At 42.7% G+C, this 137,203-nt stretch overlaps 12 protein-coding genes and 1 long non-coding RNA gene across 28 annotated transcripts; 11 read left to right on the forward strand and 2 right to left on the reverse strand.

The window, feature by feature from the left end:
- The first annotated feature begins 625 nt into the window (after positions 1-625).
- On the forward strand, positions 626-5,397 carry znrd2 (zinc ribbon domain containing 2). Of its 2 annotated transcripts, XM_058412713.1 has the most exons (5): positions 626-716; positions 1,169-1,320; positions 1,946-2,030; positions 2,217-2,663; positions 4,244-5,397. In XM_058412713.1, the coding sequence occupies exons 1-4, from the start codon at positions 701-703 to the stop codon at positions 2,657-2,659; spliced, it is 696 nt and encodes a 231-aa protein (XP_058268696.1). In that variant the 5' UTR covers positions 626-700; the 3' UTR covers positions 2,660-2,663; positions 4,244-5,397. The 2 variants fall into 2 exon arrangements, with proteins under 2 accessions (XP_058268696.1, XP_058268695.1); XM_058412712.1 differs by lacking the exon at positions 4,244-5,397 and having other exon boundaries at positions 2,217-2,918.
- Positions 5,398-5,640: 243 nt separating this feature from the next.
- ehbp1l1b (EH domain binding protein 1-like 1b) lies at positions 5,641-26,020 on the forward strand. Of its 14 annotated transcripts, none has more exons than XM_058411750.1 (28): positions 5,652-6,358; positions 10,183-10,240; positions 10,669-10,764; positions 10,855-10,908; positions 11,167-11,348; positions 11,546-11,661; positions 11,751-12,002; positions 12,142-12,303; positions 12,393-12,530; positions 12,693-13,025; positions 13,275-13,380; positions 14,273-14,797; positions 15,388-15,690; positions 15,966-16,319; positions 16,499-16,774; positions 16,942-17,703; positions 18,652-20,208; positions 20,406-20,625; positions 20,880-21,052; positions 21,328-21,376; positions 21,513-21,884; positions 22,068-22,122; positions 22,324-22,355; positions 22,646-22,766; positions 22,971-23,070; positions 23,174-23,247; positions 23,361-23,475; positions 23,559-26,020. In XM_058411750.1, the coding sequence occupies exons 1-28, from the start codon at positions 6,255-6,257 to the stop codon at positions 23,644-23,646; spliced, it is 6,777 nt and encodes a 2,258-aa protein (XP_058267733.1). In that variant the 5' UTR covers positions 5,652-6,254; the 3' UTR covers positions 23,647-26,020. The 14 variants fall into 14 exon arrangements, with proteins under 14 accessions (XP_058267744.1, XP_058267733.1, XP_058267735.1 ...); XM_058411752.1 differs by having other exon boundaries at positions 5,653-6,358; positions 22,655-22,766; XM_058411753.1 differs by having other exon boundaries at positions 5,653-6,358; positions 10,187-10,240; positions 22,065-22,122.
- A 1,306-nt stretch (positions 26,021-27,326) lies between these two features.
- frmd8 (FERM domain containing 8) lies at positions 27,327-34,047 on the forward strand. The gene is made up of 11 exons (XM_058411940.1): positions 27,327-27,583; positions 28,148-28,235; positions 29,497-29,664; positions 29,829-29,930; positions 30,004-30,062; positions 30,244-30,410; positions 30,736-30,942; positions 31,055-31,178; positions 31,301-31,450; positions 31,539-31,737; positions 32,155-34,047. The coding sequence occupies exons 2-11, from the start codon at positions 28,148-28,150 to the stop codon at positions 32,262-32,264; spliced, it is 1,374 nt and encodes a 457-aa protein (XP_058267923.1). The 5' UTR covers positions 27,327-27,583; the 3' UTR covers positions 32,265-34,047.
- Positions 34,048-34,485: 438 nt separating this feature from the next.
- vps51 (VPS51 subunit of GARP complex) lies at positions 34,486-39,342 on the forward strand. Its single transcript, XM_058411938.1, has 11 exons — positions 34,486-34,784; positions 35,168-35,297; positions 35,597-35,743; positions 35,838-36,057; positions 36,198-37,056; positions 37,143-37,358; positions 37,441-37,524; positions 38,004-38,138; positions 38,292-38,413; positions 38,517-38,604; positions 38,804-39,342. The coding sequence occupies exons 1-11, from the start codon at positions 34,623-34,625 to the stop codon at positions 39,062-39,064; spliced, it is 2,424 nt and encodes an 807-aa protein (XP_058267921.1). The 5' UTR covers positions 34,486-34,622; the 3' UTR covers positions 39,065-39,342.
- Positions 39,343-39,894: 552 nt separating this feature from the next.
- Positions 39,895-41,259, forward strand: LOC131366607 (ubiquinol-cytochrome-c reductase complex assembly factor 3). Its single transcript, XM_058411208.1, has 2 exons — positions 39,895-40,096; positions 40,930-41,259. Exons 1-2 carry the CDS (start codon positions 39,980-39,982, stop codon positions 41,056-41,058), a joined length of 246 nt encoding a protein of 81 aa, XP_058267191.1. The 5' UTR covers positions 39,895-39,979; the 3' UTR covers positions 41,059-41,259.
- A 2,166-nt stretch (positions 41,260-43,425) lies between these two features.
- mrpl49 (mitochondrial ribosomal protein L49) lies at positions 43,426-46,081 on the forward strand. The gene is made up of 4 exons (XM_058411264.1): positions 43,426-43,579; positions 45,255-45,402; positions 45,543-45,667; positions 45,755-46,081. The coding sequence occupies exons 1-4, from the start codon at positions 43,469-43,471 to the stop codon at positions 45,899-45,901; spliced, it is 531 nt and encodes a 176-aa protein (XP_058267247.1). The 5' UTR covers positions 43,426-43,468; the 3' UTR covers positions 45,902-46,081.
- A 597-nt stretch (positions 46,082-46,678) lies between these two features.
- znhit2 (zinc finger, HIT-type containing 2) lies at positions 46,679-48,625 on the forward strand. The gene is made up of 2 exons (XM_058412634.1): positions 46,679-46,751; positions 47,006-48,625. The coding sequence occupies exon 2, from the start codon at positions 47,036-47,038 to the stop codon at positions 48,623-48,625; it is 1,590 nt and encodes a 529-aa protein (XP_058268617.1). The 5' UTR covers positions 46,679-46,751; positions 47,006-47,035.
- tm7sf2 (transmembrane 7 superfamily member 2) lies at positions 48,620-53,159 on the reverse strand. The gene is made up of 11 exons (XM_058412636.1): positions 53,088-53,159; positions 52,449-52,524; positions 51,174-51,370; positions 51,017-51,071; positions 50,734-50,928; positions 50,465-50,568; positions 50,238-50,357; positions 49,902-50,070; positions 49,738-49,818; positions 49,537-49,659; positions 48,620-49,434 (listed from the first exon to the last, which is right to left on the reverse strand). The coding sequence occupies exons 2-11, from the start codon at positions 52,510-52,512 to the stop codon at positions 49,274-49,276; spliced, it is 1,269 nt and encodes a 422-aa protein (XP_058268619.1). The 5' UTR covers positions 52,513-52,524; positions 53,088-53,159; the 3' UTR covers positions 48,620-49,273.
- A 4,460-nt stretch (positions 53,160-57,619) lies between these two features.
- cnih2 (cornichon family AMPA receptor auxiliary protein 2) lies at positions 57,620-64,229 on the reverse strand. Its single transcript, XM_058411231.1, has 6 exons — positions 63,845-64,229; positions 61,478-61,546; positions 61,339-61,386; positions 61,074-61,186; positions 60,730-60,873; positions 57,620-60,571 (listed from the first exon to the last, which is right to left on the reverse strand). Exons 1-6 carry the CDS (start codon positions 63,923-63,925, stop codon positions 60,544-60,546), a joined length of 483 nt encoding a protein of 160 aa, XP_058267214.1. The 5' UTR covers positions 63,926-64,229; the 3' UTR covers positions 57,620-60,543.
- Positions 64,230-69,557: 5,328 nt separating this feature from the next.
- On the forward strand, positions 69,558-73,718 carry wdr74 (WD repeat domain 74). 2 transcript variants are annotated; one of them, XM_058411199.1, is made up of 10 exons: positions 69,558-69,706; positions 70,337-70,443; positions 70,698-70,822; positions 71,671-71,734; positions 71,839-71,982; positions 72,411-72,512; positions 72,584-72,737; positions 72,920-73,062; positions 73,149-73,202; positions 73,479-73,718. In XM_058411199.1, exons 1-10 carry the CDS (start codon positions 69,628-69,630, stop codon positions 73,647-73,649), a joined length of 1,143 nt encoding a protein of 380 aa, XP_058267182.1. In that variant the 5' UTR covers positions 69,558-69,627; the 3' UTR covers positions 73,650-73,718. The 2 variants fall into 2 exon arrangements, with proteins under 2 accessions (XP_058267182.1, XP_058267183.1); XM_058411200.1 differs by having other exon boundaries at positions 73,482-73,718.
- Positions 73,719-76,699: 2,981 nt separating this feature from the next.
- Positions 76,700-79,372, forward strand: LOC131367250 (uncharacterized). Its single transcript, XR_009206915.1, has 2 exons — positions 76,700-76,785; positions 78,204-79,372. It is a non-coding gene; the product is annotated as an uncharacterized LOC131367250 (long non-coding RNA).
- A 1,504-nt stretch (positions 79,373-80,876) lies between these two features.
- On the forward strand, positions 80,877-115,584 carry ehd1b (EH-domain containing 1b). Its single transcript, XM_058412596.1, has 5 exons — positions 80,877-81,601; positions 82,550-82,647; positions 113,241-113,653; positions 114,021-114,185; positions 114,357-115,584. The coding sequence occupies exons 1-5, from the start codon at positions 81,201-81,203 to the stop codon at positions 114,876-114,878; spliced, it is 1,599 nt and encodes a 532-aa protein (XP_058268579.1). The 5' UTR covers positions 80,877-81,200; the 3' UTR covers positions 114,879-115,584.
- Positions 115,585-117,454: 1,870 nt separating this feature from the next.
- cxadr (CXADR Ig-like cell adhesion molecule) lies at positions 117,455-132,600 on the forward strand. The gene is made up of 7 exons (XM_058411841.1): positions 117,455-117,665; positions 123,558-123,724; positions 126,718-126,922; positions 128,121-128,276; positions 128,887-129,009; positions 129,426-129,564; positions 130,624-132,600. The coding sequence occupies exons 1-7, from the start codon at positions 117,614-117,616 to the stop codon at positions 130,928-130,930; spliced, it is 1,149 nt and encodes a 382-aa protein (XP_058267824.1). The 5' UTR covers positions 117,455-117,613; the 3' UTR covers positions 130,931-132,600.
- Positions 132,601-137,203: the final 4,603 nt, after the last annotated feature.

Below are 137,203 nucleotides of genomic sequence, written 5' to 3' on the forward strand. Positions count from 1 at the left end.
CAAAAACATCAAGAGAGAGAGAGAGAGAGAGAGAGAGAGAGGCTAGATTCGGTAGCTCAGTAGTTAAGGTGTTGGACTGCTTATTGGAAAGTTGTTACCAGCACCACCAAGCTGCCACTGTTGGGCCCTTGAGCAAGGCCCTTAAACCTCAGTTGTATAAAACGAGATAAATGTAGGTTGCTCTGGATAAAGTCATCTGCCAAATTCCATAAATGTAAATGCTGTTTATTGCTGTCAGTGAGAACAGGAACTCCATAACATCACATATAAACTCTTGAAAAAGTATATTGTTTAATTTGCTATTAAAACATTGTAATTCTTGCAACACTGCAGTGATATAAGTGGAATAACACACTAATCAAAAATAATCCACTTCAGTACATCAGCAGTCGTCTTGCGTGTCATGCCGCATCACACTACCAGGACTGAACTGGTGTTCTATAGCAGCACGGTCTGGTGTGTGTCACTGTTGTGTTATTCCTACAGTCAGAGTTATTCACTGATTTGCGTGTGCAGATGTTGATATTAAATATTTATAAGCAGTATTTTGACATGTTTATGAGTCCTGAGTGAGTGGTGTTTGTTGAGACGCTGGGGGCGCCGTGTCCACGTTTAGCTTTAATCCCGCTGTAGAAGAAGAAGGCGGAAGTGGGCGTGGTTTTAGCCGCCTTGTCGGGGTGTGTGTGTGTTAAACAGCAGCATGGCGCTGAACGCAGGTACAGTCTGAGACTAATTCTCACATTTTCACGTTTTAACGGGTTTATTAATCTTTAATGGGCTTTTATCGGAATCAGCACGTGATCAGGCTAATAACGAGCTAATACCCTGGCATTAGAACTGACTTCTCATGTTAATAGTAAACAGATGTTTCAGATGTGTTCAGATAAAAAAGTTTCTCCTCTGGACTCAGTCACTATCCTGGTGATAATTTAATATTCAGAAATATATCGCATTTAGGGTGTACTTTGCCAAATACTGCAGGATCATATCAGTTAATTAGCTAAGAGTAATTAAAACAATAAAGCTAGTGCTACAGGATTAGAGAATAGCTTGCATGCTAACAGTGACGTCACGAAGAGCAGCTTGGTGACTTCAGTCTGTGACACAATCGTGTGTGTGTGTGTGTGTGTGTGTGTGTGTGTGTGTGTGTGTGTGTTCGTGTTCTTAGATGAGGAGGATTTTGAGTGGGAGCCCCCGAGCGAGGCTGAGATGAAGGTGTTTCAGGCTCGTCGTGAGCGTCAGGATAAAATCAGTAAACTGATGGGAGATTATTTACTGAAGGGCTACAAGATGCTGAGCGACTGCTGCGACACCTGTGGGGTGAGTAATTAACCACATGAAATAAAATAGATCACTAGTTCTCATCAGCAGTGATGTGGATGAAGCTCTCAGGTCAGTCTTCATCTCTGCCCTCAGCTGTGGTGGTGAGTACCAGAGTAGGAACTGAGGTTCCTCTTCAGGTTCCTGTGTTGACTCTCCATGACGGGGGGAGGAGCTTTCCAGAGTAAAGAGCGTTTGGGCACTTTTATCAGCACCAGAGCAGAAGGCAGGATATCTGAGGAACTAAACACTATACTAAAGTCTCTGTGTTCCAACATGACAATGTTCCTGTAGATAAAGCAGCTTCATGGTGTGGAGGTGAAGGTTAGAGTGAAGAACTTGATTGTCCTGCACAGAGCCCTGACTCTGACTCAACCCCACTGAACACCTCCTCACCCACCATCAGGGTCTGATCTCACTAATGCTCTTGCAGCTGAATGATCACTAATAATCAGGGTGCACATACTTTTGCCTGGAACGTGGAAGGTGAATCGAGAATCTTTGGTCAGAGTTAGAGAAGTTTTGACAGAACTCAGCGGGACACACACCAGGACCAGCACAAACCTAACAGATGAATGTTTAACGCTTTGTAATGGAGGGGTGTATGTTTGTGTGTGTTCCACAGACGATTCTGCTGCAGGATAAGCAGAAGAAGAATTACTGTGTGGCCTGTCAGGAGCTCGACTCGGACATCGATAAGGACAACCCTGGTGTGTGAAGCTAAGTTTTTTTGTCTTCACTGTAACATCTTGCTCACAGTCTGAGCAAGAGGAGGTGATGAGTGATTTTTAGATTATAAAGATACCCTCATCATCCACACTTACACACAAGAAGTGACCTGTTACATAAACACAGTCCTGTTTCTGTAACACTGTGTGTGTGTGTGTGTGTGTCAGCTCTGAACGCTCAGGCAGCTCTGTCTCAGGTACGAGAGCGACGACTCGCCAACCATCACCCCCTCAACGCTGATGAAACCACGCCCACTGCTGCAGAAGCCCCGCCCAGTAGCAGACCTGAGCACTGCGAAGGAGCGGCGTCTGGTCTCCGAGCCCTGCCTCCTCCTCTTCCTCCCCCACAGCCCCGCCCCCTTCCTGCTCCTTCCCCCCCCACACTGCAGAACCCGAGTGGCCTTTCCAGCACTGTTGCTCTTCCTCATCGTCCTCCTCCTCCTCCTCATTGCCAGGTCGCTGTTGACGCACAGGACGTCGTGCTCCAGAAGCTGCGCTGGGCCACGCAGGAGCTACAGACGACCGCCTCACTGGAGTCCTCCGTGCAGCTCTGCGGTCTGATCCGTGCCTGCGCAGACACACTGCAGAGCCTTAAACACCTGCAGCACTGAAACTGTATGTACACACAAACACACACAAACACACAGTCTGAGTATTCAGTACACACTGGCAGGACATCACTGATCTCTTGGCCTGAGGGGCGTGGCCTGGTTTAATATTTGAAGTTAAAAATGTACAGATTGTGGTGTGTAACACAAACACATCATCACATATGTAGTTGTTTATTGTCATAAACCTCAGGAGGTGAAGCTGCAGAGTTTAACTGTTTTTCTGCTGAATAACAAATAAACACTGGAGCTGAAGTTACAATTATTTCTGTTCTCAATTTACTGCCTCAAATGATATCACACACACACACACTTTAATCTGGCTCTGAAACTAATCTCTTATGCTCTGAATAAAACATCTGTATGATTGTCTTTCAGTTCACTTCTATCTGTATTTACCTTTACATTGGTTAATATTGTAGGATCTGTGCGAGTCTGAAACACACACACACACACACACAAACAGGCCTGAGATGAGTTTAGTTGCAGGGTGATTAGTATTTCAGACATGACCAACACATTTCTGACCATTTGCTCTGAGCAAGCTCAGCTTCACTCTGATGTAGGGACACTCTGTAGTGTATACTTGAGGCAAGTGCACATTCAGCTGTGAATTGTTTATCCACCAGGTGGCGCTGCCTTTTCTTTTTGTTTTATTATACACTCCCCACTCACACACGGTTTCACTTTCAGACCTGCAGAACACATTCTTAACATTTCCTTCTGGTTTTTTTTTTGTTTGTTTTGGGGTTTTTTTTTATTTTCTCTTCAGCCTGGAAATTTATTTTAATGTAATTTAGTTTGAACTCACTGACGGCTTTGTGTGACTGACTACAGACACAACAACAAAACACACACACACACAAAAGCAGATCTGAGCTTAAACACACTGAGAGGAAATCATCTCCGCCAGAAGTTTATAAATAACTCAATTTAATCCCAAAGTTGCTCCTGCACTTATTTGGTAAAAGTGTGTGATGTTGAAGCTGCAGTCTGACTGATGTGTCTCTTGGTCATGCAGTGTTTACCAAATTCTAAAAATACCCCACACACTCACACACAGAGTTCTCCCCAGCTGAAGTGTTCACTGCCTTATGTTTAGATATTTTATGACTTTAACATTGATTTCCAGATTGTCCCAGTGATGTTTATTTCTATAAGAAGTCTCAGGTCTCGGCTGTGTCCAGAATCTCCTGTGAGGGTTTATCATGATTTTAATAGTTTATCAGGATTTTCCCACACTCCTGCAGCTGATCCTAAAGTTTTACATTTTCACCCAATTGTCTTTCTATTAACTACAGTATACTCACTGTGTAGTGTACCCTACATAGATGTAATGCAACCTACATAGTGCACTACTTACCTGAGAGTATGATATTTCCCCTGGTTGCTGTGGGGAGCTACAGCCATTTTAATGTGAAAGACATTTTTATTTTAACTTGTATTCTACTTATTTTTAAAAAAAATATTTTAGTTCTCTGTTATTGTGTCGGAGTCACTGAGTGAATCTGGAGTCATATTAAACTTATTCACTGCATTGCTAGTCTCCGCCCATAACCTTCAATGAAACTCCGCCCACTTCCACAGGTACTGCCACGTGCTTCTGGGTTGGGATTAGTCACTGCACTGAGCTGCAGCAGTCCCGAGCTCTCAGCTTGAAGACCTGAGGCCAATCACATGTTAAAGTCAAGATCATGTGACCACTCTAATGGTGTGCGTGTGTGTGTGTGTGTGTGTAAATGTGACTTCTGTTACATGTTCATACACACTGGTGTTTCAGTGATGACAAACTCAGTCTCTGAGCGAATGATCAAGTAAGCAGCAGGGTGTGGACCACAAGGAAACTTCAGCTCACACACTCACACAGAGTGCTGTACACAATACAGTCTTTATTCCACTTTAATTCACTTCATAAACATTTAACAGTGTTGCTAAAGCTGTCTCACATTCTTTCGCAATTTTCATCCATATATTTACATTTCTGTTATTTTATATTTGTATTTATTTACTATTTATCGCTTTTGCTTCATTTCAACACTCTACACACACATCTCTGCTGTCGACAGTAAAGTGTTCTACACTGTCCCCAGGTTCAACAAAGGAACTGAGCTGAATGTTATTTTTAAGTATTACTACACTTTAAAGCACTGAAACTGTGTGTGTTATTTTATTTTATTTTTTATCTGTGTGTGATATAGAGCTCCATAATCCACTTTCATTAACAGATAATCTGCACAAGTGTTCAGGCCCCAATAACACACACAAACACACACACTCCTTGTCCACCTTCAGCTGTTACTGTCCATCTGTCTGTCCACCTAAAATAAGTGCACTGTGAGGCGGAAACCCCCTACACCTCCTAAAATACACACACACACACATACACTGTCACGTGTGTAGAGTTTACAGATTTAAACTTTAATCACTGTTTCCTGTAGTTCACCATAGTGACATCTGCAATAATGCTGATGAGGACATCACACACCACCACACTGCATTACACACACATGTATCATATCCCGGGAATTACTATATCATTACACACCCATTTGAGTCACACACACACACACACAGCTGGTTAATAAGAAAATAACATGCTGCCGTTGTTAAACATGTTTTTTTTTGTCCAAACATGTTTTTGTTAACAAAACTAATTGCTGTTATGATTCTGTTGTTATGACACACACACACACACACACACAGTGTAATGATGGGAAAAGTGATGCGAATAAAAATGTTAAAACGCTGAAGTGTGTGTGTGTGTGTGTGTGTGTGTGAGTTTTGCATGTTGCCACATCTCCATATTTGCATGATCATCCACTCCCCTTTCTAACGCCTGGGTTGCCAGGTTCGATCAGTTGTATCCTTGTATCCGTGGCCCACCTCTCCCCCCTCCTACCACAGTCCCCTCCTTACCCCTCTCACCTCTTCTACCCCTTTTACCCATGGACAGTGGAAATGTCTAGTTAGCAGAGAAATAAATGTTGTGTGGTTAAGTGTCAGGTTTTACAGATCAGCAAGTGATGAGTTCAGACCCCGGCCTTGACAAGTCGCTCAGGTTGTGTCGTTTACCTTTTAACCCTTCACCTGCTCAGGTGTGTTCCGTCTCAGTGTGTTCTGTTTTATCTCATTCTGGATAAACACATCACCCACATTAATTCGTGTAAAGGTTTTCAGTTTTAAAGCACCAACAAGGCAACCTAGATGAACTCAACCTGCGGAATTGATTTATACAATCTGGCAACCCGGACAGTACCCTTCACTCGTGCAGCTGTTCATCCTTCACTCCTGTAACTCCGCTCTCTATCTTCTGTTTTTTTACTTATTTCACCTCCACCGCCGTGACGGGCTTCAGGATTTCATTCCCGACGGAATTCAGGATTATTTTACCACATCAACACTCCGGTGTGTGTGTGCGCGTGCGTGTGTGTGTGTGTGCGTGCGTGCGTGCGTGTGTGACAGTTGAAGTTTTTCTGATAAAAGTGTGTGACATCAGAGCCGCAGCTCGGGATCTGATGAGGAGGAGAGGACAATCAGCTCCACTTTAAACCCCCTGTTAATAAAAGTTTGCCCCGGCGCGCGCGGCTTTGGGCAAGAGATGAGTTCGGTGTGGAAGAGACTGCAGAGGGTCGGGAAGAAAGCCACCAGGTTCCAGTTTGTGGCTTCTTATCAGGAGCTCACAGTGGAGTGCACAAAGAAATGGTGAGATTTTATGCTGCACTTTACACCAGTGCGTGTGTGTGTGTGTGTGTGTGGGCGCGCGCGCGGGCGTGTTCCGTTAGAGCGCAGTTTCCTGTGTGTTGACTGAACACTGAAAACACATTAAAATGATTAGTTTTTGGTTTATTTGGGATTTTCAGTATTAGAACTTCATGCCACGCGCGCGTGCCTCAAAGTCAGTTCCTTATTAAAGTAAAGCTTTTAAGTAAAGTATTAAAGTGGTTAAAGTCGCGCGCCGCTTCCGTGTTAGATTTATTCCCTTTGAACTTCTTTATAAGGCCGCGTCCCAATTTGTACGTCAGAGTGAGTTAGCACAGACAGTCGTGGAGATAATTGATGTCAAAAACCGCACATCATTTCTTTACTTGACCGTTTAATACTGAAGTTTACCTGGAGTCCCAAATCACACACTAGTCTACTGCACTAGATAGTGTACTAGAATAGTTCTCAGCTCCAGTATAAAAGGTTTTATTTAAAAATAATGCCATTTCTGTATCAGACCTCATCGTTGAATAAATAGGCTGCGTTCCAAACTGCACGTGGCATGTGTCAAAATAGTGCACTACTTGTAGTGATGTAGGCTGCCTTTCATTCTGTGGCTTCTCTAAATAGTATACCTTAATAGTGTGCTACATGAGCTATAGACTACTTTAAACAGTGGCCTGGGACAGAAATCAGCTGTTTCAAATGGCACACATTCACTAAACTAATACAAGTACTGTGTTACAATAGAACAGGCTGCTTAAAGTGCACCTTCTGTAGGACAGATAAAGTGTGGTTTAGGATACAGCCGTAACTGCCTCATTTTTAAAGAGGCTAAAATTAAAACTACTGTCCAGCATTTAGTTCTAAAAGCTCAGAGGTCAAGACATGCAAGCGGTTCTTCTTCTGTATGTCATCAGCCCCGAACATCTGATCAGAGAAATGCAGCATAATCGTTGCACAGTGACCTTTGACCTCACACATAGATAACACAGAGGTCAATAGGCAAGACGTGGAAGTGCGCACTACTCACTAATGACTTCTGTGTTAATGGAAAAAAGATGACAATTTTAAATTGTGTTTAAATGTTGTTTACTGTGTGAACTGTGTTTTTTATCTCAATAAAAAATGAATAAATAAAAAACAAATAAACAATAGTAACTGTGTAATATATACAAATATTTTCAAAATAATAAATAAACCTGCACATATTATTTAATAGATGTGTAAATAATACATGAATAACTTGAGGATAATTAATTAAAAACTTTCAAATAAGAGTATCAGGGTGGTTATATGTAATGATAATGTGTATGTGTGTAGGGGTTACACCTGGATGTAGCAGTTTCAAGTACTGAGTAGTGAGTATCAGTACTCTGAGTATCAGTACAGTGAATATCAGTACAGTGAGTATCAGTACAGTGAGTTTCAGTACTCTGAATATCATTATAGTGAGTATCAGTACTTTGTTTATTAGTACAGTGAGTATCAGTACTCTGAGTATCAGTACAGTGAGTTTCAGTACTCTGAATATCATTATAGTGAGTATCAGTACTTTGTTTATTAATACAGTGAGTGTCAGTACTCTGAGTATAAGTACAGTGAGTATCAGTACAGTGAGTATCAGTGCTCTGAGTATCAGTACAGTGAGTATCAGTGCTCTGAGTATCAGTACAGTGAGTATCAGTACAGTGAGTTTCAGTACTCTGAATATCATTATAGTGAGTATCAGTACTTTGTTTATTAGTACAGTGACTATCAGTACAGTGAGTATTAGTACTCTGTGTATCAGTACAGTGAGTGTCAGTACTCTGAGTATCAGTACTCTGAGTATCAGTGCTCTGAGTATCAGTACAGTGAGTCAGTGCTCTGAGTATCAGTATAATGAGTATCAGTGCTCTGAGTATCAGTATAGTGAGTATCAGTACTCTGAGTATCAGTATAGTGAGTATCAGTACAGTGAGTCAGTGCTCTGAGTATCAGTATAATGAGTATCAGTGCTCTGAGTATCAGTATAGTGAGTATCAGTACTCTGAGTATCAGTATAGTGAGTATCAGTACAGTGAGTATCAGTGCTCTGAGTATCAGTATAGTGAGACTTTATTTTTAAACATTTTACATATTATCTGTAAACAGCAGTGCAAATGAGATTTTATCTAAAACTGTTAGGAGATAATTCTCGTCATCTCTGTGTGCTGTATTTCCTCCCAGCAGAGTTTTAGACTGATGGTATCTGTAGTCCGTGACGTGGTGCACAGTGTGGATGATAGAGACTTTGTATGATAGAGACTTCGCTCTGAATAAAGTGTATCAGATGCTGAAAATGGAGAAAGCGTATGACAGGGTGCCAGGAGAAGAGCTGTAGTACTGTATGAGGAAGTCAGGAGTAGCAGAGAACTATGTCAGAGTGCTGCAGGACATGTATGAGAGGAGCAGGACAGTGGTGAGGTGTGCTGTAAGTCAGACAGAGGAGTTCAAAGTGGAGGTGGGACTGCATCAGGGATCGGCTCTGAGCCCCTTCCTGTTTGCTATGGTGATGGACCAGTTGTCAGAGGAGGTCAGACAGGAGTCTCTGTGGATAATGATTTTTGCAGGTGACATTGTAATCTGTAGTGAGAGCAGGGAGCAGGTGGAGGAAAACCTGGAGAGGTGGAGGTTTGCGCTGGAGAGAAGAGGAATGAAAGTCAGTCGTAGTAAGACTGAGTACATGTGTGTGAATGAAAAGGAGGGAATTGGAACAGTAAGATTACAGGGTGAAGAGGTGAAGAAGGTACAGGAGTTTAAGTACTTGGGGTCAACAGTCAAGAGTATTGGAGAGTGTGGGAAAGAGGTAAAGAAGTGAGGGCAGGCAGGTTGGAATGGGTGGAGAAAGTTGTTGGGAGTTCTGTGTAGTAGAAAAATATCAGCGAGAATCAAGGGGAAGGTGTACAAGACAGTGGTGAGACCGGCCATGCTGTATGGTTTAGAGACAGTGTCACTGAGGAAGAGACAGGAGTCAGAGCTGGAGGTAGCAGAGCTGAAGATGTTGAGGTTCTCTTTGGGAGTGACACGGTTGGACAGGATTAGGAACGAGTACATCAGAGGGACGGGTCATGTTGGACGTTTGGGGGACAAAGTTAGAGAGGCCAGATTAAGATGGTTTGGACATGTTCAGAGGAGGGAGAGTGACTATATCGGTAGGAGAATGTTGGACATGGAGCTGCCAGGCAGGAGGAAAAGAGGAAGGTCAAAGAGGAGGTATATGGATGTAATAAATGAGGATATGAAGCTAGTGGGTGCAAGTGTTGAGGATGCAGAAGATAGGGATAGGTGTAGAGAGATGATTCGCTGTTCCCCAGAAGGGAAAAGCCCGAAGACCCTGAGACCCAGTGGTCTAGCCATCACAATTTGGCCCTTCATCAAACTCGCTCAAATCCTTGCGCTTGTGTGTGTGTGTGTCTAATCAGATTGACTGATTATTAGCACACACATGTAGATGACACTTAAATGACACTTTGTACTGAAGGTTGAAGTCCATACACACACTTACACAGTGTGTGTGCATGTGTGTGTGTGTGTGCGTTGTAACCTGAGATTGTCTCGCTTCCTCCTGTTCAGTATCACGCACAGCTTTACCTTTTGTAATGTGATCTGGTGATGAGTAGGGCACATTGTGTATCTGTGTTTGTTTTTATTGTTCACAATTGACTGAAACATACAAACACAAATAATAATAATAATAATAATAATAGGAAGAAGAAGAAGAAGAATATTGAACAGTAACTGTCTCTCCCTCTGTGTGTGTGTTTGTGTGTTTGTGTGTGTGTGTGTGTGTGTTGTTTCAGGCAGCCTGATAAACTACGTGTGGTGTGGACCAGGAGAAACAGACGCATCTGCTCAAAGGTAAAACATACACACACACACACACACACACACACACACACACACACACACACACTGACGTGTGCTTCAGCTGCTCTTTTGTTCAGTATGTTGTGAATAAAGTACCATTGTGATGATGTCATCAAAGAGCGCCACACACTGTTCATCATGTGTTCTTGAACACACATAACACTCTGATGACATCTGGTCAGTTTTTCCCTACAGCTTTAATTCTACACTAACTTGAACTTCCTTTCTTCACTAACTGTATTTATAATAATAATAATAATAATAATAATAATAATAATTATTATTATTATTATTATTATTATTATTGTGTTGTTGTTTTTTCACTGTGGTCAGCTATTCAGTTCCATGGCCGTGTTTGTAATCTGATGTCAGTGCAGTTAAGTCTTAAATCATGACTATTAAATGAATGTGTAATTCAGCTTCACAGCTGGATGCCAGGGATTAAAAACCCATACAGAGGCACGGTGGTGTGGCCCGTCCCCGAGAACGTCGACATCACTGTCACACTCTTTAAGGTCAGATGCTTTTACTCTCATATTTCTCCCGGAATCTGATTCACTTCACGTTACCGCTGATATAAAGTTTTCTGTTTTTCTTTTATTAAGGATCCTCATGCCGATGAGTTTGAGGACAAAGACTGGACCTTTGTCATTGAAAATGTGAGTGTTTCGTTCTTAATGCACAGATTTGCAGGTGAAAAGATTTCATTCATTTTAGAAATCATCTACTCAGATGTGTTCAGTTCATTGTAGAGGTTTTAATACTTTGTACTGATAGATTACACACTGAAGACACACACACACACAGCACTGTTCTTCACCATTATCTTTTCAGAATTACATCAGGAACACTTATGCAGGAGAAGCTCAGATAGCAGTAGCTAACCTGATGGGGTATGTGTTTGTGTGTGTGTACAGGAAACATTGAAGGGTCAGCGTAAGGTTTTGGCTTCAGTGGACGTGAACCTGAAGAAGTTTGCGAGTGCGACAGTGACTCAGACAGACCTCACACTGGAGCTGAAGCCGTTATCGGTAAAGGTGATTGAAGCCACACTGAAGCTCTCGCTGTCCTGCGTATTCCTCAAAGAGGGAAAAGCCACGTGAGTTTAATGCGTCACATTATTCAGGGTTTATCTTCACTATTAATCACATTCACATCTATATTTCTGACAACTTAATTAACTGATTTTAAAAAAAATCCCATCCACATGAGAGCAGCAAAAACTGAAAAACCAGAGAGAATGCATACAGTGTGATGATGCCATGTCCTGCTGTGTGTGTGTGTGTGTGTGTGTAGAGATGAGGACATGCAGAGTGTAGCGAGTCTGATGAGTGTGAAGCCAACAGATGTTGGGAACCTGGATGACTTTAATGAGAGTGATGAAGAGGCGGATAAAACACCTAAAGTGTCAGGTACACACACACACACACACACACACACTCGTGTCTCTCTCTTTTTTTCTCAGTCACTATTCCTCTCTTTTTTCTCCTCTGTCCTTCAGGAGTAGTTGTTCCCTCACACTCGGTCCTGGTCTCTGTCTCTAACCCGACACTGCAGTCTCGTCCTCCTTTACCTGCTTCCTCCATTCCATCTCTCCACCCATCACACTCTTCCTCTGCCCACCAGGCGATTCCGCCCATCACACACTCACACTCACACACACCCTCGCAAACACACACACACTCACACACACATACACCAGGTCTGTCTCCTCCAGCACTGCCCAAAATCTTCCAGCCTTCACCTGGATCAGGTAACACACACACACACACATGCACACATTCCTGACCCCGCCTCTAATCCATACATACTCTCTCACCTAAGGCCTCACCTCCTCATCATCTCTCAGAGTTCAACGTCGTCTCTCTGTTTACTTCTCTTCATTCTTTCAGCTCCTGCAGCCTTCACCAGGAGATTTTCTGCTACAGATGACAACAACATGACCCCCGCTGTGACCTCTGACCTGCTACAGCTACACCCCTTTGATGCCGTTTCCAGTAAACCTGCAGTTCCTGCTTTTAGCCCAACTCTTGCTGCCTCTGACACCCAGACAGGTGAGAACAACAACAACAACAATAATAATAATAATAATAATAATAATAATAACGATAATAAACTCTCTCTCTCTATCCCAATCTTTTAGATGCTCCTCAGGTTTCTGTCTTCAAAACCAAACTTGTACAGAACCCCGTCTCAGTGTCTCCTGTCCCCCTCTGCTCACCTCCTTCTTCGTCTCTGTCTCTCTCTCACACTCTCAGACCGGGTTCCCGTTCAGCATCAGGTACAGACTCAACTCAGCAGATTTATTAATTTGTGTATTTATTGATTGAATGATTTGGTGTGTTGATTTTATTAGTGGATTCTTCTCTCTGAGGTTATTGATCTGTGCTTCTCTCTGCTGTTGTTTCACTGCTCAGCTCTTCTGATTAAACTCCTCTTTCAGCTCCTTCTGTCTCGTCTCCTCCTTCACGTCCGTCCTGTTTGGAGAAGTGGAGCTCGGCCGGTCCTGACCCCGTGACCCCTGTGCCTTTGCTCATCAGCCCTGATCTCGATGCCTTCTGTGAACCTGTTTCTGCCCCTGCTGTTTTCTCAGACCCCTCTCTTACCCCCCAGTCTGCCCCAGTGACCCCTCCACACCTGGACCATGCCCTAAAATCTGCCCCGTCACCTCACTCTTCAACTCCTGCTTCCATTTTTGCTTATTCTTCTGCTTCTTCTACTCTTTCCTCTCGTTCTCCTCTCTCTGTCGCTCTTCAGCCTCCTGCTTCGCTCTCAGGTATTTAATCTGATAAACACTGCTCCTCACTGCATCCGATTCTAATCTAAACACCACTATATGATTTTGTGGGATTATAACAGTTAAATAATATAATAACACAGAAGAATACGCTTGGTTTCTTATGTTTATTTATTGACTGAGAGAAGAATACATTCGGATCAGGATCTGCGTCTGAGTTTAGCAACAAAGTGACCGTTGACCCAGACCTGATGTGTGGATCTTGTTTTGTGCTTTCTCTCCTCTCAGACTCTTCACAGGCCGAGGCTAACCGCAGCGAGGCTAACCGCAGCGAGGCTAACAGCAGCGAGGCTTACTCTCAGTCCGTTCCTGCACAATACGTTGATAAACAGAGGTGAGTCTGTTTCCCGGCTGTGTCTCAGCAGTGTGTGTGCTCTCCTCACTGGCTTTCATGTCTCAAGAGTTTTAACAGTTATTGTTGTACAGAGAGACTCCTCATGGCTGTACATGCTAATGTTCTCAGAGATGTGAACTTTACACTGAGATCAGTAAAGACAGATGCAACGCAGTGTGTGATCATAGTGAGGGTGTGTAGTGAGTGTGAGTTCCACTCAGCTGCTGATTGGTCGGCTTCTGTAACAGTTAACACATCTAAAACTGAAATAAATGAAATGAAATCTGATGCTCTGATCTCATTATACAGAACACACACACACACACACATACATGTGAGCATCACACTGACTGACTTTATTTCTTCCACCGCAGTGACCTTCCTGTTTACTGTGTGTGTGGGTGTGAGTATGTGGGTGTGTTTGTGTGTGTTTGTGTGGGTGTGTGTGTGTTGGGGGGGGGTATGATGAGGATCAGCTTCAGTGTCTGTGCTCAGGATTTCTGTGGCCTAAATTTACACACATGACCCACTGCAGCTGCTCTCCTGCTATGCGAACGACATTAGCACTCTGATTGCACTGAGTCACTGCTCCTGTTCATGTGTGTCATTATAATCACACACACACACACACAGGTCATTAAGATCACCTGATGGAAATTTGTGTGAACTGATGTATAAAGTGTTAGAACTTAATGGATGGACAGGGTGGATGAGATCCTGTCTGTCTGTCAGTCTGTCTGTCTGTCTGTCAGTGTAGAAAAAACACCAAAGCATAGTCCCTCTCGTTGTCTCGCTGCTTCTCCGACACACTCTTCACCAGCATGCTAAAGCTGCATGGTTTGCATTTTCACACTTTGTCCTTTGACCTCTGACCCCTGTCTCTGTCCTTCAGTCTGGGGTCAGAGCTAAAAGCAGGAAAGTCTGCTGAACTTCCTGTATCGGAGGATGTGGTGGACATCGAGACTGTCCCTCCTCCATGGCCTTTCTCCATATCTGGATCCGTGTCTCTGTCTGTGTCCTCCGTCCCAGAGAGACAATCGGGAGGCGTGAGTGGGGCGGAGCGTCCGCCTCTCGCAGAAGAGGAGCCTGACTTTAAAGATGAGGATTTTAACACTGTGTGTGTGACGTCTCGAGATGTGGAGAAGAAAGTTCTACTGACTACAGACGAACCCACTGAGACACAGTCTGATAAAGATGCTCCTGTCCCAACCCTGGTCCCGCTCTTCATCAAAGAGGATGATGCGGAGTCGTCCAAACAGACAGAACCAAAGGAGGAACCTGTGAGTCAAACTGATCTGAACCGGTCTGATGAGGACAAAGTGACGATTACAGACACCATCATCTCCTCACTACTGAGGGGCGAGCATGAGGACCAGAAGAAACCTGAGCAAGAGAACAGTACTGTGAGGAACAGCAGGTAAGTATAGTAAAACACACACACACACACAGATTTACAGCAGTGTGTGTGTTCACACTGTCTGGATGTGATGTGGACATGTATAGCAGGAGAGAGTGCATGAAGAAAAAAGTTTGATAGAAGAAGAATCTGGAAGTGATGGAGAAAAAGTCATGTGTTTATGAGTCACACCTCATCTCTGTTACACTGCTTCTGAATCTCACACACACACCTTCCTGGTCCTGGTACTATAAAGTGTTTTATACACACACACACCACAGTATCAGTCAGTGCGCAGCTGAGAGTTTGGAAGTGTGTGTGTGGGGGTGTTAGGGGTTGTGCAGGGGTGGAGTTTGAGGGAGGGGTTGTATTGGACAGTGAAAGGGGTGGAGTTCTTCTGGTGGGTGTGGCAGCACACATAGCTTTAATTCTGACTTGATTTGTGTCTGACTTGAACTGGAGTTTACATGGTTTCAGTGGCAGCAGTGATGTGAAATCAGACCTGATTGTGGCATTTACATCCTGTTTCTCACTTTTCTTAACACCTTACTCTCTGTCTGTGTCTGTCTGTTTGTGTATATGATCCAATTCTCTCTCTCTTTCTTTTATAGCTTAAATCACATCTCTACAAATCAAATCAAAATCAGCACTGACTCCCAAATCACAGAGCCTGAAACACACACCACTGAAGACACACACACTGATACACACTCTCCAGATACACACACGACAGAAGCAATCATCACAGACGCACACACTCCCGATCCCCCCAGTGGTCAGAGTGAGACCCCTCTATGGGCAGCGTTAGAGAGGGCGAGGGATCAGAGAGACGAGTTGGATGTCAGAGAGGAGACACGTGAAGACAGAGTCAGTAACGTGGAGGCTTCCACACGAGTGAAGGCAGAAACAACAGGGTGAGTGTGATGATAGCAGTGTGTGTGTGTTACTACTGTGTCTCAGGCAATTTTACTGTTTCTTTCGTTTTTATAACCAACATGAGTTTCAGACACATCTGAGTTTCACCGTTTTTGCTGCAAATTAAAGTCACAGACGCGATTACTTTAGACACTGCATGCACAGTTTGTTCTGTTCTAACATTCACATCAACTCAGAGTGTGTAGCATGTAACAGCAGGTAAGTGTGTGTTTTGGTCCCAAACCGACATCATCACCGTGTTTCTGTCTCACAGTGGACATAAAACCTCGGAGCACACTGGTGATATGCAGACGTTCCTCCTGGGACGATTAGAGACACCCGAGTACACACCAAAACCTGTGATTATTGAGGAGATGCTGAAATCTGTAACATCTCTGATACCATCAACATCTCCGACAGCTTCACCACCTTCAGTAGCATTAGAACCTCTGTTAGCTCTTGATGACACAACGCTAAAGATGAACAACAATGAGAGAACAGATACAGATTCAGACATCACTACTGAGGGTCCACCGTGGGCCAGTTTGGAGAAAAAGGGAAGAGGGAAATGGAATGAGGGAATAAGTCATGGTGAAACAGAGACAAAACAGGCTAATCTGGATGGACGGTAAGATGGAGACATCTCAGCTGCATGGAGTGTGTATGTGAAGTTTTCTTACTTGCATGAGTTTAACATCTGGTCTGTTTAAGAGATGTTGTAATACATTTGAACTTTTAAAATGGTGAGAAAAGCCGATTTCAGCAAACACGCCTCTGTGTTTTCCCCATCATTTCATGCCATGGCAGACATTTTGGATGGGTGGCTGAAAGCAAGAAGCAAAAGGAAGTGGAAAATTCTCAAAACCAACAAGATTTTAATGTTAGAGTTGAAGATTTCAGCGCAGAGTCAAGGAAGGAGACGATGGAAAAGACTGATGAAGATGAATCGAGTGGGAAAGTTCAGAAACCAGATAATGGAAATAAACTGTCAGTGGAAGAAGCATCACCTGCTGAGGATCAGGAAGAGACGTGTTCAGAGACTTCAGGCCTCGTGAAAGGGATAATTGGTGTTTTGTATAAAGGGTAAGTGTTAGAGGAAGTGCAGGAACAGGAATAGGTCCCTCCTGCATCTGCATGAAGTATCTGCATGACAGAATGGAATGTTTGTGAAGTCTGTGTAAGTTTACTCCTGGCCTCTGGTTTGTCCTTTGTGGTGATTTCCATTTTCTCCAAAATTGCTTGTTCTCCAGTTATGAGACGGTGACGTCCATGTTGATGCAACCCATTCCTACAGAAACCAACAAGCCTGAAGACACAGAATCTGGAAACCAAGAGTTTGAAATCCTTCCACCTGAGGCATTTTGTGATACAAACCTAATCAAAGCTACAAAGGAAACTACAGAGGAACATTACAAAGATCCAATGATTAAAGAAGGCATTTCCACTCAGATTTCTTGTAAGGAAGCGAGTCGTGTGACATCTGGTTCTGAGCCTTCAGGACGGAGCCTAGTGGATTGCTTGAGATTGGCTGCCTCAGAGGTAGAAAGAGAGGCAGAGTCTCTAAAAATCCAACCAGAAGCTGAAACAAGCAACAGTAAAAGAACAGTACGCAAGGTGAAGATCAGCAAAGAGTCCGCAAGTGTAGGAGGCCAACCCTGGAAAAAGGAACAGAAACCTAAAGCAAGTGAGAAATCAGAACCCAGTATCGAGAAGTCCAGAAAGCCATCTCCAACTCCAGTCTCTAATACAAATCCAGATAATAATAATAACAGACTTGGTCTTAACTCCACTGAGGATGTTCCACTTTTAAAAGAGGTTGATTTCGATGACATAGCAATTGAAGAACAGAGCACTAATGAAGAACCTGGAGAAATTAAACTAGATCTCCTGAAGAAGGAGACGTATGCGAATCCCATGGTTTTGTGTGAAAGTGTAGAGGAGGAGCTGGAGTTTGAGACGGGGCAGGAGGACCTCGGGACAGTGTGGCTCGCTGAACTCTATATGGATGGAGGGTAAGTGCCTGAGGCAATGTTTGGTGGCTTCATCTTTTAGTAAAACTGGAGCTGATACTAAACTGTATATTGCAGTTTTGCTACCGACTCAGAACTTACACCATTTCTGCTTTGTCCAGCTGCAGATTGGTGTTTAATGTTCTTGATGGCGTGTGTCTGAAGTTTGCTGTTATGCAAAAGCATTAGCGTTTCATCTCCTCATTGCTGCAGTGGCGTGTGATGGAGAATGGGATGAACTGTGTTGCTGCTGAGCTGCATTTTCACATTAAGGCTGTGAACTTTATGACTTCTGGTTTCTAAGGGCTGGAGCTGAACTGGTGTGCTGTTTCTGCTTGCTCAGTTGTTGCAGATGAATTTTGAAACAGAATTTGAAGAGTCTGTATTTTTGTTTGTTGCCTGATGCCATAAGTATGAACCATAACAACGCAGATGATATTTGGAGAAACACGGTGACGGTGGTACCGCTGCTGCATCACTCAATGAGCTAAAGAGAACAGTCACTTCATACATTCTCATTTTTAATCAGATACCTTAAAACCCAGGAGGTGCAGTTTTTAGGGCCATGAACCTAAACCAAAAGCTAATGCAAGAATGGAGTTCCTCTGGGCTGAAAAGCAGAAGTTAGTCATGTGACCTCAATCTCCTTCATTTTATTGACTAAACACAGGAAGTGATTTTGCTGTGAACCAAACCATCAAACACCAGATTCTGCTTTTGATCCTTTAAAATGTAGCACTCATGTAAAATAACCTTGTGATTTCTCTTTAGTTCATCAACATAATAGAATAAAAGTTGCGAATAGAGTTGAGAATAAATCAGTGCAGGTGCTAAATGCTGAGAGCTGCTTGTGCCTGTTGACTGGTTTCTGCACGCTGCATGTTTATGATGAATGAACAGAAGCTGGCGTGTTGGTGATGGTGTTCCTCATTGGTGTCCCATTTCTCACAGACCGAAGGAATCACCAGCGTCGAACGAGATCATCAACACGCAGCCTGTAGCAGTGTTACAGAAATCTGGAGCTGAGAAAACAAAGCCTCCACAAGTTGCAAAAGACGCAAAACCTCCTGAAACCAAGCAGAACGGAGCTTCAGTGCAGGAAGTCGAGCGTAATGTTCCCTCTGGTTCCAGAGCTATTGTTCTACCACAGCACAACACAAACGAAGGAAGTGGAAGTAAGAATGAGGAACAGATGTGGGGAAGTTTGATCCCTCCATCAGAGCGCACTAACAAAGCCATCACACAGGCTGAACTCGCTGTTCTTCAAACTAAGAAAGAACATCTTTTTATAGGATCAGGAAAAGATCAGCCAGAAAAAGACAAACATATACCAGATCATGACAATAGCCCATTAGGAACATCTAAGGATCAGACAAATGATGGCAGTAGATCTTTAGAAATAGCTGAAGAACTGGGAGATAACATCAAGAGATCATTAGAAGCAGAACTAGAACAGCCAGATGATGTAAAGGCTAAAGATGAACCAGGTGATGCTCATACATGTTTAGGAAAAGTTCAGACAGATTATGGCAAAAGAGCAAAAGAGCAAGAAAGCACCTGCAGATCTTTAGGAACAGTGAACGAAGAGCTAGATAATGTTCAGAGACCTTCAGGAATACCTAAGGAACAGCCAGACGGTGGCCAAAGGTCATTAGGAACAGACAAAGAGCTCAAGCAATCTTTAGGAGATGTTAAAAAACAACAAGATGATGTTAACACCGTTCCAGCAGTAAAAGATCAGCAAGATGATGACAGAGGAGTAGCTAAAATACAGGTAGATAATGTTCAGAGACCTTTAGGAGCAGTGATAGAACAGCCAGATGAGGTCGAAGGATTCACAACATTGCCTAAGGAAAAGCTTGATGTCACTAGAGCTTTAGAAACAGGAAAGGAAGAACCAGATGATAGCACAAGAGCAGCTACAGATCTGCCAAATGATGTCAATGTTAGATCACTTAGCATTTCTCCAGAAAGCTCAGCGGAACCAGAGCATGTGCCTTCAACTCAACATGAAAAATCACCAGACTCTCCTACTGAAGCTACTGAAGAACCTTCTCCTGTGTCAGAAGAGAGCTTCCTGCTGGAGAAGATTCGTCAAATGGCAGAGGACATTGATACATCATCACAGTCTGTTCCTGCTCCTGTTCTGGTTCCTCGGCCCAGGAAACGTCTCATCCCCTCCGAGTCTGACTTTGATCTTCCACCAACACCTCCACTACAACACAAAGTCTACACTACATCACCAGAACATGCAGATCAGAGTCAACTTCCTGTGACCTGTGAAGAACCCACTGCAGATGCTGCTGAGCTTAACGCTGATGGAACAGAGACGTTTAAAAGCCTGCAGGAGCAAGCCATGCAGTTAGAGGAGGAGAGAAAAGAGACACAAAACTCAAAATCTAACAATGAAACTTTAGAAAAAGTTCCAGTGGACAGAGTCAGTGCAGAAGACGAGCTGGATGAGGCTAGGATAGAAACGCCGACCGCTGCTCCACTCCAGGACCATCTGTAAGTGTGATGAGAACAACAGCGTTCACTTAACATCAGTTCAGGAGTATTCATCATGATCATGTAGAGCGTATAGAGCCGAGCACTGAGCTGCTTAGCGTCAGGTGTTCAGACATGCTAATTGTGTGTTACATGTGTGCATGTATGTGCGCATTTGTGTGGATGAGGAAGTAAAACGCTCTCTGGCCGTGTTACAGGTGCGAGCTGCTGGGTGAAGATTCATCTCGTTCAGGAATCTCGGGCTCCGTGTTCAAGGTGGAAAGTGAAAGTGCGCTTACAGAGAACGACAGCAGCACCTCTGCATGTGAGGAGTCAGTGAAGACGCCGCTGGATGTTATGCCTCCCAGTACGAAGAAGAACATCCCTCCACCAGTCAATCTACAGGAAGTCAGACACGACACGCCCACACATATGCAGGTGGAGATTTTTTACTGATAATACATTATCTGATGGAACACTAATTTAGCAGGAGGAACACTAAGTAGGCAGCATTGTTGTTCAAGTCTGAAAGGCAGATTAAGGAATTAGGGGATGTGTTAGACAGCTCATTTCTTTCTGAAATATTCAGATCTCTCCCTGTCTCCATCTGTCTCTCCGTCTATCTCTCTGGCTGTCTCTGTGTCTGTCTCTATCTTTCTGTCTGCCTCTCTGTCTGTGGGTCTGTCTATAAGGTGGTTTCTCCCCTCCCGAGCCCCGGCCTGGTGAGCAGCAGTCAGTCATTGCTGCAGTGGTGTCAGGAAGTAACGCAGGACTACAGAGGTGTGAAGGTGACCAACTTCAACACGTCCTGGAGAAACGGCCTGGCCTTCTGTGCCATCCTGCACCACTTCCACCCAGAAAAGATGTAAGACATTCAGCAGACCACTTGAACACACCACATAAAAACAAATAAACATACCTCAACACACCTGGAGAACATCTCAAGACACCTACATACATCTGAACACACATGAATACCTCAGCACAAACTTTAATACTTGAATACATCTGAATGGATCTAATCCTAGCTAAACACACCTAGATAGACCTGGACAAATGTAAACACACCTAAACAGACCGGATACACCTCCACACACATCTGCATTAAACATTAAACTGCATTAACCACTGTCTTTTCAGTGACTTTGATAGCCTGGAGCCTCAAGATATAAAGCTGAATAACAAGAGAGTGAGTAAAGATTTGTCTGTCTGTCTTGGTATAAGTCTGTCTCTCTCTCTCTCTCTCTCTCTCTCTCTCTCTCTGTAGAGTGTAGTGCTCTTTAACCCCCCATAGTGTCTGTCTACTCTCTGTGCTCTCTGTGCAGGCTTTTGATGGATTCTCAGAGTTGGGGATCTCACGCCTGTTGGACCCTTCTGATCTAGTTCTGCTGTCGGTTCCAGATCGGCTCATGGTGATGACGTACCTGAGTCAGATCCGATCGCACTTCTCAGGTCAGGACCTCAGTGTGTTGCAGTTAGAGAGGAACAGCAGCGAGTCCAGCTATACTGTCTCCCAGCCAGACCAAACCAACGGCACAGACAATCAGGGGAGAGAGGGACCAACCAGCGGGACTCTGATCCCCCCGCCTCGGACCAAACGGCCAGTAATGGGGGATGACATGAAGACGGATGGAGGCGTGCAGACTCCAGTAGCACCACCACGGCACAGACAGCAGGAGGATAAAGAAGAGAGTGAGGTTAGAACAATGACTGTGTATGTCAACAACATGGCTCCATTTGGCCATCATTTTTGTAAATCTGTAAACTGTAGCATTCTACAGTAGACTCCCTAAATAGTGTCCCTATGTAGCATCCTTGTGTATTAACCCTGTGTAGTGAAATGTTATAAAGCAGGATTTCATCTTTTTGTTTTCCAGCAGGCGAGTAAAGATGAAGAGAAAAATCCAGCAGCAGACGGGAACACGACACAAGCTGGTAACTCTGACACAAGAACTCCTGCAGAACTCTAAACTCACTTCCTGTTGTGTTCCATTTTAGTAAGAACACTAACTGCAGTGTAATGTAGTTTAGCGTAGTGTACTTTAGTGTAGTGTTAATTAGTGTAGTTTTTGGGACACAGCCACGTCTTAAGTGATTGATTATTAATGTGTGATGATGTGAATTTTCTGTTTACAGAGTCTTCCAAACCTGCAAATGATGAGCTGACGGTCAGTTACACACTGCCACTGTCTCTCTCTCACTCACACTGTCTCTCTTCCACTGCTTATTCTTGCTGCATCAGTCTTGCTCTCTCTAACTCTGTAGCACACTCAAATTTACATACTGTTTGTGTATTTTTTTTGTTGCTAAATCGAACCCGTCTGTCTTTTCTCCTGTTTTGTGTCTCGATTGTATTATTATCTACGTAATTGTCATTGTCCATGCATGTCTCCCTCTGTCCCTCCCTCTTTATGTATCTCTCTGTCCCACTCCTTCTGTGTGTGTGTGTGTGGGTCAGTGTCTGCAGGATACCAGTCAGTATGTGGTGAGTGAGATGAAAGCTCTGGAGCTTGAGCAGACACACATCGACACCCGAGCAGCGGTGGTGGAGCGCAGACTGAGACGCTTCATGGAGACAGGTGAGATAAGTGAGACAGTAAGACACATGAGACACAATTAGTCATGTGAGACACAGGACAAACAGAAAATGAGCTGAAGAGCTGCTTCAAAAAATAAAGCCTCTGCATTTATGCCCTCATCATTAAATACATCCTGATACTCGTTCACTTAGTGAATAAAATACTGCTACAGCAGTGTGTTTGTGTGTGTGTGTGTGTGTCTAGGTAGTGATAAGGAGCAGGAGGAGAAGCTTATACAGGAGTGGTTCACACTGGTCAATAAGAAGAACGCTCTGATCAGGAGACAGGACTACCTGGAGAGTCTGTAAGAGCTCAAACACACACACACATACAAACACACACACACACACACACATTACTGCTGATTAATGCTTGATTACTTGGTGATGGTGTGTGTGTGTCTGCAGGCAGGAGGAACAGGACTTAGAGAGGAGGTTTGAGCTCCTGACCCGAGAGCTCAGAGCCTTGATGGGTGTCGAAGGTAAAATACATAGGTTTGCCAAAGACATGATATGAAGTTGAATGTATGTCCATGTTTAACTTTAGTGTGTGTGTGTGTGTGTGTGTATGTGTGTGTGTGTGTGTGTGTGTCAGACTGGCAAAAGAGTGAAGCTCATCAGCACCGTGAAGCACTCCTCCTGCAGGAACTTGTCTCTCTGGTCAATCAGCGTGATGAGTTAGTCAGAGACATGGATGCCAAAGAGAGAGGGTGAGACACACACACACACACACACGTTATGATACATATGGTTTGTGTGTGCTACAGTGTTTTGTTTTTTTTAAACTATGCAGGGCGCTAGAGGAGGATGCTCGGCTTGAACGGGGTTTAGAGCTCCGACGCATAAAATACAGCAACAAGGAGAAGTGTGTGCTGCAGTAGTGTAGCACACACTTGCAAATGCAAATGCACCGTGTCCTAACACAGTCTCAGATGTGTGTGTGTGTGTGTGTGTGTGAGAGGGGAAGTGTGTATCAGAGCTGCTGGTTCATCACAGTACAGCAGCACCTCTCCAACTGCACTGTATCAGAGCACAGCAATGCATTCTGGGTAATTCAGTCCACACTGATGTCCACTCAATCCCTCATTTTACCCACTTTAGATAAGAGAGAAACTCTTATTGGTCGAGGGGACTTGGTTAAGGGGAAGTGGACGAGGGGGACTTGTTAAACACAGACAAGTGGAATTGTGGGATAGGAAGACCTTAAGGAGTGCCTCTGTGTGTAATCACAGGTCCGACATCACTGACAACATCATCCTCATCATGTTTTTATAATAAAGAGCTGCACTTTAACGTGGCATTTCTTCATAAAAGAAAAGGTGAAGAGTGATTCCAGCTGGTGTTCAACTGTTACAGCACAAATAAAGTACAAATACAACATAAATATGATGTTCCTAAAATGGCTGAGTAATTGGGGTAAATATTTAACACTTTATCAATTTTTTATTAAACGTGTTTCCAATGCCAGTCATTCGCAAATTTTACCCAGACTTTAGTATTAATAAAAAATGCACAGCTAAAGAAACTGTAATGTTTCAGTCCATAAAGACGTTATGTGAACTGTAGCGGATTGACAGGATAGACGTGTTGAACACTAACTGAAATGTATTGAACACTTGACGGAGAGGCTTTTCTTAGCTTCAGGATGCTTCCATTAAGCTCTCTTAGTGTTCTGTGGGATTTTTGGTTCATTCGTCTTCCTCTTCTGGTCGTTGTCCTGCTTGAAGCTCCATCAGTGTCTCATCCTCATCATCCTGGTGAATGGCAACTGATTCTCCTCAAGAATCTTCTGATACATGGTTCCCTCATCTTCTCTTTGATAATTGGGACTCAGCCCCACTAATGGTATTTTAGGGTCACATGCAGAGCCACTTCTCCGAAGAACATGGTGTGTCGTATTGTTGCAGAGAAATTTGATTGTAGTCTCGTCTGATTGCACCACTAATTGCTTTTCTTCAGTAGTGATGATATCTGGGGTGATGGTGAATGGAGGCTGTGGAGCTGGAGTGTTTTTTGTATTCTCTCTGATGATGGTACCTACTGCTGCTTGCAACTCTTTCCGCAGCTCTTTTCGAGAGTCAGGCTTGGTTCTTGGGGTTCTGGATGGCCTGCTCAGAAATGTGCTGAGGAGCTCCTCACTGTAGCTGCTTGATGGTTGAGAGTAATAATAACCTCAGAGGTGCTTATAGGAACATTATGAGATGAGAGATCCATCAGTAAGCAGTGCCTTTGCTACACTGCTCAACATTATAGTAGTGAAGCTCCTGGGAGAAAACATTAGGAGATGTCTGAATAATTTCCTCTTGTATTCAGAGGCAAGTTTCTTTTTTTCACAGAACTGAAGGACTAACTGTCCAATGTGCACTAACCTGACTTATTCTGATGAGCACAAGTAGGACAACTATTGGTTGGAGTATGATCATATTTTGGAGTTAATACTAATGTTTGTTCTACATTTCATGTGAATAGCTGCATTGGAAAACAATTGATCATGTGTTAAATACTTATTTACCCCACTGTATCAATCATCGTCATCATCAGCACCATCATCATTTTTGTTATTGTTGTTATTTTAGTCATTATCACACTGCTGCTGAAATTAATTTTGATGAATAATTCTTCTTTACTCTGCTCTTATTTTGGTTTCCTTTTTCTTCTTCTTAGATTTGTGTGATTTTATGAGTGTGAGAAACGTCCCCTTCACTGGACAGAACTTTTTGTTCTGTCCTGCAGTTTGTGTTAAAGTTGATTAATGTTAATGATTTTATTTTAAATCTTTATAAATCTCTGAGTGTATTGACGGATGCTGTGTTATTAAAGCTGTGCCTTTAAAGGTTTGATACATTTTTTTTTGCCAAACACTGTTTTACTGTGTTGTGAATTTATTTATTTTTGTGTTTTGTGGTGATTTGCCTGAATCGTTTCTATGTGACCGTCTGTATACCTTTCATCTAAAGGTTAGGAACGGAAATTGATTTAGTAATGACAAGGTATATCAGAGTTTTCTGTAAAATAATGCTGTTTTTCTAGAAACAAAAAAAGTATAATAAATTCTATCCTTTGTTTTACCTTGATATAAAAGTTTAAAATGATGTTTATACAGTATTAAAGTTTTTATTTATCAGGTGATGCTGAGAGTAAACCTTGACTGGTTACTGTAATGACTGTAATGATGAACACGAAAGTGAATCACATGGCAGTTTGGCGTGTTCATCATGTTTTAATTAATTAATAAAGTTTGATCCTGCTTCAGTATTCGACCTTTCTTATTTTATTTATAAACTGTGTTTGTTCTCAGATTTATCCCGACACACACTCGGTGACAGCATTATATATTAAATATTTGGCTCAAAAATGAATCAAACAATTCAAGTCCCAACTGAAAAAGACCAGAATATGTATGGAGAGGAAAACCTACACAACAGTGTGTGTTACAGAGAGAGAGAGAGAGAGAGAGAGAGAGACTTATACCAAGACAGACAGACAAATCTTTACTCACTCTTGTTATTCAGCTTTATATCTTGAGGCTCCAGGCTATCAAAGTCACTGAAAAAGACAGCGGTTAATGCAGTTTAATGTTTAATGCAGATGTGTGTGGAGGTGTATCCGGTCTGTTTAGGTCTGTTACATTTGTTCAGGTGTGTTTAGCTAGGATTAGGAGTGTGTGTGTGTGTGTGTGTGTGTGTTATGTATGTGATGTCCTGCCTTGGCACCATTAGATATTTATTATTATTGTTATTCATATTATTTATGATATAATAATAACAATAATTTGTGTGTGTGTGTGTTATGTATGTGATGTCCTGCCTTGGCACCATTAGATATTTATTATTATTGTTATTCATATTATTTATGATATAATAATAACAATAATTTGTGTGTGTGTGTGTCTGTGTGTGTGTTATGTATGTGTTGTCCTGCTTTGGCACCATTAGATATTTATTATCATTGTTATTCATATTATTTATGATATAATAATAACAATAATTTGTGTGTGTGTGTGTCTGTGTGTGTGTTATGTATGTGTTGTCCTGCTTTGGCACCATTAGATATTTATTATTATTGTTATTCATATTATTTATGATATAATAATAACAATAATTTGTGTGTGTGTGTGTCTGTGTGTGTGTTATGTATGTGTTGTCCTGCTTTGGCACCATTAGATATTTATTATCATTGTTATTCATATTATTTATGATATAATAATAACAATAATTTGTGTGTGTGTGTGTGTGTGTGTGTTATGTATGTGTTGTCCTGCTTTGGCACCATTAGATATTTATTATTATTGTTATTCATATTATTTATGATATAATAATAACAATAATTTGTGTGTGAGTGTGTGTTATGTATGTGATGTCCTGCTTTGGCGCCATTAGATATTTATTATCATTGTTATTCATATTATTTATGATATAATGTTAAGAATAATTTGTACATTTTATTTATAAAACAAACATATCGTTGTATTACTGATATTCTTGATAAATAAATTAACTGTTATGTCAGTAACCTGTCAGCAGGCGGCGCTAAATAAACAGGAAACAGGCGAACGCTATGGAGGTTATTGTGGTTCGAAGGGAATAAACAGTTAGCATTAGTAGCATTTTTAGCATCGCTCGCGGTGTTAGCAGTGCGTTGGCGCTGTTCCGCCGCAGCCACAAACACACCTGCTGTTTTCTGCGTAACTTAATCTTTCCAAAACATCGATGGTAACTATAAACTCTGTATAAACAGTGTATAAACAGTGTATAAACAGTGCTGCTTCACTCGGACTGCTCCAGTTCCAGCGCAGAACCGCGAGCAGGAAGCGCCTCGGTGAGTGAGCAGAGCTAATACCGGGCGCCTTCACAGCGGGATTAGCTTAGCCTAGCCACTCTAGTCGAATATAATGTTAAAAGAAAGCTGCATAAGTTCTAAAGTGCTTGATTTCAGTAGTTCCATTAACAGTTGAATTAAGTTGTACGCAAAGCCTGAGCAGATAAACGACAAACACGGTGTACAGCGTTAGCACTCGTCTGATAACACGGTTAAACTCCTAAACACAGTTAAACTAGCTGCTGTTCAAATGAACTAGTCTGGTTAATGTGGTCTGTCTAACCCTATCAACTAGTTCAGCTGAAGTGCCTCCTGTCACTCAGGTGTGGACCAAACACTGGGATTGTATTCAGTATTTATATGTTATAACGGATGTCATGTGTAATAAGACGTCATACAGCTGTTATTATTAACGTTAATTAGATAATTAGAGTCACAGAGTTGTTATTAATGTTAAAATGTTGCAGGAACACAGATGCTCAGGTTCATGGGCTTCTATCAGAATGTCATTATCACTGGATTAGAAGAAGTGTTTGTGTGTGTGTGTATGTGTGTGTGTGTCAGATGGAGGGAGATGAGTGTGATATCTCCTCAGAGCCGTCTGAAATTTCTCGTTCAAACAGAGGAAGTGTTTCTTCATCAGTCACTCGTGGTGAGTCTCTGTCACACACACACACACACACACTGCTGTTGGACATGTCATAATCCAGATGAAGAATCTGTGTAGAAATCAGACAGATGGATGTGTACATTACACACACACACTGCTAATTGTTTTGATGTTTATTGTAAGGGGCGTGGTCTTACGTCGTCTTTAACAGGTCACATGACCATAACACATCTGTAGAGTGTAGCTGTATTAGGAACTCAGTGTCTTCCCTAAAACCTCCGGAAGCGTCCCCTCTCTGACACTTCCTCTGTATTTTATTGTTCCATGTTTTAAACTTTAGCTTTTTTATTGTCTGGGATGATAGAAAAGAGAAAAGTGCCTGGTTCCTGGAGCATTTCTCTCCTAGTTATTTCTGCTGCTTAGTTTATAAAAAGAGAAAAGATTCAGTGATTTGTCCAGACGTGTGTGAGGTCTATAATTATTAATATTGATGCATTTGTACTAAAATGATATTACATACCATCACATGGATACAAGCTGTGAAGTGTGAATTCTTCTGCTGTGAGTGTGGGCTTGTGTGTGTCTGTGTCTGTGCGTAGAGATGTTCTCACATTATGCTCACCTTCAAGCGGAAGTCAGCGAGGAGTGTGTTATACTTAGTGTTGTATTTTAGAACATAAACTTAATCAATCTGTGCATATATAGATAGATAGATATACACTGATCAGGCATAACATTATGAGCACTGAGAGGTGAAGTGAATAACACTGATGATCTCCCCATCATGGAACCTGTTAGTGGGTGGGATATATTAGGCAGCAAGTGAACATTTTGTCCTCAAAGTTGATGTGTTAGAAGCAGGAAAAATGGGCAAGCGTAAGGATTTGAGCGAGTTTGACAAGGGCTGGATTGTCATGGCTAGACGACTGGATCAGAACATCTCCAAAACTGCAGCTCTTGTGGGGTGTTCCCGGTCTGCAGTGGTCAGTATCTATTAAAAGTGGTCCAAGGAAAGAACGGTGGGGAACCGGCGACAGGGTCATGGGCGGCCAAGGCTCATTGATGCACATGGGGAGTGAAGGCTGGCCTCTGTGATCCGATCCAACAGACGAGCTCAAGTTACTGAACAAGTTAATGATAGTTCTGATAGAAAGGTGTCAGAATACACAGTGCATCACATTTTGTTGTGTTTTGGCAGCAAACGGGGGACCAGCACAATGTTAGGCAGGTGGTCATAATGGTATGCTTATTTATACATATAAATAATGTGTGTGTGTGTATGTGTGTGTGTGTATGTGTGTAGCTCAAGATGTGTTGGTGTACCTGGTGAGTGATGGGGCAGTACAGGTCTGTGTAGAGAGCGTGGGCTGTGTGTCTGTACAGGACCTCGGCCGCAGCGTGAGAGACGCCCTCAACATTCCTGATTCTGCTCAGGACATCTTTGCCTTCTGGCTGTGCTCACCTCTTTTAGGTAAAACACACATATCATGACTAACCGGTGTGTTAGAGTAACTACAGATATCCTGTATATGTTAATGCCCAAACTGTAACTGAGGGAAATTACTGATGCTGAGAGAGAACATATAGCATGTAAATATTCGTAACTGGTTTAAGTGTGTGTGTGTGTGTGAACAGAGCTGCAGTTGAAGCCGAAACACCAGCCATATAAACTTTGCCGTCAGTGGCAGGACCTTCTGTACCGCTTCACTGAGGCACACACAGAGGACATTGCACTAGGTGTGTGTGTGGTGTTATTATGTGTACAGTTTGTGTGTGTGTGTGTGTGTACTGATTGTGTTCTGGGTTGTAGATGAGCCGTGTCTGCAGTACAAGAGGAACGTTTTTTACCCCAAATCTAAAGAACTTCAGGTAAACACCCACACACACAGATAAAAACGATTACTATTAAGAGAAGCGCACTGTTTTAAATGGAGTGCTGTCAGACTTCTCTGTGTAGCTAAAGTGAGGGCGGGGACCAGGTAGATAAGGGGGTGGAGCTACCAGTGAGCTGAAGTGTGTGTGTATATGTGTGTGTTTGTGTGCGCTGCAGGTGGAAGATGAGAATGTGTTGCGGCTCCTGTATGATGAGGCAAAAGTAAACATCATTGAGGGCCGGTACCCATGTGACCCTGAGCACTGGAGTCAATTGGCTGCACTGTCCTGTGCTATTGAGATCGGTGCAGGACTCGATGACCAGCAGCTGACCTCTGCTATAAGGTACACACAAACACACTTAGCTATCAGGTAAACAAACAAACACAACTCTACACTTATCAATTACACACAGGTATTTATCAAGTACACTCAGAGACATACACACACACACAGGCTTAGATGTCAGCCACACACACACTCACTCAGCTATCAGGTATACACACTTATAATCATCAGATTATTAGTATTAATATTGATAATATTAAGCGTTTTAGTTAAATATTAATATATATAACAAAATACAATACTGTATTCAGTTTGGTTGTCTGTTAAAAACTGTATTTGAAAATGCCCCTCTTCTCTGTGTGTGTGTGTGAATGTGAATCAGAGACAGGAAGTTGTCATCGCTGTTGCCAGCCCATGTAGTGGGGGGTGTAGGGACGGGGCTTCTCTCCACCCTGAGGCTGAGGGCGGGGCGTCGTGCTGAACTGGAGCAGAGCTTACTGAAGGAGTACCACACGCTAAGCATGCACACGGAATCCCGCCCCCTCATCCTTCAGTACCTCAGCATCTGCCACACACTGCCTTATTATGGGTCAGTATACACACACAAACACACACACACACACACACACACACTTTAAGGTTCTTATATATTCTCTCTCTCTCTCTCTCTCTCTCTCTCTCTCTCACACACACACTCTCAGGTGTGCATTCTTTGTGGGTGAGATAGATAAGCCGGCTCAGGGCCTGCTACAGCGTGGTGGGCGTAAGGCAGTGAGTGTAGGGATCAGTCTGGAGGGCGTGTATGTCATCGACACTAAGGAGAAGGTGAGGATCTGTTCTGACAGCGGGGATCACAGTCACTCTGTTGCTAATGAGCTATGCCATGCATTCACAATTATCATTACATTGTATGTTTACACTATTGTGTGTGTGTGTGTGTGTTTCAGCATGTGCTCCTGGGTCTGCGGTTCTCAGAGCTGTCTTGGGATCATACCTACCCTGATGCTGAGGGAGACTCGCACATCCTGTGGCTGGAGTTTGATGGAGAGGAAGATGGAACACCTGTCAATAAATTACTGAAGATTTACTCTAAACAGGTATACACACTCTCTCACACACACACACATATCCATACTTATTCCGGTGTATGTTTTATGGATGGAGCTGGTGTGTCTGTGTTTCCAGGCGGAGCTGATGAGTGGTCTGATTGAGTTCTGTGTGGAGTTGCGTTCTGTTGGTGATGCGGCTGCGTCCCAAATGGCTTCAGCTCAGGAGCAGAGTGCAGAGGGAGCGAGGGGGCGACGTGCGGGGAAAGTTCGCAGGCAGAACAGTGTAGTGTGCAGCAGAGTGCACACTTTGAGCACCATCAGTTATGTGGATGACGGTGAGTGGAGTGGCATTAATTAAACTGTCTCAGAGAATGTAGTGGGGCGGAGTGAGGTTTGAGTGATGACCCTGAGTCACATCCGTACAATGAAGCAGCCCTGCGGCATCTGCTTACAAATGGGAGCCCTGTGGTGTTTCTGTACAAAATGGCAGCCCTGAGTCATCTCTCTATAGAGTGGGTCATGTTTATAAAGGGTACCACCCCCAGGTCACATCCGTACAATGACAGCCCTGAGTTCATCTGCTCAGAGACACAGTTCACATCCATAGTCACCAGAGTCACCCCTATATAGTATGGTAACCCCAAGTCACATCTGTTCTCCTTTATTATTAACTCATGCTGTCACTTAGTGTAACAGATGTAATTTATATACAATACAGAAACAATAAGATCTCATTTATTTGCACCTTTCAGGAAAAGAGATAAAGCGTCTGAAACCGAAGAGAGCGGCGTCATTCTTCACCAAACAAACTCCTCCCTCCTACTCTGCTGTTCAGGTGACTGACAACCTGGAGCAGAGCTGAAACATTGCCTACTATTGGAGACCAAATACACACACACACACACATATAGACACACCATGGTGATGAACTGTAGAGACAGACAGACTGGACCAAGATTCTGCAACATGTGTGAGTAACAGGTTACAGCACAATGTCTACGCTGAGACGTTTCTCCACTATGCAAACACCACTAAACCAAATGGAGGGAAAAAACTCACGAGACAGTCTCTTACCAAAGTGCCAGAGTGTCAGTGTGTTTTCACATCAGTGCTTTATCCACTCATCACAAAGACATGTCTTTATTATCCACTCATCACAAAGACACGTCTTTATTATCCACTCATCACAAAGACATGTCTTTATTATCTAATCATCAAAAAGACACGTCTTTATTATCCACTCATCACAAAGACATGTCTTTATTATCCACTCATCACAAAGACACGTCTTTATTATCCACAACACTGCTGTGTCACTGAGGTAATATTGTCTGATAGGCTGCATCCCAAACTGCATGTTTAATAAAGCCTCCTAGGAAATGGGCTGTGTCCCAAACCTCTATAGTTTATAGCATAGTGACAAATAGTGGAATCACTTTTTAAAGTATAGTTTCATCTTCGACTAATTTGGTAGAAAAGGGGTGTGTAAAAGAAACACTAAACAGAATAATTACCTTTTTTTTTTTCTAATACACACGCAAATTGGTAAGTGTATTTGTTGAGTATGATAATCTTCTGGAAAATGAGGAGTGTCCCAACTAAATGTGCACCACCAGAAATTTTGGGGTTGGTTTTTGTGTTTTGTTTTGTTTATTTTGTTTCTTTGTTTGTTTTATAGGGTATAATCTAGCAAGTCTTCGATACCGTGTTATGTTCCAAAACACACATTTCTGCATTTTGTAGTAATTAGCGTGTGTGACGTCGATGGCTGCTCTGACCGCCTGTACTGCAGCAGCATGCAATTTGGGACGTAACCCAAAGTAGACTTTTTACCTTTCAGTTCATTCCAAAAAATAAAATAATATAAAGGTAATTAATTGTTTTTGTGTTTGTAAAAATAATTTCCTGTTCACATAATGATCCTCAAGTCTTGGTGTAATTATTACAGAATGTACACTTTAATAACAAATGTTTACAGCAGGCCTTGTTAAACCTCAGTAAGCCTCATTAGGCCTTGTTAAGGCTAATTCTTGTTATCTGTTCCATCATCTAAGTGACCCGAGTGTGCTTTCTGACTGCAACAGTGTGGCCGCTCTGAGCCTGGCTACTGGTGTTGATTTTAACACTCACACTGCGGACGGTGAAACGTTCACAACACTCAGCATGACACTCGGAGACTTTTACACAGGATGCTTCACTGCTGAAAGCCTGACTATGCTAATCATGTTGGCAGGACTTTTATATGAAATTGTAAATATCTGGTTCTAATGTAAAAACTCGGGCTGTTGTGACCAATATAACCTGCTTTTATATAAACGCTCTGTGTGTATGTGTGAAATGATGTTCCAGTTAAAGAAATTAAACTGGATGGAATATCCATTATTTAAACTCATTTTTATCTTCAGTGGATATTTGTGAAGGTATTTTCCATGTTTTTTTCCCCCTTTCATTTTCTGTGACCTTGCACTACTAATGCTAGTGACTATAATCTAACTACATGCAGCATTGTACTGTTACACTTTGTACTAATTTCATGACATGTATCAATGGATTTTATAATTTAAAAAATGTGAATAAACTTGCTTATATGGAAGGTTTTGAGCTTATCAATGAGAAATGAAAAATAAAGAATAAGTGCAGCAAAACATTTTTTTTTTTTTCATTTCATTTCATTGTCTGTACCGCTTATCCGATCTATCATCGGGTCAGGCTCCCCGTGATATCTCAGGTGTCATCAGGGCATCAAGGCACCCTGGACAGAGTGTTAACCCATCGCAGGGCGGGCACACACACACACACACTCCTGCAATCACACACTATGGGCAATTTAGAGACTCCAATCAGCCTAGAAGCATGTCTTAGGACTGTGGGAGGAAACTGCAGCACCTGGAGGAAACCCACCAAGCACGGGGCGAACATGCAAACTCCACACACAGACACACACACAGTGAGCGGGAGCGAGACTCGAACCTAGGACGCTGGAGGTGAGGCAAAACATTTTGTTTAATTTATTTTTGTCACTAACGTTGCTGGAATATTGTTCAGTTAAGGTGTAGTCCGACTTTTATTTTGAAATGTGAGCTCGGCGTCCGCCATCTTGTTTTACCTCAGTAACAACAAACCTGAGACAAGCTTCCTTGACAGATGTTTCACTGAAATCTGATCCAAACGTCAGATGTTTCGGGTGTAATTAGTAAGTTAAATTCTGGTATAAAATAAAATGGAGGTTGACGGGGGCGATGGGGCTCCTAAGCGGCGGGTTCACGGGCTCCTGCAGCTTTATTACGGCATCAGTGTAGAGGGGAAAGCGGAGCAGTCCGAGTCCGCGGATCCGTGTGACATCAACGGGCCGCACTTCGACCCGGAGCTCTTCCTCAACAAGGTGAACACACCCGCTGGTCTTCACTCATTTACACTCTCATTGTTCTTTATTCATCGCACACCAGAGGAACCCAGCGGTTTCACATTGATTGACGTTTATGTTAGCCACGGAGGCGCGAGACTCAGAATGACATCAGCTTTAACATGAGCAGTAATATGGTGAAGCCCTCACTCCCTACTTTACAGGACGGACAAACTGTAAAAAATAACTAAATACTGTAACTTATGTGCAAGTGCAATATAAATAATAAATTTACAGCTACTTGCTGTGCTGTGATAACTGAAGTGGCTTCTGTTGTTATCACGAGACCTTCTGTATTTGATAATTGAACTAAAAGGTGTGACCATTGGTGTGTGTGTGTGTGTGTGTGTGTGTGTGTGTAGATGAGAAAGGAGTGCTCTCTAACTGAGCTAATGGATCAGGAGAGCTGTATGGTGAAACAGATCCGCTCTCTGGACAGTGACATGCAGACGCTGGTCTATGAAAACTACAACAAGTTTATTTCTGCAACCGGTCAGTAACACACACACACACACACACATTTTTGTAACATTACATGATCAGAGTGATTGCAGAGTAACATTATAGAGGCCCTGTAATGCATAACTGGTGTGTTGATGAATATTATCGATGATCAATGATTTACAAAATGCATATTTTATGTAGCTCCGCCTCCAAAACTCAATCATTTGCATGATGTACATGTGCTAATGTTAGCCACCATTCTAATGCTAACGTGATGTCACAACTGTATAATTTGTATAAGAATGTGTGTTAGCCAGGATTTTAAAAAAGTGTGTGTGTGTCCTCAGACACCATCAGGAAAATGAAAAATGACTTTAAGAAGATGGAGGATGAGATGGACTGTCTCTCAGCGAACATGGCCGCCATCACAGAGTTCAGCGCCAAGATCAGCAGCACACTGCAGGACCAACACACACAGATCACCAAGCTGTCAGGCACGGGGGCACGCATACACTCGCACGTACAAACACACACACACTGAAGCATTGTAACCACCATTAGGTCATAACTCTGTGTGTGTGTGTTCAGGTGTTCATTCTCTGGTGCGTAAGCTGCAGTTCCTGTTTGAGTTCCCAGCATGGTTGAGGAAGTGTGTTGAGTGTGGTGAGTTTGGGCGAGCGGTCAGTGCTCAGAGGAGGGCGCGCTGTGTCCTCAACCACTATAACAACATCACCTCATTCAGGGGCATCCAAGATGAGTGCAACACCATCATGATGGAATTAACACTGCACCTCAGGGACAGGTTCAGGTACACACTCAATAGCACATTAACATTAAATACCTGCATTAACCACAGTTATTTAACACATCTCATTGACGGGTAAAATGAACACTGCAGAATGTTTAATCACACGTTAATGGTGTGTTAATCCCGTGTGCGTGTTTCAGTGACAACAATGCGAGTGCGAAGGAGCTGTCAGAGTGTGTGGAGTTGTTGCTGCAGCTAGACGAACCAGCCGATGAGCTCTGTGACAAATTCCTAAACCACGCCCACTCTAAGCTGGAGGCGGATTTGCAGGGCTTAGAGGCGGAGCTTAGCGATTCCATCCAGAAGCAGACACCTGTGAGTCCTGTGTCTCCATCTGAGTCGAACCCTTTCCTGTCCCCAGCAAACAGGATGGACATTCTGGAGTTCATCGATCGCGGCTGTAACGAGTTTGTCAGTAATCTGTGTTTAGTTATCGCTTCTTACCAGGAGTTATTTATAAACCGTCCACAGGGAGGCGCCCATGCCCTCCAACACCTCCCTCAGATGGCCAGTCAGAAGCTGCAGCAGTTTGTGGACACTTTAGCAGGCAGGTACTTCACATTAGTGGAGCGCAGGATACAGGAGGAGAAGGGCGTAGGGGACAACTCCCTCCTCGTGAGAGCGCTGGATCGTTTCCACCGCCGCCTCCAGGCCGTGTCTAAATTGCTTCCGGGGTCAGAGGTCACAAGTCGGGGGACTGACATTGTTATCAATGCGGCACGAGAGCGAATCAAACAGTACCTGTGTGCGTTACAGAGCTTCTACCTGGATAGCCTGACTGACGTCAGACAAGCGCTTGCTGCGCCACGGATCACAGTGGGTGGAGCTAGTGGAGCGTTGGGAGCAGGCAGTTCTGCTGCCAAAGATTCCCAGCCAACTCTCCCAGAGTTACTGACCTCACTGTCAAACTCCATTCTCAATCAAATCAAGTCTGTTTTAATGTCCGTGCACCTCTTCACCGCTAAAGACATTACCTTCTCCAACAAACCTTACTTCAAGGTCAGTGTTCATATTAGAATCATGACCATATTAACTCCACCCACAAAAAAGTCCCTCAGTTTAAATCTCCTGTGTTTGTGTGTCAGGGGGAATTCTGCAGTCAGGGTGTGAGAGAGGGGCTTATTGTGAGCTTCATCAAGTTTATCTGTCAATCATCACGTCAGTTCTGTGAGAGTGCAGGCGACCGGAGCAGCTCAACTCCGCCCACATTACTGCTGTTGCTGTCACGCCTCTGCCTTGACTACGACACCTCCACCATCTCCTACATCCTCACGCTGACCGATGAGCAGTTCCTCACACCGGTACACACACACACACACACACAGACACAGGTCCTGTTGTGTGGAGTGTCACTGTCTCACTTTCTGTCTCTGTTAAACTCAGCTTCATTCTCCGATAACTACAGTGACGACTCTGTGTGCTGAGGCACGAGAGGCAGCACAGAAACTCCTCAACCACTACGTCAAGGTAATGTTAATATGCTAATGTTCAACACTCCTCGGAATCACAAATTTTCCATTTCTGTGTGTTTGAGCTATGAGATGGGTAAAAACGCTGAGGCCTGCGTGTGTATTTTATCATCAACAAGCTGAGCAGCTCCCTGTGAGTGGTGTAGATTTTCCTCCTCAGAAGATTGAAGTGTATCATCAGTGTTATAGATTTAATGTGAAGTGAATGTATCTGTATGGACAGCTAGTGTGTGTGTGCATACAGTAAAACTCATTTAAAGGGTAGAAGTGCTGCTGTGTTCACTGCTGAGGCTGTGAGCGGACATGTTTTCTGACGGTTATTGAACCAGGAGACCATCCTGAGTGCCGAAGTATGAATTCTGAGTTAAGTTTGAGCGTCTGGAATTACAAGTTGCAACCTCTATGTTGAACCTGATGGAATGGGCAGGTGATGGTCACAGTTAAAAAGGTAAAATCATGTGTGTTTGTGGGTTTTAGGTTCAAGGTTTAATCATCTCTCAGATGTTGAGGAAGAGTGTGGAGACAAGGGACTGGGTAAACACCATCGAGCCACGGAATGTACGTGCGGTCATGAAGAGAGTGGTGGAGGACACAACAGCCATCGACGTCCAGGTATCAGTGATACTAACAAGTTGGACAAGCAGGAGGTCATTTAACCAATCACAGAGCACGCTGCCTGATGTACAGCTGAGTTATTTATTTAACTGTTTTTATTTCACTTGCTGAGATTAGTTACAGGAAATGTTTATTTTCGTGTGTGTGTAGGTGGGCTTGCTGTATGAAGAGGGGGTGAGGAAAGCCCACAGCAGTGACTCCAGTAAACGCACATTCTCTGTCTACAGCAGCTCCAGACAACAGCTGCGTTATGCGCCCAGCTACACACCCAGGTACACACACACATACACACACATACTCTCACAACAAAAACATGATATGCTGTCTACAGTAAGTGTTGCACACACTTAAGAACAGAGGTGTGTGTGTTTGTAGCGCTCCGATGGACACTAACCTGCTCAGTAACATCCACAAGCTTTTCTCTGAGAGAATTGACATCTTCAGCCCCGTGGAGTTCAACAAGGTAGGACAGTGATGATATACCATACTAATTCTGTTTACCATAAACAGTTAGAGCATCATATTTATTTTATTACAAAATGATCCTATTTATGTGTATATTCTGTTAATGCCATTGTATTATACTGTGTGTGGTGACTGTTAGGCTCCACTGGTACAGGCAGTGATGAAGTTATTTCATGTACACATTTTGTGTGTGTCAGGTGTCTGTGCTGACGGGGATAGTGAAGATCAGTCTGAAGTCGTTGGTTGAGTGTGTGCGTGTGCGCTCGTTCGGCCGGTTCGGCTTGCAGCAGGTACAGGTGGACTGTCACTACCTGCAGCTCTACCTGTGGCGCTTTGTCTCGGATGAGAACCTCGTCCACTTCCTGCTGGATGAGATTGTGAGCAGCACAGCACATCGCTGCATAGATCCAGTCCCCATGGAGCAAAGTGTCATCGAACTTATCTGTGAGCGGGGATAGACCTGGGGTTGTGGTGGGGGACAGAGGTAGTGGAGAGAGACAGACAGACAGGGTGGACAGAGAAATCCTAATATGATGTGTATAAGTGATTGTAGCACCATATTACTGCTTTGGCTGTTTGTGAACAGTAATATGTACAATAACGTAATGGTGTGTGTGTGACTGAGATTAAAACACACTATTGAACTGAATTTATGAATGAACATATGAGCATTAAAGTATTTATTCAATGTAATGAAACTTATGCTGATGAATAATAAATAAAATCACTCTCATTATCATTGTCTCTGTTTCTCTCTTTACTGTTTATAAAGCGATTTCGGATTTAACCTGCACCGTGGTAATAAACACTCTATTACACCTCTATTACTGTATTTATAGAATCCTACATCACATAGAAAATACATTATACTTTGTTGTTATTTAAGTCAGTTTTACAGTTTTACTTTTATTAAAGAATTTGTATCAGAGTAAAAACAATTAAGTTAATTTATCATGTTTAATGTATTTTTTAACCCCAAAATAGAACTTTTATTTCTTTGTCTTTTTTAAAATAAATTTAGGAATATATCTATAAAGACTGGTGGTCAAACGTAGTCATAACTTGATGTTTGGCGGTCAAACGTTGTCATAACAACCCGATGATGTTTATTTATTTATTTATTTATCTATCTAAACATCTAAAGGTGTTTATTAGTGATGTAAGTTTTATTTTTAAAAGAAGAAAAGAAATATTTAGGATTTTTATTAAATTATTATTATTATTATTTTTATTATTATTATTATTTGAAACAATGTCTGAATAATTTCCGCCTCCGCTGTGACGTAGTTCCGTGGCTAAGGCTCTGTGTTTAGCATTGAGTGGCTAAGCTAAACAGTGAAGCTGAAGAAGAGATTAGCTGTTAGGCTAACAGAATGGGCGCGTTGCGGAAGTTGCTCGTGTACACGGGGGCCGTGGCGGCGCTGATCACCGGATACGCGTCCTGGAAGAGCCTTGATCCCGGAGAGCAGCGGAACCGAGAAATACTGAAGGTACTGTGTAGAGTGTACTGACCTGAACACACACACACACTCACCTGGTCCTACACTACACCTGACCGTGTGAGTTAGAACAGGGATAAACACTGACACGTGCAGGGTCCAGGATGAGAATCACTGTTCCGTCTAACCAGCAGAACTCACAAAGTGACCAGGAGAACGAACAAAGTGACCAGTAGAACTCACCAGCCGACCAGTAGAACCCGCCAACCAACCAGTAGAATGAACAAAGTGACCAGTCCAACCCACCCGACCAGTAGAACCCACAAACCGACCAGTAGAACGAACAAAGTGACCAGTAGAACCCAACCAACTGACCAGTAGAACTGACCAGTAGAACGAACAAAGTGACCAGTAGAACCCAACCAACCAGTAGAACTCACAAACCGACCAGTAGAACGAACAAAGTGACCAGTAGAACCCACAAACCGACCAGTAGAACCCACCAACTGACCAGTAGAACGAACAAAGTGACCAGTAGAACCCACAAACCGACCAGTAGAACCCACCAACTGACCAGTAGAACGAACAAAGTGACCAGTAGAACCCACAAACCAACCAGTAGAATGAACAAAGTGACCAGTAGAACCCACAAACTGACCAGTAGAACCCACCAACTGACCAGTAGAACTCACAAACTGACCAGTAGAACCCACAAACCGACCAGTAGAACGAACAAAGTGGCCAGTAGAACCCACAAACCGACCAGTAGAACCCACAAACTGACCAGTAGAACTCAAGAAGTTTCTACTCACACACACACACACACACTGCACTTGTATTAGAGTCACAGCCTTGTCATTGTGGTTCTGTTTGTTTCCCATCAGAACCTGCCGGAGTCGAATCCAGCGCGGATGGAGGAGAGCAGGAGGAGGAACGCTCAGATCATGGATCTGCTCAAAGAAGCAGCAGAGACCAACGACAACATTGCTCGAACCTACGGCAGCCAGAAATAACCACTCTGTAACCCCCCCCCCGCAATGCCCTTTTTATAAGCCCCACACTGCTGCTTGTGGAATGAGGGGAAACTCTGCCTCATTATTTTCATCATGTTGTAAATGAAATGTAAAAATTCACTTAATAAGAAAATGTCTTGTACAGAAAGTCTCTCTCGCATAATGAAGATGATGTAAATAAAAATACTTCCTAACCCTCTACTGCATGAATTATTGTATTTACATCAAACATTCTTTTTTCGATTTTATTACTTAAATTTGTTCAAGAAATAAAAATATACAATTTTTTTTAAAATATTTTAAAGGGGGGTAGTTTTTGAATTGTTTTAGCATACATTTTGTATTATTTTCTATAATAAAAAAATGGAGATGAATTAATATGTCAGCACCATGCAGTAAAGGGCTAAGGATGTTCTTTTTCATCAAAAGGCAAATGAGCATACATGTATAAATGTAATAAGTCGGTAGGTTTATTGGCAATGTTTCTGTCTTTATCAGTTAAATAAAATAAATCACAGCTTAGGTATAATTGACAGAAGGTTTGAGTGTTTTTTTCTGGAATGTTCTGCGCAGGCAGTGCGCACAGCTGACGCCCTCTTGCTTATAGCAGTGACGTGTTTCCGCGTGTGAAAGTTGAGAGGCTCTTAAGTACGCTGTGCGCGCGCACACGCCGCGCTCTGAACACCACTGCTCAGTTGTTGACCTTTTTTCCGCGTGTCGGTGTGTCAGATGTCCTCTCACTCACCGGAAGTATCCCGGAGCTGTTGGAGTTGTCGGTTGCTCTCCGGAGGCGCGCTGCTCTTTTCCGCGGGGTTTGTGTACCGGAGCGCGCGCACGTCCCTGCACCGAGGAGCACGCGCGTCTGTCGGTACAGCGCTGCAGCTCGCCTTCGCAGCAGGTAAACACTGCAATGTGTGTGTGTGTGTGTGTGAAGTAAAAATGGTTTCTGTCGTGTTTAATGAGGACACAGAGACGATGACCTCTGACCTCACCTAATCTTGAGCTGCCTTCTTGCTTATATTAAATCACTTTTTATATTTTGTCACTGTTTTAAACCCAAACACCATGCTTTGTTAAAATAAAGGTTTCTCTCTCTCTTCTTCCCCTCTCTCTCTCCTTCCTCTCTCTCTCCTTCCTCTCTCTCTCTCTCTCTCCTTCCTCCCTCTCCCTCTCGCTCCCTCTTCTTTCTCCCCCCCCCTCCCTCTCTCGCGCTCTCTCTCTCTTTTCTTCCCCCCCCTCTGTCTGTCTGTGTGTAGGTTTGGCAGTGTGGGGAGCTGTGGTCATCATTGACCCTGTGAGCAAAAACCCGCAGAAATCCACAGGACCATGATGAAGAGGAGAACTGTGGGACATGTACAGTTCAGAGAGACAGTGAACCACTGTGTGGTGAAACATCATGATGTAATAAATATAAAATAAAGGAATAAATGTGTGTTGTGTTTAAACTGCGGCGTTGAGTCCTCCAGTGTGATGACGTCATCACGAGAGCAGCATACACGTACGCACAAAACAAAAGATTTCTAGCTTTATATATTTTATAAACTTTAGACTGAAGAGCTATTATCATATGTTGAAAGGAAATTAACAATATTCTTTAGTCATTGTACATTTACATTGTACGTTTATAATAGTTTATAATCACACTCTCCGGTGTTTATAATAATTTATAATCACACTCTCCGGTATTATAATTTATAGGGGTATGTGCCAGGAGACTTTTGTTTTAGTAAGTTTGCTGATAAATAACAGAATCAGTGTGAATGAAGGAAATCTGACCATAATAACTGATAAATCTAGTCAGCAAACCCGTTGACTTAATCAGTTAACATGCTTATGTAACATGCTCATGCTCATTGTCTGTACCGCTCATCTGATCTATCCTCGGGTCACGGGGAGCCTGTGCTAACCCATCGCAGGGCACGCACACACACACACACACACACTCATTTACTCACACACTACGGCCAATTTAGAGACTCCGATCAGCCTAGAAGCATGTCTTTAGACTGTGGGAGGAAACCCACCAAACCACGGGGAGAACGCAAACTCCCTTATGTGAATTTAAAACAATTTATTGCAAAATATGACTGTTCAATATTGACATTAAAAGATGAAAAGTTCACACAATAATAGCTTACTCAGCTGGTTTGGTTTATGCTAATAAGCTGTGTAAATAAATGTTAAACGTTGTTATAACATTAGCTCTTGGCCACCTTCATTTTGTCAAAGTAGCTCCCAGAGCCCTCTAGTTCGGAAAGAACCACCGAGTGTTGTATCTTATGAAGCGTTTCAGCAGACACGTTTAAAGTTTCCTAATTTAACTAATGAATAAAGATGAAACTGTGTCAGGGGGCGGGGTTTTAGTCGGACCTATCCGTTTTCTTACACATGCGCAGAGGGGAACAACAAGATGGCGGCCGCCGTGAGCAGCATTTCTGTGACACTGAGCAAAACTGTGTGGAATAAAAACAGGTTATTATTTCACACATTCAGGAGAATTTCTTCTGCAGCCTGTTTACGGGTGAGTTTAACATTCCGTGATATTTTCTGATGTTGATTCTGGACGGGAACTGTGTACTTTTTCTCCGTTAGCTAGATCCTGACTGTGTGGCATTAGGAGATAATAAAAAGCGTTTTATAAAACTTTAGTAATTTGAACATATTACATTTTTTTGCGGCAGATGAACCTGTTTTTACTCCTACAGATGTTGGTGGTGTTCATACTCATGTTCTCTCTAATTTATTTCTCTTTAACGAGTTAAATGATTGTCCAATAAATTCAGAGTAAAATCTTTCGTTTATTTTCATTAAACCGGCCACCAAAATTCCGTATTTAATCTTAAAATCCATTTTTATTTTAGTTTTTTTCTGCGTCATTAGAAGAAAAATAACACTTATTACAGCAGCATCAAACGAAGGCAGAGAAATGCAGTGATGTCATGGTAGGGCTTCACAATTAATCGATTTTCTAAACGCGATTACGATTACAGATGCCACGATTACTTAATCGTTCAAAGCCGCGATTACAAAAAAAATCTACTTTATATTATTCTGCGTGCCTAAGGGGTGTGTGTTGCATTTTACGTTGTGAGGGGCGAATAAAGACTTTTAATTGGCCTAATAGTCTGTAGGCGTGTCCTTATCAATGCCCCAATTATCCACTTGTCTCCACTTATCTCGTCATGTTCATTTCGCGAACATGTGCGCTGATAAAGAAACATCAGATAGTTTGCAAAGTCTTGCTGAGAAGAATCAAGAATTATAACCGAAAAGACATGACTTTTGACTGACATCTCTCTGTGCGCCAAAATACCGCGAGAGTGTGCGCTCTAACACGGTCTAGAACAGCTCTCGCGATACTTTAATGTCCTACACCGATCGGTCTGCACAGCGCCGCTTTCACACCACGTGACTAAAATACCTTAAAGCCCTTGACCGCGACAGCAATAAATAAATGGTCAGAAAACACAACAATCTTATTATTGAGATTATAGCCTAACTTTTATTTTTTAATGTTAACACGGTTGATAAAAGTAGGCTAACATGTATTTTGTGTCAAAAAGGAGGCCCCCGGTCTTTGATTCTGAAAAACCCTGACATATAGGACCTTTTAGATTTTTATTCCCTACCAAAGACGTACAAAAGCCTTAAATTAAATAAGCCTAAATTATAGATCATAAATAAAATATAAACTGTTAAAGCACTAAGACATTACAATCTGAACATCATAACTTTCTATTATTCAGCTAATGCATTATTTAAGTTAAAAATACATACATGGTTTAGGTGAACAATGGGCCAGAACAGACTCCATCATCGGCTGTTCGGTAAATTGATAAAGAAATTCTCAGCACTATAAATACTAGTATGGTGATTGACCATCAAGTCTCTGAGATTGTTCTCTGATTGTTCCACCCTCAAAGAAATAGGATACAAAAGTCAACAAGATATAAATATTTTTTTATGTTATCAAATATGGCATGCAGTTGCTTCAAACAATGGTATAAAGCTATTCAAAACACCATTTAATGTAAATTGTTATAATCGTAATTAATAATCGCAATTACAATTTCAAGGGAATAATCGACAATTATGATTTTTGTCATAATCGTGCAGCCCTATGTCGTGGTGATGTCACAGTTCTTATATGGTTTTCATATCGTACGATGACGTCATGTTTTGTGGGTGGAGTTTAGACACACAGCAGCTCGGATAGAGGAGGTACTTCGGTAACCGAGAGCACAGACGAGTTCTGCTTTGTGGAGCGACTGATTCCTCCAACACGCATACCGTCTCCACCCAAACACACGAGCCCCGCCCCATCAGGATGGACCCCACCCTCAGGTATACACATGCACCATTATTGAGTTGAATAACATTGGTGCAGTTTGTGTATCAGTGATGAGCTGACCTCTCAGATTTGAGGTGTCTTCATTAATCTTGTGTATAATTTCATTTACTGACCTTCCCTAATGACTTCCTAGAAACGCCTCCATCACTGCCCTACATGATCCGACGCTCTCGAATGCACAATATTCCTGTTTACTCTGACATCAAACACGGAAACCAGAAGAACACCATTGTGCGGAAGGTGGAGGGAGACATCTGGGTGGGTTTGTTTCCTCATGAACACTCAGTTTTCTCTCTCTTTTTTTGTGTGTGTGTTGGTGTTAAACTCCAGCTGTTTGGGTTTCAGGCTCTCAATAAAGATATGAAAGAACATCTGCAGCAGCTGACGGGCAGAGAGCCACCGACCAAGGTCAATGAGGTCACCATGAGCATCCGTGTTAAAGGCCAGTTTGATATGGAGCTGAAGGAGTGGCTGCTGAAGCTGGGCTTCTGATCAGTGCCATTATTATTATTATTATTATTATTATTATTATTATTATTATTATTATTATTAATACTACTACTAATAATAATACATTTAGTGTGATTAATACAGAATGCTGATGCAGTGAAATCTGATTAACTGTGTGTGTGTTTTACACCAGATGTTTCCTAATGTATACAGCTGTGTATAAATAAAGTGTAAACAATGTTAAACAAAACCACTGCATTTTGTCACTGACTCTACATCACCATACTGTTGTCTCACCTCTGTATTTATTTATTTATTTAGTCCTGAATTTTACAGAAAATTCGTGTTTCCATATTTTTCCTCCTTCAATATTTTTTTCAGAGAAAATTAAAATACATTGAGAGATGTAAATTAAAATACATGTCTCTGTGCACGTGAAGATTTAGTCGACGATTTGGGATTAGCTTAGGGTTTTTTGTCTTTCAATTTTTAGTTTTAGAGAGTTATCAGAAGCGTGCTTCTCAAAATCTGTGCTGTTTAATAATTTTTATTATTATTATTAATAATTATAATTTATTTATTATTTGTTAACATGACAGGAACCAAGAAAAGGGAAAAAAGGGCAGTGGTACAGGTATAAACAAAAACTTCACAGCATTTTGTGGTAGTAAACAAAAATAAATAATTAAAAAAAATAACCTTAAAAAAACTAAGTAAATAAATACATATGACATAACGTTAAATTTCGAGCATATATTATTTTGTGTTGGGAAAATCTGCGCTGCTTTTATGCTAAAGGTTTCCGCGTTTTCGTCAATACGACGTCATCAAATGGCGACACTTTTGACTGTAAGCGAGGCGGCCTTTCTCGTGCGTTTGCTAAACCGACTGGGTGAGTTATTCTTACAGTTACTATAATCTTAGACCGGGATGAGTTTAATATTAATGTGTTAATAATGTGTGATTTTCAGTCGTTTATACAGGTAAAACTTTAAAAAAAAAAGCCATTACAATCTAACTTCACGATGGCTGTGTGTTTCTGCGACTCTTCATGTCGTTTCTTCAAAAAAAGCTTCAGTTACAGGAGAGTAAGATAGCATTTTATTGTAAATCAGTTTGAATAGCTTAACTATTTGTGTTAAACAGAATCAGACCTTCAGTTAGAGAAACCAGCGCATGATGGAGAGTGTTTGGAGAAGAAGGACGCCTGCGTTCGTGAGGTCGTTGTTGATGGACGATGAGCTGAGCAGTGGGACAGAACCTGGACAGATGAGTAAAGACGGGATTTCACTTCCTGTGGCGGCGGCGTGTGGTGCTGATGTGACTCCAGGTGCTGATGAAGAGAACACATTCTCCTCATTACGACCCTGTGGACTGTGTCTCAGTAACCCGGCGCGTTACACCTGTCCCCGCTGTAATGTCCCCTACTGTGGACTGTCCTGTTACCGTGGTTCAGCTCACACAGCCTGTTCAGAACTGTTTTATAAAGACTGTGTATCTGAGGAGCTGAGACGGCGTGGCAGGGTGGAGCATGAGGACAGGACTCACATGCGGGACATCCTGCTGAAGTTGCGGCAGGCAGAAGGGGGAATGGGCAGAGTCGCGAGGGATCTGATGGAGAACGGCGGAGTGACGGAGAAGGACACCGAGACCTTAATGCTGCTGTCCAGACTAGCCGAGATTCAGACGGACAGAGAGGAAGGACAGGAGGACGAGGTGCAGGACATCCTGAAGAGACTCAGACAGACAGACGGTGAGGAAGATGAGGAAGGGGAAGATATTGTAACGAGGCTGTCAGGACTAAACATCGAGTCCCTTAATGAAGATGAGCTGTGGAAGCTCCTGCCGGAGAAGGACAAGCAGAAGTTTGAGCAGCTGTTAAAGGATGGAGGGATCGGTGCTCTCATTCCAATATGGCAGCCGTGGTGGGAGGAGCATGAGCGAGACCGTGCAGTTCTGATTGAGGAACTCCAGCAGGATGGACATGCTGAAGAAACAAGCATCCCAAAAGAAGGAGAGGACAGAGACCTTCAAGAATTGGACATGACATTAGAATCTCCATCACCACTGAAACAAGAAGTCAAGAAACAGCAGGTAAAAATGGAGGAAAGTAGAAACGCTCCTCCTCCAATCAGCTGTGAAATCCCGCCCCTGTCCTCTCTTTGCTCTGCCTCTCCGTCACCGCTGGTGAAGTTCAGCTTGGTGAACGTGCTGTATGGATACGCCTTCACGCTCCATCTCTTTAACGGAGACGTGTCAGAGACCCAGCAGCTACTGGAGTTCACTCAGCTCCTTCTGTCCGTGTCCGAGTGTTTGGGAAGCAGTCGGACGTTTGGCTCATTCTCCGAGGCTCTGAGTTCGGCGATGGCATCTGTATCTGCGGAAAAGTACGACTCGGACTCGGCGCTGAGCGCAGTAGAAGCCATGGCTCACATCCTGAGCGGCGCAAATAAGGACAATGGGGCAGGATACACACTCTCAGCACTCTCTCACCTGCGCTCGGTGTTCAGGAGGGTGCGAATCGCAGCTCCCCGAGACCACACCCACTTCAGGAGGATGTGTTTCCTGGCAGGAAAGAAATGCGAGTTCCTGCAGGCGTGGGCCAAAGAAAACACACACACACTGAGGGGTTTAGCCAGATGGGCCTGGTCAGAGTATCAGAAACAGACAGCTGAGAGACAGGCGATGGAGAGAGACAGGAAGCAGGTGGAGGAGAGCTGGAAGAAAGGAAGAGCTCAAGGAAAAGTGATGATTGAAGAGATTTAATTTATTTAAAAAAAAATGGTTACAGCGACTGTCAAAAATGATATATTCTCTTAAAACAATTAGATAACATGACAATTATTTTCTTACACACACACACACACAAAGCTGTGTTCTGTTGCAACAATAATAAACACAAACTGCTGTCATGTTCAGCTCAATTTACAATCGTTGTGGTCTCCTGAGATTCCTGTTCCACATGTCCCCCTACACTGTAGAATTGTATACCCCACATAGTACACCACTGTAATGCACACTATAGTAGAGTGTAAAAAGTCCTGATTTGTCTGAAACAATCTTTTTACAAATGAAAACCTCTGGTAATCTTTACATTAGTCATGTTGATCTTTTGTTAATCTTGGTGTGTGATATTGGATTTGTTTTGGATAACAAGCCTCAGTAACACGGCCATGTGTTAAACCCAGGGTCATGAAACACATGAAAATAAAGTTACTGCACAACAGCTGGGTTTTTTATATAAATGTGACTTTATCAGGAAAACATCTGTGAACAAATACAGGGTTTATTACAGGAAGATCTATGTCTCATCACACACACACACGTTAAGAGCATGTTTGTACACATAGAGGTTGTGTGTGAGAGAGAGTGAGGGGAACAGGAGTGAGAGAGTGTATAACATCAGTAATGAGCTCAGTAGATGTAGGGGATGATCCTGTAAGGCACTCGTCTGCAGTAAGCCTCCCAAGCTGCTCCGTACTTCGCTCTGCACTGACGCTCGTCTCGCGCCTCCCTGTGCACCAACAGCGCACTGAAGTACAGCACATAGAAGTACGGCAGAATGTGAGAGAACCCTGTGGGCAGAGTTACAGAGGAAACAATATCAATATTCAGATCTGAATATAAGCGGTGATCATAAATGAAAAAAACAACATTTGTGTGTGTGTTGGACTGACCACAAGGCAGAGACCATGCCAGCGCCATCAAAATGTCTCCAAGGTAATTAGGGTGTCTGACGAACCCCCACCATCCCGACACTAACAGCCGCTTTCCTGTTGCTGTGGCAATTGTCTCTAAATCTGTAAAATTAACATGAAGGAGCTCAGCATTACACAGGGTTCTGTGTGTGTGTGTGTGTGTGTGTGTGGAGGACTCACGCCGGACACTCTTGTGTGTTGGGTCTCTCCTGAACTGGTTCTTCTGAGAGTTGGACTTTCGGAAGACATAATATCCAATTCCTGAAAGCAGAACAAAGGCTTGTCATGTGTATCAACGCTCTGCAGTGTTGGTGTCTGTCAGGACAGGGCGTGTCCTAAATTACCGTTCAGCAGGATGATGGCAAGGGCTCTGAAGGGAGTGAGCATATGAGGATGTGACACAAGGAAGGCTGCCTGGAGGCCGTATGTGAAAGGAACCCAAACCAAATCACCAAAAGCCAACATGAAGCCAAATCCATCATGCACAATATCCATGGTGCTCAACACTGCCTCCTGCAGGACAGAGAGACACACACACACACACACACACACACACACACACACACAAACAGGCTGAGTGTGCAATGAAATAACTGCTCTCTCTTCACTACATTGTACCCTAATAACACCCCATAATGTAGCACTCATGTCATGTGTGGTTTCATGTGTTGTGTCCTAACTTCGTTCCACAGAGCGTCCGTGACATAGAGCAATTGGAAGGCGTTGACCAGCAGCATTGACACTGAAGGTGATCCTCTGAGCTCAACCTCCTTCAACAGCATCACGGCATTCAGCACCACCTAACAAACACACACACATGCATATCCATAAATATGGTTGTGAATGGTTCCAATCAAGTTTTTATCATGTCCCCTAGTATATACTGTGTGTGTGTGTGTTTTCTCACCCAGCCAATCAACCCTGGCCGCAGCTCACAGAAATATTTCAGATCGAATGAGCCGATGCGTGGGTTCAACTCCCGTCCAATAAAGAAATCATACACAGCATGGCCTACACACACACACACTGGTCAGCTTTTGTTATTCTTGTTTAGGCTTGTGTAATTAGTAATTGGGTATTCACTGGTATTTCATGGTTATTAACAGTGTGTTATATTGGTTGGGCTGCGGGGTTGTTTGTAAAACTCCATTTCCTGTCACGCCCCTGTGTTCTGACCTGTGTTTCCTCCGATTGCTAAGGCATGTGTGGGAGCCCAGAAGGAGCGAGCGTAGAGGTACAGGGAGAGAAGAAAGGCCACACCCACTGCACACACGGCTAACGGCACCATCAGCTCATACAGAAGAGCCAGGGGTACACCCAAACACACACACACACACACCAAAACAGCTGTCACACACAGCGCATGGAACCCTGAAACGTACACACACAGCAACACAGCCATCACACACACACAGTTTATTGTGGGATATGTAGTACATGATGAAGGAGTGAATGTTACCATTTATTGGATATTTCAGTCTGCTTCCATCCCTGAGAACTAAACCCTCTGACACCTGGACAGAGGAAAAAACAATACGTTCTGTGCACTCACACACACACACTATATATATATATAGTGTATGTGTGTATATACACATATGTGTGTGTGTATTAACCTTGCCAACTGGGAGAAGGTAGAGCAGAATGTGTGTGCAGATCCACCCAGTGATGATGAACACGGCTCGGGGGTCACAGAGGTCAGATTGGTGGGGCAGTGCAGGAGGCCAGTGGAACACAGCGCCCTCCTCAGACACACACACACTCAGCAGGAAGAGCACAGTGATGGGAAGGAGCACTATTAGACATGCAGCACCTACACTCACAAAGATACAGATGTGTACATGAACACATAAGAACCCTGTTCACACTGAGTCCTGAATGATCGGATCATAGCTGGACAAGTACAAGTGTGAATGGGTTTCTGTGTCTCTAAGAAGTGTATGTTGTGATCTGAAACTACATTCACTGGTCTGGGACACACGGCACTGTGAAGCCGTTGGTGATCAGGCATAACATTATGACCACCTGCCTAATATTGGGTTCCCCTTCTGCTGCCAAAACAGCCCTGACCCATCATGCACTGTGTATTCTGACACCTTTCTATCAGAACCAGCATTAACTTCTTCAGCAATTTGAGCAAGAGTAGCTCATCTGTTGGATCGGACCACACTCCCCACGTGCATCAATAAGCCTTGACTGCCCATGACCCTGTCACCGGTTCACCACTGTTCCTTCGTTGGATCACTTTTGATAGATACTGACCACTGCAGACCGGGAACACCACACAAGAGCTGCAGTTTTGGAGATGCTCTGATCCAGTCGTCCAGCCATCACAATTTGGTCCTTTGTCAAACTCATTCAAATCTTTACGCTTGTTCATTTTTCCTGCTTCTAACACATCAACTTTTAGGACAAAATGTTCACTTGCTGCCTAATATATCCCACCCACTAAAAGGTGCCATGATGAGGAGATCATCAGTCAGTTATTCACTTCACCTCTCAGTGCTCATAATGTTATTCCTGATCTGTGTATGGTTGTGTCTCAATGTGTCCTGAAGGATCATCTATTCAACTCCATCAATGGAAAATACGTAATCACTGCGAGACTCCATTTCTTACCATCTAAACTTCATCTAATCTCTTGTTAATTTTTCAGTGTCGTAAACAGACCACACAATTAAAACATTTGACTAGGATCTTAAAATATATGCCGCAGAAGAATGATGTAATAAACTGGAAGACTTTCTCCAGCAGAACCGATACATGAAATCCGATCACAAGTTCTCACTGGAGACGTGTTCATAACCGCAGACACAGATGTGTGCATGAACATACACACAGACAGAAATACATATGACTACACACACAAACACCCACACACACAGTCTTACCTATCGCCCCTCCAAACTCTGTGTCAGTGGTATGTGGTGCTGTGTGTCTTTTGTTGGATTTCATCCTGATTTTGATCTGGGAAGAAAAAGTGTTCTCTTACACACATCATTTGTCCAGTTGCTGTTAAACTGTGGCTATACACTTCATTACTGTAGCTACATTAACTACACTTCAGCTGCACCACTTCAGAGCGCCAGTGTAAAGTGCAGGAGTAAAGTACACAGGGAACATGGTTTTTACTGATAAACTGCATATGTGGTAAACAGACTCTAACAAACTAATTGACCAATAAACACGGATAGAAAACGAGGATTATTATTAATATTACTATTATTATTATTATTATTATTATTAATGTATTTATTATTATTATTATTATTATTATTATTATTATTATTATTATTATTCAGAAACCAAGTATTATTATTATTATTATTATTCAGTCTGAACACATACACGAGCTGAACATTAACCTTTGATCATTTTCCTAACTGATTTAAAAAAGAATTCTGTCCTCATACCCTGACATCACACTTTCAATTCATTTTTAATCTGTATTTTATATATATAGGTTTGTTTTATAGTTTATAACAGTGTGTGTGTGTGTGTGTGTGTGTGTGAGTGTGTGTTTCTCTTACCTTCACTCCGCGCGCCTCTGCGATCAGTTCACAGCAGCTGGATGTGCGAGATAACCCCGCCCCTTCCCTAGTCAATCATTTACATATGACCAATAAAATTCTAGCGCGTGCATCACAAGAGCGTGGAGCGGGCTACAGTGAGCCAACGTGGACGGAGAACACGGCGAGGTGTTCACGCCTCCCCTGTTATCTGACCAATGAGAAAACAGCGTGAGGGTTACAGGCGCGATGACGTCACCGCCGTGACCAATCACGTCGCGGCGTTTATTAAGGGCGTTCTGATTTCGCGCGCTAACCCGCAGGTTAAAACGGAAGCGGAAAAAAAATGCAAAGCAAAAGTCTTTCAGGCAGATGTGTGAGATTTCTATCGGCTTTTAAATCTAGTTTATTGACAAATTTACAATAGTCCTCCAAAAAAAAAAAAAAAAAAAAATAGAAAATGAACGCTCAATAATATTTTTTTGTAAATATTTTATTTAATATTTTTATTTATAAATTTTATTTGTTTTGTTTAATTAAATTTTCTAAGTGCAGCGCTTTATATATATATATATATATATATATATATAATGTAATATTATTAGACCATCGAGTCTCTTTCACCAGCAGGTGGCGACATAAGACTTCTACGTTCTCACCTGTGTGTGTGTGTGTGTGTGTGTGTGTGTGTGTGTGAGAGAGAGAGAGACCTGCTGTGTGGGTGTATAAAGTACAGACTGTCAGTCTGATAGATAGTTAGACAGCTAATCAGACAGACAGGTTTGTTATTAATGTTTATGAGCCCAATAGTCCCATCTGTCTGGTCAGCCTGTCTCACACCTTCTCACTCACATATCACATCCCTGTGCTCAGTAACTATGGTGACCTGGAGTGCATCACTTCCTGTCTGTGCATGAGGAAGTGTGTGTGTGTGTGTGTGTGCTATTGTACAATACTGAAACTGTCTGTGCACACCCCTAATTCTTCACTCATTAATCACCTCTTGGCTGTCTGTCTCTCTCACTTATTCTGTCTCTCTCTCCACTGTAATACAGATGCCCAGTTCTGTTGCCATGACACCCAGTTTTTCCCAATGGTGCAGTGCTGAACTCTGTGTGTATGTGTGTATCACGCATACATGCGTTAATATATCTGTGTCTATGTGTGCATCTGTGAGTGTGTGTGTGCGTGTTATTGCGCATACATGCATTTACAAATTTGTGTGTGTGTGTGTGTCTGTATGTGTGTGTGGTGGTGGTGTGGGGGGTGGGGGTGGGGGGTGTTGAGTGGGTGGGAGTTTGAGTGATCCTGATTAGTGTGTGTGTTTAAAAATGCAAATTGGCTGTTCTTCTGCTTTCATAATCTCCCATCTCACCTGTGTGTGTGTGTGTGTGTGTATGTGTGTTAGGTTTCACACATCTACTGGAAATGCTAATGGGCTTTATGATGCAGTGTGAGAATCACAGACATACACTTCACATCCTTTAAAAATGTGCAATATTTGTATGTGTATATATTCTTCCAAATATATTCTCTCTCTCTCTCTCTCTCTCTCTCTCTCTCCATGTCTCTATGTCTCTGTCTCTCTCTCTCTGTCTGTCTGTCTGTCTCTCTCTCTCACTCTCTCCATCTCTCTCTCTCTCTCTCTCTCTCTCTCTCCATGTCTCTATGTCTCTGTCTCTCTCTCTGTCTGTCTGTCTCTCTCTCTCTCTCTCTGTCTCTCTCTCTCTCTCTCTCTCTCTCTCTCCATGTCTCTATGTCTCTGTCTCTCTCTCTCTGTCTGCCTGTCTGTCTCTCTCTCTCACTCTCTCCATCTCTCTCTCTCTCTCTCTCTCTCTCTCTCTCTCTCTCTCTCCATGTCTCTATGTCTCTGTCTCTCTCTCTGTCTGTCTGTCTGTCTGTCTGTCTCTCTCTCTCTCTCTCTCTCTCTCTCTCTCTCTCTGTCTCTCTCTCTCTCTCTCTCTCTCTCTCCATGTCTCTATGTCTCTGTCTCTCTCTGTCTGTCTGTCTCTCTCTCTCTCTCTCTCTCTCTCTCTCTCTGTCTCTCTCTGTCTCTCTCTCTCACTCTCTCCATCTCTCTCTCTCTCTCTCTCTCTCTCTCTCTCTCTCTCTCTCTCTCTCTCTCCCTCCATGTCTCTATGTTTCTGTCTCTGTCTGTCTGTCTGTCTGACTGTCTGTCTGTCTGTCTGTCTGTCTGTCTGTCTCTCTCTCTGGCCTTGAACCTTGAACTTTAGTCCCTAAACTTCCGGTTATTGGCTGCTCTATGCACTAAAGCTAACATAGCTGAAGTGTAATTATTGATAGATTAACACACTAATGTAAAAGCAAAGTGTGTAAATCATAATACACATGACTGTGTGTGTGTGTGTGTTTTCTGTCCTAATGAGACAGTGAATCACTTTCCAACTGCAGACGGAACAGAGTAAAGTGTATAACAAAGCAGAGATCTCACAGCTACTCACTGTTACATCATCACCCTGTACTAGAACCCTGTGTTCAGAACCACACGTAGAGAACTCTCCCTCTGTCTCACTGTCTGACTCTCACTGCCTCTCCCTCTCTGTCTTCCTCAGTCACTCTCTCCCTCACTCTCACTCTCTTTCTGTCTCACTCTGGGGGATGGGGTAGCTTGGTTGAGGTGTTGGACTACTGATTTGAAGGTTGTGAGTTCAAATCCCCTGTCCACTAAGCTGCCAGTGTGAAGGCCCTTAACCCTCAATTGCTTAGTTGTATAAAAAAATAAGTGCCATGTAAATGTCGTCTCACTGTCTCTCTCATTCTTTCCTGTCTTACTATCTCTCTCTCTTTGTCTCAGTCTTCCTATGTCTCACTCTCCCTTTGTCTTACTCTCCCTCAGTCTCACTCTCCCTCTGTCTCACTATCTGTCTCTTTCCCTCTCCTTCACTCTCCGTCTCAGTCTCTGTCTCACTCTCCCTCTGTCTCCCTCTGTCTCACTCTCTGCCTCATTCTCCCTCAGTCTCCCTCAGTCTCACTATTTCTCTCTCTCCCTCTGTCTCCCTCTGTCTCACTCTCTGCCTCATTCTCCCTCAGTCTCCCTCAGTCTCACTATTTCTCTCTCTCCCTCTGTCTCCCTCTGTCTCACTCTCTGCCTCATTCTCCCTCAGTCTCCCTCAGTCTCACTATTTCTCTCTCTCCCTCTGCCTCACTATCTCCCTCTGTCTCACTCTCCTTCAGTCTCACTATCTCTCTCTGTCTCACTCTCCTTCAGTCTCACTATCTCTCTCTGTCTCACTCTCTTTCAGTCTCACTATCTCTCTCTGTCTTTGTCTCACTCTCCCTCAGTCTCCCTCTGTCTCACTCTCTGCCTCACTCTCCCACAGTCTCACTATCTCTCTCTCTCTCTGTCTTTCTCTCCCTCTGTCTCAGTATCTCACCCGTGGCTGCAGGTTGTCCTTCTTCTCAGATGATTCTTAGTTTCTGCTCTTCTGTTAATTCACATAAATTTGCGACGTCTGTGTACAATATTTTTTAATTCTGTATTTAAATTAGAATTGAAATGTAAACAAGTCTTTCAGAAGATTAATTAGTGATGTGTAATGAAGTGAGTGTGTAATGCTGAATATTTCTCTACTGTGTGCATTTCTGCTCCATCATTATTAACACAAACACTAAAGACCACTGCACCTCATATTTCTCTCCTGTATTCCCCACCTCCCCTCTCTCTCTCTCTCTCTCTCTCTCTCTCTCTCTCTCTCTCTCTCTGATCAGCAGTATTTTTTTTGTAACATTCTCAGAGCATTTATAAATATGCTGTACAGTGAAGGAACACAAAATGAGGTCACGCTCTCACAACAATGTGTGTGTGTGTGTGTGTGTGTGGGTGGGTGGGTGTTTGGTTGGGTAGGTATCCTGCAGGTACAGATGGAAATATACTGAATGTACATCTATCTTTCCTTCACAAGAGTTCAAGTTCTGTGCTTCATCTCTGCTTCTGTCTCTACTCTGCTCTGTTTTCCAGCAGACACATCAGCCCTGTTCTCTTCATCTCATTGTGTGTGTGTGTGTGTGTTTGCCATGTTTTGTCAGTTGCTCAGTCATGTTTCAAAGTTATTAGTTGCAACCAGTTTCCATGGTAACATCTCTGAAGAGAGAAGAGGAATGAGAGGAGTCACTCTCAGTGTGTGTGTGTGTGTGTGTAAGAATACATGAAAAATCAAACATTTTAATAGAAAACTAGTATACAGTGAGAATACAAAACACATAGAGAGAGAGCGAGAGAGAGAGCGAGAGAGAGAGAGAGAGAGAGAGAGAGAGAGAGAGAGAGAGGGAGTCAATAAGCATGTAACACAGTTTGGTTGCCATGGAGACAGCAGAAGAGTGAGCTGCACTTTGTCATTCTGTCTGCAGCTCACTCTCACTAACTCACTCGAGAGAGAGAGAGAGAGAGAGAGAGAGAGAGAGTTAGACGTAATTGTTCATTTTCTACATTCTCCTGTTCACCTCACTGTATAAATCCTTTATAACTTCTCTCTTCTCCTGTCCCTTGTTTAATTTCCTGTTTTGTTCGTCCACAGTGATGGTGACTGGTCAGGTTTGAGGAAAGAATAAAATTTATTGAATATGAAGAATTGCTTTGAGTTTCACACTTATGAGATACATAGTGAGTATAAAAGACAATTATTATTCCTAAATACATCATGTTCACGTTCACTTAGTGTGGAATTACAGCAAACACGACACTCTGAGCACTTCATCCCCTCCACCTAGGAAAGAAAATATTAGTGTTGCCATGGCAACACACCCAACACCAAAGACACACTGACCACGGTGATGGTTTATATATATATATATATATATATATATATATATATATATATATATATATATATGCTACACGCTAAAAAGCTAAAGTGCACTACACTATGGATGATGAAGCCATCAGGTGAGGATGACAGGAAGGTGCGAGTTTAACCCCCACACTTTTTTTTTTAACAGTGACGTGATGCTAGAAAGTTCCAGGTTCTATTGAAATGTAAGTCAGAAACTCGTCTTTACTGTAATTCCCGTGTGTCGTGAACAGCGCTGTGAGACTGTCAGTGATGATGTCATAATGATCCTGTTCATCTTTCTTCCCTTAGTTTGTGTTCGATTGTCAAGGGACATGAAGAGGACAAAACACCCAACTCAGGTCTCACACACATACACACACACACACACACACACATACACACACACACACACACACAGATTTCCTACAGCAGTATAGTGTTTTTAGAACACAGTCCACACAGTCTTGTTTACACAGGAAGTTAAAATACAAAAATGTAGGGTTGAGAAATGAGCAAATAACACATCATCATCATCATCATCAGTAACAGTGTCATCAGCAGCTCTGACATCAACCATTCATCATCATCACAATAAACTGACCTGAACTGTGTCCCAAACATCACTGTGTGATAAAATCGTCTTATTAGAACTGCTGCTAGCTGCAGTCTGCACTAACGTTGTTAATTAGAGCAGGTCTTTATTAGAATTAGAATATATATATATATATATATATATATATATATATATATATATATATATATATATATATATATATATATATATATATTTGTGTGTGTGTTATCTTTACTAGAAAGTGTATTCATTAGAAAGTGAAGTTTGGGACAGTGTTGAGAACCGGCATAAAAAAGAGTCACTAGTAAAGAGTACACTTTTAGAAGGGATTCTATGATTAGCTAGTCCTGCTAGCCAGTTAATTAAAAAGACTTATCAGTTTGGCACAGAGCCTTGACTCTAGAGGAGGAATGAAATCTAGGGTTAGGACATTGCTCATTATTCCATTCCTTTAAATTAGCCTCAGCAGCATCTGTCTCACTCTCTTATTCATTACAGTCTCACTCTGCCTCAGCTTGTCTCATCCTCTCTAACTCTGCCGCAGCCTGTCTCACTCCGTCTCAGCCTGTCTCACTCGTCTCACTTCGTCTCAGCCTATGTCACTCATATCAGCGTGTCTCACTCTGCCTCAGACTGTCTCACTCCATCTCAGCCTGCCTCATTCGTCTCCACCTGTCTCACTCCACCTCAACCTGTCTCACTCCACCTCAACCTGTCTCTCTTGTCTCAGCCTGTCTCACGGCACCTCAACCTGTCTCACTCTGCCTCAGCCTGTCTCAGTCTGCCTCTGCCTGTCTCACTCCACGTCAGCCTGTCTCACTCCACCTCAGCTTGTCTTACTCCACTTCAGCTTGTCTCACTCCGCCTCAACCTGTCTCACTCCGTCTCAGCCTCTTTCAGTCTCTTGGTTTATCTCACACTGTCTCACTCCAAGTGTCCTGGTATGTCTTAGTCCATCTGTCCTTCTCTGTCACTCTTCCTCCTTCGGTTGCAGTGTGTTTCAATAATACAGTGTCATCACATTCTGTCCTTCTTAGTTGGCACCACAGTGTTCCAGGTTTCTCGCTTTATCTCTCAGCTAGTCTCAGAACATGGGGAAAAAAATGTGCTGAATGTCTCACTCTGTCTCTTCCTGTCTCACTCTACCTTCTGTTTCCACTTACTCACTGTTCTGTTTTACTTTTTCACTTTGTCTCAGTCTGTTCCGGTTTAAATCTAACTCTCTTTCATGTCTCTCATTCCATCGCAGTCCAGAAGGAAATGTCACCAAAAGGTCTTACTTCATCTCAGAGGACCTGCTGCGTCTCCACAGTGATACGGAGGCGTTGGCTTTTCTCTATAAGGCTGACAGCAGTGTGTGTGTGTGTGTGTGTGTGTGTGTGTGTGTGTGTGTGTGTGTGTGTGTGTGTGTGTGTGTGTGTGTGTGTGTATTTACACCGATTCTCAGAATGATTCCAGTCTCTCCTTAAATAGAGTCTCTCCCACAGATATCTGAACAGTTTTCCCGGCCTGGATAATTTTCTCGTTTCATTGGTTGCTCAGTGTAAACATCGCCTTCGCTGTTCAGTCGTATAAATATAAAATGTGCAGTTTTGTCTTAGTGTAAGGACACGAGTAGTTTCTACCCTGGTTTGAGATACAACAACTGAGTGCTAGAATAAAATGGATATATTTCTTAAAGTAAATAGAATCTACCACTGGACTAAAACAGTGAAAGCTTCATCACTAACCTAACACTTTAGAACTAAACAGAGGTCATTTACACAAAAGTCTTTCCGCAAATGAAAATCGATATTGTATGGCGTCGAATCTGGAGTCTGTAGATCAGAAGATGATCACCAGTGATGATCATGTCTCATCGCAGTGGAGGTGATTCGCCGTGTCGCTCTGAGCAGCAGAAATGTTCAGCAGCCCTTAAAGAAATAAATACTCGAGAATGAAACATCACTGCTGCTCGAGCTTCTCCCTTTCTCTCCCTCTCTCTCTCCCAGCATCTCAGCGGGTCTCCGGGCATTTCTGTTGTTGGCTGAGGAGTAGAAGGATGGAACATTGCAGTTTCTTTCTTTCTTTTTTTCTTTCTAGTTTTTTCCTCCTTTTGTCAGTTCTTCATCAATCAGAAGCTGACCAGAGCATAAACCATGCTGCAAAAAGAGAGACAGTAACAAATCGGTCACGACTCGCACTTCTAACATTAAACAGTGACCTAATTCAGACTCAAAGCAGAACACAGTGTGTGTGTGTGGGTGCGTGTGTGTGTGTGTGTGTGTGTATGTGTGTGTGTTTAACTGTCAAGTGTTACCTGTACAGGTAGTAAAAGAAGGAGAGCAGGTAGAAGCCCAGTTTGCACCATGACTCTTTTTGGCAGTAATTAAGAATATCTGCGTTCATTACACTGACGGGGTCATACATCACCTCAGAGCCGTCAGCCGGCCGATGGAAAAACCTGCATGGAGAGAGAGAGAGAGAGAGAGAAAGGGGGGGGGTAACAAAAAAGTAACAATATCGTACAGTAACACAGTAAAGCCGTAAGAAAGTCCCGCAGTTACACAGTCACAGTTACAGATGTATTAATTATTCAGCAATTCATTAATGTGAAGAGGAAATGAACAATGAGGTCTGCTCTGTGTGTGTGTGTGTGTTTACCTCCACATGTGGTAGAAGAGCAGAGGGACGTTGAGACCAAGTGTGACCCACTCACCAGCACACAGGAACATCAGACAGAACAACCCATGGATAGAATATTCAGGAACCACCAACTGAAACACACACACACACACAGTCGAACAGGTTCTTCATATTATGTATTATTTCTCACTCACAGAAGGAGAAAAAACTCTCCCGTGTGTGTACAACTGTGTGTAGAGAAAACATTTAATCTTTCACAAATCATGAGTCATGAATTACTTACCCTCCTGAGCAAGTTACAGATTCTCTCGATGTTCAGGATTCTCTCTCTCTACAGACACACACACACACACAAACAAGGCATCATCATTTACTGCACAATACAAGTGTATAAATGTGTGTGTGTGTGTGTGTGCAATTACCGCTCTGGTTGGGTTGCTCTGGTCGATGGGGTTTTTAAAGTCAGTTCTCAGTTCATCAAAAGCAATGATCTAAAACACACACACACACACCAGTTTGAGTTGAGTGACATAAAAACAGTTTAATATTAAAATTGTTATATAAGTTAAATTATAATTTAATATAATACAATTATTAATTATAATAAATTAAATAATAATAATAAATTAAATAATAATAATAATAATAATAATAATAATAATAATAATAATAATAATAATAATAATAATAATGCAATTGAAAGACAAACTTGGAGTATTTTGTGTTTTTGAGTTCATATATCTGAGATAATATTCCTTTGATTTGTGATGACAGTTTTGTCTTTAGTAATGGGCAACATGTCATGCTCCTTATGGAACATGTGTGAATCTTCAGGACAGAGGAGGTCACACGTTATGGTTTCTCTCTAACACGACAAACTGTGTTTAACTTCAGTCGAGAGATAAAAGACAGACTGCTGAGTGAACAACTCCTATATTAATATTAAATACATCTCCTGAAAAAAAAACCCTACCTACTTTTTAAATCAGCATGACCATGATGCCTCTGGACCTGAAACTGAACATGATGATCTATCAGTTTGAGAGTTAGCTCACCCTGTGTTTTTGGTAGGAGGTCAGACTAAACTGGATTTTCACTTGGTGAGTACTGAGGAAAATCTTCAGGAAGCTGGGTTTTTTTTTTTTTACTGGTTTTGCACTAATTTGCTGCTGGGTGACTGGACTGCAGTAACCCTCACCGTGTCCATGTTGCTGCTCTGGGTTCTGAAAACCACTTGAGTTTGTTTAGGTATTCAGAGGTTATAGTGTAATTCTTTTTTTTTTTTGCAGAAGGAAAATCCCATTACTGAAATACGACAGCATTAACAGGACAAACAGTAAATACCACAACACCAGCAGGGGGAGCTGATGAGCTGGTGTAGAGAGGAACGCCTGCTGTAAAGTATTAAAAAAACCTCTGCTATTTCATCATTATGTGATTTCCAAAATAAATAAAAGCCTTTATTTCTCATATATACTTTACAAAGCATTGTTTCTTTTTGTAAATAGCAGCTTGTTAAGGAGCAGGCAGGGTCAGCCACAGTCCAGCTGCATGAAACACGTAAGGTTCAGGGTCTTGAACCCCTGACTTGCTGATCGCTAACCCAGAGCCTCTCACCACTGAGCCACCACTGCACCCTCATGCCTCATCGCTCCTGTTTAATCCGCTTCATCACCATTTAACAAAAAACCTGCGTCTGACTGCAGCAATGCTTTCTGGGTAAAAACTCTCATTACTGTTTACATAACCCATATCACTGAAGCTGATACATTTACAAAATGAACCCATAAAGATGAGTGAGCACAAAGTGATGAAGGATGATAACATCATCAGTCAGCATCAGATTGACTTCAGGAATGATGAGAGTGGCTGAAATAACTTCAAGTTGAATGCACACACACACACACGTACACACACACACGTACACACACACACACGTACACACACACACACACACAGATACAAGCCCCAGCAGTTTCACCCCGTTTTCTTTCTCTTTCCCTTTACTGTTCTGTAAACAGATGCAGTTTCCATGGTGACTGCATGTGCCCCAAAGTGGGCGCCATGGTTACTACAGGCTCGATCTGATTGGCTGAGAGGGAGGAGGAGAGGAGATGAGAGGAGAGGAGAGGGGGAGGGGGGCAAATTATAGTTTAATAAGCATGCTCAATAACATGCTGTGTGTGTGTGTGTGTGTGAGAGAGAGAAAGAGAGAGACACAGAGAGAAAAAGAGAGTAATAAAAATCTCAGGAGTCTCCTAAGTAAATTTAATGCTGATTAATTAAACTGTACAGCAGTGTTTATGCAGATTGTCTGTCTTCCTTTTCCTTTTTTGTCTTTCGGTATTCTCTCTCTCTCTCTCTCTCTCTCTCTCTCTCCCCATCTCTCTCGATCTCTCTCTCTGTGTCTGTCTGTCTCATAATCAATTTTTTCCCGCTCTCTTTTTCCTCTGTTCATTGTAGATGCATTACTGTGTTGCGCTACAGTTCAATATAACACATCATGTGAGAATGACAAAAATAACTACAGCTGAAGTGAAAATAAAGGTAATAACACTCTGTCTGTCTGTCTGTGTGTGTGTGTGTACTGCAAAAGCAGACAGACAGCTTTTGCAGTACACACACACACACACACACACGTACAATGGTTGTATCACACTTGATTGACAGCTGGGACTCCATCACCTTTCTTTTTCTCTGTCTGTATCTCTGCTGGGATCAACAGGTCATCTGTGTGTTTAAGTGTGTGTGTGTGTGTGTATGTGTGTGTGTGTGCATGCTGTGCTCACCTGCCAGATGACAAAGAAGATAAGTGCAGCACATAGGACGAGCGTGAGCATATAGCAGAAGGCGGCAAAGGTGAAGGCCATCGCTGTTCCAGAGGCCAGTGTGACAATCGCTTTGGCCGAGAGAGAGAGACAGACTCACCTGTCTCTCCCTCTCTCTCTGTCTCTCTCCCTCTCTCTCTTCTGTCTGTCTGTGGTTCTTTTTTACTATATCTCACTCTTCCCTCACCGCTCACTGTCCCTATGTCTGTCTACCTGTCTACCTGAGAGAGAGAGACAGAGTGAAGCACTCCTTCCTTCTTTCCTTCCTGTGTGTTCTCTGATTTTCTCAGTGCATGAGCCCGACAGACTGTCTGTGTGTGTATGTGTGTGTGTGTGTATGTGTGTGTGTGTGTTGTCTAGGCTCCTCCTTAAGCAGAACTCCTACAACTGATTGGTCGCCCCCTCATCTCTCTCTCTCTCTCTCTCTCTCTCTCTCTCTCTCTCTCTCTCTCATTCTGTGTGTGTGTGTGTGTGTGTGTGTGTGTGTGTTAGCATTTAAACAATGCTCAGGTGATGCTCTAGGGTCAGATTCATGTTCAAATTTACACCAAATTCAGACTCAAGTGTGTGACCAGGGGCAGACACACACACACACACCCATACACCCACACAAACACACACACACACATACACGCACATATCACTATTAATGCTATTAATATTAGTGTGCATAATGAGTGTGAGACATAGTTAGACACACTGTGTGTGTGTGTGTGTGTGTGTGTAATACTTGTCTCACTAGTGTCTGCAACCTGCATATGTTACTGCGGAGCGCCATCTGCTGGACATTATTACACGTTTACCAACTAGCAAAAACTACACAGACACACACACACACACACACACAATATCACAACGGTATTAATACACTTTATACACTCAGTACTCAGAGAGAGAGAGAGAGAGAGAGAGAGAGAAGAGGAGAAGAGGAGCAGGGGGAGGAACCCTCACCACACTACAGTCTCTACACGAGGTGGAGCTGATAGAGATGGTACTCTCCAATATTCATCCTACACAACCTTATCAATATCTAAAAGATCAGAAAAAACAGTTCAACACTGCAATGTTAGAACTGAAAGTAGAACTTGAAAAGATACAAGAAGACAAAGAAAATCTGAGGATTGAGCTTAATACCATAAGAGAAGAGCTCTACCTCAGGGACAATAAAAAAAAAAGACAATAAAAACCCTGAGAGAGCAGCTAAAGGAACTCAAAACCAGTATGGAGCCACCAAAACTAGCAGAGGACCTCACATGCAGCTCCTAAACTCACATCCATGACCATCAAACCCTCAACCACAACCACCAAACACCATAACACAGCCACCAAGACCCCAGACTGAACCACCAAGACACCAGAGAGAATCACCAAAACCCCAGACAGAACCACCAAAAACCCAGACAGAACCACCAAGACCCCAGACAGAACCACCAAAACCCCAGACAGAACTACCAAAACCCCAGACAGAACCACCAAGACTCCAGACAGAACCACCAAAACCCCACACAGAACCACCAAAACCCCAGACAGAACCACTAAAACCCCAGACAGAACCACCAAGACCCCAGACAGAACCACCAAGACCCCAGACAGAACCACCAAAACCCCAGACAGAACCACCAAGACCCCAGACAGAACCACCAAACCCCCAGAAAGAACCACCAAACCCCCAGAAAGAACCACCAAAACCCCAGACAGAACCACCAAGACCCAGGACAGAACCACCAAGACCCAGGACAGAACCACAGAATTCTGATGTGAAAACAGGTACTGCCACAGAAAAATGTCCCACAAAATCTCCAGCTCACACATACACCGACACAGACGTTGTCATATTAATAGACTCAAATGGAAAATTCCTAGATGAAGAAAAGCTCTGCCCTGGTCATCGAGTCACTAAACTGTGGTGTCCCAGGACCAGCAATGAAACTGAGCTTATCACCAAGACCATCTCCAATGAGGCAAGCCACATCATTATTCACACTGGTACTAATGATCTAAGATCACAACAGGAAAGAGTGGCTGAATTTTCACCCTGCCACCATTCAAAGGGTGAATGCAGAGATCACCCGCGGCTGTGCATTAATGGCAAACGTTCACCTGGCACACCACCCCAACCTTAAAATCCACAGCCTCCATAATTACGTCCACCTACGCAAGGACATGGTCAGCATGTTTGCAAAGAACCTTAAAGATGCCACTCTTGGATGCAACCCAGATAGCCCTCAGGAGAACAACAAACAACCCAATCTCCTCAGACAACCCTACTCACCACCAATGAAGATCAGAGCACAGCTACTAGACCATCACCAGTATCCTCCCCCCGGCACCAACCACCCATTCATACACCCAGAGCAGCCCAAGTACAACGGTCCACCACCTCACCTAGACACCCCGGTATCAGCCCAGTGACCCCACCACCACCCGGACCCACCCAACGGTCACAGCGACAGAGCTACGCCGCTGTAGTAAACACACCAAGTAGTCCAGCAGACCTGGGAGAAATCAAACACCTTCTCAACCTTATATGCACCAGACAGTGCTGAACATATCCACTAAGAACACTGGTGCGCTCACACACATGCACACACACACACACACACAGTATGTATATGTTTCCATAGTTTGTTTACATGCTTTGTGAAAACATGCATTAATCCATTTCAGGTTTATCTCTGCCTTAAAACTATTTGTATTTGTAATCTGATCTCATCTCTTCTTCTGATATGAAACCACTTTCAATTTGTATGTGGAACATTCAGGGCATTACATCTTCTCTTTTTGGGTGCAAAATTAAAACCTGTGAATTTAAGAATAACACAGAAGACACAGATATTATCATCCTCCAAGAAACCTGGAGTAAATCTATCGCTCACTGTCCCTCTAACTATAATGAAATAATCATCCCATCCATTAAACATCCTGCTGTTAAAAAAGGGAGAGACTCAGGCGGGATTTCATAGCACCCCAAAAATTAAATAAATCACAGATTTGGCTTAAAATCAAAAAATATATTTTAAATTCTACAAAAGACATTTTCCTATGTGCAGTATATATTCCTCCCAGTGACTCCTCTTATTACGATCTTCCCCCAGCTCCACACTGAGATCTGTAGCTACCAGGCCCAGGCAAATGTACTGATCTGTGGAGATCTGAACGCCTACACCGGCTCTCTCTCTGACCTTAACACAGAGGATGGAAGCTCTTTTATATTTGGACAACATTACCTAAGAAACCTGACCAACTTCCCCGACACAACTTCGACTGGCAGGTCAATAAAAATGGAAAGGACCTGCTGCAGCTCTGTCAAAGCCTGGGTCTGTACATTGTAAAAGGAAGGACATGAGGAGACTCTTTAGTCAGGTACACGTTCTGCTCACCTCTTGGCAGTACAGTAGACTATATGATAACTATATGAATGTCAGCGCATTCACTGCTAAGCCACTTACCCCTCTGTCTGACCACAGCCAAATTATTGTGTTCATTAAAAGGACAGAAACTAACCCCACTACACACACACAGCCCATAAAGATGTACAACATCCAGAAACCATAAAGATGGGCCCAGAACAGCACAGAACTGTTCCAGAAAGCAATAGGCAGCCAAGAAAATTCAAACACTATTAGACACCTCTCTAGACACGACATACACTCACAGTAAAAAAGGCATCAATCTTGCAGTTAGAAATATAAACCATATTTTCATTAGAACTGCACAAATAAGTCAGTTAAAACAATTTAGTAACACGACCGAAAAATCCAACTGATAATTTTTCCAAAGAAAATGATCCAATCAAAAACACAGAGATCCAAATAATGCGGAATTACGCCTTTGTTACTGTGATACTTTAAGACTTTATAAATGTACACTCAGAATCAAAAAAAGCCCAATATACCCCAAAACAACTGACACTAATTGGGGAGTCCATAAACACTAATAGTTTCTGGGAGCACTGGAAAAATCTAATTAAAACTAAATCTGGCAATATAAAATGGTGACATATGGGTCAGTCACTTCAAAATCAATTTATACTCCTAATAATAACAACAACAAAATGAAACAAAACATTATCATTAAAAAACTGGACACCTTAGAATTGCCTATAAAAGACTCCCAAAAATCCCATGGATGCCTCAGTCAAATAAATTTGACTGAGGCATCTGTGTGAACAGTAACCTGGGGAAGGTTTTATGCAGCATCATTAATTCGAGACTTATAGACTTCCTTATGAAACACAGTGTCTTGAGTAAAAGTCAAATTGGATTCATACCAAATCACCGCACCAGTGATCATATTTACACCCTATACACCCTGATTGACCTACATGTGAACCAAAACAAAAACTAAATATTTGCATGTTTCGTAGATTTCCAAAAACCTTTTGATTCTAATTTGGCACAAAGGTTTATTTTATAAAATTATTGAAAGTGGCAGCATCAAAAGAACTAAATTCTTCCATCAGGAGCGTGGAGTGAGACAGGGGGTGCTGCCTGAGCCCAACACTCTTTAATACATATATTAATGAATTGGCCTCCAGATGTCATGGAAACACAACACAATTCACCATAGGAACATACAAAATAGAAAACTGCAAAGAGTACAACTACCTAGGACTGAAAATGAGCTCCAAAGGAAGTTTCAGTCCAGCAGTGAATGAGCTGACCGAGAAAGCACTCAGGGCGTTCTACACAATCAAAAAACAAATTCAGATTCACATCCCAATTCCAATCTGGCTCAAATTATACCAATCAACAATCCAACCTATTCTGATGTATGGGAGTGAGGTCTGGGGGCCACTGACACGCCAAAATGTTACACAATGGGATAAACACCCAGCTGAAATGATGCACACACAAAAAATACATTCTGCAAATCCACAGAAACACCACAAACACTGGCTGCCGAGCCGAATTAGGCCGAATCCCACTGCTGCTCAAAATTCTGAAAAGATACATCAAATATTGGTTCCACCTAAAACACAGTGACCCCCAGAGCTATCACTACAAAGCCCTGCAGTGCCAAGAGCTGAGCAGAGAGAAGAGTCTCTTCACCCGGCTGGTCCTGACCCTCAGCTCATCAACACACACTAACACACTTCTACATCAGGAGCAGCTGCACAAACTGAGGGACAGTGAGAGGCCCACCCAATCATCACAGACACACACACACACACACACACAGCCCTGTTTGTCTTAAGATCTTAATAATTATATTTATTTATATATTTTATAATTATATTCTATCATATTTATGTTCCTATGTTTCTGTGTTCCTGGAAACTCAATGTTCTCAGTAATGTGTTTGTTAATAAGGGATGTTCTTCTCTTTACTGTAATGCAATGAAATTGAGAGAGAGAGAGAGAGAGAGAGAGAGAGAGAGACTAAGGAACAGCCACACACACACACACTATCATACCCTTGCACACACAACTATACTGTCACACACACACTATCTTCTCTCCTCACACTCATGTCTGATTATTCTTCATTCTGCAGGATCTGTGGATCTGTTCGCTCATTCATTAAAAGAATAAAAAGAAAATAGTGAGACGGAGTTGATCTCATCAGTGATTAATTAATAATTCTGTTCTTATAAATCGCACAAATTTAATCTATTATTTAACTTAATGCCTAATACTCCGTCTGTCTCTCTCTGTGTCTGAAGCTAATACAGTAACACGCGGAACTAAAGTGCGGTGGTATGGAGTTCCGGTCGGAGCAGAGAGCGTGTGCACACAGCGTGGATGGAGCAGAAAAACATGGCGTGTGTGAAAAGTCAGCAGTGTTCAGTGTGGGTCGGAGCGGAGACGGGCATCCTGAAGGGTGAGATCTCTCTCTCTCTCTCTCTCTCTCTCTCTCTCTCTCTCTCTCTGTGTGTGTTCCTCAGTCTCTCTCTCTCTCTCTCTCTCTCTCTCTCTCTCTGTGTGTTCCTCAGTCTCTCTCTCTCTCTCTCTCTCTCTCTCTCTGTGTGTGTTCCTCAGTCTCTCTCTCTCTCTCTCTGTGTGTTCCTCAGTCTCTCTCTCTCTCTCTCTCTCTCTCTCTCTCTGTGTGTGTTCCTCAGTCTCTCTCTCTCTCTCTCTCTCTCTCTCTCTGTGTGTTCCTCAGTCTCTCTCTCTCTCTCTCTCTCTCTCTCTCTCTCTGTGTGTTCCTCAGTCTCTCTCTCTCTCTCTCTCTCTCTCTGTGTGTGTTCCTCAGTCTCTCTCTCTCTCTCTGTATGTGTGTGTGTGTTCCTCAGTCTCTCTCTCTTGCTTACAGAGACTGAGGAACTGACACACACACACACACACACACACACACAGAGCACTGACACTAGAGACTCTTTACATACATAATACACACACACACAGTATCTGTCATGGAGTGTTAGGTATTGAGTGTATAAATTGTGTTAATACCGCTGTAACATTGTGTGTGTGTGTGTGTGTGTGTGTGTTAATTTCCCACTGTGTTTAGGTGTGTGTGTGAGCAGGAAGCAGGTATATAATTTTTGTGAGATGCGCAACCTGAGCCGAGATGAGGAGATCTGCACCATCACCTGGGGGGATGAGCACGAATCAGAGGTTGGTGTGTGTGTGTATGTGTGTGTGTGTGTGTATGTGTGTATGTATGTATGTATGTGTGTGTGTGTGTGTGTGTTTATTCCAGGAAGAGCTGCTAAACACATAAAGCACACACATGTTGCTCTCAGAGTAAACAGAACACCAGTGTATTGATGTGTAATACACTAATTGTGTAACGCTATTGTTTATAGTGATACTATATTGTAGTGATTACTGTGCCTTTTATCGTGTGTGTGTGTGTGTACATATCTCAGGTGTTGATTGGGAGTGTAAACGGCAGAGTAAAGACTTTCAGTACAGAAAAGGGAATATTCACTGAGAGTCGAGAGTGTGCGGATTTAACACACGGACGATTTACTGGCCTTGCAGTCACTGACAGGTACACACACACACATCTGGAAGTATTCCACCAGCTCAACAAGTGCTAATTTCTATCAATTTCAGGTCCTCATGCACAGATAAGTGTAAATCCCATTCAGTTACTGTGGCAAAATCTGCATTTTTCTCAAACCTGTTGGACATCTGATTCATTTCCATAGCTACACTTAACCTGAATTTAATAGTTCTGCTGAAGTGCAATAAAAGCATATACAGTATAACAGCTGGCTATATTATTATATAGTTACGGTTAATATCCGATGTAGGAAGCCTCCTGGTGGTCCAGCGGCAGGATCCCGCACTCTCATTGCCGCAGCCTGGGTTCGATTCCCAGGCAGGGCGCTAACCCAGCCACTGAAGAGTTAACTCTCAGTGCTGGTCCCAAGCCTGGATTAAATGGGAGGGTTGCTTCAGGAAGCGCATCCGGCTTAAAACCTGTGCCAAATGATCTGCTGTGGTGACCCCCAACAGGGAGCAGCCGAAAGAACAACATCATCCAATGTAGGAATAACAGAACTGTTTGGATGTGGCCCCATATCTTTTTAAGAGCTCAAAGAATTGGACAATTAGCTGCTCAGCAACCAACCCATCACATAGCGACTAATAACATAAGCTGTGACCAATTAGCTATTTGACATTACGTTTTTACGCTGCTGAAGACACTGGATGGAGCTTCACACTGCAGATGGACAGAGCTGAAAAGCAATCCTAAGTAGTTATGAACCTAGAATATTTTTAAAAATGGAGCGTGATCATAGCTTGAAACTTGCCATGTCCTGATCTCTCTGTCTGTACCCTAGTACTTCTGTTTCACACTTTGACTTAAATCTTGTGTGTATTTGCTCTCAGGTCGTTAATAACGTGTGTTGAATCTGGATTGCTGAAGGTGTGGCCTGAAGCAGGCAATGAAACAGTAAGGTTCTCTCTGTCTGATAAGCAATGTACTGTAGCTAGGTTGTAGTCTGTAATACACTGGTAAAAATTTCAGACAAAGAGTGTGTGTGTGTATGTGTGTAGGTGGAAATAAATGTGGGGAGTGGAGTGTGCCGAATGAGACAGAACTCTTCAGAGCGCCACCATGTGGCCACAGGAGGAAAGGAGAACCCACTGAAAGTTTGGGATCTGCAGAGACCGGACACGCCCATCTTCACTGCCAAGAATGTGAGTGAGAGAAACTCACACAAACACATCATGTTCATGTCTCTGTGAATGACCTCCACCAGCTCATCTACATAAGAAAAGAGGTTTTGGGCTAGTTTTGATGTCTCTCAGTGAGGAATATTGTCTGTGGAAACCAAAGCAGTGAGCATCAGCATGTGGGGGTCTGCAGCAACCTGCAGTGGGCGGGGCTTACTGAGCTGTTGTGTTATTTTGTTAGACCTTGTAGCGATCCCCCCATGTAACACTGATGAGAGTTCATGATACACTGTGTGTGTGTGTGTGACTTTCTGTCTCTTGGGTTGCTACATCACAATCATAAATAATTGTATATCATGAACCTGGAATATTTTTTAAAATGTAGCTTGGGCTGCTCTCTAATATCCCCTCTCTCTCTTGCCCACACACACACATTCTCCCTCATGTCTTAGGTTGCTAATGACTGGTTGGATCTGCGTGTCCCTGTGTGGGTTAGAGATATGGCGTTCCTCACACAATCCAACAAGATCATCACATGCACAGGACATCACCAGGTCTGTTTCTATGTGCAAGACTGTCTGTCTGTCTCTCTATCTGTCAGTCTGTGACCCTGTCTGTCTCTCAGGTGCGTGTGTATGACCCGTCGTGTCAGAGGAGGCCAGTGCTGGAGGCGGAGTTTGGGGAGGTTCCACTGACGGCGCTCTCGGTTCCACCTGGTGAGAACAGTGTGGTGGTGGGGAACACACACGGTCAGCTTGCCACCCTCGACCTGCGTAAAGGTGTGTGTGTGAAGGAACTATTGGGATTTTGAGCTGAGGATAAATCTTTTGTTAGGGCCTAGGACTGGCCAGTGAGATTACTGTACCTATGTGCAATGGGTGGAGTCAGTCAGTTACACCAACTGTGCGTTTATAAGTTTTCAGAAGTAATTTAATATGATCTCTGGTGTGTGCGCGCGTAGGTCTTGTACGTGGGTGTATGAAAGGCACGGCAGGCAGTGTGAGGGGGTTACAGTGTCACCCATCATTACCCCTCGTTGCCTCCTGCGGCCTTGACAGATTCCTTCGCATACACAACCTACAGGACAGAACATTAATACACAAGGTACACACACACATACTCCTGTCTGTTTGCCCTCTATAACATTTAGTCATAATACCTGTGTAAATGACGTTTATGTGTGTGTGTAGGTGTATCTGAAGTCCCGGCTGAACTGTGTGTTGCTCTCCAGCAGAGATCTCCAGGTGAGTGCATCAGTGTTTGTTTATCTTTTATGAAACCAGGGGGCAGTGTGTGTGATCTACTGTATGGGCCAGGGCCCTTAAACATCGAACTTGTGTGAGTGTGTGTGTGAGAGAGAGAGAGAAAGAGAGAGAGAGAGAGAGTGGGGGTGTGTTTGTGTGTATATGGGAGAGAATATATATGTGTGTGTGTATATGGGAGAGAATATATATTTGTGTGTGTGTGTGGGAGAGTGTGAGATGGTGTTAACTGAGGCTTTATCATTGCTTCCCCTGAAGCAGTCTGTGTCAGAAGAGGAAGAACAGCTGGGGGAGACAAAAACAGAAGAGGATGAGGTCTGGGATGCCATGGAAACAGTGACGGAAAAGAGCAGCAAAAGAGCAGCACAAGATGAGGATGAGGTCCGAGATGCACAGGAGAGAGACAAGAAGAAAAAGACAAAGAAGTGACAACAGTTTTATCGCTAATGGTTATTTTGTGTGTCTTTATGGGCTGGTTAATAAGATTAAACTCTCAGTGCTCAACTGTGTGTGTGTGTGGCTTTAATCAGGACTCTCAGGAGAACAGGTTGTCTTTTTGAGTCTTGGTTCTCGTAAAGGTTCTTATGACACTTATCCAAGTGAAGGTTCTCATGCAGTACCTGTGGCGTCCGTTAGGAGGCAGCAGCACACAAGCTAAACAATCCTCTGAACCTCAGCACTGAAGGTGTGGAAATGAGCTAACATTCATTAATATCTGATTCTGTTAGGTTTGAGATGAAACTGAGCATAAGTTATTTGTTCTACACTTTAAAGATTATTTATAGGATTATATAAAGTAATGATTACTTCTCTAATGGTAAAACATTTATTTGCGTTTACTTTGGCTTTAAATTTCCCTTTGAGATGAATACAGTATCTATCTATCTATCTATCTATCTATCTATCTATCTATCTATCTATCTATCTATCTATCTATCTGTCTACATAAAGTGTGCAAGAATAGTGCAGAGTGCAAACAGCTGAAGGTTTAAGGATTCAGAGAGAATGGGTCAGGGCTCTTAGTCCCCAATCTAGTGAGCTAGTATAAGGATGTGTTTCTGATTCCAGCGCTCTTCTGTAAGTCTCAGTGGATAATAACATCTGCTGAACATCATAAAAAGAAACAGTTGAAGCTTTATGAATTTATGGGATTTTTTTTTTACCCCCCATCAGTGAGGGGGAAAAAATGGCTTAGTGTTTCACAGCATGAGACTACACACTCTACCTAAATAGACAGAGCATCTGTTGTCCAGAGAAATTTTTAAAACACTGTAACAATGATTGTGTGTGTGTGTGTGTGTGTGTGTGAGAGAGAGCGAGATACATTTGAGACACTAGACCAGAAGTGCAGCTTTCATTTTCTGGTAATAAAATCTAGATGTTAAACAGATCACATGAACAAAAGTATTGGATCAGATCATCTTACAGTAAATGACACTTAAGTAATATTTATTTGCATTTTCCTCGTACACAATAAACGGCATCAATCCTGACAATTCTGCTGATTGACTTGTTCAGTCTGAAACCTTCCACTTTCCCCCTGATGAAGTCTTCTGTTTAGTGTCACTGTTTTGGATTGTTGTCTTGCTGCATGACCAAGTTCCTCCTCATCAGACTGGACACGTTTCTCTGTGATCAGACAAAATGTTTATGTAGACGTCTGAGTTCATTGTGCCGCCATCATGAGCTCCATCATCAGTGGAGATCAATGAGAATGTTCCAGAAACAGCCATGAAGCCCAAGCTATGACACCACCACCACCATGTTTCAGAGATAAACTCATATGTTCTGGATCATAAGCAGATCCTTTCTTTCTCCACACTTTACCCTTTCATCACTTTGCTAGAGGTTCAGGACTTTCGTGGATCATCTCTGCACTTCTTTGTCAATTCCAGTCTGATCATCTGAGTCTTACTGCTGATTAGAAGTTTCTACCTTGTAGTGATCTTCTTAAAGTCTTTTTCAAATGGTGGATTGTGATTCCTTCACCCTGAACTTATTGCTATTGGTGATGTCCTTGAATGCTGTTTTTTTGACTTTTTCTTCACAGCTCTCACAATGTTTGTCATCAGATGCTGTTGTTGATCTTTCTGGTGTCATAGACACGTTTTTAACAGTGTATGTGGGCGTGTATGTATGTATGTATGTATGTATGTATGTATTTATTTATTTATTTATTTATAGATGCATTGTGTGAGTGCTAAAGTGCAACAGTGAGATCGTTATCATTATCATGATCATTATTCCCGGTTATAATGATGTTCTCGTGGTGTAATCAGTGCTGTTCGCTATTACACTGGAGTATCCTGGGTAACTTTGTGTGTGTGTGTGAGTTTTGCTCTTACACCTAACCCTGTGCACATAAACCACACCCAGTCTCTCCTGTGATAAGATAACACACATACAAAAAAAGTTAGGAGTCTTTACTGGTCACCATCCCACACACACCCCTTCAGAGCCATAATATCATCGAAATATTTGTAAATTAAGAATAATTAATCACACTTCTGTCTCTACTTGATGTTCAAGACATGTGTAATAAACTCTTTTTTTAAATTATTAAAATCAGCCATAATTGTGGCTCTGTGTGTGAGACAATAATTAACTTTCTTGTCATACAGGAATTTTTATTAGACTATTAAACCCTCATCCTGTGTGCGTGGAGAGTCCAGAGTCTGTGAGTGTGTGTGCAGTATTATAACTGTAATAAAGCTGACATAGCAAATGTGAATTGATCACGGTTGATTAACACACGCTCATTGAGTGAGGGAGCTCTACGCTCTGATTGGTGGGTTGGGTGTGTGTGCTGCTCTGAAAATCATCATTTTAAACTGGTCCTGATTCTAATTTTTCGATTTGTGAAAACTTTTGGAGATTTCTAGCCATAGAACCTGGATGCCAAGTTAGCTACCTCATTTAGCCAATGTTTGTGATGCACCGATGGTTGTTGTCAGGGTAAAGTAACATTATATTCTGACTGGGTTTGAGAAAATGAACACAACCCTGAAATCCCGCTGGAGTGAGAGTCACTGAACTAATAATGATCAAACCAACCAGCTAAGCTAGCTAATATTAGTGATATAACCTAATTAAGAGGAGAGATGTGTTCTAATTTGAATATTCAGAGATGTAGGTATATGTCATCATTTGTGTTTGCTGAACCTTTAAAACTTTCATGAATTCATGAATTTTATTTAGTTTATTCTTGAGTTTATTTGGTTAAATCAGTTCCTCAGTGGGAATCTTTCACGGCTTCTCTAGAACGTCAATGAGTCTAATTACACAAAATTTACAAAAAATCCGACAATAAGCTGGCCATGTGTGTGTGTGTGTGTGTGTGTGTGTGTGTGTGTGTGTGTGGAGGGCTGGGCTATGTGTTAGTTAAATATTGATGTGGTGTGTAATGATTAACAAGAATGCAGTTCCACATTACATTAACCTGCTGCTCTCAGTCACACACTCACTCTCTTCCTGAGCGCCTGACACCTCCGCTCTGCTAATACAGGTTGTGTGTGTGTGTAAAAATGTGTTTTGCAGAAAGTCCTCAAAGGGAACGCCACTGAAGGTGAGTAAATCTATGACTCTACAGTCAGTGTGTATGAGTGTGTGTGTGTGTGTGAGAGAGAACAAGTAAAAGAGTGGACACGTATACGTTAAATGTGTATGCTTTTCATATTGACTTCCTGCTGTGAAGTGTGTGTGTGTGTGTGTTATTAAATATTATAGAAATACATATGTAGCTATATTCATTTAAATATGATGTTCCATTATGATATAATTATTGAACACAGACACAGTGTTGAGTGATAGAGTGTTCAGTAATATAGTGTTGAGTGATACAGCATTCAGTAATATAGTGTTGAGTGATAGAGTGTTCAGTAATATAGTGTTGAGTGATAGAGCGTTCAGTTATACAGTGTTGAGTGATAGAGTGTTCAGTAATATAGTGTTGAGTGATACAGCATTCAGTAATATAGTGTTGAGTGATAGAGTGTTCAGTAATATAGTGTTGAGTGATACAGCATTCAGTAATATAGTGTTGAGTGATAGAGTGTTCAGTAATATAGTGTTGAGTGATAGAGTGTTCAGTAATATAGTGTTGAGTGATAGAGCGTTCAGTTATACAGTGTTGAGTGATACAGTGTTCAGTAATATAGTGTTGAGTGATACAGCGTTCAGTAATATAGTGTTGAGTGATAGAGTGTTCAGTTATACAGTGTTGAGTGATACAGCGTTCAGTAATATAGTGTTGAGTGATAGAGTGTTCAGTTATACAGTGTTGAGTGATAGAGCGTTCAGTTATACAGTGTTGAGTGATAGAGTGTTCAGTAATATAGTGTTCAGGAGTCACATTTAAACAGAATGTAAAATCCCACAATGCACTGCTGCAGTTCCTCAATTGGCCACGTCCAAAACCACAGTCTAAAATAATGAGTCACTCTGTTTAATTATAACTCCTCTAAAGCTCTAACCCTCTCAAAATACCCAGAATGCATTATTGCCTAAGGAATATATGTGTGTGTGTGTGTGTGTGTGTGTGTGTGTGTGTGTGTGTGTGTGTGTGTGTAAAATCTGATTTTAGTGTGAAATATAAAAACTGTGAGAATGAGTGTGTTCAGGTAAGAGGATGAAACACACTGTGAACTTTGCTTAATTACTTTATTGTTTTGTTTTTCTGAATATTAACAATCTTTACAGCCAGGCAAAGTCTAACATCACACACACACACACACACAGACCAAAGGTTTTATCTGAGTTTAAGAAGTGATTCATGCAGAATTGAAATAAAAAACTAAGAGACAGAGACACCATTCTGTGTGTGTGTGTGTGTGTGTTTGCTGGTGTAATAAAGGTGTGTGTGTATGTGTGTGTTATCAGGAGCTCAGAGCCCTTTGCTCGCTGCAGCATCATAAACCCTGTCATAAAAAGGATAAGGAGGTCAAAGTCACTCTCTCTCTCTCTCTCTCTCTCTCTCTCTAACAGGTGTGTGCTGCAGTTCCTTACTCTGATCCAAAGATGGTGCTGTTCTCTCTCTCTCTCTCTCTCTCTCTCTCTCATGGAACTAACTGCTTGTAACAGCAACTCCATGTGGAATGTGTGTGTGTGAACTCCAGTGGAGCTGCTGTTACTTGCAGAGAGTCACCCCTGACCCCTGACCCCTTTCAGTGCAACCTTCAGCTGAGCCACAGTCTAATAAGTCTGTACAATCTCACAGTATTTGTTAATGGCTAATAGCTAACATTCATGACTACAGTATCTCGTTGCTGTCTGCTAAGAGCATAATGAATTTGTGAAGTGTTCTTTGGTTGCTTTGTGATTTTGGATGCAGCATGTGTGCTATACTCTCTATGTTACTAACAGTGTGAGTGTGGGGCAATACCAGCGGCTCGGTGGGGCAGTACCAGTGACTCGGTGGGGCTGCAGTGGTGACTCAAGGTGCTGCATTACTGCTCAGCAGGGCAGGGGTTTAAGTCCCATCACCACTAAACTGCTCCTGCTGGGCTCTTGGTTATGGCTGTTAGCTCTCTGCACTCCTTAACAAGCTGTGAAGAAAAGAATTTCTATATGATATATATCATCTTGCTATAATGTATATGTGACAAATAAAGGCTTTTTCCTCTAACAAACACTGACCAATCAGAGACACTGAGAATATGTATTTGTGCATATATTTGCATATTAATCAGTAGATACTTCTGATTGGGTGGCTGGGTGATGACCTATGAATTGACAGCCAGTATTTTCAGTTGGACTGCCTGTCAGTTCTGTAGGCCACTGCCCCGCCCACCTTCACACACACAAGATTGAGTTATCATTGTGTTTGTGTCATTTGTGTATTAAATTGTGTATTGAGACACAGCCTGTGTGTGTAACGTTCTGTCACTTTATGTAGTTTTATTTATGTATAGAATTTTGTTCAAATAACCAATATGTTTGGAGTCTGTTTATTAGATTAAATCTACATTACTTCCCGTGTATTTAATAAAACCTGTACACTTTTCTGTCAAGACAGATTAGAGAGTGAGCTTGGTTATTAGAACAGAGCCTGAGTTCATATAACAGGGAAAATGAGTGCTTGGAAACCTTTGAAAACTTGAATGTTGGAAAAAGAAATCTGAAAAGTGAAAACTAATAAACATGTTCTGGGAGCAGTGTGTGTCTTTTGTCATCTTTAAAGCAAACAAAAAATGAAATCGGAGATTTACATAACAGCAGTTTAATAAAAACAGGATTTCACTATTTTTTTGTTTACAGGTACACACACACACTGAGAGGGACTGTGTGTGTGTGTGTGTGTGTGTGCACGTGTGCATGTGTGTGTGTGAACTTTGCCTCTGTGGGTCATATATTTGTAAATTATTTGTCATAAAAGACAGACAGCACATCCATTTGGAGAAAGCTACACACCATCATGAAGCTGTGCTATATGACATCACCATGGTGACTGCCCTGACTTGGGGATTTCTCTGGCTTACACACTTTCACTTGCACTTTGGAGTAGGTCTTGATGTTCACGCTTGCACTGTGGAAGGCCTCACACACTCCTCATGTGTAATATTATGAAACTGATATGTAATGTTAGGTGATTAATTCTGTTATGGCTCACTGATTGACTTCCTCACTGTCATAATAACACTTTTAGCTGTACACACAATCCTGCTCTCTCTCTCTTTCTGTCTCACTCTCTCTCTTTCCTTCTCTCTCTCTCTGTCTCACTCTCTCTCTGTCTCTCTCACACTATCTCTGTCTCTTTCCTTCTCTCTCTCTCTCTCTCTCTCTCTCTCACACAGTCTCTGTCTCTCTTTGTCATACTCTCTCTCTCTCTCTCTATTTCTCTTTCTCTCTCTGTCTCACTCTCTGGACACACTAAAGATTTAACACTCAACTTTTCCTCAGTAATTAATCCCACGTTGTGGATTCATCATAAAGACTGTTGCTCATTTTAGTACTCTTATTCACAAATCTGCTCATCTTGTAAACACACATTTTCACTTTCACTTTTGCACCTGTACACTATCATCATTTATAATCTCACTATCTGGAGTCACACAGAAGAGTTTCACTATGCCTTCTTGGAAGGTTTTCTGCTTGTCATTCCAGGGTGTCTTTAAGCCGACACTGAAGTCATGTGACTTTTGGGACATAGCTTAGGGTTTTCCCCACTCATTCCTTACTCTCTCTTTCTCTCTCTCTCTCTCTCTCTCTCTCTCTGTGATTTTTAGGGAATTCCAGAAACGCATTTTATTCCCACAGTGTAGGGAACACTTTCACTTTAACTGTGTAATAGTTGAGGTGTTCAGGGGGCTTAATAACAATAATAAAACACGGACAAGACGACGAACTCTTCATTCGTAGCCTTTCTTTTATTTTTCTCTTCTTCCCTAATTACACCGACCCCTCCAAAATAAAGGCACTGCTCAATATATTTCGGCAAAATAAAAGTCCCTTACAATATTCCTTATAAAAATAAAAGTCCATTCATAAATACAAAATATTATTAACAAAACATAGAATCTCTTTTATTCACAACTGCTCTGCTTTCCTGGCTGTGTTTAGTTCTGCAGGCACTTAGTAAGCTTTTATTTTGACAAGAAAAAAGCCCCCCCTCCCCAGGCTCTGCAACAGCTGTGTTGTAGGGAGCGCTCGAGCATTTGCGCACACACACATACAAGTATATATAATACTCATACACACTGGCTGTGAGAGCGCGAGCTCGGAGTGAGGCGCATAGAGGTATTACAAGTGAAGTTTTTATTAACGCCTTTAATTCTTTTCTTTTTAATTCTAATCTCTGTAAACTAGCTCACTCTCAGACTGTGGTTTCTGAACGCTGAGAAGAGGAAGATCGTCTCGTTTTTTAGTCTTTAATGAGTCTGTGGGGAAATTAAGCGTGTATCTGGGCGCGAGCGGCATCCTGACTGAGTTTATGTGGAAAGATTTACCAAGTGACCCGAGTTTACATTTCACCCGAACAGCAGTATGTTTTCCTGGGCGAACAAGGACGGGAAGAAGAAAGATCCGGAGCTGTTCCAGACGGTGGCGGACGGTCTGAAGCGGCTTTACCGGACAAAGTTACTGCCGTTAGAGGAGGCGTACCGCTACCATGACTTTCATTCTCCGGCTCTGGAGGACGCGGACTTCGATAACAAGCCCATGGTGCTGTTAGTGGGACAGTACTCTACCGGGAAGACCACCTTCATCCGTCACCTGCTGGAGCACGACTTCCCCGGCATGCGGATCGGACCTGAGCCCACCACCGACTCCTTCATCGCGGTGATGCACGGAGAGCAGGACGGGCTCGTCCCCGGAAACGCGCTGGTGGTGGACCCGAAAAAACCGTTCCGCAAACTCAACGCCTTCGGAAACGCTTTTCTCAACAGGTTTCTCTCTCTCTCTCACTCACACACACACACACGCGCACCTTCCTCAAGAAAACACACACGCACGCACCTACCTTCCTCAACAAATCACACACACACACACCTTCCTCAAGAAAACACACACACCTTCTTCAACCAAACACACACACACACCTTCTTCAACAGGTCACCCTCTCTCTCTCTCTCACACACACACACACACACACACACACACCTTCAACAGGTCACCCTCTCTCTCTCTCACACACACACACACATGCACGTTTCTCAACAAATCACACACACACACACACACACCTTCCTCAACAGGTCACCCACTCACACACACATGCACACACCCACCATTTTAACAGGTATCTCTCTCAAACACTACTAATAAAATCAGATTCTAGATTGAAAGAAAGAAGAGAAAACAGAAAAAGAACCGAATAATTATAGACAGAAGGAAGAATCTGAGCTGATGATCACACTTACAGACAGAAAAATAATAAAGTGTTCAGTGTTTAGAGGACAGCTGAATGTCAGCGAGTGTGTCCTTATCATAAAATCTTGTAACACAGCAGTGAATGTGTTACACACACACACAGTATATAGAGAATACACAGCATTGTGTTTGAGTGTGGAAGTAATGAATCAGGTTCATTTTGTTCATTAGATGAGTTCAATTAATGTGAGTGGTTTGTGTTAGAAGAGAGTCAGCACTGAAATCCCACTCAGCATTTTATAGAGAGTCAGTGAAAGTGTGTGTGTGTGTGTCTTTAGTCAGCACATTGTTTGCCCTTAGCACTGATGGTTAAAGGGCACTTGAAGGTTACTGAGGGACTACATAGGGAATGTCAGTGTGTAGGGGTTCGCTAAGTGTGTGTCTGTGTGTGTGCAAGTTACAGTCTGTGTGTTTTGAGTGCAGTTTTGTGTAAAGTCACTGTGTGTGTGTGTTTGTGTCTGCAGGTTTGTGTGTGCTCAGCTGCCCAATCCTGTGCTGGAGAGTATCAGCATCATTGACACACCGGGAATTCTGTCTGGAGAAAAGCAGAGGATCAGTCGTGGTATGTGCACTAGCACTTCATCACTGCTTAGTGTTCATCTGCTATTTTAAAGCTCCACCCAATCACTAGAAAACAGAACACACACACACACACATTCTGTTAAAACTAGTTCAACTAAGTTCAAGTTTTAATACCAGTTTAGCACACTGCCCATTCTCGCTTCTTCTATAGGATGAAATGTCAAAAGTTTCTGTGTCTCGTTTCCTCCAGCTGACTTATTTTTAGCTGTCCTGTTTACATTACGTTACACTGTGTGTTTTTTGTCATTGCTAGAAACCCAGAATGATCGGAACGCATGAGAATGTGGAGATATAAATAAATCAATATGTATTTGTGGGGTTTATGGTGTTTTATAGTCAAAAAAAGCTGCAACAGGAGAATTAGCTGTTAGTCTGTGTGTGTATTTGTGTGTGTGTGTGAGTGGTTTCTGGGTGTGGCTAAGAAATTGAATTTTCTTTTAAGATACATTTTTTTCTGAAATAAAATGTGTGTGTGTGTTCAGGAAGTGGAACTGTGATAAGGGATGAGTTTACACACATATAGAAAATATATTACAGAATTATTACAGAATTTAAAAACTTGAAACCGGCTGCTCTGTGCTAATGTTTATTTCTTGGCAGATTTCAATATTTCAATAAAATTCATTTATCTAGTAGTTTTTCGTGCGTCTGTGTTCACCAGATCATTATAAAAAAAATAACCTGATGCCCCCAATAATTACTTCTACTTTACTTTATAAAGCTATATTTAATTAGATATACTTGATCTATAATATGTCCACGAATGCTCTCCATCAGTATAGAGATCAATCTTAATGAATCTGTTAAGATTCATTATGAAACATGTAAGTAAAACTGAATGCACTGACCAGACTCATGCGCTGGTGACACTGACCTCACATGCTAAAACCTTGCTCTTGCACGTGTGTGAATTTCTGTTGTGTACATAATGTACATGTTGTCCAGTTTGGGCTCATGTTAGGATTTTTTTTTTAAAATTTTATTCATCATTTGTGCATCTCATCTCGCATTACACAACTTCTGCGAAAGTGAAGCACTATTTATGACTTTCTTCCTGTAAAACATGGTCAGACCTTATCGTTCCTGTGACGCAGTGACCTTCACTCCGGTTCCTGCTGTCTGTCACATCATAGGACAAACAGAAAACTCCTATTTTTACTCTTTCTGGGTTGCTGGAGCACTGATCTCACTTTAATCATTGTGTGTGTGTGTGAGAGAGAGAGAGAGAGAGAGCGAGAGAGAAAGAAAGGAGGACTTTTGTCTTTAATGCATCAGTTTAACATTTGTCCATATTTATATATTTATAATATGTGTTCACTTCTATTTAAGTATTTAAGGATGAATGTTTTTGGGGTATTATTTTTAAACATGTCGGGCTGATTTTATAAATTTTATCTGCTTCATTTGGAAAGTAATTTGCTAGTGGACCGTTCCTTTGGTCACTTCTAAGCATTGTTTGTTCTGCTATGGTGTAGAGATCCTCAGTCTGTTGATGTCTCCTCCATAACTCTGATCTGTTCCCCACCTGTACCTGGTAGTGCTAAGACCAACATTATTTACAGTATTAGAGATGATCGTTTCAGTGGTCATTCAGTGTGTGTGTGAGTGAGTGAGTATGAGAGTGAGTGAGTATGAGAGTGAGTGAGTATGAGAGTGAGTGAGTATGAGAGTGAGTGAGTATGAGAGTGAATGAGTGTTTTAGTGAGTGCGTGTTTTAGTGAGTGAGTGCGTGTTTTAGTGAGTGCGTGTTTTAGTGAGTGCGTGCGTGTTTTAGTGAGTGCGTGCGTGTTTTAGTGAGTGAGTGCGTGTTTTAGTGAGTGAGTGCGTGTTTTAGTGAGTGTTTTAGTGAGTGTGACTGAGTGTTTTAGTGACTGAGTGTTTTAGTGTCAGTGAGTGTGAGTGAGTGTTTTAGTGAGTGTGTGTGTGTATTTTAGTGAGTGAGAGTGAGTGTTTTAGTGAGTGTCAGTGAGTGTGAGTGAGTGTTTTAGTGAGTGTGTGTGTATTTTAGTGAGTGAGTGAGTGTTTTAGTGAGTGAGTGTGTGAGTGTTTTAGTGAGTGAGAGTGAGTGTTTTAGTGAGTGAGTGAGTGCGTGTTTTAGTGAGTGAGTGAGTGCGTGTTTTAGTGAGTGAGTGAGTGCGTGTTTTAGTGAGTGAGTGCGTGCGTGTTTTAGTGAGTGAGTGCGTGCGTGTTTTAGTGAGTGAGTGCGTGCGTGTTTTAGTGAGTTAGTGAGTACGTGTTTTAGTGAGTGAGTGCGTGTTTTAGTGAGTGAGTGCGTGCGTGTTTTAGTGAGTGAGTGCGTGCGTGTTTTAGTGAGTGAGTGCGTGTTTTAGTGAGTGAGTGCGTGCGTGTTTTAGTGAGTGAGTGCGTGCGTGTTTTAGTGAGTGAGTGCGTGCGTGTTTTAGTGAGTGAGTGCGTGCGTGTTTTAGTGAGTTAGTGAGTACGTGTTTTAGTGAGTGTGACTGAGTGTTTTAGTGAGTGTGACTGAGTGTTTTAGTGAGTGTGACTGAGTGTTTTAGTGAGTGTGACTGAGTGTTTTAGTGAGTGAGTGAGTGAGTGAGTGAGTGAGTGAGTGAGTGTGAGTGAGTGTGAGTGAGTGTATTTGAGTGAGAGTGAGTGTTTTAGTGAGTGAGTGAGTGTTTTAGTGAGTGAGTGTTTTAGTGAGTGAGTGTTTTAGTGAGTGAGTGTTTTAGTGAGTGTGAGTGAGTGTTTTAGTGAGTGTGACAGTGTTTTAGTGAGTGAGTGTGTGAGTGAGTGTTTTAGTGAGTGAGTGTTTTAGTGAGTGTGAGTGAGTGTTTTAGTGAGTGTGAGTGAGTGTTTTAGTGAGTGAGTGTGTGAGTGAGTGTTTTAGTGAGTGAGTGTGTGAGTGAGTGTTTTAGTGAGTGAGTGTGTGAGTGAGTGTTTTAGTGAGTGAGTGTGTGAGTGAGTGTGACAGTGTTTTAGTGAGTGAGTGTGTGAGTGAGTGTTTTAGTGAGTGAGTGAGTGTTTTAGTGAGTGAGTGTTTTAGTGAGTGAGTGTTTTAGTGAGTGAGTGTTTTAGTGAGTGAGTGTTTTAGTGAGTGTGAGTGAGTGTTTTAGTGAGTGTGAGTGAGTGTTTTAGTGAGTGAGTGTGTGAGTGAGTGTTTTAGTGAGTGTGACAGTGTTTTAGTGAGTGTGTGGGTGTTTTAGTGAGTGTGACAGTGTTTTAGTGAGTGTGAGTGTGACAGTGTTTTAGTGAGTGTGACAGTGTTTTAGTGAGTGTGACAGTGTTTTAGTGAGTGTGACAGTGTTTTAGTGAGTGTGAGTGTGACAGTGTTTTAGTGAGTGTGACAGTGTTTTAGTGAGTGTGACAGTGTTTTAGTGAGTGTGACTGAGTGTTTTAGTGTGTGTGTGTGTGTGTATTTTAGTGAGTGTTTTAGTGTGTGAGTGAGTTTTAGTGTGTGAGTGAGTGTTTTAGTGAGTGTGACAGTGTTTTAGTGAGTGTGAGTGAGTGTTTTAGTGCGTGTGACAGTGTTTTAGTGAGTGTGTGGGTGTTTTAGTGAGTGTGACAGTGTTTTAGTGAGTGTGACAGTGTTTTAGTGAGTGTGACTGTTTTAGTGAGTGTGAGTGAGTGTTTTAGTGAGTGTGTGTGTGTGTGTATTTTAGTGAGTGAGTGAATGTTTTAGTGAGTGTGAGTGCGTGCGTGTTTTAGTGAGTGAGTGCGTGCGTGTTTTAGTGAGTGAGTGCGTGCGTGTTTTAGTGCGTGCGTGTTTTAGTGAGTGCGTGTTTTAGTGAGTGCGTGTTTTAGTGAGTGCGTGTTTTAGTGAGTGCGTGTTTTAGTGAGTGAGTGTTTTAGTGAGTGAGTGCGTGCGTGTTTTAGTGAGTGAGTGCGTGTTTTAGTGAGTGAGTGCGTGCGTGTTTTAGTGAGTGCGTGCGTGTTTTAGTGAGTGAGTGCGTGCGTGTTTTAGTGAGTGAGTGCGTGCGTGTTTTAGTGAGTGAGTGCGTGCGTGTTTTAGTGAGTGCGTGTTTTAGTGAGTGCGTGTTTTAGTGAGTGCGTGTTTTAGTGAGTGCGTGTTTTAGTGAGTGAGTGCGTGTTTTAGTGAGTGAGTGCGTGTTTTAGTGAGTGAGTGCGTGTTTTAGTGAGTGAGTGCGTGTTTTAGTGAGTGCGTGTTTTAGTGAGTGCGTGTTTTAGTGAGTGAGTGCGTGCGTGTTTTAGTGAGTGAGTGAGTGCGTGTTTTAGTGAGTGCGTGTTTTAGTGAGTGCGTGTTTTAGTGAGTGCGTGTTTTAGTGAGTGAGTGCGTGTTTTAGTGAGTGAGTGCGTGTTTTAGTGAGTGAGTGCGTGTTTTAGTGAGTGAGTGCGTGTTTTAGTGAGTGCGTGTTTTAGTGAGTGCGTGTTTTAGTGAGTGCGTGTTTTAGTGAGTGAGTGCGTGTTTTAGTGAGTGAGTGAGTGCGTGTTTTAGTGAGTGCGTGTTTTAGTGAGTGCGTGTTTTAGTGAGTGCGTGTTTTAGTGAGTGCGTGTTTTAGTGAGTGCGTGTTTTAGTGAGTGCGTGTTTTAGTGAGTGCGTGTTTTAGTGAGTGAGTGCGTGCGTGTTTTAGTGAGTGCGTGTTTTAGTGAGTGAGTGCGTGCGTGTTTTAGTGAGTGAGTGCGTGCGTGTTTTAGTGAGTGAGTGCGTGTTTTAGTGAGTGAGTGCGTGCGTGTTTTAGTGAGTGAGTGCGTGTTTTAGTGAGTGTGAGTGAGTGCGTGTTTTAGTGAGTGAGTGAGTGCGTGTTTTAGTGAGTGAGTGAGTGCGTGTTTTAGTGAGTGAGTGCGTGCGTGTTTTAGTGAGTGAGTGCGTGCGTGTTTTAGTGAGTGCGTGTTTTAGTGAGTGAGTGTTTTAGTGAGTGCGTGTTTTAGTGAGTGAGTGCGTGTTTTAGTGAGTGCGTGTTTTAGTGAGTGAGTGAGTGCGTGTTTTAGTGAGTGAGTGAGTGCGTGTTTTAGTGAGTGAGTGAGTGCGTGTTTTAGTGAGTGAGTGAGTGCGTGTTTTAGTGAGTGAGTGTGTGTTTTAGTGAGTGAGTGCGTGTTTTAGTGAGTGAGTGAGTGCGTGTTTTAGTGAGTGAGTGAGTGCGTGTTTTAGTGAGTGAGTGCGTGTTTTAGTGAGTGAGTGCGTGAGTGTTTTAGTGAGTGAGTGCGTGTTTTAGTGAGTGAGTGAGTGCGTGTTTTAGTGAGTGAGTGCGTGTTTTAGTGAGTTAGTGAGTACGTGTTTTAGTGAGTTAGTGAGTGCGTGTTTTAGTGAGTTAGTGAGTACGTGTTTTAGTGAGTTAGTGAGTACGTGTTTTAGTGAGTGTGTGTGTGGGTATTTTAGTGAGTGAGTGAGTGTTTTAGTGAGTGTGAGTGAGTGTGAGTGAGTGTTTTAGTGAGTGTGAGTGAGTGTTTTAGTGAGTGTGAGTGAGTGTTTTAGTGAGTGAGTGTGTGTGTATTTGAGTGAGTGAGTGTTTTAGTGAGTGAGTGTGTGAGTGAGTGAGTGAGAGTGAGTATTTGAGTGAGTGAGTGTTTTAGTGAGTGTGTGTTTTAGTGAGTGAGTGTTTTAGTGAGTGAGTGTTTTAGTGAGTGAGTGTTTTAGTGAGTGAGTGTTTTAGTGAGTGTGAGTGAGTGTTTTAGTGAGTGTGAGTGAGTGTTTTAGTGAGTGAGTGTTTTAGTGAGTGAGTGTTTTAGTGAGTGAGTGTGTGAGTGAGTGTTTTAGTGAGTGAGTGTGAGTGTTTTAGTGAGTGTGAGTGAGTGTTTTAGTGAGTGTGACAGTGTTTTAGTGAGTGTGACAGTGTTTTAGTGAGTGTGAGTGAGTGTATTTTAGTGAGTGAGTGTTTGTGTGTGAGTGAGTTTTAGTGTGTGAGTGAGTGTTTTAGTGAGTGTGAGTGAGTGAGTGTTTTAGTGAGTGTGACAGTGTTTTAGTGAGTGTGACAGTGTTTTAGTGAGTGTGTGTGTGTGTATTTTAGTGAGTGAGTGTTTGTGTGTGAGTGAGTTTTAGTGTGTGAGTGAGTGTTTTAGTGAGTGTGAGTGAGTGAGTGTTTTAGTGAGTGTGAGTGAGTGTTTTAGTGTGTGAGTGAGTGTTTTAGTGTGAGTGAGTGTTTTAGTGAGTGAGTGTTTGTGAGTGAGTGTTTTAGTGAGTGAGTGCGTGTTTTAGTGAGTGAGTGAGTGCGTGTTTGAGTGAGTGAGTGAGTGCGTGTTTGAGTGAGTGAGTGAGTGCGTGTTTGAGTGAGTGAGTGAGTGCGTGTTTGAGTGAGTGTGTGTTTTAGTGAGTGTGACAGTGTTTTAGTGAGTGTGACTGAGTGTTTTAGTGAGTGTGTGTGTGTGTGTGTATTTTAGTGAGTGTTTTAGTGTGTGAGTGAGTTTTAGTGTGTGAGTGAGTGTTTTAGTGAGTGTGACAGTGTTTTAGTGAGTGTGACAGTGTTTTAGTGAGTGTGTGGGTGTTTTAGTGAGTGTGACAGTGTTTTAGTGAGTGTGAGTGTGACAGTGTTTTAGTGAGTGTGACAGTGTTTTAGTGAGTGTGACAGTGTTTTAGTGAGTGTGACAGTGTTTTAGTGAGTGTGAGTGAGTGTTTTAGTGAGTGTGTGTGTGTGTGTATTTTAGTGAGTGAGTGAGTGTTTTAGTGAGTGAGTGTGTGTGTGTGTATTTTAGTGAGTGAGTGAATTTTAGTGAGTGTGAGTGAGTGTGTGTTTTAGTGAGTGAGTGAATGTTTTAGTGAGTGTGAGTGAGTGTGTGTTTTAGTGAGTGCGTGTTTTAGTGAGTGCGTGTTTTAGTGAGTGTGACAGTGTTTTAGTGAGTGTGACTGAGTGTTTTAGTGAGTGTGTGTGTGTGTGTGTATTTTAGTGAGTGTTTTAGTGTGTGAGTGAGTTTTAGTGTGTGAGTGAGTGTTTTAGTGAGTGTGACAGTGTTTTAGTGAGTGTGACAGTGTTTTAGTGAGTGTGACAGTGTTTTAGTGAGTGTGTGGGTGTTTTAGTGAGTGTGACAGTGTTTTAGTGAGTGTGAGTGTGACAGTGTTTTAGTGAGTGTGACAGTGTTTTAGTGAGTGTGAGTGTGACAGTGTTTTAGTGAGTGTGACAGTGTTTTAGTGAGTGTGACAGTGTTTTAGTGAGTGTGAGTGAGTGTTTTAGTGAGTGTGTGTGTGTGTGTATTTTAGTGAGTGAGTGAGTGTTTTAGTGAGTGAGTGTGTGTGTGTGTATTTTAGTGAGTGAGTGAATGTTTTAGTGAGTGTGAGTGAGTGTGTGTTTTAGTGAGTGAGTGAATGTTTTAGTGAGTGTGAGTGCGTGCGTGTTTTAGTGAGTGAGTGCGTGCGTGTTTTAGTGAGTGAGTGCGTGCGTGTTTTAGTGCGTGCGTGTTTTAGTGCGTGCGTGTTTTAGTGCGTGCGTGTTTTAGTGAGTGCGTGTTTTAGTGAGTGCGTGTTTTAGTGAGTGCGTGTTTTAGTGAGTGCGTGTTTTAGTGAGTGCGTGTTTTAGTGCGTGCGTGTTTTAGTGAGTGAGTGCGTGCGTGTTTTAGTGAGTGAGTGAATGTTTTAGTGAGTGTGAGTGAGTGCGTGTTTTAGTGAGTGCGTGTTTTAGTGAGTGCGTGTTTTAGTGAGTGCGTGTTTTAGTGAGTGCGTGTTTTAGTGCGTGCGTGTTTTAGTGAGTGAGTGCGTGCGTGTTTTAGTGAGTGAGTGAATGTTTTAGTGAGTGTGAGTGCGTGCGTGTTTTAGTGAGTGAGTGCGTGCGTGTTTTAGTGAGTGAGTGCGTGCGTGTTTTAGTGAGTGAGTGCGTGCGTGTTTTAGTGCGTGCGTGTTTTAGTGCGTGCGTGTTTTAGTGCGTGCGTGTTTTAGTGAGTGCGTGTTTTAGTGAGTGCGTGTTTTAGTGAGTGAGTGCGTGCGTGTTTTAGTGAGTGAGTGCGTGTTTTAGTGAGTGTGAGTGAGTGCGTGTTTTAGTGAGTGAGTGCGTGCGTGTTTTAGTGAGTGAGTGAGTGCGTGTTTTAGTGAGTGCGTGCGTGTTTTAGTGAGTGCGTGTTTTAGTGAGTGAGTGCGTGCGTGTTTTAGTGAGTGAGTGAGTGCGTGTTTTAGTGAGTGCGTACGTGTTTTAGTGAGTGCGTGTTTTAGTGAGTGCGTGTTTTAGTGAGTGCGTGTTTTAGTGAGTGAGTGCGTGCGTGTTTTAGTGAGTGAGTGCGTGCGTGTTTTAGTGAGTGAGTGCGTGTTTTAGTGAGTGAGTGAGTGCGTGTTTTAGTGAGTGAGTGCGTGCGTGTTTTAGTGAGTGCGTGTTTTAGTGAGTGAGTGCGTGTTTTAGTGAGTGAGTGCGTGTTTTAGTGAGTGAGTGAGTGCGTGTTTTAGTGAGTGAGTGAGTGCGTGTTTTAGTGAGTGAGTGAGTGCGTGTTTTAGTGAGTGAGTGAGTGCGTGTTTTAGTGAGTGAGTGAGTGCGTGTTTTAGTGAGTGAGTGAGTGCGTGTTTTAGTGAGTGAGTGCGTGCGTGTTTTAGTGAGTGAGTGCGTGCGTGTTTTAGTGAGTGAGTGCGTGCGTGTTTTAGTGAGTGAGTGCGTGCGTGTTTTAGTGAGTGAGTGCGTGTTTTAGTGAGTGAGTGCGTGCGTGTTTTAGTGAGTGAGTGTTTTAGTGAGTGTGAGTGAGTGCGTGTTTTAGTGAGTGAGTGCTTGCGTGCGTGTTTTAGTGAGTGAGTGAGTGCGTGTTTTAGTGAGTGCGTGTTTTAGTGAGTGCGTGTTTTAGTGAGTGCGTGTTTTAGTGAGTGCGTGTTTTAGTGAGTGCGTGTTTTAGTGAGTGAGTGCGTGCGTGTTTTAGTGAGTGAGTGCGTGCGTGTTTTAGTGAGTGAGTGAGTGCGTGTTTTAGTGAGTGAGTGAGTGCGTGTTTTAGTGAGTGCGTGTTTTAGTGAGTGCGTGTTTTAGTGAGTGCGTGTTTTAGTGAGTGAGTGAGTGCGTGTTTTAGTGAGTGAGTGCGTGCGTGTTTTAGTGAGTGAGTGAGTGCGTGTTTTAGTGAGTGCGTGTTTTAGTGAGTGCGTGTTTTAGTGAGTGCGTGTTTTAGTGAGTGCGTGTTTTAGTGAGTGCGTGTTTTAGTGAGTGAGTGCGTGCGTGTTTTAGTGAGTGCGTGCGTGTTTTAGTGAGTGAGTGCGTGCGTGTTTTAGTGAGTGAGTGCGTGCGTGTTTTAGTGAGTGAGTGCGTGCGTGTTTTAGTGAGTGCGTGCGTGTTTTAGTGAGTGAGTGCGTGCGTGTTTTAGTGAGTGAGTGCGTGTTTTAGTGAGTGTGAGTGAGTGCGTGTTTTAGTGAGTGAGTGCGTGCGTGTTTTAGTGAGTGAGTGCGTGCGTGTTTTAGTGAGTGAGTGCGTGCGTGTTTTAGTGAGTGAGTGAGTGCGTGTTTTAGTGAGTGCGTGCATGTTTTAGTGAGTGCGTGTTTTAGTGAGTGAGTGCGTGCGGGTTTTAGTGAGTGCGTACGTGTTTTAGTGAGTGCGTACGTGTTTTAGTGAGTGCGTACGTGTTTTAGTGAGTGCGTGTTTTAGTGAGTGCGTGTTTTAGTGAGTGCGTGTTTTAGTGAGTGAGTGAGTGCGTGTTTTAGTGAGTGCGTGTTTTAGTGAGTGCGTGTTTTAGTGAGTGCGTGTTTTAGTGAGTGCGTGTTTTAGTGAGTGAGTGCGTTTTAGTGAGTGAGTGCGTTTTAGTGAGTGCGTGTTTTAGTGAGTGCGTGTTTTAGTGAGTGCGTGTTTTAGTGAGTGAGTGTTTTAGTGAGTGAGTGTTTTAGTGAGTGAGTGAGTGCGTGTTTTAGTGAGTGAGTGAGTGCGTGTTTTAGTGAGTGCGTGTTTTAGTGAGTGCGTGTTTTAGTGAGTGCGTGTTTTAGTGAGTGCGTGTTTTAGTGAGTGCGTGTTTTAGTGAGTGCGTGTTTTAGTGAGTGCGTGTTTTAGTGAGTGAGTGAGTGCGTGTTTTAGTGAGTGAGTGAGTGCGTGTTTTAGTGAGTGCGTGTTTGTGAGTGCGTGTTTGTGAGTGCGTGTTTGTGAGTGCGTGTTTGTGAGTGCGTGTTTGTGAGTGCGTGTTTGTGAGTGCGTGTTTGTGAGTGCGTGTTTGTGAGTGCGTGTTTGTGAGTGCGTGTTTGTGAGTGCGTGTTTGTGAGTGCGTGTTTGTGAGTGCGTGTTTTAGTGAGTGCGTGTTTTAGTGAGTGCGTGTTTTAGTGAGTGCGTGTTTTAGTGAGTGCGTGTTTTAGTGAGTGCGTGTTTTAGTGAGTGAGTGAGTGCGTGTTTTAGTGAGTGAGTGAGTGCGTGTTTTAGTGAGTGCGTGTTTTAGTGAGTGCGTGTTTGTGAGTGCGTGTTTGTGAGTGCGTGTTTGTGAGTGCGTGTTTGTGAGTGCGTGTTTGTGAGTGCGTGTTTGTGAGTGCGTGTTTGTGAGTGCGTGTTTGTGAGTGCGTGTTTGTGAGTGCGTTTTAGTGAGTGCGTGTTTTAGTGAGTGCGTGTTTTAGTGAGTGCGTGTTTTAGTGAGTGCGTGTTTTAGTGAGTGCGTGTTTTAGTGAGTGAGTGAGTGCGTGTTTCAGTGAGTGAGTGAGTGCGTGTTTTAGTGAGTGCGTGTTTGTGAGTGCGTGTTTGTGAGTGCGTGTTTGTGAGTGCGTGTTTTAGTGAGTGCGTGTTTTAGTGAGTGCGTGTTTTAGTGAGTGCGTGTTTTAGTGAGTGCGTGTTTTAGTGAGTGCGTGTTTTAGTGAGTGAGTGAGTGCGTGTTTTAGTGAGTGAGTGAGTGCGTGTTTTAGTGAGTGCGTGTTTGTGAGTGCGTGTTTGTGAGTGCGTGTTTGTGAGTGCGTGTTTGTGAGTGCGTGTTTGTGAGTGCGTGTTTGTGAGTGCGTGTTTGTGAGTGCGTGTTTGTGAGTGCGTGTTTGTGAGTGCGTGTTTTAGTGAGTGCGTGTTTTAGTGAGTGCGTGTTTTAGTGAGTGCGTGTTTTAGTGAGTGCGTGTTTTAGTGAGTGCGTGTTTTAGTGAGTGCGTGTTTTAGTGAGTGAGTGAGTGCGTGTTTTAGTGAGTGAGTGAGTGCGTGTTTTAGTGAGTGCGTGTTTTAGTGAGTGCGTGTTTGTGAGTGCGTGTTTGTGAGTGCGTGTTTGTGAGTGCGTGTTTGTGAGTGCGTGTTTGTGAGTGCGTGTTTGTGAGTGCGTGTTTGTGAGTGCGTGTTTGTGAGTGCGTGTTTGTGAGTGCGTGTTTGTGAGTGCGTGTTTGTGAGTGCGTGTTTGTGAGTGCGTGTTTTAGTGAGTGCGTGTTTTAGTGAGTGAGTGTTTTAGTGAGTGCGTGTTTTAGTGAGTGAGTGAGTGCGTGTTTTAGTGAGTGAGTGAGTGCGTGTTTTAGTGAGTGCGTGTTTTAGTGAGTGCGTGTTTTAGTGAGTGCGTGTTTTAGTGAGTGCGTGTTTTAGTGAGTGCGTGTTTTAGTGAGTGCGTGTTTTAGTGAGTGAGTGTTTTAGTGAGTGCGTGTTTTAGTGAGTGAGTGAGTGCGTGTTTTAGTGAGTGAGTGAGTGCGTGTTTTAGTGAGTGCGTGTTTTAGTGAGTGCGTGTTTTAGTGAGTGAGTGTTTTAGTGAGTGCGTGTTTTAGTGAGTGCGTGTTTTAGTGAGTGCGTGTTTTAGTGAGTGCGTGTTTTAGTGAGTGAGTGAGTGCGTGTTTTAGTGAGTGAGTGAGTGCGTGTTTTAGTGAGTGCGTGTTTGTGAGTGCGTGTTTGTGAGTGCGTGTTTGTGAGTGCGTGTTTGTGAGTGCGTGTTTGTGAGTGCGTGTTTGTGAGTGCGTGTTTGTGAGTGCGTGTTTGTGAGTGCGTGTTTGTGAGTGCGTGTTTGTGAGTGCGTGTTTGTGAGTGCGTGTTTTAGTGAGTGCGTGTTTTAGTGAGTGCGTGTTTTAGTGAGTGAGTGTTTTAGTGAGTGCGTGTTTTAGTGAGTGAGTGCGTGTTTTAGTGAGTGAGTGAGTGCGTGTTTTAGTGAGTGCGTGTTTTAGTGAGTGCGTGTTTTAGTGAGTGAGTGTTTTAGTGAGTGCGTGTTTTAGTGAGTGCGTGTTTTAGTGAGTGCGTGTTTTAGTGAGTGCGTGTTTTAGTGAGTGAGTGTTTTAGTGAGTGCGTGTTTTAGTGAGTGCGTGTTTTAGTGAGTGAGTGTTTTAGTGAGTGCGTGTTTTAGTGAGTGCGTGTTTTAGTGAGTGCGTGTTTTAGTGAGTGCGTGTTTTAGTGAGTGCGTGTTTTAGTGAGTGCGTGTTTTAGTGAGTGCGTGTTTTAGTGAGTGCGTGTTTTAGTGAGTGCGTGTTTTAGTGAGTGCGTGTTTTAGTGAGTGAGTGTTTTAGTGAGTGAGTGTTTTAGTGAGTGAGTGAGTGCGTGTTTTAGTGAGTGAGTGAGTGCGTGTTTTAGTGAGTGCGTGTTTTAGTGAGTGCGTGTTTTAGTGAGTGCGTGTTTTAGTGAGTGCGTGTTTTAGTGAGTGCGTGTTTTAGTGAGTGCGTGTTTTAGTGAGTGCGTGTTTTAGTGAGTGCGTGTTTTAGTGAGTGCGTGTTTTAGTGAGTGCGTGTTTTAGTGAGTGCGTGTTTTAGTGAGTGCGTGTTTTAGTGAGTGCGTGTTTGTGAGTGCGTGTTTTAGTGAGTGCGTGTTTTAGTGAGTGCGTGTTTGTGAGTGCGTGTTTGTGAGTGCGTGTTTTAGTGAGTGAGTGAGTGCGTGTTTTAGTGAGTGAGTGCGTGTTTTAGTGAGTGCGTGTTTTAGTGAGTGCGTGTTTTAGTGAGTGCGTGTTTTAGTGAGTGCGTGTTTGTGAGTGCGTGTTTGTGAGTGCGTGTTTGTGAGTGCGTGTTTGTGAGTGCGTGTTTGTGAGTGCGTGTTTTAGTGAGTGAGTGAGTGCGTGTTTTAGTGAGTGAGTGCGTGCGTGTTTTAGTGAGTGAGTGCGTGCGTGTTTTAGTGAGTGAGTGCGTGCGTGTTTTAGTGAGTGCGTGTTTTAGTGAGTGCGTGTTTTAGTGAGTGCGTGTTTTAGTGAGTGCGTGTTTTAGTGAGTGCGTGTTTTAGTGAGTGCGTGTTTTAGTGAGTGAGTGAGTGCGTGTTTTAGTGAGTGAGTGAGTGCGTGTTTTAGTGAGTGAGTGCGTGTTTTAGTGAGTGAGTGCGTGTTTTAGTGAGTGAGTGAGTGCGTGTTTTAGTGAGTTAGTGAGTACGTGTTTTAGTGAGTTAGTGAGTGCGTGTTTTAGTGAGTTAGTGAGTGCGTGTTTTAGTGAGTTAGTGAGTGCGTGTTTTAGTGAGTTAGTGAGTACGTGTTTTAGTGAGTGTGACTGAGTGTTTTAGTGAGTGAGTGAGTGTTTTAGTGAGTGAGTGTTTTAGTGAGTGAGTGTGTGAGTGTTTTAGTGAGTGTGAGTGAGTGTTTTAGTGAGTGAGTGAGTGTTTTAGTGAGTGTGTGAGTGTTTTAGTGAGTGTGTGAGTGTTTTAGTGAGTGTGAGTGAGTGTTTGTGAGTGTGAGTGAGTGTTTTAGTGAGTGAGTGAGTGTTTTAGTGAGTGAGTGAGTGTTTTAGTGAGTGTGACAGTGTTTTAGTGAGTGTGACTGAGTGTTTTAGTGAGTGTGTGTGTGTATTTTAGTGAGTAAGTGTTTGTGTGTGAGTGAGTTTGTGTGTGAGTGAGTGTTTTAGTGAGTGTGACAGTGTTTTAGTGAGTGTGACAGTGTTTTAGTGAGTGTGACAGTGTTTTAGTGAGTGTGACAGTGTTTTAGTGAGTGTATGAGTGTTTTAGTGAGTGTGACTGTGTTTTAGTGAGTGTGACTGTTTTAGTGAGTGTGACTGTTTTAGTGAGTGTGACAGTGTTTTAGTGAGTGTGTGTGTGTGTGTGTATTTTAGTGAGTGAGTGTGTGTGTGTATTTTAGTGAGTGAGTGTGTGTGTGTATTTTAGTGAGTGAGAGTGAGTGTTTTAGTGAGTGAGAGTGAGTGTTTGTGAGTGAGAGTGAGTGTTTTAGTGAGTGAGAGTGAGTGTTTTAGTGAGTGTGACTGAGTGTTTTAGTGAGTGAGAGTGAGTGTTTTAGTGAGTGAGTGTTTTAGTGAGTGAGTGCGTGTTTTAGTGAGTGAGTGAGTGCGTGTTTTAGTGAGTGAGTGAGTGTTTGAGTGAGTGTTTGAGTGAGTGCGTGTTTGAGTGAGTGAGTGCGTGTTTGAGTGAGTGAGTGCGTGTTTGAGTGAGTGAGTGCGTGTTTGAGTGAGTGAGTGCGTGTTTTAGTGAGTGCGTGTTTTAGTGAGTGAGTGCGTGTTTTAGTGAGTGAGTGCGTGTTTTAGTGAGTGAGTGCGTGTTTTAGTGAGTGAGTGCGTGTTTTAGTGAGTGAGTGCGTGTTTTAGTGAGTTAGTGCGTGTTTTAGTGAGTTAGTGAGTGAGTGTTTTAGTGAGTTAGTGAGTGCGTGTTTTAGTGAGTGAGTGCGTGTTTTAGTGAGTGAGTGCGTGCGTGTTTTAGTGAGTGAGTGAGTGCGTGTTTTAGTGAGTGAGTGAGTGCGTGTTTTAGTGAGTGAGTGAGTGCGTGTTTTAGTGAGTGAGTGAGTGCGTGTTTTAGTGAGTGAGTGAGTGCGTGTTTTAGTGAGTGAGTGAGTGTTTTAGTGAGTGAGTGAGTGTTTTAGTGAGTGAGTGAGTGTTTTAGTGTGTGAGTGAGTGTTTTAGTGTGTGAGTGAGTGTTTTAGTGAGTGAGTGAGTGTTTTAGTGAGTGAGTGAGTGTTTTAGTGAGTGTGAGTGAGTGTTTTAGTGTGTGACTGAGTGTTTTAGTGAGTGTGACTGAGTGTTTTAGTGAGTGAGTGTTTTAGTGAGTGAGTGCGTGTTTTAGTGAGTGAGTGAGTGCGTGTTTTAGTGAGTGAGTGAGTGTTTGAGTGAGTGTTTGAGTGAGTGTTTGAGAGTGTTTGAGTGAGTGCGTGTTTGAGTGAGTGAGTGCGTGTTTGAGTGAGTGAGTGCGTGTTTGAGTGAGTGAGTGCGTGTTTGAGTGAGTGAGTGCGTGTTTGAGTGAGTTAGTGAGTGCGTGTTTTAGTGAGTTAGTGAGTGTGTGTTTTAGTGAGTTAGTGAGTGTGTGTTTTAGTGAGTTAGTGAGTGCGTGTTTTAGTGAGTTAGTGAGTGCGTGTTTTAGTGAGTTAGTGAGTGCGTGTTTTAGTGAGTTAGTGAGTGCGTGTTTTAGTGAGTGAGTGAGTGCGTGTTTTAGTGAGTGAGTGAGTGCGTGTTTTAGTGAGTGTGTGTGTGTATTTTAGTGAGTGAGTGAGTGTTTTAGTGAGTGAGTGAGTGAGTGTTTTAGTGAGTGAGTGAGTGTTTTAGTGAGTGAGTGAGTGTTTTAGTGAGTGAGTGAGTGTTTTAGTGAGTGTGAGTGAGCGTTTTAGTGAGAGTGTGTGTCAGTGAGTGTGTGTCAGTGAGTGTGTGTGTCAGTGAGTGTGTGTGTCAGTGAGTGAGTGTGTCAGTGAGTGAGTGAGTGCGTGCGTGTCAGTGAGTGAGTGAGTGCGTGCGTGTCAGTGAGTGAGTGAGTGCGTGCGTGTCAGTGAGTGAGTGCGTGCGTGTCAGTGAGTGAGTGAGTGTGTGTCAGTGAGTGAGTGTGTCAGTCAGTGAGTGTGTGTCAGTGAATGAGTGCGTGTCAGTGAGTGTGTGTGTCAGTGAGTGAGTGAGTGCGTGTCAGTGAGTGAGTGCGTGTCAGTGAGTGAGTGCGTGTCAGTGAGTGAGTGCGTGTCAGTGTGTGTGTCAGTGAGTGAGTGTGTCAGTGAGTGAGTGAGTGCGTGCGTGTCAGTGAGTGAGTGAGTGCGTGCGTGTCAGTGAGTGAGTGAGTGCGTGCGTGTCAGTGAGTGAGTGAGTGCGTGCGTGTCAGTGAGTGAGTGAGTGTGTGTCAGTGAGTGAGTGTGTCAGTCAGTGAGTGTGTGTCAGTGAATGAGTGTTTTAGTGAGTGAGTGCGTGTCAGTGAGTGCGTGCGTGTCAGTGAGTGCGTGCGTGTGAGTGAGTGCGTGTCAGTGAGTGAGTGCGTGTCAGTGAGTGCATCAGTGAGTGCGTGTTTTAGTGAGTGAGTGTGTCAGTCAGTGAGTGTGTGTCAGTGAATGAGTGTTTTAGTGAGTGAGTGCGTGTCAGTGAGTGCGTGCGTGTCAGTGAGTGCGTGCGTGTCAGTGAGTGCGTGCGTGTCAGTGAGTGAGTGCGTGTCAGTGAGTGAATGCGTGTCAGTGAGTGAGTGCGTGTCAGTGAGTGAGTGCGTGTCAGTGAGTGAGTGCGTGTCAGTGAGTGAGTGAGTGTCAGTGAGTGCATCAGTGAGTGCGTGTTTTAGTGAGTGAGTGTGTCAGTGAGTGAGTGCGTGTCAGTGAGTGCGTGTCAGTGAGTGAGTGCGTGTCAGTGAGTGCGTGTCAGTGAGTGCGTGTCAGTGAGTGAGTGCGTGTCAGTGAGTGAGTGAGTGCGTGTGAGTGAGTGCGTGTTTTAGTGAGTGAGTGAGTGCGTGTGAGTGAGTGCGTGTTTTAGTGAGTGCGTGTTTTAGTGAGTGCGTGTTTTAGTGAGTGCGTGTTTTAGTGAGTGCGTGTTTTAGTGAGTGCGTGTTTTAGTGAGTGAGTGTTTTAGTGAGTGAGTGTTTTAGTGAGTGAGTGAGTGCGTGTTTTAGTGAGTGAGTGAGTGCGTGTTTTAGTGAGTGAGTGAGTGCGTGTTTTAGTGAGTGCGTGTTTTAGTGAGTGCGTGTTTTAGTGAGTGCGTGTTTGTGAGTGCGTGTTTGTGAGTGCGTGTTTGTGAGTGCGTGTTTGTGAGTGCGTGTTTGTGAGTGCGTGAGTGAGTGCGTGTTTTAGTGAGTGAGTGAGTGCGTGTTTTAGTGAGTGAGTGCGTGCGTGTTTTAGTGAGTGAGTGCGTGCGTGTTTTAGTGAGTGAGTGCGTGCGTGTTTTAGTGAGTGCGTGTTTTAGTGAGTGCGTGTTTTAGTGAGTGCGTGTTTTAGTGAGTGCGTGTTTTAGTGAGTGAGTGTTTTAGTGAGTGAGTGAGTGCGTGTTTTAGTGAGTGAGTGAGTGCGTGTTTTAGTGAGTGAGTGCGTGTTTTAGTGAGTGAGTGCGTGTTTTAGTGAGTGAGTGCGTGTTTTAGTGAGTGAGTGCGTGTTTTAGTGAGTTAGTGAGTACGTGTTTTAGTGAGTTAGTGAGTGCGTGTTTTAGTGAGTTAGTGAGTACGTGTTTTAGTGAGTGTGACTGAGTGTTTTAGTGAGTGTGACTGAGTGTTTTAGTGAGTGAGTGAGTGTTTTAGTGAGTGTGTGTGTGTTTTAGTGAGTGAGTGTGTGAGTGTTTTAGTGAGTGAGTGTGTGAGTGTTTTAGTGAGTGTGAGTGAGTGTTTTAGTGAGTGAGTGAGTGTTTTAGTGAGTGTGTGAGTGTTTTAGTGAGAGTGTGTGAGTGTTTTAGTGAGTGTGAGTGAGTGTTTGTGAGTGTGAGTGAGTGTTTTAGTGAGTGAGTGAGTGTTTTAGTGAGTGAGTGAGTGTTTTAGTGAGTGAGTGAGTGTTTTAGTGAGTGTGACAGTGTTTTAGTGAGTGTGACAGTGTTTTAGTGAGTGTGACAGTGTTTTAGTGAGTGTATGAGTGTTTTAGTGAGTGTGACTGTGTTTTAGTGAGTGTGACTGTTTTAGTGAGTGTGACTGTTTTAGTGAGTGTGACAGTGTTTTAGTGAGTGTGTGTGTGTGTGTGTATTTTAGTGAGTGTGTGTGTGTGTGTGTGTGTGTGTGTATTTTAGTGAGTGAGTGTGTGTGTGTATTTTAGTGAGTGAGTGTGTGTGTGTATTTTAGTGAGTGAGTGTGTGTGTGTGTATTTTAGTGAGTGAGTGTGTGTGTGTATTTTAGTGAGTGAGAGTGAGTGTTTTAGTGAGTGAGAGTGAGTGTTTTAGTGAGTGTGACTGAGTGTTTTAGTGAGTGTGACTGAGTGTTTTAGTGAGTGAGTGTTTTAGTGAGTGAGTGCGTGTTTGAGTGAGTGAGTGCGTGTTTTAGTGAGTGCGTGTTTTAGTGAGTGCGTGTTTTAGTGAGTGCGTGTTTTAGTGAGTGCGTGTTTGTGAGTGCGTGTTTGTGAGTGCGTGTTTGTGAGTGCGTGTTTGTGAGTGCGTGAGTGAGTGCGTGTTTTAGTGAGTGAGTGAGTGCGTGTTTTAGTGAGTGCGTGTTTTAGTGAGTGCGTGTTTGTGAGTGCGTGTTTGTGAGTGCGTGTTTGTGAGTGCGTGTTTGTGAGTGCGTGTTTGTGAGTGCGTGTTTGTGAGTGCGTGTTTTAGTGAGTGAGTGAGTGCGTGTTTTAGTGAGTGAGTGAGTGCGTGTTTTAGTGAGTGAGTGCGTGCGTGTTTTAGTGAGTGAGTGCGTGCGTGTTTTAGTGAGTGCGTGTTTTAGTGAGTGCGTGTTTTAGTGAGTGCGTGTTTTAGTGAGTGAGTGTTTTAGTGAGTGAGTGAGTGCGTGTTTTAGTGAGTGAGTGAGTGCGTGTTTTAGTGAGTGAGTGCGTGTTTTAGTGAGTGAGTGCGTGTTTTAGTGAGTGAGTACGTGTTTTAGTGAGTTAGTGAGTGCGTGTTTTAGTGAGTTAGTGAGTGCGTGTTTTAGTGAGTTAGTGAGTGCGTGTTTTAGTGAGTTAGTGAGTACGTGTTTTAGTGAGTGTGACTGAGTGTTTTAGTGAGTGAGTGAGTGTTTTAGTGAGTGAGTGTTTTAGTGAGTGTGTGTGTGTTTTAGTGAGTGAGTGTGTGAGTGTTTTAGTGAGTGTGAGTGAGTGTTTTAGTGAGTGAGTGTGTGAGTGTTTTAGTGAGTGTGAGTGAGTGTTTTAGTGAGTGTGAGTGAGTGTTTTAGTGAGTGTGAGTGAGTGTTTTAGTGAGTGAGTGAGTGTTTTAGTGAGTGAGTGAGTGTTTTAGTGAGTGAGTGAGTGTTTTAGTGAGTGTGACAGTGTTTTAGTGAGTGTGACTGAGTGTTTTAGTGAGTGTGTGTGTGTATTTTAGTGAGTGAGTGTTTGTGTGTGAGTGAGTTTGTGTGTGAGTGAGTGTTTTAGTGAGTGTGACAGTGTTTTAGTGAGTGTGACAGTGTTTTAGTGAGTGTGACAGTGTTTTAGTGAGTGTATGAGTGTTTTAGTGAGTGTGACTGTGTTTTAGTGAGTGTGACTGTTTTAGTGAGTGTGACTGTTTTAGTGAGTGTGACAGTGTTTTAGTGAGTGTGTGTGTGTGTGTGTATTTTAGTGAGTGAGTGTTTTAGTGAGTGAGTGTGTGTGTGTATTTTAGTGAGTGAGTGTGTGTGTGTATTTTAGTGAGTGAGTGTGTGTGTGTATTTTAGTGAGTGAGTGTGTGTGTGTATTTTAGTGAGTGAGTGAGTGTTTTAGTGAGTGAGAGTGAGTGTTTGTGAGTGAGAGTGAGTGTTTTAGTGAGTGAGAGTGAGTGTTTTAGTGAGTGTGACTGAGTGTTTTAGTGAGTGTGACTGAGTGTTTTAGTGAGTGAGTGTTTGTGAGTGAGTGCGTGTTTTAGTGAGTGAGTGAGTGCGTGTTTTAGTGAGTGAGTGAGTGTTTTAGTGAGTGAGTGAGTGTTTTAGTGAGTGTGAGTGAGCGTTTTAGTGAGAGTGTGTGTCAGTGAGTGTGTGTCAGTGAGTGTGTGTCAGTGAGTGTGTGTCAGTGAGTGTGTGTGTCAGTGAGTGAGTGTGTCAGTGAGTGAGTGAGTGCGTGCGTGTCAGTGAGTGAGTGAGTGCGTGCGTGTCAGTGAGTGAGTGAGTGCGTGCGTGTCAGTGAGTGAGTGCGTGCGTGTCAGTGAGTGAGTGAGTGTGTGTCAGTGAGTGAGTGTGTCAGTCAGTGAGTGTGTGTCAGTGAATGAGTGCGTGTCAGTGAGTGTGTGTGTCAGTGAGTGAGTGAGTGCGTGTCAGTGAGTGAGTGCGTGTCAGTGAGTGAGTGCGTGTCAGTGAGTGAGTGCGTGTCAGTGTGTGTGTCAGTGAGTGAGTGTGTCAGTGAGTGAGTGAGTGCGTGCGTGTCAGTGAGTGAGTGAGTGCGTGCGTGTCAGTGAGTGAGTGCGTGCGTGTCAGTGAGTGAGTGAGTGTGTGTCAGTGAGTGAGTGTGTCAGTCAGTGAGTGTGTGTCAGTGAATGAGTGTTTTAGTGAGTGAGTGCGTGTCAGTGAGTGCGTGCGTGTCAGTGAGTGCGTGCGTGTCAGTGAGTGAGTGCGTGTCAGTGAGTGAGTGCGTGTCAGTGAGTGCATCAGTGAGTGCGTGTTTTAGTGAGTGAGTGTGTCAGTCAGTGAGTGTGTGTCAGTGAATGAGTGTTTTAGTGAGTGAGTGCGTGTCAGTGAGTGCGTGCGTGTCAGTGAGTGAGTGCGTGTCAGTGAGTGAGTGCGTGTCAGTGAGTGAGTGCGTGTCAGTGAGTGAGTGAGTGTCAGTGAGTGCATCAGTGAGTGCGTGTTTTAGTGAGTGAGTGTGTCAGTGAGTGAGTGTGTCAGTGAGTGAGTGCGTGTCAGTGAGTGAGTGCGTGTCAGTGAGTGCGTGTCAGTGAGTGCGTGTCAGTGAGTGCGTGTCAGTGAGTGCGTGTCAGTGAGTGAGTGCGTGTCAGTGAGTGAGTGAGTGCGTGTCAGTGAGTGAGTGAGTGCGTGTGAGTGAGTGCGTGTTTTAGTGAGTGAGTGAGTGCGTGTGAGTGAGTGAGTGCGTGTTTTAGTGAGTGCGTGTTTTAGTGAGTGCGTGTTTTAGTGAGTGCGTGTTTTAGTGAGTGCGTGTTTTAGTGAGTGAGTGTTTTAGTGAGTGAGTGTTTTAGTGAGTGAGTGAGTGAGTGCGTGTTTTAGTGAGTGAGTGAGTGCGTGTTTTAGTGAGTGCGTGTTTTAGTGAGTGCGTGTTTTAGTGAGTGCGTGTTTTAGTGAGTGCGTGTTTTAGTGAGTGCGTGTTTTAGTGAGTGCGTGTTTGTGAGTGCGTGTTTGTGAGTGCGTGTTTGTGAGTGCGTGTTTGTGAGTGCGTGTTTGTGAGTGCGTGTTTTAGTGAGTGAGTGAGTGAGTGCGTGTTTTAGTGAGTGAGTGAGTGCGTGTTTTAGTGAGTGCGTGTTTTAGTGAGTGCGTGTTTGTGAGTGCGTGTTTGTGAGTGCGTGTTTGTGAGTGCGTGTTTGTGAGTGCGTGTTTGTGAGTGCGTGTTTTAGTGAGTGAGTGAGTGCGTGTTTTAGTGAGTGAGTGAGTGCGTGTTTTAGTGAGTGAGTGCGTGCGTGTTTTAGTGAGTGAGTGCGTGCGTGTTTTAGTGAGTGAGTGCGTGCGTGTTTTAGTGAGTGAGTGCGTGCGTGTTTTAGTGAGTGCGTGTTTTAGTGAGTGCGTGTTTTAGTGAGTGCGTGTTTTAGTGAGTGCGTGTTTTAGTGAGTGAGTGTTTTAGTGAGTGAGTGAGTGCGTGTTTTAGTGAGTGAGTGAGTGCGTGTTTTAGTGAGTGAGTGAGTGCGTGTTTTAGTGAGTGAGTGAGTGCGTGTTTTAGTGAGTGAGTGCGTGTTTTAGTGAGTGAGTGCGTGTTTTAGTGAGTTAGTGAGTGCGTGTTTTAGTGAGTTAGTGAGTGCGTGTTTTAGTGAGTTAGTGAGTGCGTGTTTTAGTGAGTTAGTGAGTACGTGTTTTAGTGAGTGTGACTGAGTGTTTTAGTGAGTGAGTGTTTTAGTGAGTGTGTGTGTGTTTTAGTGAGTGAGTGTGTGAGTGTTTTAGTGAGTGAGTGTGTGAGTGTTTTAGTGAGTGTGAGTGAGTGTTTTAGTGAGTGAGTGAGTGTTTTAGTGAGTGTGTGAGTGTTTTAGTGAGTGTGTGAGTGTTTTAGTGAGTGTGAGTGAGTGTTTTAGTGAGTGTGAGTGAGTGTTTTAGTGAGTGAGTGAGTGTTTTAGTGAGTGAGTGAGTGTTTGTGAGTGTGACAGTGTTTTAGTGAGTGTGACTGAGTGTTTTAGTGAGTGTGTGTGTGTATTTTAGTGAGTGAGTGTTTGTGTGTGAGTGAGTTTGTGTGTGAGTGAGTGTTTTAGTGAGTGTGACAGTGTTTTAGTGAGTGTGACAGTGTTTTAGTGAGTGTGACAGTGTTTTAGTGAGTGTATGAGTGTTTTAGTGAGTGTGACTGTGTTTTAGTGAGTGTGACTGTTTTAGTGAGTGTGACTGTTTTAGTGAGTGTGACAGTGTTTTAGTGAGTGTGTGTGTGTGTGTGTGTATTTTAGTGAGTGTGTGTGTGTGTGTGTGTGTGTGTATTTTAGTGAGTGAGTGTGTGTGTGTATTTTAGTGAGTGAGTGTGTGTGTGTATTTTAGTGAGTGAGAGTGAGTGTTTTAGTGAGTGAGAGTGAGTGTTTGTGAGTGAGAGTGAGTGTTTTAGTGAGTGAGAGTGAGTGTTTTAGTGAGTGAGAGTGAGTGTTTTAGTGAGTGTGACTGAGTGTTTTAGTGAGTGTGACTGAGTGTTTTAGTGAGTGAGTGTTTTAGTGAGTGAGTGCGTGTTTTAGTGAGTGAGTGAGTGCGTGTTTTAGTGAGTGAGTGAGTGTTTGAGTGAGTGTTTTAGTGAGTGAGTGTTTTAGTGAGTGAGTGCGTGTTTTAGTGAGTGAGTGAGTGCGTGTTTTAGTGAGTGAGTGAGTGTTTGAGTGAGTGTTTGAGTGAGTGCGTGTTTGAGTGAGTGAGTGCGTGTTTGAGTGAGTGAGTGCGTGTTTGAGTGAGTGAGTGCGTGTTTGAGTGAGTGAGTGCGTGTTTGAGTGAGTGAGTGCGTGTTTGAGTGAGTGAGTGCGTGTTTGAGTGAGTGAGTGCGTGTTTTAGTGAGTGCGTGTTTTAGTGAGTGAGTGCGTGTTTTAGTGAGTGAGTGCGTGTTTTAGTGAGTGAGTGCGTGTTTTAGTGAGTTAGTGAGTGAGTGTTTTAGTGAGTTAGTGAGTGCGTGTTTTAGTGAGTGAGTGCGTGTTTTAGTGAGTGAGTGCGTGTTTTAGTGAGTGTGTGAGTGTTTTAGTGAGTGAGTGAGTGCGTGTTTTAGTGAGTGAGTGAGTGCGTGTTTTAGTGAGTGAGTGAGTGCGTGTTTTAGTGAGTGAGTGAGTGCGTGTTTTAGTGAGTGAGTGCGTGTTTTAGTGAGTGAGTGAGTGTTTTAGTGAGTGAGTGAGTGTTTTAGTGAGTGAGTGAGTGTTTTAGTGAGTGAGTGAGTGTTTTAGTGAGTGAGTGAGTGTTTTAGTGAGTGTGAGTGAGTGTTTTAGTGTGTGACTGAGTGTTTTAGTGAGTGTGACTGAGTGTTTTAGTGAGTGAGTGTTTTAGTGAGTGAGTGCGTGTTTTAGTGAGTGAGTGAGTGCGTGTTTTAGTGAGTGAGTGAGTGTTTGAGTGAGTGTTTGAGTGAGTGTTTGAGTGAGTGTTTGAGTGAGTGTTTGAGTGAGTGTTTGAGTGAGTGCGTGTTTGAGTGAGTGCGTGTTTGAGTGAGTGAGTGCGTGTTTGAGTGAGTGCGTGTTTGAGTGAGTGAGTGCGTGTTTGAGTGAGTGAGTGCGTGTTTTAGTGAGTGCGTGTGTGTTTTAGTGAGTGAGTGCGTATTTTAGTGAGTTAGTGAGTGCGTGTTTTAGTGAGTTAGTGAGTGCGTGTTTTAGTGAGTGAGTGAGTGCGTGTTTTAGTGAGTGAGTGAGTGCGTGTTTTAGTGAGTGAGTGCGTGTTTTAGTGAGTGAGTGAGTGTTTTAGTGAGTGAGTGAGTGTTTTAGTGAGTGAGTGAGTGTTTTAGTGAGTGAGTGAGTGTTTTAGTGAGTGAGTGAGTGCGTGTTTTAGTGAGTGAGTGCGTGTTTTAGTGAGTGAGTGAGTGTTTTAGTGAGTGAGTGAGTGTTTTAGTGAGTGAGTGAGTGTTTTAGTGAGTGAGTGAGTGTTTTAGTGAGTGAGTGAGTGTTTTAGTGAGTGTGAGTGAGTGTTTTAGTGACTGAGTGTGTCAGTGAGTGAGTGTGTCAGTGAGTGAGCGTTTTAGTGAGAGTGTGTGTCAGTGAGTGTGTGTCAGTGAGTGTGTGTCAGTGAGTGTGTGTGTCAGTGAGTGAGTGTGTCAGTGAGTGAGTGAGTGTGTCAGTGAGTGAGTGCGTGTCAGTGAGTGAGTGAGTGCGTGCGTGTCAGTGAGTGAGTGAGTGTGTGTCAGTGAGTGAGTGTGTCAGTCAGTGAGTGTGTGTCAGTGAATGAGTGTTTTAGTGAGTGAGTGCGTGTCAGTGAGTGAGTGCGTGTCAGTGAGTGAGTGCGTGTCAGTGAGTGAGTGCGTGTCAGTGAGTGAGTGCGTGTCAGTGAGTGTGTGTCAGTGAGTGAGTGTGTCAGTGAGTGAGTGAGTGCGTGCGTGTCAGTGAGTGAGTGAGTGAGTGCGTGCGTGTCAGTGAGTGAGTGCGTGCGTGCGTGTCAGTGAGTGAGTGAGTGTGTGTCAGTGAGTGAGTGTGTCAGTCAGTGAGTGTGTGTCAGTGAATGAGTGTTTTAGTGAGTGAGTGCGTGTCAGTGAGTGCGTGCGTGTCAGTGAGTGCGTGCGTGTCAGTGAGTGCGTGCGTGTCAGTGAGTGCGTGCGTGTCAGTGAGTGAGTGCGTGTCAGTGAGTGCATCAGTGAGTGCGTGTTTTAGTGAGTGAGTGTGTCAGTCAGTGAGTGTGTGTCAGTGAATGAGTGTTTTAGTGAGTGAGTGCGTGTCAGTGAGTGCGTGCGTGTCAGTGAGTGCGTGCGTGTCAGTGAGTGCGTGCGTGTCAGTGAGTGAGTGCGTGTCAGTGAGTGAGTGCGTGTCAGTGAGTGAGTGAGTGTCAGTGAGTGCATCAGTGAGTGCGTGTTTTAGTGAGTGCGTGCGTGTCAGTGAGTGCGTGCGTGTCAGTGAGTGCGTGCGTGTCAGTGAGTGAGTGCGTGTCAGTGAGTGAGTGCGTGTCAGTGAGTGAGTGCGTGTCAGTGAGTGCGTGTCAGTGAGTGCGTGTCAGTGAGTGCGTGTCAGTGAGTGCGTGTCAGTGAGTGAGTGCGTGTCAGTGAGTGAGTGCGTGTCAGTGAGTGAGTGAGTGCGTGTCAGTGAGTGAGTGAGTGCGTGTGAGTGAGTGCGTGTTTTAGTGAGTGAGTGAGTGCGTGTGAGTGAGTGAGTGCGTGTTTTAGTGAGTGCGTGTTTTAGTGAGTGCGTGTTTTAGTGAGTGAGTGCGTGTTTTAGTGAGTGAGTGCGTGTTTTAGTGAGTGAGTGCGTGTTTTAGTGAGTGAGTGCGTGTTTTAGTGAGTGAGTGCGTGTTTTAGTGAGTGAGTGCGTGTTTTAGTGAGTGAGTGAGTGCGTGTTTTAGTGAGTGAGTGAGTGCGTGTTTTAGTGAGTGAGTGAGTGTGTGTTTTAGTGAGTGAGTGAGTGAGTGTTTTAGTGAGTGAGTGAGTGCGTGTTTTAGTGAGTGAGTGAGTGCGTGTTTTAGTGAGTGAGTGAGTGCGTGTTTTAGTGAGTGAGTGAGTGCGTGTTTTAGTGAGTGAGTGAGTGCGTGTTTTAGTGAGTGAGTGAGTGCGTGTTTTAGTGAGTGAGTGAGTGCGTGTTTTAGTGAGTGAGTGAGTGCGTGTTTTAGTGAGTGAGTGAGTGCGTGTTTTAGTGAGTGAGTGAGTGCGTGTTTTAGTGAGTGAGAGTGAGTGTTTTAGTGAGTGAGTGAGTGCGTGTTTTAGTGAGTGAGTGAGTGCGTGTTTTAGTGAGTGAGTGCGTGTTTTAGTGAGTGAGAGTGAGTGTTTTAGTGAGTGAGAGTGAGTGTTTTAGTGAGTGAGAGTGAGTGCGTGTTTTAGTGAGTGAGTGAGTGCGTGTTTTAGTGAGTGAGTGAGTGCGTGTTTTAGTGAGTGAGTGAGTGCGTGTTTTAGTGAGTGAGTGAGTGCGTGTTTTAGTGAGTGAGTGAGTGCGTGTTTTAGTGAGTGTGACTGAGTGTTTTAGTGAGTGTGACTGAGTGTTTTAGTGAGTGAGTGAGTGCGTGTTTTAGTGAGTGAGTGAGTGCGTGTTTTAGTGAGTGAGTGAGTGCGTGTTTTAGTGAGTGAGTGAGTGCGTGTTTTAGTGAGTGAGTGAGTGCGTGTTTTAGTGAGTGAGTGAGTGCGTGTTTTAGTGAGTGAGTGAGTGCGTGTTTTAGTGAGTGAGTGAGTGCGTGTTTTAGTGAGTGAGTGAGTGCGTGTTTTAGTGAGTGAGTGAGTGCGTGTTTTAGTGAGTGTGACTGAGTGTTTTAGTGAGTGTGACTGAGTGTTTTAGTGAGTGAGTGAGTGCGTGTTTTAGTGAGTGAGTGAGTGCGTGTTTTAGTGAGTGAGTGCGTGTTTTAGTGAGTGTGACTGAGTGTTTTAGTGAGTGTGTGTGTGTATTTTAGTGAGTGAGTGAGTGTTTTAGTGAGTTAGTGCGTGCGTGTTTTAGTGAGTGAGTGAGTGCGTGTTTTAGTGAGTGTGACTGAGTGTTTTAGTGAGTGTGTGTGTGTATTTTAGTGAGTGAGTGAGTGTTTTAGTGAGTGAGTGAGTGCGTGTTTTAGTGAGTGTGTGTGTGTATTTTAGTGAGTGAGTGAGTGTTTTAGTGAGTGAGTGTTTGTGTGTGTGTGTATTTTAGTGAGTGAGTGAGTGTTTTAGTGAGTGAGTGAGTGTTTTAGTGAGTGAGAGTGAGTGTTTTAGTGAGTGAGAGTGAGTGTTTTAGTGAGTGAGAGTGAGTGTTTTAGTGAGTGAGTGAGTGTTTTAGTGAGTGAGTGAGTGTTTTAGTGAGTGAGTGAGTGTTTTAGTGAGTGAGTGAGTGTTTTAGTGACTGAGTGTGTCAGTGAGTGAGCGTTTTAGTGAGAGAGTGTGTCAGTGAGTGTGTGTCAGTGAGTGTGTGTCAGTGAGTGTGTGTCAGTGAGTGTGTCAGTGAGTGTGTGTCAGTGAGTGAGTGCGTCAGTGAGTGAGTGAGTGAGTGCGTGTCAGTGAGTGAGTGCGTGCGTGTCAGTGAGTGAGTGCGTGTCAGTGAGTGAGTGAGTGTCAGTGAGTGCATCAGTGAGTGCGTGTTTTAGTGAGTGAGTGTGTGTCAGTGAGTGAGTGCGTGTCAGTGAGTGAGTGCGTGCGTGTCAGTGAGTGAGTGCGTGTCAGTGAGTGAGTGAGTGTCAGTGAGTGCATCAGTGAGTGCGTGTTTTAGTGAGTGAGTGTGTGTCAGTGAGTGAGTGTGTGTCAGTGAGTGAGTGCGTGTCAGTGAGTGCGTGTCAGTGAGTGAGTGAGTGCGTGTCAGTGAGTGCGTGTCAGTGAGTGAGTGCGTGTCAGTGAGTGAGTGAGTGCGTGTCAGTGAGTGAGTGCGTGTCAGTGAGTGAGTGAGTGAGTGCGTGTCAGTGAGTGAGTGAGTGCGTGTCAGTGAGTGCGTGTCAGTGAGTGCATGTCAGTGAGTGAGTGCGTGTCAGTGAGTGAGTGACTGCGTGTCAGTGAGTGAGTGACTGCGTGTCAGTGAGTGAGTGAGTGTGTGTCAGTGAGTGAGTGAGTGCGTGTCAGTGAGTGAGTGAGTGCGTGTGAGTGCGTGTCAGTGAGTGCGTGTCAGTGAGTGCATGTCAGTGAGTGAGTGTGTTTCAGTGAGTGAGTGCGTGTCAGTGAGTGAGTGAGTGCGTGTCAGTGAGTGAGTGAGTGAGTGCGTGTCAGTGAGTGAGTGAGTGCGTGTCAGTGAGTGAGTGCGTGTCAGTGAGTGAGTGACTGCGTGTCAGTGAGTGAGTGAGTGACTGCGTGTCAGTGAGTGAGTGAGTGCGTGTCAGTGAGTGAGTGCGTGTCAGTGAGTGAGTGAGTGAGTGCGTGTGAGTGAGTGAGTGCGTGTCAGTGCGTGTGAGTGAGTGAGTGCGTGTCAGTGAGTGAGTCAGTGAGTGTGTGTCAGTCAGTGAGTGTGTCAGTGAATGAGTGTGTCAGTGAATGAGTGTGTCAGTGAATGAGTGTTTTAGTGAATGAGTGTTTTAGTGAGTGAGTGCGTGTCAGTGAGTGAGTGTGTGTCAGTGAGTGAGTGTGTGTCAGTGAGTGAGTGCGTGTCAGTGAGTGAGTGTGTGTCAGTGAGTGAGTGTGTCAGTGAGTGAGTGCGTGTCAGTGAGTGAGTGCGTGTCAGTGAGTGCGTGTCAGTGAGTGAGTGCGTGTCAGTGAGTGAGTGAGTGCGTGTCAGTGAGTGAGTGAGTGCGTGTCAGTGATTGTGTGTGAGTGTGTGTGTGTGAGTGTGTGTGTGTGTGAGTGTACATGGTCTACTGTGCTTGGACTGTACAGAGGGAATAATTGTGTGCTGATGTAATGGTAGAGCCCTGTTAACCGCAGCACACACACACACACACACACAAACACCAAGGTGGAACATTTGAGCTGCTTTCACAGGAACACCACATGCGGGCACACACACACACACACACAAGCATGAACGAACATTCTTTCTGTGAACACGCACATGAGGAGAATAGAAGGTTGTTGGAAGGTTATGACTTTTACTTCCTTAAGAATCCTGAACTAGTCCACACACACACACGCACACACACACTCTTTCTCTCTGAGTTTAACATTAACACACTGGTGCACTCTCTCCTATATAAATCACTACCCATTTCCTACAATCTTATTATGATGTGCACGATGAAGTGCATTCATTTAAGGAGCTGTGTGTGTCTGCATGCCGGAGTGTATATTGTATATTTTAACACACTTTAACATTTTGACAGCACAAAATGTGCACAGAAAACCGCCATTTATTCGCATACACTCACACACATTCCAAACAATGTGTAAATTCTAGCTAAGTATGTGTGCTGTGCTCAGAGTTATAATTTAGCAGGTAAGTTAATAATCTGCGCTGTGCTGCTGACTGTAGTACTGCAGTGTGACCTTTGACCCCACTGCAGGGCCCATCTCATCAGAGTTTACTGTCATAATGCAACAGCTCAGTTTCTACACTCTTCGTGTGTGTGTGTGTGTGTGTGTGTGTGCGCAAATTAACATAAAATGCTGGTAGATCATCATATCACTCAGATCTGATGAAACGCCGCTCCTGACAGTGTTTGTGTACAGTACACACACACACACACACTACTTTGTAGAGTAATATAAATATTGTCCTCATCTCCTCCTGAAGCATATGACCTCAGTGACCTTGAAAGTGCACTTTACACTGGACTAAACACAGAGTTGTACTGTGTGTGTGTGAGCGAGAGAGAAATTGACCTGCTCTGCTTATATTACACCGGTGTACTGCAATTTATCAGTGGTTTATGATCATATAATCAGTGTGTTAAAGACACAGTCCACCATGTCTCTCTCTCTCTGCATTATGGGATTGTGTTTGAGAGACACACCCTCAGATACCGCTGTCCCCTTGCTTCTTTTTAACATGTCTTACAGAGCCTCCTACCGAGAGTACAATCTACTGAATGCAACACGAGTCATGGGGGGGGTGTGTGTGTGCGTGTGTGTATGTGTGTGTGTGCGGGTGTTTTTGACTATAGTGTGGAGCTGATTTATCTGCACATATACAGTGTGTGTTACCTGAAGAACAATGCTGTAGATGAATATTTATGTATATTCAGTGTATGCAGATGATCTCACCTGACTCAGGTGACCTTTGTGTTGCTATAGTTACCCATTAACGCTGAGGGTCACTCAAACATAGAGCATGCTCACTCTGACCTGTCTGCCCTTTTTATTCCTTTTCATAATGCTACAGGAAGTGTACACTAATTTGGGACACAGCCTGAGAGTAGTGTATGTTGGAGAGTTGGGAGCAACTTGTATTTACGTTTACATCATTTCCAGTGCTTCCAAATTCTAGGCAATATATAGCACACTATATACACTGACCAGGCATAACTTTATGACCACCTGCCTATTATTGTGTTAGTCCCCCTTTTGCTGCTTGACCCGTCATGCACTGTGTATTCTGACACCTTTCTATCAGAACCAGCATTAACTTCTTCAGCAATTTGAGCAACAGTAGCTTGTCTGTTGGATCGGATCACACGGGCCAGCCTTTGCTTCCTACATGCATCTTTGAGCCTTGACCCTGTTACCGGTTCACCCCTGTTCCTTCCTTGGACCACTTTTGATAGATAATGACCACTGCAGACCGGGAACACCCCACAAGAGCTGAGGATTTGGAGATGCTCTGATCCAGTCGTCTAGCCATCACAATTTGGCCCTTGTCAAACTCGCTCAAATCCTTACGCTTGCCCATTTTTCCTGCTTCTAACATCAACTTTGAGAACAAAATGTTCACTTGCTTTTAATATATCCCACCCACTAACAGGTGAGGAGATCATCAGTGTTATTCACTTCACCTCTCACTGCTCATAATGTTATGCCTGATGGGTGTATATGATAGGAGACACAGTGCCGCTGCACACACATTTTAATTTAAAATAATGTGTTTTAACTTGTAATAATCTGTAATGTGTTACAGTGATGGGTTAATGAGCTAGGTGCTACATGAGTTCTCCTGCTTCGCCACAGGATTGAATGTTTATGCTCAATGGCTCGTTAACTAACAATAAAGGAAGCTAAGATGTGTGTTTTGTACTGGTGTGGTGCATGTTGGGTAATATAGTACCACTGCTTCTGTGTGTGTGTGTGTATAATTCATGCATAGGTATGATACACATTTATACAAAGGTATAAATGAACACACTGAGCACAAAAAGGAAAAATGGTTGCTTTTCCTGTGAAAGGAAGCACACACACTCAGGCACACACTTAATGACCATAGGAAGCGAGGGTGGAGTACACACACAAACGCACGCACACACACACACACACACAGAGGAAAGAGGGTCAAAAAACTGTTTTCTTTGTCTCTCTCTGTCTCAGATTCAAACATAACTGAAAGTTTGTTGGAAGTTTTTACTTTTAATGGAAGGGTCTATGAGAATGACTGTGTTTGTGTGTGTGTAGGTTATGACTTTGCAGCAGTGCTGGAGTGGTTTGCAGAGCGAGTTGACCGGATCATTCTGCTGTTTGATGCCCACAAGCTGGACATTTCGGATGAGTTCTCTGAGGTGATTCGTGCATTGAAAAACCACGAGGACAAAATGCGCGTGGTTCTCAACAAGGCTGATCAGATTAGCACGCAGCAGCTCATGCGGGTCTATGGCGCCCTCATGTGGTCTCTTGGGAAGATAGTGAACACTCCTGAGGTGCTGCGCGTCTACATTGGCTCCTTCTGGGCGCAGCCACTGCTGGTGGCTGATAACCGTCGACTGTTTGAGGCCGAACAGCATGACCTGTTCAGGGACATCCAGAGTTTACCGCGCAATGCCGCGCTGCGCAAACTCAACGACCTGATCAAGAGAGCTCGCCTTGCCAAGGTACCCTATATCCTACAACTTGCACTAATACAGCACCCAGACTGATAGGAACACACAAAGGTACCCTATACCCTACACCCTACACTAGTACTCTAAAATATACACCCTACTCACATACAGAGCTTTATCTTAACCTAACGCTACACTACTACAGCGACCTCAAGATGAAAAGCCTCAACAAAGTACCTTACAACCTATAGTAATCTCAAAAGGGCTTTTCTTGCCTTGGCCACAGTCACTGACCAAGACACACACACACACACACTGCCCCCTAGTGTAAGGTGAAGAGCATCGTTTAAGCATACAGTACAGAGAGACACAAGAACACGAGTCACTCAGAGGTGTGTGTGTGTGTGTGCTTGTATAGGTGCAGGCATACATCATCAGCGCCTTAAAGAAGGAGATGCCAAACATGTTTGGTAAGGAGAATAAGAAGAAAGATCTGATTGCTAATTTGGGAGAGATCTATGCCAAGATCGAGAAGGAGTATCAGATTTCTCCTGGGGATTTCCCCAAACTCTCTAAAATGCAGGTACAGTATAGTGGGAAATGTAGAATGTGTGCTTGTTGTGTGAGTTTTGTGTGTGTGTGTGTGTGTGGTGAGGATCAGTGTGTCACTAAAACAACTCATTCTGCAGCCACTTTGCCCCTACCTATGCCTATATCTTTTCTTTCCTGTGTGTGTGTGTGTGTGTGTGTGTAGGAGCTGCTGGTGTCCCAGGACTTTGCTAAGTTCCAGGCTCTGAAGCCAAAGCTACTTGAGTGTGTGGACGACCTGCTGGAGAACGACATTGCAAAGCTCATGACGTTGGTGCGGCAGGAGGAGTTGTCCACGCCCACTGCTGCAGTGCAGGGCGGGGCCTTTGAGGGTGTGTCAGTGGGACCTTTTGGTGGTGGTTACGGAGAGGGTGTGTCTGAGGGCATTGATGAGCTGGAGTGGGTGGTGCAGAAAGACAAGCACACCTACGATGAGATATTCTACACACTGTCACCCGTCAACGGCAAAGTGTCTGGCGCCATGGCCAAGCGCGAGATGGTCAAGTCCAAACTGCCCAACACTGTGCTTGGAAAAATCTGGAAACTTGCTGACGTTGACCAGGACGGTTTCCTGGATGACGAGGAGTTTGCCTTAGCTAATCATCTCATCAAGGTGAAGCTTGAAGGTCATGAGTTACCTGCAGAGCTGCCTTCTCACCTGGTGCCTCCATCCAAACGCGCTCAGTAGAGCTCACAGCCGAAACCTGACTAACCCCCTAAACCACTAAACCCTAAACCATAACCACTAAGCCCTAAAGCATTAGTCAGTAAGATCTAGAACAAGCCCTAAACACTAAGCCCTAAACACTAAGCCCTAAACACTAAGCCCTTTGCAGACCACCCTAACCCTCAGTGAACAGCCTTCACTGGTGATTCATGTGTCATGGTTAGAGCTGCATGTGTTGGTTTCCCTACACACTGCACACTGATTAATAATAATTAATGTTAGCATTATTAATTTGATTCACTGCTGTAGGCAAATAAACACCTGCAGTTACAGTTATAATAAAATACTGTGTTTTCCTTCTGTCTCTGTTTTGCCCAAAATCCACACACACACTCCATCACTTTCATTCTCTCCCTCTCTCTCTGTCTCTGTCTCTCTCTCTCTCTCTCTTGGACACACACTCGCACACACTCACACACACTCGCACTGTTATTTAGTATTTGATTATTTGCATTATTAATGTTATTTTTATATAACATGCTTTACACAGCAGAATTCTCTGTGTGTGTGTGTGTGTGTGTGTGTACACACTGAACATGTGTAAAAAAACAAATGCCTGGACCAGCTGCAGTCTGTTAAATTTTCCATGACTCCATTTAAATGTTTATTAAGTATGTTCACATTTACTGTTTGTCAACATCTAATAAAATAAAGATTCATCACCGTATACTGTGTGTGTGTGTGTTTAGTGTATACATGGTGCCAATATAATGTACCTTCTCCTTTGAAAGTATTGGAGCAACAAGGCCAATTTTATTGTTTTTACTAAACACTGAAGATATTTTTGTCCGAAATCAAAAAATGTAAAAGAAGAGACGATGGGTCTGAAATTCGGCTTTTATTTCTTTCCATTTTTCCGAGTGATCAAAAATAAAAGATATTGCAATAGGTGTATGCTGTTCGATTGATTGATAACAGGTAATAACTCTGAATGTCTCTCAGTTTCACCTGTGAAGCCTTCACTTGTTTTGAGAGCTATTTGGGAGGAAAGCAAGATATTTTGAAACCGAGAAAAGAGGGAACATTAATCAGAGGCCTAACCTATATTTAAAAAATTGGAAAGTATTGAAAAAGAAATAAATCACTGGTGCAGTATACACTATATTGCCAAAAGTTTTGGGACACCCCTCCAAAAGATTGAATTCGGGGGTTGGGCTCAGCCCCTTAGTTCCAGTGAAAGGAACTCTTAATGCTTCAGCATACCAAGACATTCTGGACAATTTCATGCTCCCAACTTTGTGGGAACAGTTTGGAGAAGACCCCTTCATGTTCCAACATGATTGCACACCAGTGCACAAAGCAAGGTCCATAAAGACATGGATAAGCGAGTTTGGTGTGGAGGAACTTTGGTGTATGAGTCCTGACCTCAACCTGATAGAACACCTTTGGGATGAATTAAAGTGGAGACTGCGAGCCAGGCCTTCTTGTCCAACATCAGTACCTGACCTCACAAATGTGTTTCTAGTGGAATGGTCAAAAATTCCCATAAACACACTAAAATCTTAAACATGCAGTGTGAGAGCGCCTCCTGCTGGACATGTTTCTAATCACTGACCATCCTCTCCTCTCACTGCTTAAGTGTTAACTGCAAACAATTTAACACAGTAACGTTCACACACTTACTAGCCAAAGCAAAGCTTAGTTTGTGTGTGTGTGTGTGTGTCTATCACCACCTCCCTCTTCAGAGAAGCACTGACTTTGTTAAAACTTAAAAGTTAATGTATCTGAAGATTGTCTTTTGAAGGTGATTCCTATTCCAGGTAGGAGATACAGGAGCGTGGTCACAGGAATAGAGTGAAGTTTTTTTAGATTTGATATATGTGGTATTACTGAGTTGCTGGTTAGAAAAAAAAGTGGCCAGTACTGTGTGTATTTCTGTATACTAACCATTGCCAACACCAAAGTCAGGTACTGTTTTATTGTTTTTTTTGACTTGTCAGTTCCAGTTTTTATCTGTAATGGAGGGTCTATCTAGTTCTGGGTTGGTGACTGTATTAAAGTTTGACAAATATGTGAAAAGATATGGAAACTCGATGGAAGGCTTGTGCCATAAATATTTGGAAATGTTTACTATAATGCATCTGCCTTTGTTATCTGTGATGGTTGTGTGTGTGTGTTGCGGGGGGGGGGGTCTGTGTGTCTGTGGGTGTGGGTGTGGTGTGTGTGTTTTGCTTTCTCCCTCCCCCTCCAACTCCATCCTTGTCGTGTTTACAGTGAAGTTTCCACACAGTCTTTTTGTAGGAACACATCTAAACTCTGGAAATGGAAATCTAATAATAATAAAATAAAACGTAATAATAATAATAATAATAATAATAATAATAATAATAATAATAATTATTATTATTATTATTATTATTATTATTGTTGTTGTTGTTGTTGTTGTTGTTATATTATTATTATTATTATTATCAAATCTGGACCATCTGATGTTAGTGCGCTGCTATGCGCTGTTTCTCCTGCAGGGGGCGGAAGAGACCTGCTTTTTGTTTGCGCTTCCGGATGTGACGTCATCGCATTCCAATTTCCAGCCTCAATCCACCTGCCGAGGCACAGGGACTCCGATGCTGCGCGAGACGCGGGAGCTGTGAGGAGACGGAGAGGAAAAGGAAAAGTTCTGAATTTACGTTTCATCTGTTAAAATTTTATTTTTATTCACATTCCTGGATCGAATTCAGGGATATTCACGTCCGAAAATGGATCTGTGGATTTCCCGCTTATTTTACGTATGTGTTATTTTTCTCAAGGGTAAGCTATTTTTTTAACGTCTTTAGCTTCATGCTAATCTCACACAAAGTTTATAAATGTCTCTCTCTCTCTCTCTCTCTCTCTCTCTCTCTCTCTCTGTCGCTCTCTCTCTCTCTCTCTCTCTCTCTCTGTGTGTGTTCGTTTACTTAAATTAGTGTGTTCTTACATTTGTTTTTGTTAGGTCTAAAACGTTGGGTGTTTTACTCTCTCTCTCTCCATCTAACACGCGCGCGTGGTAGTTTTATTTATTTAATATTTATAGCTAAACTTTAAAAACTTTTTGTACGCACATATTACGCACTGTGTGTGTGTGTGTGTGTGTGTTCTCTCGTTGTTTGTGTTAGTTAATATTTGACAGAACACAGGGAACTGTACACCAGTCACAGTCTGAAGAGTAATAAATGGCTGTTTGTGTGTGTGAGAAAGAGGGACAGAGAAAGAAAGAGGGGGAGAGAGTGAAAAAGAGAGAGAGGGAGAGAAAGAAAGAGGGAGAGAGAGAGCGAAAAAGAAATAGAGACAGAGAAAGAAAGAGGGATAGAGAGAGGGGGAGAGAGTGAAAAAGAAAGAGAGGCAAGAGGGAGAGAGAGCGAAAAAGAAAGAGCGACAGAGAAAGAAAGAGGGAGAGAGATCGAAAAAGAAAGAGGGAGAGAGATCGAAAAAGAAAGAGGGAGAGAGATCGAAAAAGAAAGAGGGAGAGAGACAGAGAAAGAAAGAGGGATAGAGAGACAGAAAGAAAGAGGGATAGAGAGACAGAGAAAGAAAGAGGGATAGAGAGACAGAGAAAGAAAGAGGGATAGAGAGACAGAGAAAGAAAGAGGGATAGAGAGACAGAGAAAGAAAGAGGGATAGAGAGACAGAGAAAGAAAGAGGGATAGAGAGACAGAGAAAGAAAGAGGGATAGAGAGACAGAGAAAGAAAGAGGGATAGAGAGACAGAGAAAGAAAGAGGGATAGACAGACAGAAAGAAAGAGGGATAGAGAGACAGAAAGAGAGGCAAGAGGGATAGAGAGACAGAAAGAGAGGCAAGAGGGAGACAGAGAAAGAGAGAGACAGAGAAAGAATGAAGGAGAGAGAGAAAGAGCGACAGAAAGAAAGAGGGAGAGAGAGCGAAAAAGAAAGAGCGACAGAGAAAGAAAGAGGGATAGAGAGATAGAAAGAAAGAGGGATAGAGAGACAGAAAGAAAGAGGGATAGAGAGACAGAAAGAAAGAGGGATAGAGAGACAGAAAGAGAGGCAAGAGGGATAGAGAGACAGAAAGAGAGGCAAGAGGGAGACAGAGAAAGAGAGAGGGGGAGAGAGAGAGAGAGAGAGAGAGAGGGGGAGAGAGAGAGACAGAGAAAGAATGAGGGAGAGAGAGAAAGAGCGACAGAAAGAAAGAGGGAGAGAGAGCGAAAAAGAAAGAGCGACAGAGAAAGAAAGAGGGATAGAGAGACAGAGAAAGAAAGAGGGATAGAAAGACAAAGAGAGGCAAGAGGGATAGAGAGACAGAAAGAGAGGCAAGAGGGAGACAGAGAAAGAGAGAGGGGGAGAGAGAGAGACAGAGAAAGAATGAGGGAGAGAGAGAAAGAGCGACAGAAAGAAAGAGGGAGAGAGAGCGAGAAAGAAAGAGGGACAGAGAGACAGAGAAAGAAAGAGGGATAGAAAGACAAAGAGAGGCAAGAGGAATAGAGAGACAGAAAGAGAGGCAAGAGGGAGACAGAGAAAGAGAGAGGGGGAGAGAGAGAGACAGAGAAAGAATGAGGGAGAGAGAGAAAGAGCGACAGAAAGAAAGAGGGAGAGAGAGCGAAAAAGAAAGAGAGACAGAGAAAGAAAGAGGGAGAGAGAGTGAAAAAGAGAGACAGAGAAAGAGAGAGAGAGATTAATAGGACTGGATATTGTTAAATGTAGTGTGGTGTTTTATTAACACACTTTATATCCAATTTTCTATCTAACATCTTTACTGTAGTTGTGTACACACACACACACAATCTACACCATCACCTAAATCATTAATACTGATAAGAGAAAGAAACCCTGAAACAGAGAGAGAGAGATGAATGTCTGTTTACACTGAAACTCCTCCCTGTGAAACCAGTGTGAACACACACACACACATACACACAGGAATGTGCTCTCCCTTCATTCCTATAGCACACACAATTACAACTCATTCTCTGTCTCTCTCTTTGTGTCTGTGTGTGTGTGTGTGTGTGTGTGCGAGAGAGAGAGAGAAAAAAAAGTGTGTCTCAGCTGTGTCTTTAACACTATCACACATTCTCTCTCTACACGTCACACACTGTTTGTTCCCTGATCTTATCTGCGTGTGTGTGTGTCTGTGCAGCTTTAATAATGAAAATGATCCAATTATAAAGGCAGTAATTCAAATTAAAACCTCTTCAATGTAAATCTGGATGTTATTCAATACATGTATGTATTTTGTTAGTTTGTTTTAAGGACAGAAGAGCAAATCATCCGAGTTGTTGCTTTCCCTACATTCTTTTTGTCTCTCTCTCTCACACACACACACACACTGTATTGAGATTAACTGAACAAAGCAAAATGAAACACTAACAGTTTTAAGGGGAAGAAGAGAACACAGCTTCCTCATGTTTTCTATTGGTTTATCTTTCCATGCTTCTCCGATAATGTGTACACACATTAATCTGGAATACAATGAATTCTCTAAAGAAATGAAGTGTGTTTCATTTTGTTTTTTTGCATTCCCATGGCCTTTCGGCTTTTTAAAATAAGGGTATACAATAAACGTGACATCAGCTGCTCTGTTTGTGGTGTTTATGAACTAGAAAAACTCGTACAGCCGGAATTAAATGACTCGCTGCTTATATTTGGGAAACTGAAGGAGGGAGGGAGGGAGGAAGTACCAGAGAGTATACTTGATAACATGTTGACATTGACTTCCACTGTACGGTTGTGAAGCCTAGATGTGGTCGAAGAGAAAGTCAACATTTTGACAGAGCATGTGCAGTAGGTACAGCTGGTTGAACAGTGGGTCTGCCGCTCATCCCGATCGTATTGCTCGTAGGAACGTCTAGCTCATTTATTCTCTGCTGGTGGAGTTCGTTTGGGAAACTGAGTTAGCCTTAGCTGCGGTGGTTACTGCATGTTTGGTTGCTGGTTATATCGTCAGAACAGCTACAGCTTAGGTACTGAAATAAAGATCGTGCTGTAAAAGCTGTAGAGGATCAGATTACAGCAGAACAGGACAGGAGTTTATGGCAGAACTGTCCAAGCTCTCAACACTGTACATCCTCAGACTTTAAAAGATGTTAAATGAAGTAATTAGTGCCTATAATGAACTCAGAAACTACACTGACCTACTAGTTCCTCATGGGCCCTTGGTTGCTGTTGTAGAAAGAACATTATTTAGTTACATTTACATTATTTACTGTCCAGTGTCACCCAAATGAGGATGAGGTTCCCTTCTGAGCCTGGTTCCTCTCAAGGTTTCTTCCTCATATCACAGGGAGTTTTTCCTTGCCACCGTCACCTCAGGTTTGCTCATTAGGGATAAAATAGTAACTTTTTATTTAAACTCTCTCTCTCTCTCTCTCTCTCTCTCTCTCTCTCTCTCTCTCTCTCTCTCTATATATATATATATATATATATATATATATATATATATATATATATATATATATATATATATATATATACATATATATATATATATATAGCTGCTATGTGAAGCTGCTTTGAGACAATGTCAAAAATAAATTGAATTGTTCTCTGGGCTCTAAACTGTTCGAGCTTTAGCTGTGTGATGGACACCAATGAGACTATCATTTCTCACCTAAAGCAGTCAGCCTATTATTTATCATCAGCAAACATTAGTGTGTGAGACGAATTAAATCTGGATACGGATGTGGTTTTTCTGTCTGTCTGCAGCTCCTTTCAAGGTGAATAGTGGCTGTGTGTGTGTGTCTCAGCCGTGTTGTCGTTACCTGATCTCCTGCCTGGAGACAGTTGCTAGGAGACTGTGCAGGTTTTGTGACCAAGGTGGAGTGGCTTTGTGTGTGTGTGAGTGTGTGTTGGATCAGCTGCACACATACAAGATCAGCCTAAAGTCCTATATCAAAATCCATATTGCATATTCTCTCTAAGTGTTATGAATATTCATATCTCTGCCTGATTAAATACTTTCCTTTTTCATTCCTGTTTCAGACTCTCCCATCTCTCTCTCTCTCTCTCTCTCTCTCTCTCTCTATCTTTCCCTCTCTCCCATCTCTCTACCTGTATCTCATTTGTCTGTTATTTTTCCACCTGTTCATTGTGTGATGTAAGATTTTGTGACAGTTGTCTGTGAGGCTCTGAATCACCAGGTGTGTGTGTGTGTGTGTGTGTGTGTGGACAGTGCATGGGCACATGTTTTTTCACCTCATTCCTACAAGCAAGGACACACTAAAGAAAAATCCAGGACATGTTGTGCTCTGACACACCCTTCTTTGTGCTTTCTGTGACTAAACACACACACGCGCACACACACACTCACACACTGCTTCAGTCAGCTTTTCTCAGGTGTGAAATTGTAGAATATGATATTATTTAAACATATGTAAATGAGTTGTACATACAGGGATGTAAATATGGATGAGAATGTTATCAGTGTGCTTGTGTGTGTGAGAGAGAGTGTGTGTGATGTATGTTAGGGTGCCATTTTCTCCTCAGAAAATCTCACTCAAGTCAAGTTAAAGGCTGCATTTTTGCTATGACAAATATTAACATTTCTCTCATGCACATACATACACACACACATACATACATACACAGTACATTACTGCACTAAGTACTACAGAAGTAGGTCACTGTGTGTAACTGGGATGCGTGTAAAAGCAGAGTCTTTGTATGAGGGAGGTGAATCAGTGTCAGACACACACATACAGAGAAGAGGATGACTGTAGAGGATAATGGAGAGATTTTCATGCTGGCTCTCTAGGTCAAAGGTCAGGGGAGATATTTGGGGGGGTCAGTGGTGGGGGAGGTGTGAATGAGTCTGACTCAGCACTGCTTTACTTCCCTCATACCAAACTTCTTTCATCAGTCTTTATCCCCTGGTCCTCCCATCTGCTGCTAGGAGACGTGACTTGCTGTTGGTACATCATGGGGGAGCAGGGGTTAAAAAAGTCTTCAGAAAGGGGACAGAGCAACACACACTTTTTTTTTAATACACCATCACTGTGTGTGTGTTGGTTAAATGCGTATTGCAGTTAGATCCAAACTTTTACTGGTGAGCTGTAGAGTGTTACTGGTGAGATGAGAGAATCCCTGCTGTAGCACGTTTTACACTCTGGCAGATGAACACAGGTCTAGAGATGTTACTTATACTCTATCAGTAAAAGCTTTGGGTTCTTTTTTTCCTCTAGTTTTGAAAATTTATTTATTTTTCTTTGTCTTTTACAGTTTATGAAGTTTGTGTACTCGTACTGTTTCTGTATCCTTATTGTGCAGCTCAAGTTCTTGTTAAAATGATGCCTACATTTCTTCCATTTTGTTATTTTCCTATTTTTACATTGCTGGGTTAAACACTTTATTATTAATAGTGTGTGTGTGTGTGTATGGGTGGGAGGGGGTAACTAGCAAGCTTTTGTCCTGTGGAAAGGGATCTTTTTGTGTATATTTGCACACCCTGTTTACTTACAGTGCACTATTTTGGGAGTTGGTGACATTTAAGTCTTATCTCCTTGTAGAGAGTATAAAACATACAAAGCGCTCTTGAAATCCCACAATGCACTGCAGTAGGGTCAGGCAGTCAAATTCCTACTCAAATGAAAGTATGATGTAGGATGTTAGGAATGGGGTTCCCTATTAAACAATTCTGAAGTGTGTAGTGTTAATCTTGACCCATATATATTATATTAGTGTAACTTACTATACTGTGTGTGTTTGTGTGCACAGGATCAGTGTGTGGGCTACAGATATCCTCAGGCCCAGCATCTCTGGAGAAGGCGAGTGGTGAGACCGTGTCTCTGGATTGTGGATTCACTCTGTCATCTCAGGACAGTGGACCTCTGGACATTGAGTGGAGCATCCAGCCCTCTGACAACCAGAGAGAAGAGAAAGTGGTGAGTGTGTATGTGTGGGCCGGTCGGTCTGTCTGTCTGTCTGTCTGAGTGCATGCCTATAGGTAGCAACCACCATCAGTGCTTTTTGCTTATCAGTAATCAGGGTGAAATCGATAATTTCATATACCAACTGTCCCAAAATTGCTATAAAATTGTTATTTCTGGTTCAAATTGAATGCAAATTCATTGGGTAGAAAGCTAATAAAATTCCCATTAATCTGATATAAATATCAAAAAATTTCTCTTTAAGTTGACCGTGTGCCGGTGTAATGTGTTTATTTTGCAACATCCTGTGTATTGCATTTTCCCGAGCGTCACTCCTGACACGTGTTTGAGGTCAAATGAGAACTATTTTGGGTTCAGGAAATGCGTGAATAGATACAGTTTCTATAGGTGTAAACTTTATTTGCATATGACCGCTCTACACTGAGAAATGAGTTCCTAAAATCAGCCCAAAATATTTGTGCTTCCCGAGCAACTACAGCCAAAACAGAAAGATTACGACCTTTCTTTTGATCTAAAGTTTTAGAAACTAGTATTTACATCTAAATCCACACTTCCCGAACTTTTGACCTTGCACAGTGGCCTCGATTAGCGAGAGAGTCGAGACCCCATTTTGTGTAAGCTTCTTTGCCGGCATAGGTGATAAATCCATCCTTGGAATCAGGGAAATACTACATCAAATTATTTGGTAAGAAAATAGTTTTGATATATGCAATTATTAGTTGGTACTTATTTTTAATGAAATCAAAATCGTAGGTCACGATTTTGTTTTTCTCTGCAAATATTTTCCAGATTGTGTTTAATAGAAAAATAAAAACAAAAGTCAAGCCAGAATTTGTTTCTTGCCTTTAGCCTCATCCCAGAATGTATGAATTCTGAAAGGCAGTGGTTTTTCAATGACCATGCCAAATATCAGGAACTTTATACATCCTATAGAGACATACTTTTTAAAATGTACAACAGTTATGAAGAGAAACCCTGTCTTTGAACTGTAATGCCAAAACCTGACAACTTGAGTGTTTTTTTTTATAATGCCAATTCATATAATTTACTCACTGTGAAACTGTCATGCCAAAAATATAACTGTTATTCATTGTTTTTGTCATGTGATGTTTTTCATGTTGAGTTGAAAATGGTCTAGATGGTCATTCGTGAAAATAAAAAATAAAACACGTGCTGACTTTCTAATTAAAAATCACTTGTATCGAGTGGTTTTATATTATAAACGACATTAAATTTGAACTCTACAGAAAAAATCCATTGCAATGACAAGTTTAAAGGCAAGACCTCTTCTAGATCAAAAGTTATAGAAATTTAAAGGCAATTTTTACCGACGGGTCCGCGAACTTTCGCAAAGGCATTTATATAGAGCAAAATTTCTCCAAAATGTTCATTTTCTTTTCCGGTTTCAAATGCTCATAACCTTTGATCTACACAAGATATTTTTTAGATTGAAACTGTTTTGGAATTGTTTTTATGAGATATTTCAGAAACCAACAAATAAAACTCTTAAGTGTAAAGTTTGATGGTGGTTTCTACTATTGGAGTGATAACGAAGAAGTAGCAGTTTATAATCTCAAGCTGGTGCTTGTTCCCCCGTCTTCACTTACTTGCTGCACTCTCGGTCAAAGAGATGGTCCTGTTTTCACTGGCAGGAATTTCCAGGGGGTTTACCTAGATAGAGGTGCGAGATTTAATTAGTATACATTTAGTTTAAATCAACATGCTGCATTTGAGGTGAAGTTGCCCGTTTACAGAGTCAGATCAGTGGTAGCAACACCAGGGGTAAGGCACTGGGTTGTTCATCAGAAGCTCGGGATTCAAACCCCAGTGCTGCCAAACTGCCATTGTTAGGCCTTTTAGCAAGGTCTTTAACCCTCTTTGATCCAGGTGTGATGCAGTGTGCCTGTTCCCAAAGCTGGGATATGTGAAGAAAAGAGCTTCACTGTGCTGTAATGTTCACAGATCAGTCAAAGCATTAAGACCACTGCCAGGTGAAGTGAATAACACTGATGATCTCCTCATCATGGCACCTGTTAGTGGGTGGGATATATTAGACAGCAAGTGAACATTTTGCCCTCAAAGTCGATGTCTAAGAAGCAGGAATAATGGACAAGCGTAAGGATTTGAGCGAATTTGACAAAGGGCCAAATTGTGATGGTTAGACAACTGGATCAGAGCAAAAAGTGCAGCTCTTGTGGGGGTGTTCCCGGTCTGCAGTGGTCAGTAGATCAAAAGTGGTCTAAAAGTGGACCAGCAACAGGGTCAAGGGCGTTAATGCTGGTTCTGATAGAAAGGTGTCAGAATAGACAGTGCATGACGGGTTCGGGCTGCTTTGGCTGCAAAAGGCAGACCAACACAATATTAGGCAGGTGGTCATAATGTTACGCCTGATCAGTGTATATGTGACAAAAATAAAGGCTCCCCTTCCCTACTTTTCCATAGGTTTATAGCAATAATTGCTTTTTGGCATTATGGTCTATTGTTGTTTCACAGTATTTCAGCTTGCAGTGTTACTGCTGCTCAACTACAGTGCTGGGTCACATGACCACATTCTGCTTTGAATTTCAAATGCAGTGCAGGACACAAGCACAAACACACACAGTAACACACCCTTGCACATGCGCATATATGCACAAAAACACGTACACATTTGTTGCATGAAAGGAGGGACATTCCTGAACTTGAATGTGTTTCAGGGTGGAGTTTAACCATATGATGATTTGTATAGGTGGGGCATGATATCTACCTACCACTAAGAAAACACAGAGCCCCACCCCACCCTGGGGCTGTCATAAATAAATAAATAAATACACCTATATGTTTTTGTCTAAATCTTAGAGGTCAGGTTGGTCATAGCATTAGGGGCTGTGAATCACTCACAAATGAATGTATGACAAAAGTGTGCCAGAGCACTTCAGCTCTCCAAGCGCTGAGACTTGTGCAAAGGACATGAGAATATTTATTGATCTGTGTTTGTGTGTATGAAGGTAATCCTGTACTCTGGGGACAGGGTGTATGAGGATTATTACCCCCCACTAAAGGGCAGAGTGCACTTTAACTCCCCCGACCCAAAGAATGGTGACGCCTCTGTCACAATACTGAGCCTGATCGCCTCCGACACTGGCACGTACCAGTGTAAAGTCAAGAAAGCACCTGGCCTCGGCAGCAAGAAGATCCTGCTCACTGTCATGGGTAAGTATGTGCATGGGATGCTCACACACACACAGAGTTCAAGTTCAAAAGAAAACTGTTATAATATAGAAGAGTATAGCACATGGACACTGGTTGAAATTTCACATAGTCATGTATTTTAGTTTTATTCTACTTAAATTCTTCACTGCATGTTTTACTGTTTAGGGTTGTGTATGTGATAAATAAAATTTGTGTGTGTGTCTGAATTCAGAGCAGATGCTGTCTGGGTATTTACGTGTGTCGCATATTAAGCAGTGTACACATACACACACACAGAGCAGACCAAGGACACTGCCTCCTTAGACACACACTCCAGCGTGATGTGTGATGTCCTAAACAGGAAGCAAGGATGTAGGAAGGTGTTTACACAAATGAAAGGGTTGACAGAAGTGATAACACACTGAAATTAAATTCCCAGAAACTGAGTTAAATTTCTTTTGCAGTACCAATCCGAATATTTGTCTGTAACATAAATCACAGGTTTATATTAATACTAAGTGATAGTTTGTTGTTTTTATAGCATCAGCTCAGTCACAGTCATGTGTACCACAAATTATGTAAGCTTTCTCTGAGGAGTTGTTTATTTAATATTTATGAAGGGAGTCTAGTGCTTTGTAAAGTCAGTAAGTTTCCTGAAACAGGAAACTGAACAGGTTTGGTTCTTGTTCTTGTTCTCACTTACATTAGAGCAGCTGTAAAGAGTCGTTCCCGCATCAGCCTCTCTCAAGCCCCACCCTCCACCTCCCCCACTTGAAGTTTGTCCTGTTACAGATAAACCACAAAGCCTCCGTTCTGAGTCTCACAGACATTCCCTAATCCCTCTGTCTGTCTCTGTCTGTTCTGTGCTCCAGATGTGAGGTGTTTAGTTTGAAGTTTGGTTTTAAATTCAGACCTCCTGAGCAGTCCACAGACACACACGCACACACCAGTGTCCTAGTCTCTCTCTGTCCTTATGTTCTGGTTTTCATTAAGTTGATTGACAGCAGCTGTGATCATCATCTTGATGGTGTGTGTTAGCTGGAGGTGGAGGTGGTGTGGGGGTAGTCTGGGGGTGGATTTATCAGGGATCAGTGGACTCTACATTCCTCACTACCCATGAACAGTATATTGCGAAGAGTGAGCAGTGTTTGTGTTTGTTTTTCCACAAATGTTTCTAACGGTCACTTTCTTTGTCTGTCTTTCTTTGCCTGTGTCTTAGTGCGTCCCTCTAAGCCACGCTGTTCTATCGAGGGTTCCCCATATTTCGGGAATGAGGTGGTTCTAAAATGTAAATCCACTGATGGGACGAGTCCTATACAGTACACATGGGAGAAGACCACTGACAGCAAGCTGCTGCCTGCTAATGCTGTTCTGGGTAAGAAAACAAAGGCGAGTTCACCGTCTTACTGTAGGGAAAAATGAATCGAAGGCAGCATGAATCTTTTGTTGATCTTCGAATAAACCTCACGTTTCATCATGAACCAGGTTAGAAGCAAAAGAAATGTGTGATCCTGCAAGATTAAATAGGACATTATAATGGACTACAGCTATTATACAGTAAATCCTCACACTTTATATTTTATATTTATATTAACGTAGTATGACAACTGTAGTTTTCTGTAAATAAGTTCATTATACAGTAATGTGATCATTTTGCTGTGTGTTAAGTAAACATTAAGCACAGCGGAAACCTGCCTGTGTTCAATTCTACTTGATGTTCAGTGAGTGAGAGGGGATGTGTGAGAAGATGGTGAATCTGTTTACACCGGGATATATATACACAAAGTGTTTCATCGATTTCTCTCACACGCTGTGAAATAAGGTTTATAACGGACTTCACTTTGAGAAAGCAGTTTTCGGGAATGAACTTTACAACAGAAATATAAACAAGTCTATATGTGCATACATGTGCGGACGAAAGCACACATTGCAGTGTTGGTGTAGAAGCTAGTGTTGGACTCTGTGTGTGTACGTGTGTCACACAGATGCTGCTGCAGGGATAGTGAAGATCCGTAATGCGACGGCAGCAATGTCAGGGAGTTACCGCTGTACTGCACAGAACAGAGTGGGGGCCGAACAGTGTATGTTGGACCTCAAAATCACAGCACGTGAGTAACAACTATACACATACACTTCCAGACACAGGCACACCCAGACTCCCAGGAGTCATTTTGAATTAAGTCATATGACAGACTGTCCTCTAAAATGTACTTCTTACAACAATCTATCACTGTATTACATAGATATTATTTTATCACTTTTATTAATGTGCACATTTAATGTTAGAAGATCAGGAAAGTATGTATACAGTTACTGGTAAGCCTGACAGTGTAGGCTGTGTCTCTCTTACATAACATCCCCCATTTGTAAATATGTCTGTTGTACTCACTGATACTCCATCTTTATTATGTCAATCGGCAGTATGAACACTTACTGATTTCATAGTACATTAACTGCCGACTTGCACCATTAAAATCACTGTGTGAACATATCTTTGCTGTCTGTTTCTGTCTGTCTCTTGTAGCCCCAAACACAGCGGGTGTGATTGCAGGGTCAGTAATCGGTGTGTTGCTGTTCCTGATTCTCTTGGCTCTGCTCCTGTTCTGCTGCTGTCGTGCTCGTCAGAAAAAGAAGTACGAGAAGGAGATTTCCTATGAGATCAGGTAGACCCCTTTATGAACATAAACCCTAATTGACCACAGAGATGGCGAGTCCAATGCTATTGCGTAACTGTAACACACAAACACACACAACTCTATAGAACTGTAAGTCTGTACAATGAGCAGGATTCTGGAGGTTTCTCTTTTTTAAAAATATGTGAGATATTTGCTTCCAGTAAAGTCTGTGGGAGGCCTTTACCTGACAACAGATCATCAAAGATCTTAAGTAAGACATAGATGCATGCATATGTACAGATCTCTGTTAAACAACACTGAGGCACAGCACTATCTACTTTAAATTGCTGTGCTAATCACATCAGCACTTTGTTTAGTCCATGCCCCTCTTTTGTGTGTGTGTGTGTGTGTGTGTATGGCTGACAGGAGCCCCACCTCCTCTCTCTGAGCTGTGTTGTTTCTCTTTGGCTGGGATAAAGGAGATTAAACCAACAACCCCCCCCCCCCCCAACAGTGCTGCATGATGGGTACTGGGGAGCTCTGTGTGTGTGTGTGTGTGTGTGTGTGTGTGTGTGTGTGTGTGTGAATGTGTGTATGTATGTGCGAGTACAAATGTGTGTGCTTGTGCACGTGTGTGTCCCTGTTACATGTGCACACAGACTGAATGATAACATCATTACACAGAGCCTATAGGGTGCAGTTCATGCTCAGTTGGTGGGCAGGATCCAAGTGAGTGGAGTTTATACACCTGTCAAAACAATCCGAACTAAAGGAAGGTCTTCATGAAAACAGACAGGAATGAACACACCCTGAGAGATTAGTGCAGCTCCAGGGGAGTTTATTAGAGAGAGCATTTGAACATGCTGTTCAGTTGTGTCCAGTTCAGTAATTTATCACTCTAAATTATCTTGAGCATTGTTTTTCCACTTTTAGCCCCGCTACACCCCATTTTGCCATGAACCCCACCGCTCCTCACCTTTTCATCTAGCTTGCAGGTGTCCAGGTTAAACCTTCTATGAGTGCACTTCAACTGGACACAAATTTAGATCGCTTTTGGGTGTGTATGTGTATGTATGGGTCACATGTTTTACTTTCTGCGTTCCACAGAGAGGATGTTCCTGCCCCAAAAAGTCGGATCTCTACTGCCCGTAGTTTCACCAGTGTGGGGAGTCAGCGTTCGTCTCTTGGCTCCATGTCTCCTTCCAACCTGCATGAGTATGCCAAGTCCCAGTACAACAAGATTCCATCTGAGGAGTATGAAGCTCCTCCTAGCCACGTCCCTGATCCCCCACCCAGCCACACCCCCGTCATTCCAGTCATCCCACCCAGCAGGGTAGCAGGCCCCAACCTCAGCCGCATGGGGGCAATTCCGGTCATGACCCCGGCTCAGAACCGGGACGGATCCATCGTGTAGCAGTGGAGCGGCCGAGTGGATCAGAGGCGAGAAAAACGTCATGTACTGAACTTACAATTTATTTTACCAGATAATGAACAGAAGGAAGTGCGTAAAGATGTGTGTGTGTGTGTGTGTGTGAAAGTGGATAATTCAGATTCTGCTCTGTAAATAAATTTGAAATTTATTTTCAGGTACTGTCTAGTGAGATGTAGCTGTACTCTGTGTCTTTTCTAAAGCACCCTCTAAGATAATTTTCAAGCGGTTTGATGAAATGTATATGGCTCAGATAAAAGCTAAAGTTATTACATTTTCCAGTGATGTGGCTCCAATCATTTAATCAAAAAAAAATTTAAGAAATTCTTTTATTTTGTTGATGAAGTCTGTAAAGCATCGGCTAGGCAGTTTGTTAGGCTTTTATTTATTTTAGCATGTAGGACCTCTGTAATGAAGCTCTGATGGTTGAATGAAGCTCTCGTGGTACCGAAACACAAATCCCAACAGGAACCAGGGTAGGAACCACCTCGCATTAGAGACTTGAAAAGGTTTTTTTTCAAAGTAGAGAAATGTTTTTCCTCTTCAGTGAGATTGAGAAATTCTCTTTTGATCAGCTGACATATAAGCAAAATTCCAACTTTGGCAGGCAACAGTGTATAACCTGTACTTAAATACAATTCAGTGCACAGAGGGTGATTTATAAAAATTCTGCTCGTGTATGATGTGCATATATTTCAAACTCCTGATCATGTGTATGTTGAAACCCAAGATCTTTATTTACATAATGCTGTGCTACATTACAGTTCTAGAAAACTGCACCATTGAAGGTTTTCCAGATGTAGGTGGGGTAATGGATTGCATGCATGTAGTCGTTTGTGAGCGTTTCTCTATGTAAATCTGATAACTGCACATTGAATTAGAATTTGTTCTGTCCATACAAGACTCTAAGACCCTCTGGTGGCTCCTTCCCTCTGGAGACCCTGCCCCCAATGCTTGTAGGTTCTTAGTGGAGCTGAAACATGTGAAGGGTTAATGTTCGAGTCAGAAATGATGAGGTGATCCCCATTCTTCTCTGCCTGTGTTTCATTTTGGCAGATGAAAAATCTCACTTTGGGGGAAAAATAATGAAGGAATGTATGACAAATTCACCCGTAAACTGTGTGCTTTAAAGCTGTTCACGGTGTTGATGAAGGTAATAACGATAAATCCTGTTGTCCTCTGCCGTATCTTGTGTAAAAGTGAGCAGGCTTTTTTCACCAGGTTGATTCTTTTCAGTTCTGGTCTGATGCTGTTTCATATCAGATTGTAATAAGAATTCTGTCTGCAGGGTGTGTTATCTATCTGTGGATATCACAATGTTACTATAGTGGTAGAAATGTAGGGATGTGACCAAAAAAAAAAGAAAATTAAAACCTTAAATAATTTGCTTTTGATTATTGAGGTTAGGGTTAATATAGAATTAGGCTTGATTTAACCAGCAGTGAGGACTGGAGTCATTCCCACATGCAATAAACCCCAGGAACTTAGAAGGGGAGGAGCTGTTGGTTGTTGTAGCAGTTATGTCTCATTTTCTTTCTACCTGTTTAATATTTCACATTTTTTGTTCCCCCTTTTTTTTTTTTTGCATATTCTGTAAATTGTATTCTTTTGTTAATTTTTAAATAAAAAAGCAAAATAAAAAACCAAAAAACCTGCTCCTGACTTGGTGTCTCACTCTTTTTTTTTTTTTTTTCTACATTAAGATCAGAAAGATTAAATGGGGTGAAATTATAAATAATGTACATTGTGTTCCAAATGATTATGCAAGTGACATATCAGTAGGATTTCAGTTAAATAAACATTTTGTTTTTACACCGATCAGGCATAACATTATGAGCAGTGAGAGGTGAAGTGAATAACACTGGTTATCTCCTCATCATGGCACCTGTTAGTGGGTGGGATATATTAGGCAGCAAGTGAACATTTTGTCCTCAAAGTTGATGTATTAGAAGCAGGAAAAATGGACAAGCGTAAGGATTTGAGCGAGTTTGACAAGGGCCAAATTGTGATGGATAGATGACTGGATCAGAGCATCTCCAAAACTGCAACTCTTGTGGGGTGTTCCCGGTCTGCAGTGGTCAGTATCTATCAAAAACATCCTTTATGTCCTGTAAGTTGAGAGGTGGAGGGCCCAACTTGCAACTTACAGGACTTGAAGGATCTGCTGCTAACATCTCAGTGTCAGATACCACAGCACACCTTCAGGGATCTAGTGGTGTCCATGCCTCGACGGGTCAGGGCTGTTTCGGCAGCAAAAGGGGGACCAACAGAATATTAGGTCATATTGTTATGGCTGATCGGTTCTCCAGTGAATGTGCCAGGTGATCTTAATTAAAGGTAAACCTACTTAAGGAGGTTGTTCCACTTTATTAAGCTGGTCACAGATTTTATGCAATGTGGGGAAGAAGAAAGATTTTTCTGAAGATGAAATGTCAGTGCAGTGTCTTGCAAAAGGCATGAAACAAATTTATATATTTGCAAAAACTTAAAAAAGGTCATCGAATTGTGTGAACGATTTGTGTGTGATTTGGAGCACAGATGAATTTGGGCAGATAAAGTCTTATTAAGGAAAGTTTCTGTCAGGCAAATTAATAGTAATAAAAGGGCAGCTATAAAAAGCCATAAAACAGATAACATTCAAAACAGATATTTGAAGCTACTGGTGTCTCTGGAGTCCAAAGAACCTTTCAATGTAGGATTCATAAGAAACTTGCAGTTGTGCATGAAACCAATGCTCACAAAGAGAAATGTTTGCACTGGGTATAGACTAAGCTGTGGCTTCTGCTTGGTTGGAATGAAAACCTGCACCCACACCGGCCCTTTCTGGATAAGATTAGACACCCCTGGCATAAAGGGAGAACATATCATGGTGTGGCCACCATCAGCCCCTGACCTCAACTGTATTGAAAATTTATGGAGTATCCTTAAAAGGAAGATCTATGAAGGTGACCAGGCTCATGCTTTCTTGGCTCATGCTTTTAGTTTTTGAAGTTATGCTATTTTTTCTGATTCGCACATTGCAAGAGTGTTTTAATGAGTGGTTGACAATATATATAGGTGAATGGCTGGCTGGCCGTGATGCTGAGAACATTAAACAGCATGGTTGTGACCCGACCGACACTGAGCTCTTATTGTAGCTCGTAAATATTTACTGAATGAACTTTCAAACAAAGCCAGCAACAAGAAATTTGATCCCACATACTCTGGAAAGATACAGGGTTTTGTCTGCAATTCGAACACATTCCTTCTGGCGCTGAAACTTGCTTTGATACGTTTTCAGTGAGCGCAGACGCAGTGTATTAGACCAGCAAAAAGCTCGGCTTGTCCGGCTCTCACTGTAGAAGGCCCTGACGACCTGACGTAGCATCTAAGATTCTAAATCTCTTCTAATGATAAATGTTTATGGTTTATTGTGGTTTCACGAGAGACCTGGTCGCAGTGTTGTGTGCCATTTTTGTCCATGATAGAAGGCTTTGTTTCATGTGAGCAAAATTATAATTAGATTATAGAATGCTTGCTGACCCACAGATGGAGGTGTGGCAGTCGCAGACATCGACCACCTCAGATCCAAAATGGTGCGCTTGACACAACCAGTGTTTGTTCATTTACTTTGATATTGTGGCCACCTTATTATTCATTAGTTGTTTACACGATTACAAATTGAACAGATATCTACAGTATATAACAGTTTCTCGACTGAAAAGTGCTATCGTCTTGGGGCAATATCTGAAAAAACACAATACGTTTGCAGAAACTTTATATCTCATAGAAATCAAAAGCACACACCAAATTGTTTTGCATACGTGGCTGAAAAAAAAAAAGCTTATCAACCAAGTACACAAGATGTCACAGAATTATGATAAGTATAAAGATTTATCAGAACAATTGGAAGACTCAGTTGCACTGAAAACGATCTTCTGTTACAGGAGCTACGTTTCCACACAAGGATTTTATTGTGGGGGAAAAAAATGTGCAGTGAAATGTTTACCAGTATAGCTGCCTATCTCTCTGTCTCTCTGCAGATTTCCAGCACTGCTGTGAGATTAAATTTAATCTCCTGCCGATATTCACATCCAAACTGCAGGTGACATTTTGACTGTAAGAAGCAAAGTTAGTTATAGTGAGTCAGAAGCAATTTGTCAGCAATCTGCTGTTTCTGCTATTTTTCCACTGTCTGATAGATTGTCAGATCTGTGTGTGTGTGTACTTTTGGAGGAGAATGTTTCTTGGATGTGGCCCTGCGATGGACTGGCGACCTGTCCAGGGTGTACCCCTGCCTTTCGCCCTGTGTGCCCTGGGATAGGCTCCAGCAGACCCCCGTGACCCTAGGAATCCTAGGAATAAGCAGGTATAGACAATGAATGAATGTTTCTTGAATGTGTGCGTATATTGTGTGTTCTGTGAGGAAGGGCAGCTCTGTCTCAGTTTTGATTTGGTTGAATTGTAGACACACTCTTTTTCCCTGTGTGAGTCTTGTGTTCCTGTTTCTGCCGTTTCTACCGCTAGCTCATGTGTCATGAGTCTGAACCTTGCCATGCTGCTCCTCAGTGTTTTTATCTCTAACTGTGTACACTGTGTACCATAGCCTTCTGTCTGTTTAGGGACAAACAGCCTGCATTTCACTGTACTGCTGAGTTTCTCAACAGCTGATGTAGCTCTGTTTCATTTGTACTGTAATTTGGTTTGATTTAGTCTGATTTTGTTTCTCAGGACCAAAGCATCAGTGTGCTGGGGGTTCGTAGGTGTTGATGTTTTCCTTCATCAGCTTCTTCTTCATCTCATCCAAATCTTATCTTTATCTTATCACTTCCAAAAACTTGGTTCCTGTTGTCAATAAGGTTAAAGCAACTATAAACACTTGCGTTACCTGACCTCGCCTTCTTTGATTTCTATCTATGGAAATGAATCAGACAAAAGAAATGCAGCTTAGCATGTTACAGGATGCGTCTTCAAACTCCTCTGCCCTAAAAACGTCGTAGAACATCTGATTATTACAAGCGCCAACACTGAAGCCTCCTTCCATGAAGCTTAAACAAACATTTCCCTACAGAAAACGTAACATATCAAAAATAAAAACCTGTTTCAATCCATTTCTATGGAGGATACACTGTACACGATAATGTATTTGAACATATGTATTAATATAAACCAGTGATATACAGCTGCAATTTCTTTTATTCCTCACAGGAAGCCGCTGTTATAGAAAATGAATAAACCTTCTGAATAATCACAATTCAGAAGTCAGCAGCGGTAGAGCACAGAATAACAGATAAGGCTGCATTAGAAATGTTTATATTTATAAATAATACTATTAACTATTATAAAACTATTATCGTTGTAAGTCAATATAGGGATATATATTGGAGTTTAGCTGTGTCAGGGCATGCTTCAAATGTAGGTATGATGCTGTGTATTTTCCTATAGTGTTTTTCTTATTGTGTTGATTTTAGGGCATTCTGTTATGAATTACAGCTCGTTTCACCCCTTAGTCACTCATCTCTGGCCGGTCATTTGTTTTTTTTTCCCTACAGCCAGGCTGTGTTCACTGAGTCTATACATCAGGGGTTTTCTCAGCTGTCTGTCACTAAGTACGATGAGGTGCACTTCATGGCCAAAACGTGACCATGTGTACTTATTCCACAAACTGTTACTAGTCGGAAGCATGCATTTGTATTCACAATTTCTCTGCACTGGAACGAGGAGGTCCAAACACTGTTCCAGTATGACAGTGATCCTGTGCATATAGCAGCTCCATAATGACATAGTGTTAAAGTTGGAGTGGAACAGTTTGAGTGTCCTGATCTCAACCCCACTGAACACCTCATCAAGCACAAAGGTCAAGGGGCACATACATATATACATGTCAGGTATGTAACTGTGGAATATTCACGTTGCATAGCAACATAACAATAGCAATAAACATAACGTTGATGTTTGGTTTGAAAATTGGTTATCTATTTGTGTAGGTAAGTAGGTCTCTTTTGGCTTGTTTATCATTTGTTTTGCACTCATTTTAGTGACTGATGTATGGTTGTCGTTGGGCTATTTGGTGTTTGTAATAATAAAGTTTAAACCATTGCGATTTAACCAGTCAGCTGCAAAAGGACTCAGTTTGAGAAAATACTTCCTTCAGTGTTTTGTGGACTGTACTATTAGTAACAACAACAATGGTCCTCTCTGTAAGAGCACACTCCAGCAGAAGTATATAGAACACGATACAGACAAATGCAATACTTTAAATTAAAAACTACTTTATAT

This window comes from Hemibagrus wyckioides, linkage group LG16 (assembly GCF_019097595.1).
Source record: "Hemibagrus wyckioides isolate EC202008001 linkage group LG16, SWU_Hwy_1.0, whole genome shotgun sequence".
Taxonomy (NCBI): Eukaryota; Metazoa; Chordata; class Actinopteri; order Siluriformes; family Bagridae; genus Hemibagrus; species Hemibagrus wyckioides.

Excerpts from the sequence above, each read along its gene's own strand:
- znhit2 (XM_058412634.1), top strand. The coding sequence starts at position 47,036 with ATGATGGAGAGTGTTTGGAGAAGAAGGACGCCTGCGTTCGTGAGGTCG.
- ehbp1l1b (XM_058411749.1), top strand. The coding sequence starts at position 6,255 with ATGAGTTCGGTGTGGAAGAGACTGCAGAGGGTCGGGAAGAAAGCCACC. Across the intron at positions 11,349-11,545 it reads CTCAAAGAGGGAAAAGCCAC|AGATGAGGACATGCAGAGTG; the intron begins GTGAGTTTAATG and ends GTGTGTGTGTAG. Across the intron at positions 13,381-14,272 it reads CAATACGTTGATAAACAGAG|TCTGGGGTCAGAGCTAAAAG; the intron begins GTGAGTCTGTTT and ends TCTGTCCTTCAG.
- LOC131366607 (XM_058411208.1), top strand. The coding sequence starts at position 39,980 with ATGGGCGCGTTGCGGAAGTTGCTCGTGTACACGGGGGCCGTGGCGGCG. Across the intron at positions 40,097-40,929 it reads GGAACCGAGAAATACTGAAG|AACCTGCCGGAGTCGAATCC; the intron begins GTACTGTGTAGA and ends GTTTCCCATCAG.
- mrpl49 (XM_058411264.1), top strand. The coding sequence starts at position 43,469 with ATGGCGGCCGCCGTGAGCAGCATTTCTGTGACACTGAGCAAAACTGTG. Across the intron at positions 45,403-45,542 it reads AGGATGGACCCCACCCTCAG|AAACGCCTCCATCACTGCCC; the intron begins GTATACACATGC and ends ATGACTTCCTAG. Across the intron at positions 45,668-45,754 it reads AGGTGGAGGGAGACATCTGG|GCTCTCAATAAAGATATGAA; the intron begins GTGGGTTTGTTT and ends TTTGGGTTTCAG.
- tm7sf2 (XM_058412636.1), bottom strand. The coding sequence starts at position 52,512 with ATGAAATCCAACAAAAGACACACAGCACCACATACCACTGACACAGAG. Across the intron at positions 51,371-52,448 it reads AGAGTTTGGAGGGGCGATAG|GTGCTGCATGTCTAATAGTG; the intron begins GTAAGACTGTGT and ends TTGTGAGTGTAG. Across the intron at positions 51,072-51,173 it reads ACCTTCTCCCAGTTGGCAAG|GTGTCAGAGGGTTTAGTTCT; the intron begins GTTAATACACAC and ends TCCTCTGTCCAG.
- vps51 (XM_058411938.1), top strand. The coding sequence starts at position 34,623 with ATGGAGGTTGACGGGGGCGATGGGGCTCCTAAGCGGCGGGTTCACGGG. Across the intron at positions 38,139-38,291 it reads CAACAGCCATCGACGTCCAG|GTGGGCTTGCTGTATGAAGA; the intron begins GTATCAGTGATA and ends GTGTGTGTGTAG. Across the intron at positions 38,414-38,516 it reads GCGCCCAGCTACACACCCAG|CGCTCCGATGGACACTAACC; the intron begins GTACACACACAC and ends GTGTGTTTGTAG.
- wdr74 (XM_058411199.1), top strand. The coding sequence starts at position 69,628 with ATGGAGCAGAAAAACATGGCGTGTGTGAAAAGTCAGCAGTGTTCAGTG. Across the intron at positions 72,738-72,919 it reads CACCCTCGACCTGCGTAAAG|GTCTTGTACGTGGGTGTATG; the intron begins GTGTGTGTGTGA and ends GTGCGCGCGTAG. Across the intron at positions 73,063-73,148 it reads ACAGAACATTAATACACAAG|GTGTATCTGAAGTCCCGGCT; the intron begins GTACACACACAC and ends GTGTGTGTGTAG.
- ehd1b (XM_058412596.1), top strand. The coding sequence starts at position 81,201 with ATGTTTTCCTGGGCGAACAAGGACGGGAAGAAGAAAGATCCGGAGCTG. Across the intron at positions 113,654-114,020 it reads AGAGAGCTCGCCTTGCCAAG|GTGCAGGCATACATCATCAG; the intron begins GTACCCTATATC and ends GTGCTTGTATAG. Across the intron at positions 114,186-114,356 it reads CCAAACTCTCTAAAATGCAG|GAGCTGCTGGTGTCCCAGGA; the intron begins GTACAGTATAGT and ends GTGTGTGTGTAG.
- frmd8 (XM_058411940.1), top strand. The coding sequence starts at position 28,148 with ATGGAGGGAGATGAGTGTGATATCTCCTCAGAGCCGTCTGAAATTTCT. Across the intron at positions 30,411-30,735 it reads CAGCTGACCTCTGCTATAAG|AGACAGGAAGTTGTCATCGC; the intron begins GTACACACAAAC and ends AATGTGAATCAG. Across the intron at positions 31,179-31,300 it reads TCATCGACACTAAGGAGAAG|CATGTGCTCCTGGGTCTGCG; the intron begins GTGAGGATCTGT and ends TGTGTGTTTCAG.
- znrd2 (XM_058412713.1), top strand. Across the intron at positions 1,321-1,945 it reads ACTGCTGCGACACCTGTGGG|ACGATTCTGCTGCAGGATAA; the intron begins GTGAGTAATTAA and ends TGTGTTCCACAG. Across the intron at positions 2,031-2,216 it reads CATCGATAAGGACAACCCTG|CTCTGAACGCTCAGGCAGCT; the intron begins GTGTGTGAAGCT and ends TGTGTGTGTCAG.
- cnih2 (XM_058411231.1), bottom strand. The coding sequence starts at position 63,925 with ATGGCCTTCACCTTTGCCGCCTTCTGCTATATGCTCACGCTCGTCCTA. Across the intron at positions 60,874-61,073 it reads CTCTTCTACCACATGTGGAG|GTTTTTCCATCGGCCGGCTG; the intron begins GTAAACACACAC and ends CTCTCCATGCAG. Across the intron at positions 60,572-60,729 it reads TTCTTTTACTACCTGTACAG|CATGGTTTATGCTCTGGTCA; the intron begins GTAACACTTGAC and ends CTCTTTTTGCAG.
- cxadr (XM_058411841.1), top strand. The coding sequence starts at position 117,614 with ATGGATCTGTGGATTTCCCGCTTATTTTACGTATGTGTTATTTTTCTC. Across the intron at positions 123,725-126,717 it reads ACCAGAGAGAAGAGAAAGTG|GTAATCCTGTACTCTGGGGA; the intron begins GTGAGTGTGTAT and ends GTGTGTATGAAG. Across the intron at positions 128,277-128,886 it reads GCCTGCTAATGCTGTTCTGG|ATGCTGCTGCAGGGATAGTG; the intron begins GTAAGAAAACAA and ends TGTGTCACACAG.